The following is a 144,179-nucleotide window of genomic DNA, read 5'->3' as shown; positions in this document are numbered from 1 at the left end:
CACCCCACCTTACAACAGCTCTGCCTGGTGAAGCTTCAAGTGGAGCTTACATCTTTGTGAAGACCAGAAGTCATGAGCCTCAAGACACAATTCTCTAAGAAAACAAGTTTTTGCAGTTCCAGTACTTGCAGAATTATTTATTTATCATAAGGTATGTACAAATTTCATTGCCTTTAAAATCAAGTGCAACTTTATCATCTGGCTCTCTACTACAGGGTTTGCTGTTGGCTATTCACGCACCCGGATTCCCAGAAGAAGCAGCAGTCCCCAGACATGAGACGACATCACCAGCTGACCTTGGACATTATCTGTGTACTTAATGTACCTCTCACTGCAGATATGTCCTAAACAAAGAGCTGACTTATAAACACTAAAAAGATTCTGTGATAAATGTTAACTATTAACAGACAGAACCGATCCATGCCAGCTTTTCGTATCATGGGTAAGCAGTGCATGAGGCGCTTGTCCTTTTATTAGCTTGAGAATATATTAATATTATACAAGTGACATTTAGGGAAATGAATAGCCCGTTATTCCATAGGGCTCTCATTAAAGATAACCTCTCCTGAGGTTGCTTGATGGCAAAGTTCCTAAGTGGATTAGTAGGAAGCATGGAGAGAATGAATGAACTTTGCAGTGACTACTCTTAATAATGACTTCAGGTAATTAAAAAGATTAGAGGTATCTGGAGAATTCTAGGTCTAATAGTGGTCTAACCGTATTTTAAAAACATCTAACGACGGAGTGAATTGAACTCTAAAAATCATTTAGCTGGTCCTTGCATTAACAAGTACCTTTTATGTGATGGAGGAATTAGAAGTTAAATATTGGCTCAGTAAGTCTTTAAAGACTTTTCCTATTTGCAGTGTTGGTAATTATTAAATACTAATGTTTATATAAATTGTAGTGCAGAAGCCTTTTCAGTATCGGAAAACGTTACCCTGAAAACTCATTAGCTTTCAGCCACTGTGTTTGTTCACAAAAAGTACAAGACAAAATACATGCTGAAGGCTGTGCTACAAGCCGAGTACAATCCAGGCGCTAAGACGACACGGTCAGGTTCAGAAAGGCTTCGCTACTCACTGCTTTCCCCTGGGAGCTCGGTGAAGAATGAGGGGAGAGCCAGCATATCTGGGGGAAGGACTATCTGCCCAAATAGCAAAGGGTGGTTTTTTGTTTTTTTTTTTATCCTGGTTCTTACTAGACCCGCGTTCTCTATATTTAAGTATTTAAAGTGAAGATCTCAGCGGGACAGATGAAGATCTGATTTTATAGGGTGGGATTTAGTTCATTTAACTGATATGTGCCTTTATCTTAGGAGTGTAATGAAGCAACCCTTTCTGAGGAAGTCCCCTGGTTCCACCCTAGGAAGTCCCTAGATACTCAAAATGAGAAAGACAAACGGATTTAAAGCCATCAGAAAAGCTAACGTACACCTAACTCATGCTCAAACTTAGATGAATAAGAACTCCCTCTGGAGGTTTTCACAGCCACCTACCACTTTCCATTGACAACAAAGTGAATGTAAGCATTTCAGAAAGACTCATGTTCAGAGCCTTAAAATATGGCACTGTTTGATGCATAATTTGGGTGGGTTGCATCCAACCATGCACTTCAATATATAAATTACAGTGTCTTGGTGAGGACAAACAAAAGCCAGCTACAGATACTAACCATGAAGATAAAGGGACGATTTTGGATAAAACATTTCTTTGTTGATTGATTTTGTAACAGCAGCAGAAGTTCCACATTTCACATTGTGGAAGCCAACAGAAGGCTGGGATTGTATCGGTTTCTTCTCAAGCTGTGGTACACCAGGAAGGAATACTAAAGCAGAAAAGACATAGTGAATTCAAGCAGACAGCATCCCCTACACACATTTGAAGTGGATATAGCAACTCTGTTGGCAGACTTTCCAGCAGAGCAGGGGCATCAAGAGTTTCTTATTCCACCACCTACAGTCTCTGAGCAGGTACAGGGAATCATACCAAGAACAATCAAAGCAGTAACAATAATAATAACAATAATAATAATAACAACAACAATAACGTGTAATTTCCCATACTTTTCTGTATTCTAAGGCAGAAAAGCCATTAAATCCACTAAAGCCATACTGCCTCATAGACAGCCTAGGAGCAGCAGGAATGGCACTGAGCTCTGGAGGCCCAACCAGACTAAGCATTGGTCAAGCCTTGTCACCTTGATGTGCCCTTTCCAGGCCAGAACCTCAGAGGCAACCGTACCCATCCAGAGCTCTCTCCAGGCCTTCAACCTGCTGCTCTGACTAGCTGACCTAGCTGACTGCACTGCATTAAAAAAAAAAAAAAAAAAAAGGTTTTGTAAGGACTTTTTTGTGTTCTCACCACCTGAAGACTCTCCATGCAATTTTCTGTTTTGCTGTTCCTTCATCTTTTTTTCAAACCTTCTCCGAAGAGAACTTTTCTGTCATTTTGTTTCTCTTTCTCTGTTTAATGCTCTAGTGGAACAGTTTATCTTTGCAAAACATTCTGAGATGCATTTTGCATGAAAGATACTGTCCTGAGGAAGGGCCAGCTCATACTGTGCTGTTTGCAGGGAAAGCGAGAAGGAGGAAGAGCAATAAAAGAGCAACTTAATTACTTTGGAGCTGCAGTGCTTCCCACTACCATGGCCTCTGCATGAGGTCCTGACGCAGCCACCAGAGTTGACTGCGAGAGGCATGATCTTGCTGACAACTCCTCTGGTGCTGCTTTACCCAATGTCACTGAGCAGCTCACGGCAAATGAACAAAGAGCGGCAGGACATCAGTGACGTAACCGAAGCTAAGAAAACATCAGGAAATATCAGTGACCTCCGAGAAGCACAAAAAGCCCCATTCTCTGCCCCATTCTCCTCTGCTGAACAAATGTGTACCCTCTTCAGTGGTGCTGTTCCCCTCCCCTTGAGAGGTGCTTTGTTCAAGAAAGGAATGAAAAATCAGAGCACAGCTGCAAAAAAATGAATTCCCACTCATTGCCTAAGTACAGGTATCTTTTTTGTAGCTATACAAGCTAGGATGATATGACCCAGCCTACATTACGTAGGTTGAGAATGTGAGACATACTGAATAGAGCTGGATCTGACTTCTGAGTTTCTCCCAGAGCCAAGGATTACCAGTGAGTATGCCTGATGCTGTGGGGTAAGCACATTCATCAGTGGGAAGGATTTAGGAATTTCCTCATTCCTCAGTGGATTAGGCTTTGAACTAAAATCCACTAAAGTGAGAAAAGTCCAAGGGATCACAATTTGTTTTCTTTAGAAAGCACTGATTTTTTTGGCTGGTGCTAGCAACTACATGCCTGGCTTAGCAGCCACTTCAGTTCTGTTGCATTTGCCTTTCCTTCTCCTCTTCCTCTGGCTTGACCTCAGGGGTAAATTCTTGCTGTCTGTCCTGGCTTGCAATTTCACTGCTGGAATAATTGAGCTGTAAGAGATGCACTTCTCTTGGCTTCTTTCTTTTTTCAAGATTCAAACATTTTTGATTTACCACTTTTGCTTCTTCCGTCTCCTTAGAGTTTTGTACTTAGGCCCCTGTCTATATGACAAAATCAATGTTGAGAACTTTAATCCACCATCTATCTCTGTTTACATCCAGTGACATCCCAGACACAGGACTTGTACCAAAGAACCTTCTAGTCTGAGTATACAAATAAGAAAGGACATAGCAAATTCTTAGGGTTTTTTTTTTTGTGGTTTCGGCAGGATTCTTCACCTCTAATCCAATCATTACCAGTAGTGTGGTAGGAGTCTACAATATTTCTTTCCTTACTATTTCAAGAGGCTTTGTGTGTTATTGCCACAATAGCTCATGTAATCAGCAAGTCCACTGTCAAATATGCCCTTTTCTGCAGTGGCTGCAAGTTGAATTGAGCCAGTGGTCTGCTCTCAGATACCATAGCACTAATTGATACTCTATTCTTTTTGTGTTCATATACCATGCACAAGACTTTTCTCCCTAAGAAGCCAAACCTAAAAAACCCAAACACTCATATCACAAAAACACTGACTTCCTTTTTCATGGGTGAAATATGGAGAGAGCATTTTTGCTACTTGAAAGCCAGACCCATTTCTTTTGTATGCCACTGCTTTCACAGGTTATTATCAAGGAGGAATTTGGTTCATTCTTTGGTAGTGATTTTCCCCTTTAAGATTTGTATTTAATTTACTTATTCGTATATCTTGTTCCTCCAAAACTGACTTTTTTTCATGGCATCCCAAGTTACTCTTCTGCTGAAACTGTATAGACTATATCAAAGAAAGCACATCTCACAGAAGTGCCTCCGCAGCACATTACAAACTGCGCAGCTCCCAAAGAGCAATTTAAAATGAAGAACAACCTTTTCCAACATCCTTTTCAGAACTGCACATGGACATTAGCCAGACACAAGACTGAGCTGCAGAGGGTGCATTAAACTCCCCATCTGCTCTTCACAGTGTTCATCACTGATTTATAACCCATAGTAAAGTCATTTGGCCAAAAAAAATCATAGTGGATGAGACAAGTGCACCAGAAGACAGCTGAGCCTTTCCTCCCACAGCGTCCATGGAAGGAAATGTGTCCCATCCAGCCAGCATTTTCCTAATATTTGATTCCAGAGTATGTGATATCTGTAGGTAAGTCACTCTCTAAATGAACAAGCAAAGCTAGATTTTGTTCTCATTTATGCTACTTTATAGGCATTATCTCAGCTGGTCTTGGCACGACTATTAATTCAGTCCTGTGTAAACGATGTCAAAGTATCCTTGAAGGCCTCAGCAGCTTTCCTGAAACCTTGGAAGAGTCTTCAGAAAGACACCTGCAAGTTTCCGCTTCCCAGGGAGCCTGCTTTTCTAACCCACTCCTTTGCCATGCCCAGCCCCGGGTTGTGGTGCTACCATCTGCCCCTCTGCTGACTATCTGCCCCGGAGGAGCCTGCATTTCCCATGGGCTGCTCTGCACAGTTAGGTGTGGAATCATAGAATGGTTAGAGTTGGAAGGGACCTTAGAAATCGTTTAGTTCCAACCCCCCTGCCATGGACAGGGACTCTTTTCACTAGACCAGGTTGCTCAAACCCCATCCAACCTGGCCTTGAACACTTCCAGGGATGGGGCAGCCACAGCTTCTCTGGCCAAAGACTTCACCCGGTCTCTCTTTGGGAAAGGATCAGCCCCTGGAGCTCGGGAGCGACACATTTCAGCGGTATTTGCTACGGGACGGCCGTGGGATGGCAAGACCCAGCGTGGGTTGACATGATGCCCGATAAATCCCGGTGACTTTCATCCTCCTCGCAGCAGGAAACGGGAGGGGGCTCGTCCCCCCGCAAGGTGAATGAAGCACTTCCCCGGACTCACACACTGAGCTGGCAGCCTGTCCCTCCGTCCCCCCAGCCCCGGGACCCGCCCGCCCCCGCCCGCCCCCGCCCGCCCCGACCCCGGCAGCCGCGCAGCTCCCCGGGGCTGGGGTCGGCGGCCGGCGGGCGGGCAGCGCGGCGGGGACGGGCGAGGGGCGGGCCGGGGGCGGTGCTCCCTCCGCGGCCGGCGGGACGGCAGCGGGAGCCGGAGCCGGGCAGGGGGAGCCGGAGCCGGAGCTGCAGCCGGAGCCGGGCGCGGTGAGCGGGGCTGGCTGCGGGAGGGAGGGAGGGAGGATGCCGCGCTGCCGGTTACGCCGGAGCCGAAGCATTTCGATGGGGTCTGTCCCTCTCCCTCTTTAAGGGGAGGTCGGCAACTTCGCGTTTGGGGTGGTTTTACTCCCCCGCGCTTTATTCGTGCCCCCGGTTTTCAGTTGAGGCTGGGCTGGGAAAGGCTGGCCCGGTGCGCTGAGAAGTGTCGCTCACCTTCCCGGAGCCCCGAGCACCGCTGCCCATCGCTGCCCGGTGCCGAGCGGTGCCTTCCCCCGCTGAAGCGAGTCTCCCGAGCGGGTTTTGGTGCCGCTGTGCCCTCCGCGCCTCACCGGCTGCTGCGGCTCCGGCAGAACCCTCTGAATGTTTTGTCTTTCGTGTGTCGTAATCAAGGGCATCTGATTTTCACATGCGTTTAACGTAGGTATGTGTTAGGCCTGCGTTTGATTGCTCCCAAATGTGCTTTGGAAAGAACCCGCTTTGTCCTTACTGACTTCGTGGGTTGTCAAAGCGCTTGAATTGAATGAATACTTCGTTTTGGAGAATTTGCTTTTGCTGGAGGCAGAGAGGGGAGCGCTCTGTGAGAGCGTTGGGGACAGCGTCTGGGGGTGCGCTGCTTCTGGAAGGAGGGATGCCGAGAGAAGGGAGGGACAGGTTGGTTTCCATTTCTGAAAGATGCTGCAGACTCGGGGTTTGGTAGTGCAGAGCGTTGGGTCATCACTGTGCAAGCACATTTTTGGCTCTGTGGGTGTAAGCATAGATTGCCACCCGTGTGCTCTTTCACATTGTTTGCAGGAAGATGACAGGAAAGGAATTGCTCCCTCTGCAAATAAATTGTAAAATGCCTACCCAATGTACAGGGAGAAGAGCTGAGCTTAGACAGCACAACGTGGAAAAAGAAAAACAGCATGGATGCACAAAAATGTGCCCTTTCCAAACACTTTATGTCTAGCTAAAAGCTGCAGGCCATTACAGAATCATCTCGGTAGAGGTAATAAAGTTCGGGATAGAAAGCAAGTGAAGAAAACTCTTCCTACACTTGCAAATGCTAAACAGTTAGAGGGAAATTGTGAAAATAGTGAAGGGCTGAGCATTTGCCACATTGGTTAACATTTATATAGGCAAAGACAATTAGGAATGCACACTGAGTATTATTAAATTTAGTTCTCAGGTAATTATAGCAGGATGGGAGAAAGATAAATAGAAGAAGTGTGTAAAATCTGGACCATATAGAATGTACATAGTGCTGGCAGTTTTATTCTGATAAGGGATCCAGCTGGAGGGCTGATGTCTGTTTCCTTATGATTTTGCTTTTTACACTCATTTTGACCCCGCTCTGACTTTTCTGTGCCTGAACGGGCTGAAACGAAGGGCAACCTGAAACCACCAGCCTCCTTCTCTCTCCTATAATGCCTAGAAGGGTTTGTCCCCCTTAGGGATGGTTGCTGCTGGTTGTAGCTGGGTACTGGCTGCCTTCCTTCCCCACCTCTTCCTCGGACTGGGTCATCCGGATCACCCAAGGTGGGGGAAGGAGAGGCAGGCATGTCAACCCTGTCTCCCTCATGTTTCCCCAGCTTTCCTCTGCTACGGCGTGCAGGCTTGCCTGCCTTCAGACTGCTACTTGCTATGTCCAGTACATGCGAATTGCTGTCAACAGGAGAAATGCTGTAAGACGTTGAACTGGTGGGGAAGGGGTCCTGAGCTATTTCAGCATCCAGATCTACTCTAGTACTATCACCAAGTAGGTGAGTGTATGTATATGAACATATTTAGCTCAGGAAGTTATTGCTGTTTGCATTTTGTTAACCTTTTTGGACGTAAAAGGATGACTGGGATAGCTTGTGCCTGCCAAGTGTCTTGGTTCATAATTGGGTCTTACTGGTGCAGTGCAAATTATAAATGGTATTCTGTAAATTCCCCATCAGAGGCAGGAAGCAGTGCAGTTTTCCTCCTGGCGCCCCATCTACGCAGAAGCAGAAGAGGAATTAGCTCCACGATAGAGTACATCCAGAAGTTACTGAAAAATGTGGTGTTTCTGATAGGTTTGAGACTTGGAATTTAAATACTAAAAAGTCAAGACATTTTCACCTCTACCTCCTGCCCTCTCTTGCAAGCACTCCTCCCCTTGTGTCTTGATGACTGCGGTTACCTCCTTTTCCTGGTGTGCATGGAGGAAATCCTGTTACGGCATAGTCGATCCACGGCGCTGCTGCAAAAACCCACCTCTTAGCCTGCCGCTTCGGCTGCGTCTCCTCTCTGTGTCAGTCCTTCTGCTGCTCCCCCTTCTCCCCTGCATTGGACACGTCAGTCGCAGGCTTCAAGTGTCCTCAATAGTCTCCCTGTATGTGATGTACCACCTCTCTTGCTTTACCAAGACATACCCCCTGGGCTTCGATCAGCTCTCAGCATCTGTCTCCCTCAAGCTACCACCTTCGTATTTCCCTGGGCTTTGCCTTGCGCTTACTTGTAGCTTCGTATAGGCACCTTGTCCATCATTTCATTAATTTCCTTGATATGATATGTCGCAGCACGTTTGCTTTTGCTGTGATGCCTTCAGCGGCTGTCTGGTGAGATGCTGAGATGAGCCCTCACCCGTGCTGCCACCATCCCTGTCACTGGAATTAGTCTGGCTCTGGATTTGAGCATAACAGTGTCCTCTAAAGCTAGGACACCTGCGAGGCAGAGGCAGTGTCGCACAGATCACTGTGCGTAGCACCAGCAGAAGCTCTCCTTCCATAGCTCATGTTATCCTCACTTGCTCTTTTCGGCATTTCAGGTGCAACCCTGCCCCCTTATGCTTACACATCACAGCATGGTTCGCTGCAACTCCCTTTGCAATAGTGGTGTAGCTTTGCATAAGTTATTGCAGAGTGTTTTGCAAACTGTGACAAGACGTAAATACTATGTGCAGAAAGACAGATATGATAATGCCACAGTCTGTTTGTCAAGGGAGGGCCTGCAGGCTGCCTTGGTAAAATCAGGAATGGTGTGAAATGGAGATCTTTTCTGTTACACCATTGAGGGGAACCAGAGAATCAAAGGAGAAGGCTGTTTTCTTCCGTCTCTTGGTAAAGCAGGCTGAGGCACCTGGGTCGGGAAGCAGAGTTACAGAGATTGGAGTCACTGTGATAGCACATCTGTGCCTAAAATTCCCTTGACATTTAAGTTCACAGTACGTAGTTGGTACTGAATCTGCTTTTTGGGGGAGAAAAAATTCTGAAACAAAATGATGCATTTACAGAGGTTTCTGTTGAATCAAGTGTACAAAATTCTGTCCTAGCTTTGTATTGTGCCAAGATATCTAAAGAGGTTAAAATGAAATCTGCTTGACATTTTAGGGTTTGATATAGACCATATACTTTTTTTTGTTTTTATAAAATATATTGAAGCCTGTGTGTCAGCTGCATTTTACTATAGGAAAGTGTTTTCTTATTATTCTAGACTCCACTTACTGCGTCAGAACTTCATTAGCTAAGAACTAATAACCCCCTTTACCAGCAAAGCTAAGGGATACTTACTGTTCAGCAGAGGCCCTTGCTGAAGTCTGCAGGGAGGGCTCCCAAGACCTGCTGGCATGAGGTGCCCACCAGGCGTGGACATGTCCCCGGGGAATATGAGAGACAGAGGTTTCCAGCTACGCTCCTGTGTGCAGCCACCTCATCCAGCATCTGGCAAGATGCTGTACCACAGCACTGGAGGGGACAATAGAGACCTTAGATCCATTCACTTCCAGATTTAGGAACATTTTGTCCTAAAACTTTATTCCTGGTAGGTGAGGGGGACTGTGCCTCATCCGTCAGATGGTTTTTCCTCCTTTACCTGAAGGGACGCTGAACCTGAGGGTCTGAGCCCTGCAGGTTGTTAGCTTCATAGGTGAGTGTGATGGAGAATGAAAGTGAGCTCTGATAACAAGGACTACTTACCCTGGGGCTTGATATTTTATCTGGTAGGTTTTGCCTGAGTAAACGATGTGGAGGAGCTGGAGCACTGCCCCATAAGAAATCCTACGCGTTTTCAGGGAGGGCGAACGTGGCTCCACAGCCCTCTGCTGCACTGGCCATTCGGCCCCAGGCGTGGAGCCCAGCGCCGGTCTGCTTGTGTTGAATACAAAAGGTGGTTATCGGGGGCCCACGTTAGGAGTCAGGCACGAGCTAACAAAGCTTAATTAACTTTTGTTTGTTTTGAGATTAATTGTATCACCATCGCCCCACACGTGCTGGGTGACGTCTTCTCCCAAGAAGCTTATCAGTGTTGGGATGCTCCACACAGCCACTTGCAGCCTCTGCAAGGAGGGGTAGCAGGAAGGGGATGACTCAACTATGAAAGGAGACAGCAAGACAGAAGCAGTTGAAATATTTTCTTATCCTTGTTCCACTGAGGGAAATGGGCTTTAACTATTATTTTTTTTTAACCTTCCTTTCTTTTTGCCCTGTGAAAATGTACATTTATAATTAAGCAGCCATGCCACCCTACACTACATTTTCTCTTCAAACAAAACTTCCAAATTTTGGGGTTGCAAGAAATCAAACAAGAAGTCATTCCAAAAAAGGAAGACATTAAGGAATCCTGATACTCACCAATTCCTCCTTCTCCCCTGGCTAACCTCGTCCTGGACCTCCTTTACAGCCTGCTGTCTCCATGGGCACCCGCAGTCTGTTACTTTGGCAGTGACATCTCAATGGCTGTGTTTGACTGTAGAAGTCAATTACTGAGACCTAAAGCCATTAGGAGGAACCAAATGGCTGTGTGAACCTTCGTGTTTCCTCTTCCTGATCATCTGCTGTCATTAAACTTTAGGAGTTTGACTGTCTTTGAGGTTTCTGCCTGGGGTTGAATTTGGCTGAAAGTGGCTCTGGGACAACAACAGGAACAAAAGTTATTCATAGTGGGAATAAAGCTGGGACTGGACACAGAAATCAAATATGACCCATCACTATGGTTAAGGAAGAGTGGGATTTGGGGGTTTGTTGGGGTTTTTTTTAGCAAGCTGTAATTTTTCACAGGAAATTTTCAACCAAAGTGGGAAATAATTTTTAGCAAACCAACACAGGAAGGAGACTGATTTCCCTGGTGCCTTTGTGTCCTACGGGTGAGATTCAGACTCACACTCCCATGGGAGGCAGGACCATGGAGGGTCCTGTTTCCCCATCTGAGGTCCCAGATGTACAGCCATGAGACTCCTTTCTCCATTCACATCCGAGAGATAGAGGGAACAGATAGGTCCCTGCTCCCCACGTATCTTATTGGCGATAGGAGTGGATACAGTTCCTGGGCCAAATCCTGCTGTGGCAGAACATGGTCAATGCCAGCCTCAGCTGTAGTCTAGTGCTGCAGCTGAGACTGTGAAAATAGCTGCTAAAGGCATTAGACTGGTGCGAATGATGTTCTGGTCCAAATATTTCTGTGTTCTTCAAAGGTAATTAAAAGCTCAGACCTCTCCATCTCACTGTGTACGCTTGTCATTTGAATATGAATGCACACATATAAAGAGCCTTGAGGATGTATTGTGCTTTCCACTGCATCTCTGGCGTGTTTAATTAGCTCAAGATTTGGTAGGCTCTGTTCCCTTCGCCTTGCTGGGGATCGAGGTGTTGTATTGAATGAAGGGCTAAGTGGACAAGAGCAGTGCTCTGTGTATCTGGGGGCAGATGAACTAAAGAAGATCCTGCAGAGACAAAAGAGAGCTGGAATAGAAGTAAAATCATTTATATTTGTCTTGTTTGAAGATACAGTCCCTGTTGCAGAGATCTGTACCTCTTTTCCCCAGGAGAGCCGCTCTGAAAGAAACAAAGGGAAAGGGTCTCTGCTATGAGCAGACAAAACTGAGGGGCAGAGGATTGAGCTCTCTGTGGGCAGATTTGCCATAGAAAAGGTATACGGGGGCTGTTACATCCCCCTTCCCATCCCAGTACCACCACCTGCCTCAGCCTGTGTGCTTGTGGGCAAGGGGGTGCATGCCATCCCACCCAGAGGACGTGCTGGGTCCATCTCTGAGGAAGCCAACCTCAGGGTTCACCTGCAGCCTCCCGCCTTTCCTTCTGCACGGGGAGGGGGTCAGGAAGCTGTCCGTCTCCCTTTGGGTGGAACGTTAGTATAATCAGTGTTATCAAAATATTTGGGTTTCAACAATGCCGACTTTTAACAGCTGCACTAGATAATTTTCTTTATTGAACTTGGACAGGCTTAAACCATAAGTGATTCAGTGATTGAAGGGATGAAAGCAACACAACAATGCATTAACATTCATCCCCAGAGATCTGCTTCTCTAATGCAGTTCAAACCAAATGTGCTGAAAGGGTAGAGCTCTGAGATGTATAATGATTGTGCAAGCGTCTTTTCTTTCCCAGAGGGGAGGATCTTTTCGAAAGTAGCCCTACTTTTGCTTTATCTGCATCATCTAGGATTGTTTCTTCATATACAATCAATTCAATTTGCTTTATTAAAAACAGTACAGGGACCACATTTTAATTTTAGGTATTGAATGAATGCAGCACACAAAATTCTGCCAGTTATCCTTGTGCGTATACAGTATTCAGTTTGGGGATTTCAGGTAAGTGAACTTAAACTGCAGATTGTCTGAAATAAAGAGAATAAATAAATAATGGTGTGTAACCCAGAAAGACCTGATTCCTGGCAGGACTCTTTAGGGGATAATGTGAAATGAATTAGAGTGCAGATACAGTGCTCCGGTGCTTACAGCAGTGCCAGGGGACAGCAGGCTGTCTTGGTCCTGGAGCACTCTGCAAAAGAAGAGAAAGGTGTTACCAAGGCAGGGCTGTAAAGCAGAGATCAAGACATAAGCATGGTTTTTATATTACACGTGCAGTGCTGTAACTGGACAGCAGAAGGATGTGGTTAGCAGAAATAAAACACAAGCCAGGATTCCAGTTCTTTTGTTTTCTTCTGAAATTTCTGGCACCGAGAGCAGTCAAAATTTAGCACTTCTTTCTCCCTGTTTTTTTATTAATGTAGTTATTACTAAACTCTTCAGCTTTAATTTGCTTTTTTATAGGGGCTTTTCTAGGCATGCAGTCCCTTTAGATTTGGGCGTGATAACTAACCACATCCTGCGCATTGGACATTTGGCTTGCATCCTCATATCTTCCTGCTTGTAAGTATCTTATTCATCCTCTTTGCTTGTTTTTCTCTTACTTTTAAAGAGCAGATTCAGCTGACAGGCTCTGGGTCTGATCCCAGGTCATGATATCTTTGCTTTATATTGATATAAGTAACTCTATAATGTGCAGATCCATGGGAAATGTAAATGATACAAGCATTTGATCCTATCTGAATTAATCTAAATATCCTTATGGCTCTGAGGTTCCTTTTCCCAGCCCCACACAAAACTCCAAACAAAATGTAACTTGATTTTAACCTGCAAACAAGCCATCTGGGCACTTGTCTTCTTAGATTTTAGAAGTCATAAATTTAAATCATATTAAATCATAATAAAAAATGAAATTAGATCATAAATTAAAAGGAAGACTTTGCTTGTGGAAGGAAATATTTTTTTCTTTTCCTTGTGTGCACTGTTTTATTGAGTCAGTTGGTGACCAATCCTGTTTCCCAGACAAAGAGGTGAAGGGATTCTGTGCTCCTGGAGGGTCCATCTATAACAGGAAAAAGCAGCATCCTACTTACTTGTGGTCTTTTAATTGCCAAAGGTATTTATGCAAGAGTAAGAAGCATCAAGGATTATATTCTTGCTAAACTCCAAGTAAGCAGTCATTCTTTGCTTTTCCTACCTACGTTTTCAATGGAATAAAATGTTGCTCACTTCTTTTCTGTCTAGAGCTACTGTCTAATTTAGTTGCGTGATGTTGAATTGCTACATTTTTCCAGTCTAGAGCAAATTGCCTTTCAAGACTGAAGGGTTCCCTGTATGTAAAGTTCATTCAGTCCTTTAGTATGAGAATGCAAACATATTTTTATTGTCATTAAATGCTTTGTGTTATATGTTAGCTGGAAGGACGGTATGTGGTGATACACTCCTATATGCTAAAGGAAATAAATGTAGAAAATGAAGGTCGTGAGGGGAAGATGAATGAATTAAACCAGAAGTTCAACGGCCTTCGTGTATGAATCGAGTTAGTGAAGGTCATGAGAAACCTTATTGTTTTTAATAGATGTAGTGTAAACTTGCTGCCAGCTTTTGGAAGTAATCACTGTGACAAGAAGACTTGGGGGTGTGTGTGGGGGTGTGTGTGGAGGTGGTGTGACACATCATCCTTTGGGATGAGGAGGTTTCATGCTGGAGCTAGCATCACCGTATCACCTGGGATGTCTTCTGGGAACCTGCACGATCCTCCTCCTGCTCTGACTGCCCTGATGCTGAACGAAGGAGAGGTGGTTCTGGTTTCAGGTCACAAGGGAATGATATCATTATCTGCTCACTCCTGCTTTAACTTTCCAAAAGGGCACAAGAGAGAGGACTTGTGAGTCCTTTCACTTAGATAATCAGTGTCATCTTTAATGAATGTTCTCTGCCTCCCCTCTCCTGCTCAAAACAAAGAGCTGTCTGCCTGATACAGAGCAAGCAATTTTTGCACAGATAACACATCTGTGCTTAGATGCTTACTCTAAGCATCTAAGCTTAGATGCTTAGAGTACCATCTAAGCAACAAATCTCCTTTTCCTAGACATTTTCTAGCCATATTAATGGCTGGCAATTTCAGTGCCATTTGCTAGCCACCAGATTCTCCCCACTGGGGGCATGGTCTCAAGTCATCCCTTGTGGGCACATTTTTCTTCGACCCTCATCTCCATGTCACCCCGAACACACATGTGTGCAAGCATGGGAAGTGGATCCACAGGAGGACTGAGTGTGCAGAGATAATGTAGCCTGTTGCCCAGAGGCTCCTTCTGCCAGGATCCATGGACATCTGACATGGGGGAGCTTCTTCAGCTGTCCCGTGCAGGGTCAGTGAGCAACTCCTGCCCTCCACAGGAGCAACTCCTGCCCTCTGTTTTGAAGAAGATGGTAGAAATCGAATCTTTCTGTTGCATTCATCCTCTGCCTTTCTGTATACATTGGGCTGAAATCAGCCAAAAGGGTTTTAGGTTTTTAGGGAAGGATGGCAGATACAATTAACAGCGTATTGATGTCTGATGGGACAAGGGACCTCAGTGTTGTAACTCTTGTAAAGGCAAATTAAGATCTCCTCTGTTAAGAGTTGTTTACAATAAGACGAGGACTTTTTAGAATACCTTCTACCTGTGAAGAAAGAGTTGATGGGAGACTGTGACAAAAACATTTGTCTATGTAGCATAAAAATGCTGATTTTCTTTGATGTCAGTTTGTCTCTGCTTAAACAGTTTAAAGCCTCTGAAATAGCCGCTGTATTTCTCAGCCTGTAGTCACAAAAAAGCCAGAAAACCCAAGAAAACATAATGTTTATCTATAGCTGATAATCTCCCAAGAAAATGAATCTACCAGACTTCTCTCTACTCCCTGTTCCTCAATTTTTAGGGCCTCAGTGGTTGTGAGTATGCTCCATTAAATTATATTTCACTGAGCCTGGACAAATAGAGTTGTTGCATTGAGATATGCAGAGAAATACAATGCAGGCAACTGGATGGTAAAGGATTTATGACATTGGGACTATGATAAAGCTCTCTGTTTACTGCATGCCATCCTGGGGAGTGCTGCAATCTCATCTAACATTCACCTTAGACTGAACTGGGAGACGACTACTGTCTCAGCGATGCTCAAGATTAAATTGCATATGTTACGTATAATTTGGCACCCAGAGAGTATGATAATAGATGAAGCCTCTGCTCCTGACCCCATTTCCATTTTCTGAAAAAATAGGTTTTATGACGGATGCCATCAAAGGTGCAAAGAGTTGATGGCTTTGGTATGGCTACTCAGGCATGATACCGCATAGTACCTGGGATTTACCTCTTACACGGTGACGGCTTGCTTAATCCCTCACCAACCCAGTTTGCCCTGCTTTTGGTGAACACCAATTTTCCTATCTCCCACTTACCATGGGATAAGACAAAAGATGGAAGACTCCAGCTGAGCCTTCCTACAGTATCTGCCAGGTAGCCCTGCCCTTGGAATAAGAGTGGTTGTCCTCACCTATGAAGAGTGATTCATATCAAGGGCATGAATGAAGGAACAGTGCACAGCTGGAGGAAAATACTTAAATAGTGGTTGTTGTTTAAAAGCAAGGATGACACCACAAGCAGAGCCTTTCCCTGTGTGCCAGATCTCATATTTGAGAGCTGAAGTAACAGATCAAGGTTTTGCTCTCTTGTACCTCTAAAACCAGCAGAGTGGGGAGTTGGGTGGAGTCTGTGCCACCTTAGTACAGTGAACAGTTTTGCTGAAATGAGTGAATTTATCTAAGCAGTTTGCCCATCAGAGCAGCAAGGCTGCCTAACAATGGAGGAATAGCAGCGGGAAAAGTCAACTGATGTGGGAAAGGCAGAGTATGACCTGGGACTTCCTACAGCGGTGGGACTGTACTTGATGACTCAGGAAGCCTCCTCAAGCTGCCCATCCCTGTCCTGGGATTGCAGAGGTGCTTGTGAGAGAGTAATGCGATCCAGCTGCCACCACAAAATCTGAGTCCTCCAGCAGACAGGTCCCAGTTCTCCTGTCCCAGGAATTTTCAGGACTTCTCCAGTTATTCAGCAACAGCACTTTAAATTCAGTCTTTGCCTTAAACCAACTCAGCTTTCCAACAATAGACATGGGAAAGGTAGGGACCACTACAGAACTTGAAAACCTTGGCTCCTTAGTTGAATTCCTTGATGGGTTTATGGCTCTCAGAAAGACAGCAGGTTTATTGCTGTCAGACACTTTCAATTTTGCCATTATACTTTGAAGTCAGTGACAAAATTCCCAATCATTTTTTTAGGAGCAGATTTGGGCTAGACATTATGATGTTGTTCTGTTCAGTTTTCAGAAATACACAAAACCAATTACCAAACAAGAAGGTGAAGCTGACGCCTGGCTTTATTGGGGGTTATTCCATTGGGAGGATTAGTGTAAGAGAGGCAAACGGTCATGCCTCTTACCTTCATCTCCCAGCAGAAGCAGGAACCTGAGCCGAAGCGTTAGCTGTGGCGCACTGAATAAAATTGCTTGTGGGTGCCCCTCTAAGGCTGGGAGGTCTGATTTGGGGGGAAGCAGAGGCGTGGGCAGCCCCATGACTGTGTAGCTGTGTTTTGGTCCAGAACGATGATTGCACCCCTGCAGCCATCCCGGCTGGTATCCAGTGGGGTTGCAATGCTGGAACCGCACCAGGGAATCAGGGATCAGGGTGGGATCCATTTTATTTCCGTACACATTTTGTACCTTTCCTATGAATACTACTCAGATGTCAAGAACTCAGATATGTTCACACTCCATAGGATTTTGCTGTTTTACTCCAACAGGGTACAGATGGCTGGTGAAAATCCTTTTAGACTGAGTAGGACCTTACACTTTAGGTCCGTATTTTTAAATGTGTGATTAAAACAACACTTTTTTTTTTTCTTCTTAAAATATTACCCAAAGAGCCACTTTAGCTGAAGCTACGCTTTATAGTGAGATTCATTTACACATCACATCACTACACAGTGTGAGTGAGGCAACTAGGATCTGGGCCATAGTCATTTCGAACCAGAGTTTACAGTGTCTCTGATCTCACTACAAAATACTCAGTTAAAAATAGCCTAGCTGACATTGTAAGACCTACAGAGGCTCTGATCTAGCAAAGCACTCACATCTCTGCTTAACTGTGAGGTTCTGATTACTCCTTTTTAAGACCATAAATCTTCCACCAACTTCAAAGAATGTCCCATGCCAAAGTTCTTCCTTGTACCAGGGCCAAAACTGTTAATGGTAAAAGTAGAATGTAGCGGATTTCAAATTTGTGAAGAATTTAAATGCTTTTAACTTCTACCATGTTAAAGAATTTATGTGAATTAATTCCTTAAGTTATTCTACAGCAATTAAATTAATAATGGATCTGCTTTTCATTATGATGAGTAATCAGGCATAAACATCTTCTATATCAAAGCTTATCTTTTAAAAAGGATAAATTAGCTATAACACACTTAACTACTTCCAGAACATGAAATGAACACGTATTGTTCCATTAGTTAATTTTGGATCACTAAATTATAGGCAGTTCAAAAGGAGTATAATCTCATAAAGATCTCTCTTTGTTCAGTCTGTGGTGATTTATTTCACAAGGTACAATAAATACTGTTTCTTGTGGAGCTAAATACTATTAGAGTTATAAAATGGTTTTTAGTTTATTTTATGCATCAGTATGAGTTATATACCACAAGGGTAAGAATAGTTTTACCTGGTATTTGCAGATGCAGTTTTGTACTTCTGCATATCTTGTAGGCTATTGGGATGTTTGATTAAGACTGCCAAAAGCTCCGCAATAAAACAATACATGCAATAGAACAATAAAACAACATCTGATATGTAACCTTTTGTCCATGAAAACATGGATGTGTATGTACTAGTAATGTGTATGTATGTGCATGTACTCCCACTCCCAGGGAGGTGGTGGAGTCGCCATCCCTGGAGGTATTTAAGAAACGCGTAGACATGGCACTTCAGGGCATGCTCTAGTGCCCGAGATTGTTGGTTTACGTCTGTTTGTGGGTGGGTGTGGTGTGTGGTTGTGGGTGTTTGTTTTGTGTGGGTTTTGGTTTTTGGTTTGGTTTTTTTTGTGTGTTTTTTTTGTTTGGTTGGTTGGTTGGGGTTTTTTTGTGGTTGGACTTGATCTCAAAGGTCCCTTCCAACCAAGAAGATTCTGTGATTCTGTGAAATTAATCCAGACCAGGGCATAGGTCCATCATCATCTCTCCTGTGGAATTAGCAAGCACACCTCCTGATGTGGTTTTGGCCAGCTAGCACCCTTCAAGCAATGCCTGGACATATTTGGGGTTAGGATCAGCCATCGTTCATTCCCAAAGGTAGCTGTGATTTGGCCATCCTGTCCATGGGGATAAAAGGGAGTTCAGCTGCAGCGTGCCACAGAAATTGTCCCAGAGACCAGAGAATAGCCTTGATCTGTTTTATGTAGTAGTATAGATGTAGTTCTGAGGTATAGAAAATAAATTGGGGTTTAAAAACATAGAATTAGATTCTACCTACTGCTTAATGTAGTCCTTGTTTACTCAGGCACTTAGAGCTTTTAACAGTGTATAGCATAGCCTCCTAAATTTAATTTGCAGTGCAAAAGTACAGTGGGTAACTATGCAAATAACTTCAGTGACTGCAAAGCAAACTTCTTAGCATTTTCAGTGGGTGTCTCCAAGGCTTCTGTGTTCTCAGAGAAGAAACATCACCAGCAGAACCAGCAGTACCTTATCCTACTTAAGGATCTTTAGTCCAAGTTGGGTCACACCTAGTGTCAAGAAGTGTCCGCCTCTTGAAGAAAGAGGCGCTTTACTAAGTTAGCAGAGGTAGCATGTCTAAAAGAAAAAAGATAAGGCAGACCATTGCTGGGGGCAGGGCTGGGACATTTTCATGGGAACTCAGAGAGACACTTGGGCAGTTGTGTGACACACAGAAGGAGAGACCACAGACGCTCGCAGTCATTACTTCAAGGGCCTGATGCTGTCCCTCTGGCTGATGCTGACCTGTTTACTCTCTCTATCACCATGGAAATCAGTGGGATTTGTTTCTCAAAGCCTCTAACTGTGAGTTGGAGATAATTGTATTGAACTGGGACCACAGGATGAGGCTGAAAGCAAGGTCAGGATGAGAGGGACTGCACTGGGAACATAATTCTTTATGGATGTTTTCTTCTTTGTGGGAGGAGAGCTCGCCACCTTTCCTTATGGTGCCTGAGTATCTGCAGTGAGAGGTTGACCATGGATGGATGGATAGAAAGATTGCATGTGGATGATTATATACAGAAAATGAGCTTCATTTTCTACCTGCTTGCACCTTGCATTATCTATTTTGTTTCAAAACAAAGGCAACGGATTATGACATATAATTCAGCTACAGCACGTCAGCTTTTTACAAGCAATTCCCCATCTTTTCTCACACTTCCAGACTGCACCTGGGGACTAAATATGTCAGTTTAAAGAAAAGCAGCCTAGCATACCCTCTGATCTGCTCATCCTGTGCTACTGGGACCTTTGCCAGCACCCGAGCTTCCAGGTTCAAACACAAAGTGGGTGGAGGCAAAGCTTGTTCAAAGATGGGATCTCTTCCCCATTGGCATTTTCTGCCCTTAGATGGTCCCCTTGCATTAGCTGAGCTGCCAGGGCTGCCTGTTCCCTCAGGATTTTGCTTGTAAGTGTCAGAAGCTGCAACACTTAACTGAAACATGCCTGCCATTGAGATCCCCATGGCAGCATTAGAGCAAGACACATTTTGATCTTTGAAACCATTTGATCTTTTTCTTAAATATGCAGTAAGAAAGCAGGTCTGGCAGATTTTCTCATTCTGGGTACCTCTGCCAAGGCACTATGGAGTAAGTGACTAATGATGGTGGATTTGTCATCCATCATAGCGTTGAGCAGCCTTGCTCATCTAGGCTGGGGAGCTGAAGTCTTGAGAGGAACTTTTGTTCCTTGACTAGGTTTTATCTAGAAGTCAAATTTGGATTCCAATATGCCTGTCCCATATAAAGTACATTTTTGATTGTGCCGTTCCTCAGTTAAACAACTCATGGTGGGGAAAGGTCAATTTTACTTCATTGATGGGTAGGATTTCTTCTAATCCCTGCATTTTGGAAAATAGAGATATAAAGATAGTTGTTAGCTCATGCTTTAAGAATTGCAGTTTAGGAGTAATAATTTGGAACTCTTAAGAATTAGATTGTCTCAGGCGCACATTAAATCACGTTACCTGCTAGTAAATTAATCTTGCTTTTTTTTTTTTTTTTCCCTTGCAGTTCCAAAGGATACAATCTTAGATTGTCCTGGGCTTGAGCAGTAAGGTATAAATTTCATCACTGGCTGACTTCTCATCTCTTCATTGTGATGGAAAAATGGTCGCCTAAAGTAAAACACTTGTTATGCTGCTAAACCTGCCTTTGAATCCAAGATCTGTTGTGATTTTTAAAACACAAACCCCAAAATGTCAGAACCCGACCCTTCATCCGGATTTGTAGGAAACATGGAAAATGGAACTTTTCTGGAGCTGTATCCCACATCCCTTTCAACTTCAGTGGATTCATCACCTGGTCGTTTATCCAACGTCTATGTCTATGTTTCTATATTCCTTAGTCTCTTAGCTTTTCTCCTTTTGCTATTGATCATTGCACTTCAGAGGCTGAAAAACATAATTTCTTCCAGTTCCTCCTACCCAGAATATAATAGCGATGCTGGAAGTTCTTTCACTAATTTAGAGGTTTGTAGCATTTCTTCCCAGCGCTCTGCTCTCTCAAACCTTTCTTCGTGAAATGAAATGAAAGGAAACGCACGGGGAGTGGAAGAGCTTTGTCTTGTTTCTTGGGGAGGTAGTGCATGCAACATTTGCCTTAGAAGACTATTATGAAAAGGTGGCTTTTAAGGTTTCCTTAGTTGCTTTTTGGTTGGTTTTTTTTTCTTTCCTTTTCTAGTCTTCATTTCCACTTTTACTAATGTTCTTTTTCATTTTGGACAATGGATAAATGACACTTGATCATCGTTTCATGCCTGTAATAGCAATGCTGTCTCTTTCTCACACATACACAGTGTTCATTAAGAGTATTCCTGCCAAATGTAATATGGTTCTAACTGGATGTGTCATTTTTCTGCTCTAGTTGTGACCCTTTCCCTGGTTTTGTATCAGTAGTATGCTGACTAGTTTTCTTTTTCCTTTTCCTAAGGACTTCTGGAAGAAAGACCTATTGCAAAAGTATAAACACGGGCACAATTTAAAATTGTTGGCATTGTTTCTTTTTTAATTTTCACGTCTTTTTCAGTATTTATTGCTGTTTATAAAACACAACTTAAATCCATTTCCTGAAGAATGTTACTTCTGTTTATTTGTACTCCTAACTCATTCTGTATAAAGTCTCTGTATTTCAGTTTTTGAATCTCTTCAGTTAACTTAGTAAAGTGACTATAATAACGATGCTCATTGCTGAATGTGTGGAGGTATTTTGAGGACCCCATTGAATCTAATTTGCCTAATGAATTGTTCCTCCAGGGGGCAGCTTTTGCTGCTGAATCATAAATATTACATAACTCCTTTGCATCCTTCACCGATACTGTCAATTATTCTTACTAGATACCAGTACAAACCAGTGGTTTCTTTTACAAGATCTGCATGCAAAAACCATAGCTAGCAACTGAATAGCTCCTGTAGCTGTCCTTTAGGCACAAGATGTTTGTACTGGTAAGGACTTTCTGGGCCAGATTGTATCCTGTAATTTCACTGGGGTGAAATGCTGTAATGCTGGGGTGGAGAGGGGACTTGAGGATCTAAGTAATGGCCTGGCACACCTGTGCTCTGACACTCAGGAGGTGCAAGGTGTGCCTGCAGAAGGTAAAATCATAGAATAGAATTGTCTAGGTTGGAAGGAACCTTTAAGATCATCTAGTTCAACCATTAACCTAACACTGACAACCATGTCTCTAAGCACCACGTCTCTCCATCTTTTAAATACCTCCAGGGATGGTGACTCAACCACTTCCCTGGGCAGCCTGTTCCAATGTTTGATAACCCTTTCAGTGAAGAAATTTTTCCTAATATCCAAACATCTAAACCTCCCCTGAAGCAACTTGAGGCTCTTTCCTCTTGTCCTGTCACTTGTTACTTGGGAGAAAAGACTGACCCCCACCTTGCTACAACCTCCTTTCAGGTAGTTGTAAAGAGCAATAAGGTCTTTCCTCAGCCTCCTTTTCTCCAGGCTAAACAACCCTAGATCCCTCAGCTGCTTCTCATAAGACTTGTGCTCTAGACCCCTCACCAGGTTTGTTGCCCTTCTCTGAACATGCTCCAGCACCTCAATGTCTTTCTTGTAGTGAGGGGCCCAAAACTGAACAAAGTATTTGAGGTGGGACCTCAAGGTAGGAAGAGAACAGAAGGAAAAAGGCAGTTGCTCTGCCCCTTTTCCTCATCAACATAAGGAGAGGCCAGAGATGAGAGGGTGAGAAGTGGATGATCGTCTACAATCTCACTCTTCTTTGTGGCTGGGTTACGATTTTCCCCTGCCCGAAATGTGACCCGGCACTCAATTTCTGCATTGTGAACAGGATCCTGTGGTCAGCTGGGAATTAAATCAAGCCAAGCGATCAAAGAAATTATTCGAAATGCCAAGTGTAACCTGCTAGGACTGCAGCCCTATGCTTTGCTATGCCATTCCTCGCTGTCCTTACTGCACTGTGAGCACAGCCCGGTCCTGCCACTCCAGTCCATGCAAATTTTGCTCTCATGGCAGCATCCAAGTCACTGGAGAGACCTGAGGAAGGGTATGGAAATGTCACTGCTGTGACTAACTGCTCTCCCTGTGCACCATGCTACTGCCCTACAGGCCGAGGGGTTAGGGAGCTACAGAAGACCTCCCCACCAGATCTGTTACAAATACAGATTAAAAGAGATTACAGATTAAAAGAGATTAAATACAGATTAAAAACCTGTTACAGGATTTAAAAGAGAAATGTGGAAAGCGCTGTGTAAATATAATCATTAGAAACATAGCTGTGCAGTGCCAAGCCACACACAGATGATGCTGGAGTCGGAGTTTTCAGTTTTTAAAAGTGAACCTACAGTATGGTAAGTGGTAATGACTTAAGGTGGTGATTTGCTTCTTACAAAGGTCAAAGATCTTGCTGACTAATAAAGAACTTAAGCCTGCAGGTTGTCTGAGCCAAACGGGTTTGATGAATATATTTAGTCTCTGGAATATTTTATTTATATAAACAAAAATTTCTTGTATGTCACTTTTCACTGTAACTGGTGATAGGCCTTGGGAAAAGAGTTAACTATTTAAAAGGGATCAGGAAACATTATTTCCTTTCTGAAAGCTCTTCCAAATCCCAAACCTGTAACGGAATGTATTTGTGTGTTGACTGGTAAATAAAAATAACTGTAAATCAAGATGGAGCAACTGTTCAACTATCTTCTCTTACCTACAGAGTTATAAATTTGTTGCTTCCTTTGCTGCAAATGCAGGAATTTAATCAAAACCAGAGATGAGACCACAGTCTGAGATAGGTATTTATTCACAGTAATATGTTTCCCATTACTAGTTTATGCTTGTGGATGTAGAGAAATTTAATGTTAAATACAGACTATTGAAAACCAATTGGCCTTGTTCAATGAGCTGTTGTTAAGCTTCAGAAGAGCAAAAAGTATTTTTCAGACTGCACAAAGTAGCAAAGGTAACTGAAACCACACATTTGATTTTGCTTTGTAGTTTACTAGATGCTATTAATTTTTTTTCCACTCTGCAGTGACATATGGGACTATATACAGTCATCATGATTTCAGCTGAGTTGCACCTGTTCTCGTCAGGACAGATTTTAGTAGAAACAAGTTGGATCCAACAGAACAGCATCAGGAGAAGCCACAGGCAAAAAGCACCATGCCATTTTTGAGGATTACTAAGTATTTGTTCTTCCAGAAAAAAAAAAATTAAAAATAAAAATAAACAAAACCAAACCAAACCTGCGCTTGAGTTAACTTGAGCTAGAATTGCAGGGATGTCCCACCATGCTAAGTAGAAAAACAGATGAGGTTCTTCATTTTAATCAAATTTCTGTGTTTTCTACCTCTCCATCTCGCTGTCTCTCCTTCTTTCTGTCACTCACAAAGCAAACAGACATGGACAGGCTGCAGAAGTGGGCAGAGAAGAAGCTCATGAAGTTTGGCAAGGGAAAATGTCAACTTCTGCACCTGGGGAGGAATAACCCAAGGCACTGGGACAAGCTCGGGGCGGATCACCTGGAAAACTGCTCTGCAGAAAAGGACCTGGGAGTCCTGGTGGATAACAAGTTGACCATGGGCCGTTAACACACTCCTGCTGCAAAAGAGGCTAAGAGCATCCTGAGCCGTATTAGGAGAAGCACTGCCAGCAGGTTGAGGGAGGTGATCCTGCCCCCTGCTCAGCACTGGTGGGACACTTGGATTGCCTATGTCCAGTACTGGGCTCCCCAGTATAAGAGAGATGTGGAGCTAATGGGTGACGGTTGCTAAATGGCGGACGGTTCAGTGGTGGGTGGACGGTTCAGTGGATAAGGAATTGGCTGGATGCTTGCATCCAGAGGGTAGTACTCAATGGCTTTAAATCCAGATGGAGAGCAGTGACAAGTGGTGTCCCTCAAGGGTCTGTGCTGGGACCAGTACTGTTCAACATTTTTATCAACGATATAGACAGAGGGATGGAGTCCACCATCAGCAAGTTTGCAGACGACACCAAGTTGTGTGGTGTTGTCGATACACCAGAGGGACGGGATGTCATTCAGAGGGACCTGGACAGGCTGGAGAGGTGGGCTCAAGTAAACCTCATGAGGTTCAACAAGAGCAAGTGCAGAGTTATGCACCTGGGCCGGAACAATCCTCGCTATTGATACAGACTAGGGGATGAGGTATTAGAAAACAGCCCCGAGGAAAGGGATTTGGGGGTGCTGATGGATGAAAAGCTGGACATGAGCAGGCAGTGTGCACTTGCAGCCCAGAAGGCCAATCGCATCCTGGGCTGCATCAAGAGATGTGTTGCCAGCAGATCCAGAGAAGTGATTCTGCCACTTTGCTCTGGTGAGACCTCACCTGGAGTACTGTGTGCAGGTCTGGAGCCCTCAATATAAGAAGGACATGGACCTGATAGAGAGGGTCCAGAGGAGGGCCACCAAAATGATCAGGGGGTTGGAGCACCTCTGCTACGAGGACAGGCTGAGGGAGCTGGGGTTGTTCAGCCTGGAGAAGAGGAGGCTCCGGGGAGACCTAATAGCGGCCTTCCAGTACCTGAAGGGGGCCTACAGGAAGGCTGGAGACAGTCTGTTTACAAAGGCCGGCAATGACAGAACAAGGGGTAATGGCTTTAAACTGGAAAAAAGCGGATTTAGATTAGACATTAGGAATAAGTTCTTTACCATGAGGGTGGTGGAGCACTGGAATAGGTTGCCAAGGGAGGTGGTTGAGGCCCCTTCCCTGGAGACATTCAAGGTAAGGCTCAATGAGGCCCTGGGCAACCTGGTCTAGTTGAGGGTGTCCCCGCTGACTGGGGGGGGGGTCGGACTAGATGACCTTTGAAGGTCCCTTCCGGCCCAGATGATTCTATGATTCTATGATTCTAATGGAGTGAGTCCATTGCACAACTAATAAGGTGATTAAGGCACTGGAGCATCTCTCATACGAGGAGGGGCTGAGGTGGGACTATTTAGTCTATAGAAGGCTCAGGAGGATCTCATCAATGTATATAAATACCCCATGGGAGGGGGGAAGAAGAGGGAGCCAGGCTCTTCTCAGTGGCACCCACTGACAGGACAAGAGGCAATGGGCACAAACTGAAATACATTAAATTCCATCTGAACACAGGAAAACATTGCACTGTGAGGGTGGTCAAACACAGGCACAGGCTGCCCAGGGAGGCTGTGGAGTCTCCATGCACTGACCTGGGCAACCTGCCTGCAGCTGACCCTGCTTTGGGCAGGAGGGCTAGACTAGATGATCCTCAGAGGTTGCCCATCCATACTGTGATACATGTCAGTGCAAAAACTCAGCGGTTTCTAGCTTGCTGCCTCCTCCTGATGTGTTTTCTCAGTTCGGGAGCTGAGTAAACAAGATCTTTACCAGGGGGTGATTTGTTCAATAACTTGTTACTGAAGAGCTGCTCTGTTCCTCCTCCTGCCTGCAGCCACACACTTTTCCAGCTTTTCTGCTGTCTTTTTGTGGGGTGGCTTCACATTTCACAGTCAGCTTTTGCCATGGGCCCCTTTTGTTTTCACTAAGCCCTCTGACAGCAATAGTACCATTAACTTCGGTAATATATGACTCCAAGACTACATGGCTTCGGGTAGTTTCAAAGTATACCTCGATGGAAATCTGTAGAAAGAAAAACACCAATAAAGCATGGATAAGGAAAGAACAGAATGAGTTTCTGGATCACACAGAAAAAGACTATTTTGCTTTAGTTGAACAAATATGGTCTATTTAAGTGCATTTAATCAAAGAGTACCTGGTGAAGGCTGTAGCAGCCTCTATATCTAAGACTCTTTTGCACTGCTGGCCATCCTGACCCTACTGTCAGGTTAACCCATCATATTTGTCTGTCTCCAATGTTACCAAATTATTCCCATCCCCATCTTGAAACAGTGCCGTGCTCTTCACTTAACAACTTTTCAACTCTGTGGAGAGTGTATTCCACGGAATGAATTTTCTGCTTTCAGCTCTTCTCTGTCTGCCGGCTGAACTGAAAGGTTTGTCTCTCTAAGCTTAGTCTTGTCAGAATTTTCTACAAATACCTTTTAACTTGGGAACAACTTACTCCTCTTCCATGCAGCTTGTTCACCCTCCTCTTTCACTCTCTAACCCTGGGGTACTGTGGCGAGGCTGAATCCCCACGAAGCACCATGCTCCACTGTTCGTGAGCTTTTTTCCTTCAGTCTTTTTTTTTTTTTTTTTTTTGTGAGATCACTGGGAAAGACATCTGCGTGGGAAGGTTATTTACAAAGTCCATATACCTCCCATTCTTCTTGACAGGACCCTTTTTGCTGCATCTGTTCCAGTTGTCTGAGGAAACATTGTGAACTACAGCCCAGCTGCTTCCCCAGCTGAATGGCCTTTTCAGTCCACAACCCCTAGTATGCTCCCAAAGACAACGGCCCCACTCTGTGGCTACAGCAGAGGATTACATGCCCAAAATTCAGGGTGCAAAAATAGCCTGAAGAAGTCTTCTTTTTCTTTTTCCTCCAAGAAACGTGATCTTGCTTTTGCCTATGTCTTTGGCATTATATAGAGCAGCCCTCAAGCTGCTTTACATTAAATGAACTATGGTGCCAGCCAGTCAGATGTGCAAACAGGACCCACCTGCAATCACAGCCCCACTCTCACACCATAGCTCCATAAAACTCCTGGCTGTCAGACCACTCTTAAGTGTCGTGGTTGAAACTGGTCAAGATGCTGTCCCAGGCTTGGCCAGAGACACTTTGCTGATGGTATGTGAAGATGTTTTCATGGCTCCTCCCAGCACTGGAGATAAAACCAGCATCCTGTGTATTTGCTTTCAAGGCCAGGTAAGTGTGTTGGTGTAATTGTGGTAATCACCATCCAGGTGAGAGCAAGCAAGACCAGGTGAGAGCAAGCAAGACCAGGTGAGATGAGCTATTTTTCATATATTTGGGTGTTTTCTTTGTTTTAGATCAGTGGGAGCTGATCACCCACTATAAGTCTGAAAATCCTGGCAGGTGGCTATCAGCAGGTCTAGGATCTCTATGAGCCTTCAGGAAATTGGATTGGGCTCCTTTCCTTTACATGGTTTAAGTTCTCCTTCTGTTTCTTATGTACAGCAGCACAAAGGATGCATTTGTTTCAGCAGTTAATACACTTGCCAATAGATGCAGCTTTAATACAACTAACCTCTGTAAGCAGCTTCAGTTAAAAAATTAGAATAAAAAAAAAAAAGTCTGTTTTTTTAAGTATAATCTAATGTCTACTTTTTTTTCCAAAGAAATTTCAGAAGTTTTCTTTGGAAAATTATATTTTTGCCAAAATAACTATTTCTAAAGAACAGTGGGAAAACTATTCAGATGAATTATTAAAAATGGACCATTTTATTCCAGTTGTGCTGATGTAAGTATTTTTGCCCACAGATTTTTCTAAGACATTCTGCTGTTTGAAGGGACATATAATTACTCTATACTTTTATTTCTCTCCTCTAGCCTCAATAAAAAGGTGTAGGTGTCTGTCAGCAATTTTGCCACATGTATTTACTTACGAAGCTGCATTTGCAATATTGCATACTGATTTTTGTCATACACACCAGGTCCTAGAATATGTTTACATTCCTTCTTTTTGTCATAAAGTATTATTAGTAAAGTATAAGGTAGAAACTAAGCTGTTAGTTAATGAGTTGCACCTTCAGAGCCCTTTAAATACACAGATCAGTTTGTCATTTGTCTTAGAATATTAGTTACAGCCAATAAATCATTTGCCTGGCTTTGTCTCGAGCCTAGACTCAGCAGTTACTGACAAGTAAGAAATAAATGCAAAGGACATATTTATGTCAGAGGTTCCCTGCGAGTTTTGCTCAGGGTGAATCTGGCTCCTTGGATGCTGCTCCAGTGCTCGGAGCCATGTGCCGAAGGCTGTCTGCCGAAGTACCATCCACAACTGTGCCCCTTTTCCCAAATATCTTCATCAGGATGCAAAAGGTGGAAGCAAACACTGAGGATTGCAGATGATATTAAACTAGGACAAGCTGCAAACACCTACCAGGACAAAGGGAAGCAGCATGGCAGGGAGCAAAATGAGATGCAGCCTGAAAAACATGCAAATTAATGTGTCTGAGGCAGAAGTGAACTGAAAAAGGACCACTGGTGGTGGGAGAAACATGGGCAGCAGTGACAGAAAAGCATCTTCTGATGAGATGGGGTGCTGAATTAGGTACAAATGGGCAATACTGCAGCAAAAAAGGTAAGTAGGGCTACCATCCCCTGGGAGGGACATGGTGCCTTTTCCTCCCATCCTCAGTGCTGGGGGCCACATGGGGACAGGTAACAGGCAGGGGAGGACTGAGATTAGTACCTGGGCAAGTAACTTCACTGGCCAATGCACTAGGAGACCCCCCTGGTCGCACACCTCATACTGCCTCCCCTCCTGCTGCAGCTCTGGCTGTCACTGCTCTGCTCCCCAGTCCTTCGCCTCCAGCAAAGTATTTTCTGCTCAGGGGCATGAAAGCGTCCTCCTCCTCCCCTTACAATAGTGATTTTTTTACTGTCTCTTTACATCTGAAAGCCCTGAAGGATTGCTCAGTAAAGCGCACTTCATCTGGGATGCCACCAAAAGGCTTTCCAAGGCTGTCATGATGCCTCTCCACACAGCCAGGGCTGCAGGGCAGGAGCCAGAGCAGTTGCCTCAGGGCACTCCCCTAACACAGCATGCGGGTCTGCAGCCTCTGTTCATCCAGAGCCACCGAGAAGGCAGGGGAATGGCTGTGACCGATGGCACAGACAGCCTGGCCTGAAAGCTTAGACCCAGGTTTGGCTTCACCAAATGCAGATGGCACCAATGGTGTGACCTGACAGGTACCTCCTCTTCTGGAGACACTTCCCATCCTACCACCTGCTAATGTAGCTGTGCGCTTCAGCACGTCTGGAAGTAACTGCTTTTCAAAAATAGTTCTTTATGCATCCAGAGAGCACTTTTCGATGAGAAAAGCCTCTGCTCTCAGAGTAATTTTACATGTCATTGTGACACTGTTGGAAAACCCATAGGACTGTTCCTAGTCTCTATGGTAAAAAGACTGAAGAGTAACACAAATTTTCAGTAATTTCTTTAAAATCAAAGCTGCTTCACTGTTTTCACTTTCCATTCATACTATAAGAAGTTGGGTTCATTCAGAAAATAACTCCTGAGTGAACATGTCATTGTACTCTGCAGGCATAATTTTCCTTCATTAACTTTTCTATACTCGAGGAACTTGCAAATACACTATTCCAGATTACACCTCTATGATATACTCATGAAGGATATGGCCGGGTTTGCAATTTCAGCCGTCAGCATGAAAACAAGTTTTTGTGGGGGGAAAGGGTAACACCAATGTCTGATCACAACAGGGGGTTAAAGATGGGGTTAGATTTGCCAGACAATTTGGCTATACCCAGGTGGTCCCAGTTTCATGGTGTGTGTTATGGGGTATGGAAGAAACGGTCAGCCTTGCTGATGCAAAGCGAGGGGCAAGTCTGTGCTTTGCAGCAGGTGAGGTGAGCTGCTGTGGTCCTGTCCTCACCCAGAACCGGTGTCTCACACATAGACTCCCTCCTACACTGCTGCAATCTCCCCCATTCTCTGCTCTTGCAAGGCTGGTGGCCCACAGCAGACCTGGTCCTTGCACAGATGCTCTGGAAGGACCATGCTCAGGATCCTGGCTTGGGCAAGTTCATGCTGCAGGTGTTTGATGCGCTCTGTGACTCCAGTAACCTCCTAAATAAACTCCATCCAGTGCCATAGGAGTGTTTTCTACCTCCACATGTTTCAAAAGAGCAAACCCCGTGAAGTGACCCTTTAGCAGGTATTACACACCCTTGCCCAAGCTGTGTTCTCAGTTACTGATGTGAGGCCAGCAAAGTTGACAGACAACTAACTAAGGAGACACACAACTAACAAGAAAAACATCTCATCCTCTGTTGTTTCTCATAACTGCACCTGCACCACACCTCTGTCAGCGCAGCTGCTGTCTTCAAGTGGTCTTCTGTGGCTGTTGGCATGTAGGGTCAGATGTTACTGACTAAAGGACTCTGCCCTCTCTTCTTGAATCTCTGTTTCTTTCATCTAGGAAGCAAAGGCTTATTCTGGCTTCCATATCATAAAGATTGTTGCAGGTGGATAAAAATGTTAATTTATTGATGCTCGTTTTAGCTGGCCTCAGTAGATCAACCTACACATATGGATTGAAAAGGGCAGCTGTATGTAACATAATCAAGCCCACTTCCCAGAAAAACTTCCAGAAAAAACTGTTGGGAAACTCTCCATTGTGTTAGAAAACATCGTAGCTCATGTTGAAGGTAAAGAAGATTGGACTGACAGATTTATAATTGCTTGGATCTACTGAGAATTCAGAACAAGGCAAGCTGTTTGACCAAAGGTGCTTTCTAGTGTCTAACTCATCAGCATTGATTAAGTGGAAATGTAGGCTGCTGTGATGAAGAAGAATATCAGATACAGTAACTTGAACTTCGGCAAGATCAAAAGCAATTAGTTAGGTACTAGAGTCAGAGTGCTTCATTCAAAGTGGAAGAGAAGACAGCAAAAAAATATAGCTTTGCATGATTTTGCATTACAAAAAATGAATGTAATTTTGTAATACAAGGGTGGTTACAGAGAGAAGGGGAAAGTGGAAAAAACAGCAAGACAGACAGACTGGCTGTAAATGTTTTTTCTCACTTGGGTCCTCCTAACTTCTGTCATTCAGATTTGCTCAAAATGGCCATCAAAAGAGCAGAGCTCTGCTGATGGTCTCTCCCATGCCCTAATCCATCTGAGTAGATGTCTTTGTAAAGCCACCCTGCTGGGATGATCTTCTAGGATGGTTTTTCTTTTGCTTCCCCAAGGACAGATCCCAGCAGAGGAAAAAGTCAAAAGCAAAAAACCAAGGAAGTTTTAGTCAGAATAGAACTGGATACATAAAGAAATGGATGCAGAAAGACAAGAGGAAAAAAAATTAGAAAAAATATATCTCTATGGCAAACCACCCACCAACTACTTCCTATTTACAACTAGAGACCTACCGTGCAAAATAGATAAGCGGAAGGGTAATTAGGAGAACGGATGTGATTAAGTGTTTGGGGAGCATGGTATCTGCTCTGCCTGTGTGTTCGGCTGCTCCAGGAAATGTGCCAGAGAGAACGGAGAAGAAGAGTCATTTCTGCAGACAGGAAACAATGAGCAAGTTGACTCTGCCTTCAGTGGCGCCAGGATCCGTGAGCTTTGAGTAGGGGTTGAGCAAGCCAGGATCTGCTGCTCACCTGCTTCCACCTACACACCCTCCAGACAGCCTCAGGGACTGTCCCAGAAGCTTCAGGTGTCCATGGCCAGTGGGTGCCAGCCACTGCCTCCCTTCTCCCGGCAGCCAGGATGCTGCAGGAGCTGCTGGGAGATGGCGTGACTCCCCTTCTGAGTGTCTGCACACTGATCAACTATAAATGCCTCACGGCAGCCTCATGGTAATGTAAAGCAGCTACCTGGCCTATGTCTTGCTTGGAAAAAATGTTTTTATATCACTTTTTATTTCCTGTTTTGTTGGTTTTGCTTTTTTTAAAGCTAAGATATAAAGCTAACTTGGAAGAGCAGACTTCAGTTGTATCTGAAGATGCTCACCTCTATTACAATGGCCTTGTCTACTACTACAGGGAGTGTGGCAAAGGGAATAAAGAAATATAAGCAAATGAGAGCAAGACAGAGAGCAGGAGTGAGGGATTGATCTCATTTTACATCATTCCCGAGGATCCCAGGATTTAAAGTTAATTTAATCTATTCTTTTTTCAAAATTAAAACTGTAAAGAAATGATGCTAGAAGCAACCCAGGTGTTCCCCCCACCGTCCCACCCCTCACCAGAGCTGTGTTAGTCCATACAGCTTTTTCTGTACAAGAGGGTGCAGGATGACCCAAGGCTGCATCTGCTCCTTGGACCTGGGCTGGTGTAGGGGCGATACAACTGCATTGGTGTAGTGCTATCCCAATCCTGTAAGCCTCTATAGCTCCTAGAGCAGCTCTCTTCTTGACTATCTAGCTCAGAGCATCAGGAGAAGTTCATAACCATCTGTATCCATCCCTGCAGACACATGCTTTCAATCCTCTTTCTATTATCTCTTCCAACCAAACCAATTCTATGATCAGGTAATAAATTATAGGTACATACTATACAAGTTGTTGAAACGCTATCCCTGGAAATACTTAAAGCTCACCTGGGGAAGGCCCTGGGCAGCCTGCTCTGACTTTGAGGTTTCCCTGTTGTGAGCAGGGAGTCAGACTAAATGATCTCTATAGCTGCTTTCCAATTTATTTTTTCTATGATTTCATTATATGAGTTAATCTGACCAACACTGAATAAGCAGCAAAGAAATTAATGTGGAAGTACAAAGCTCGCCCGTTGCTACTGGCTGTAACACCAGCATTTGCACTTAGTAAAGTCTAGTTTGGTGTAAAACATAATATGGATCCTATTACAATTCAAGCAGTTTCTATCATTATCCTTGATAGTCTCACTTCACAATGTTTTAAAAGTCCCACTGAAAGCAGAAGCCATGCTAGTTCTTACACTTCTTCTAGGGCAAAGTGAGGAGAATGATGGTTCCAAGTCTGTGAAGGAGACCACCATCATTCCTGGACCCCCAAAGATCACTGGCCCTAACGTAGCTCAAAGCCTTCAGCGTAGAAGTGGATTTTTGGTATGTCTACACTCTCTGGTTCCTGAGGTGGGACACCAACCTAGCCTGCCACATGCTATCACTCTGCCTGGTCTCTTCTCCCAAAGATGTTTTGCAGATGTATTAATGCACCAGTTTGTGTCTGCATATTGCAACTGAGAGAGGCAGGAAAAGAGTAATACTATGAGCATGACTTTCAATTACATTTTTTCCAGTTAAAAGATTAGCTTTCACTGACTTCATTTTCCCTTTTAGTTAGTACTATAATAGTACTCAAGGTGACTGATGCCTCACTGTGATGGACATCCTGAAACTCAAAGATGGGGTTCTGCCCATCTCCACGTCACCTTGGTCAAAAGGATTTTCACTGAAGTCATGTTCATGTCTCAACTCTATTTAAAATCCATCAATGAGCACTGTGCCTTTCAGTCATTATTTCCATCAGGAGATCCTGTTATTACTCCACAGCATTCACCTTATCATCTTCTACTTTGCCCTTATGGGTAAAGATAGCTAAAATTGCTATGGTTAAAACAATGCAGCAGCTCAGGAAGCAGGGTAGGAGGCACTGGTTTCAGCAGAAAAATGATTAGATACTTGTCGTGTTTCTGAAACCAATGATGTGCAGGCAGTGGGCAATGATTTTACTGGAATTAACCTGCATGCACCCAAACCTGCAACCGAGTCCTATGCAGATATTTCCTATCTTTTTCCATCTTCTCTGCTCAGTGAAAAATACAGGTTAAAGTTTACTGTAATAAAGTACATTGTAAGTTGAAATGTTTTATTACGACATTTTTGAAACAAGCACTCTTCTAAAAGAAGGTTTTTTTGAACTATATTTAAAAGTGAATCAAATATCTCTGATTTTAAAAGAAGTGTCCAAAACATGTCCGTACAGCACCATGTTTTCGTGAAGAAAATTTACTTCAGATTGACCTGTGATGGATTTTTTCAATTATTTAATTCATCCGGAAAAAAACCCCAAAAAGTCAGTTATTTATAAAACCTTAATTTAATTTTCTTTCATGACTTGATCCTAATGCACATTTGCACATAGACCTCCTGTTGACCTCCATGGAAGTTACGCATCTAAAGGGAATGCAGAACCAGAGTCAGCAGACAAAATTAGTGTTTTTATAATTGCTTTAATTGGTGTTTAATTTTTCCGCTGGTTAGAGCCCAAGTTACTGACTTTTAATGAGAAAAAGAAATGTATGCTGGAATGAGAATGTAATCAGATAAGAAAAATGGTTAACATTATATTAGAGCTCCAGAAACAGAGCAATTGGTAAATGTGAATGTTTTCATTTGAGTTACAAATACCACCGATGTCCATTTCCGTTGCCACTTCAACTAATTTGTATTCAGAAAACCCCATCCCTGAAAATGTGTAAAACATCTGTTTTGAGAAACTGAATGTCAATAACTAAACCATGAGCACCATCATACAGCGACCTCTGGAGCTGTAAAGAGGAATTCTAGATCATCTGCATTAGGGACAGTGAATTGTGAATTGTCCACAGAATGGTTTTAATCACATTTTTCATTAATTCAGCCTACAGGGGGAAAAGAAGTGACTCAAAATTGTCAGCAATGACACAATGAAAGCCAGGGATTTTAGCTGGCTCCCCTTGTATGCAGGTACTTCAGGAAGGCCCTTTTCCCCCCTATTTTCTTCAGTTTTTTCTATTTTCTTTAGTTTTTCCAAAATTACTGCTTGCCCTATGTATGTGGCGCTTTATGTTAAGCAATCTGAAACCCTCTGGCGCAGTAACTAAGTGTGACTTCATCTCCTGCTGATTTACTGAGCCTAGAAAACCTACGCAATAAAACCTGCAGTGAAACAGGCGGGTAACTTGACAGCGGTAAATGATACAGGCTATCCCTCTCAAGTGTACCTTTACCTGAATATACCCTTCCTTACCCTTTCCCGAATATTACCAGCTCTGTTTAGCATGCAACACAGACCTTCTGCTGATAATAAGTAACATCTGCTTTAGATCAAAAGGGTAGGGAACACATACTTCTTGCAGGCAGACTCTGCTCATCCTGGTTCTCTGCAGCAAATTGTAAGTGGAGCTGGTGTTTAACAAAAATCACAGCTGACAAGATATAATTTTAGCCACATACCTCTCATCTGGATATTCATATACAGCACCTCATTTGGGGTTTGGATTTGTAACAGTAATGATTCTCCAAGCATCTCCTGACTCCTAATAAATTCAGTGTGCCTATCTGATAAGCACATAATGTGAAAAGTCTCTACAGTTAAATAAGGTAATGTATAAATACCATTTTGGGCAACATATTTGCTAGGTAAGATAAAGCTCTTTTACTTTCAACACTTAAAGGTTTGCATTGCTGCAATTCTTTACAAAGCCCTTTTATGAAAATGCTCTTATCACTGCTACCTGTTCTATCACCATGTACTGGGACTGTTTAATTTCTCCTATTCTATACTAATCATTATTAAATATAGTTAGATTTCGCAGGGTGGCTGCTACAAAGAAAAATAGCCCTGAGTATACAGGGCACTTTTCCTATATACAGGCGCTGGGAAGGATGTATAATTAAACATGGAATTCTCAGAAACTAGCAGATTACTGCTCCGACTAGAAATGGGGGTGAAGAATGCAGCATAATCCTTTCCTTGCCCATCCTAAGTGTAGGAAAACCCATGCTAGCAGGCAGGGAAGTAACTGCTTTCTCTCACAATTCATAGCTATGAACTCCGCTCCGGAGAGAGGCTTTTTCCCTTAAAACTCCAAAACTGATTCCAGCCTTTCTTTAAAAGGATGAAAAAGTTGTCCGTTTCATTATGAGGGCTGGTGTCCAGTGTCAAGGCAAAGCTGGAAGCCAGGAGAGGGAATTACCAGCAAATACAGCTCAGCCCTCTGAGCCCCATGACGGTGGAGGCACTGACTTGCTCTACTGAATGCCCCATAGACATTAATGTCAGCAGATGAGCGCTTGCAGAGTACAGAGAGACTTCAGGGAGGGAATTTGCCTAATTCTAGCAAGCCCACAGTAGACCCAGATGTGCTATCTCAATGTTTAGGCCTTATAACTTGCCCAAACCTGGAGAAATTTTCACAGGAAACTCAAAGGGACTATCCAAAATGCATGAAGGCACACGCACAAAAAAATCTTAGTGAAAAGGGAACTTGGGAAAAATAAAGTATTTTTTTTCCTTTTCTCATTTTTTTTCTCTTGAAACCCTGGAAAAAATTCATCTCAGTTGGACACCTAGCAAGGAACTGTCAGCCTAAAGAAATAATACTTGCCATACAGCACTAGCTGTAAGCAGGATTTTGCAATGAAAAACATCATTAATTACACTAAGAATTGGGTGCTATATCAGATGTATCTTCATTGAAGTTTTACAACATAATCCTAATAAAGCACAGTATGATAAAATGATTAACAGCTCATAGTTAAAGTATTAGAATATGCTTACCATAAATTAACACATGAGAAAGCAATATTCTTGGTCCCTTGAGAGCATTAGACATATGGAGACTTTTCTACTGGCCACAGCTACAATACAAGAGCTAAAGAAATCTATCAGTGATTTCTATGAAACATCTGTGTCCATAATCTGGAAGTAAAATTCTGAGTAATTTATATTTCTGGGCTGAAGTCCAGTGAAGGAATTGTTAAGTAATCCTTCAAAAGCAATTTCCTTTAGTACAGGATGTCCATGAGTTTTAATAGGTCATAAGTATACTGTAGCGAGGATTTTGTTTCATGGTATGGTTTTCCTTCTCTGAAATGAAATAATTGACAAATGTTCTTGAATACACATTAGTACACTTTATGATTCAAAAGAATTCCTAGAAACCAGGCTTTATGGGATGGGATCACCTCAGAGATGATTCTTTCTTTCTCTTGAAACACTACTGATGTTATTCTATAATATGCATTCTGAAAGCATTATTTTCTAAGTTATTTCAGATACTTTCTATTTTGTTTTTATAAATCCCCCATCTGAATAGCTAGACCTCTGCACTACTGCATTCTGGTTTTCTGGAAGTCCCCAAAGATTTGTGGTTTTGCAGGGTGGAATTACAATACTTTAATTAACAAATCATCCTTATTATTTAGGGATTATTTTGCTCCCCTCCAAAATCCAGTAGTAAAGTTTGGATTACAAACATTGAAGAAACACTTTCAGTACAAGTTTTTGGACCTGTCAAGGCTTTGATATCATAAAGCTATGGCCCAAAAGAAGCCTCCCAATGATGATTTTCAGAACATACGTATGAAACACAGATTTGTCTGACATCCTGCAAATGTTTATTGACAACGCCAAATGAGTTCATTTTACTTTCTCTCACATACACATCTATATATTTGTGTGCCTGTGTGTATGCCACCAAACTCCTCCATCCTCCCAGTCGCTTCTGCTGTTCTTCTCTGAATTTGTCAATCGCTTCTGGGAAGACGCTCAGCATCCCACACAACGTTGCAGCTCCTGTCACCCCACAGGCATGGAGAGTGTTTGCTGGATTCCCACTTTGCAAGGAAGTGCCTGTGCATAAACAGCCCCAAATTGGCCGTGTAATGTGACAGCCTCACAATTAATAATTTCTCGCTCCTCATCACACTGAACCTTGTTACGCTGTTGCCCTGGTTTCATGCTCCTACTGGGAATCTCTGCCTCAGCTGAGTTTCCCCATATGCTGTGTCTTACCTCTTTTCAGTTTGAACTTCATTTTGTTTTTTCCTTCCCACCTTTGTCATGAATCATTGTTATTTATTTGCCCATGGTGCTGTAAGGCCACAAGAGAGATTGCCTGGGAGCCCCTCTCTGTGTTAGACTCAGTATTTGAAGTGTTCCCAATTAAGCAGAGTTGGAGGAGTAAGTGCAGTTATCAGTGGTTTAACCCATGGATATACAAGGGACAGAGAAACCATCACCCCCTATCCTCCAAAGCATCTGGGTGAGTCTGAAATCAATCAGCGCTGTTGAAAGCCTGGGCAGAGAAAAGTTGTGCATGGTATAATCAGAAAACTGAATCCTGGTCCACTCCATTAACCCCAAAGCCATCCTTTCCTTTAGCATCTTTTCATCAGTTCTTCCCCTCCGCTGTGCTCACCTTGTCCCAGTTTAGCTTGCCCTTGGGATTTCTTTTAATACTCTGTTTACTCCTTCATCTACATCATTAAATAAGACGTTAAATAAGCCTGCATATAATACCAGTCTTAGCTGTAAACCACCAAGCACCAACTACATACATAAATGTTTATCATTACCCTTTGTTTACAATTCAGGGTGTTTTCATCCCAATCAAAATACCTATCGAGACAATTATGAGAGTAACATTTCATAAATGGCTCTATCTAGTGCATTACTAAATTGTAATTATATTGGTGTAAATTGTTAGAGCTATCAACAGAATTAGGCATGTAACATCTGTAGATCTGCTGCTGCTACCTCCTCTGCTTTTCTTCTCCCTAATTTGCCTGTCTGAGGCAGAGACAAGGCCCAGGAGCAACAGGGGAGCTTGGGCAGTGCATGCATGAAGTAATGAGATACTGGGGAGAAGACCCAGCTGGGAGAGTTACAGACCGCTGCATTGGATGGGGAAAGTCTACAGGACTGTCCTCTGTGGCTCCTGCTTTCCTTTCACAGATCTCTGGGGTTTTCCTCTCTCAGCATTTTCTCCCTTGTATGATGAGGGATGGGAGCATATCCTCATCCAAACATACCTCTCGGGATCATTTCATTCCAGAAAAACTAAACTACATTTTATTTTCTCTTTTTGTTTACATGCATCTTAGAGCACGAGCTGCCGTGCTAGGGAGTTTCCTGCTCCCTGAGGCCAACTCCACCAACTGACAGACAGTCCTTGTAAGAGACCTCCCATTCAAACAGGATACATGGAGTGACAGGGTTTGCTTCACTGCTCTTCATCCACTTCTTCCTGGTTCAAACCTTAAAAAACTGTTGAAACTCTCTTGCAAACTGCCTTTTCTCAGCTGCAGCAACCGTTCTTTGGCCGAGAAGCACATCCAGCTCCAGGAGCATCACTGAAGCTCCTCAGTATTGATGGCTTCTCCCAAGCACTGTCTCAGCTGTCTCGGGCTCTGCCGGAACTGGCGATGTGGCTGCTCCCAATTAAACCTTACATTTGCTTCATAAATACCACAGTCCCCATACGACCTGAATCTACTGACTTTTTTATGCTTATATTTTCCGGGAGTCCATGTCTGGTTTGGCAATTAACAGGTCTTTTATTAGATATCCTTTACTTCCTAAATGCTCTTCTTTTTCTTTCTCATTATAGACATAATCTTTTTAGAGTCAGATAAAACTCTTCTTGTGAGAATTTAGTCCCCCTCACCAATTTCTGGATGTTTTCCTTTCTGGCAGCCTTTTTCAGAGAGGAAGTGGCCTTCATTAAAATGTGTTATATTTTTCATTTGTCCTTTGATCACTTCCAACTACAATTCTATTGGCTTTCCTACTTACACCTTTTCCTTAAACACCTTAGCCAATTCTCTCTCTTTTGTTTTGTTTTGTTCTTGTAGGTTTTCTTTAATCTCAATTCTTCTGTGCAGCTCATTAGTCTAGGCCTGAAGATGAGGACGGTGGAGAGGAAGTAAAATAGAAAGCATTCCTGAGATCCTAGTCTTAAGTACGAGATTAAACACTTCATAAAAGGAGCAGCCCTTCTGGTATGGATTACTTAGCCGTGCTTCATATAAGCCTACTCCTGGCCACTTAGCCTCCCAGCTCATGGCATGCAGCCTCTGAGTGTGATGGGATCAGAGCATAATACACACCTCCACTTTTATGCAGAGGAAATATTTGCTGAAATTGCTATGAAGCAATGGAAAAAGTATGAAAATTGCAGAAGGGTGCTGTTTTCTGCAGAACCACAAGTTCAACTCATCTCGTTGCTTCCATTGGTGTTAGACTTACTTGCCACAGTAAATTCTGTCCTACATAAGTTGACAGTGAAGGTTTGAATGGAGAACCAGAGTGACTCAGAGTCACTGAAAAATACATACTTCAAGGTATTTTGTCATCTCAGATGCATTTGCCTTACCACAAGGAGCCATGCCCCGTGAGGTAGCTGAGTACAGGAGTAATGTGCTTTACTTTCCTTTTTTTTAAACATTGAGACTTTGACAGAAGACTACCTGAAACAGGGAGTGTCTGAGTCTCCCTAAAGGAAAAGTTAATAGGGCATGAAATACTACATTTCAAGCCTGTCTGCATTATTCAGGACGGGGGGGAAAGCTTTAGTTTTATTTCAGAGGACTTAAAATGGTGTTTCCAAATATGTGGCTGGTCACTTCGTAATCTCAGTAGTCAATGATAATATCATTTGTGATGACTTGCAAAGCTACTTCTTAAAAGAAATAGATTATTTTAAATTGAAGCAAAATGTATGAAATAGTAATAAAACCAAAATATTTTTGAAAGGATTTTTGGAGTATTTCACTATCCAGCTTGGCTCGCAGTGTGGAGCTGAGGCATGAATATACTAAATAAATGGTAAAGAAATGTGGAAAGGTCACTGAACTTAGAGAAGCGCTGGACATAATGCATGAACCAAAAGCCTTTGCCAAAACATTACTCTTGCAGTCTCTGTTTACCTGCTCATCTATTTCAAGCAGCAACAATTTTGCACAGTGTTCTGCCACAATCAGACTGTGCAACCATCACTTCCCATCCCCTGAGCCAACGTCAGACAATGGAAACCACTGGCTTGCAGGAGATGTACCAGACAGGACACCTTTGCAATGTGCTTCAATAGAGACATCCTTGCCTCTGTTTCCTCTTCACCAGCACCATCTCTGAAATCAACTTTTGGTCTTTTGGCTTTCCCATTTATTTGATTGCAATAACACACATGGCAATCCTTGCCCCAAACTATGCCCACTCTAAACACAACAAGAGGGAAAAAACATGGCTAATATTCTCCTTTGCAGATGACTTATTAGGTCTTTCAAGTGGGAAGTTAAATGCCTTTTCCAAAGTCATGTTAAAGGCATACAGCAAATCTAGGAATTGGACAACAGTATCTTAAATCCTTGGCCAGGGTCCCACCTAGAAAGATCTCTCCTCCTTTGAATGTTCAGTTAGAAGATAGACATGCTTTGCATCTCTCAGCCTTCTGTATAACACAGCAAACAAAAGCTACGTACACTCGGTGCTAAATGGCCATCTCTTTTACACATCAGCTGATGAAAGGTGACAAAACATTATGGTGTTAAAAAAGGCTCAAGCTAGGGACTTGCACTATCACAATTACTTTGAAATGTTTCAATTTTCATTATCTTGAAGTAGGGGTTTTTATTTGGTTAGGGTTTTGTGTTTTGTTTGTTTGTTTTTTACTAACTGCTAGTTAATCCAGAGAGAATAAACGCCTCCTACTGAAGGTGAGACATACAGGCAAATACACACAGTGAATCTGCTCATCTGACCATAAACACTCTTGTAAATGGTCAGCTGCATAACTCTCCAGGCTTCATCAGTGGTATTGACCAGGTTTTCATCAACCAGACTGGGTGCTGAGGCACTGAAACCGTTGGTAAATAGCCACATGTAGAGTCTTTATCTGCAAGCTGAATCCCACCCTAGTTATCTACAATGTAGATACCCACTCCTGGAGTAGCTACTCCAGTCTCCCTGGACAATTAATGGAGGGAAACAGGGTTAACGGAACAAAACCTTCCGAGGTCCAAAGCACCTGACCTCATTCAGATACTTGTTTTCTGATGAGGCGTTTCGTGACAACCAATTTTTGGCAATTGAGGGAGTCTACACTGACCAGCTCAGGTGTTGCCACTGCAGAGATTTACCCTCTGCTCTTTGAAGGCCTCGCTTCTGAAACTATCACAGACAAGCTGTAATGCACTGGCTTTGCATCTCCCTTTTCTGGACATGTCAAGCCCCACCAAACTGGGATCAGAGACTTCTCTGTTTGCACAACAGCTGAAAACAGTAGTAGAGACAAAGTTTGATGTTTGTTTTTTTAAAACCATTCACTCTACAGCTCCTTTAGCAATGTCTGGTGGAGCAACTTTCATTCACTTCATAGAAACTGGAAACTAGCAGTTAGATAATTGAAAATAACAAGCCTCTTCAGCAAAGCAGTGATCTCCAATGGAAAGATTCTTGTTGTGTTACTGTCCACCCCTTTAAATAATGTAATGAGGGAAAGCTGTTCCATTCTCATGGATTGAAGCAGTTTATTGATTTGTTAACCACCCATAACTCACCAGCAGCACATTCAGGATCAATATCAGTATTACAACAGACAAGCCACTTCGCTTGCAAGAGAACAAAGGTTCCTCCACAAGCCCCTCTACGTGTACTCTGGGTGTGGGTCCCCACTTGTTGCGCCCCATACTGTCATGCCACCCACTGAGCATAGGTTCCATAGGGCATCCTATGGGGACGATGCTCTGTTTCATATAGGTGGAAGTTGCAATATTGGCATGGCAGTTTCTGCCGGTGTCAAACCAGGTTTGGCTATTGTTGGTTATCCTCCAGTGAGTCTCCCCCACTCTGCTACCAATTTTCGCACTTCTTTCATACTTCTTTTCAGGCTGATTGCCTGTTTCAAAGCTCTTTTTGAAGTTCCCTGGCTACTGTTTAATCCACTGATGGTCTCTCTTCCCCTTTAGCACCATCAGCTGGAGGCTGATTGTCACCTTCATCTTTAACGCAACCAGTTAATATGAGCAAATGTCCTGCAGACAGCTTTGTGTAGTCAACCCACAGACACTATTTATGCTCACACTCTTGTGTTACCAGGTGTTGTTACTCAGGCCATTTGCCAAAGGTGGAGCTGTGTGAGCACCCCCAAGATTATTTTTTAAAGCATTGTGAATATTCATCTCTTCCCTAGTTATTTTTTATTGTTTAATGCAGTTTGTGTTTTAATTTGGTATCTTTGTGGATGCTCGAAACTATGCACTCACCTGCACACTTGTTACTTATTGAGGAACCATCAGCAGCACTGCCACTGTATTAAAGGTTGCATATGGTAGCTTCTGATAATTATAGAAGGAAAAACAGTGACCATGTCCAGCTCACTGAGTTAGTAATCTGTTGGTAAGACATACAATACAGAGGCCATATTATCATCCACCGGTTTTGTTGTAGCCTAGTGGACTGAGTGGGAAGCTGAGGAATTCTTTGCCTCCATGCTTACCCTTGCTGTTGATGTACCATGATACATTAAACATGAAGCCAGTGCAGGCTGTCAAGCTCTACTGCAACCTCTTCAGCGTATTGAATGGGTGTTTATAATAGTGGAGGGATCTGCTTCAACGTCAGAGGAAACAGCAGCTCACCTGGCCGTAGTAAACCTGCATCTCATGCTTCCTATTAAGAAAGGAACACCAGAACTAGACCGTGTTGTGGGAATGTTATACTCTGCTATCTTTTGGTCCTCTGCCATCCTAAGTTTGTTTTCAGGTTCCTTTGTACCACTACAGGAACTAACAGAACCTCATGGATGCTTTACTTTATGCTGGCTGGCTTCCCACCCATGCCAGCTTCTCAGACTGCATCTCCTGGTCCTGCCCCATTGGCCTCATGGCCCATGCTAGGGAAGCGAGCCCCAACTCCTCAAGCCATCTGAAGTTACTGTACAGAGCTTCATCTCAGGACAGGACTGAACCCAAGGAGAATGCACAGGTGATATTGTGAACATTTTGCCTGGCTATTTATGGAGTCAAAGTATGGCGATAGCCCAGTGCATCGAACACTGGCTTGGTTTGGTAACAGGCTATTGTTAGGTAGGAAGAGCATCAGGTTGAGGAGCAGCCCAAAGGGAAAACAAAAAAGAGACTGAGACAAAACAGCCAGCTATTCACGGCTCCAAGCCAAGTTATAGAGCAGTGTTATAAAGACTTAGAATGTATTAGCCAAGGGGACTAAAGAGTTAAACACACTTTCCTCAAGATAGAGGTGACTTGCCAGCAGGAAGACCAACAGAGACACTGACAAAAGAAGTTACATGATGCTTTGCTTGGGCAAGTCTTGGAGGAACCTAAGTCTTAGAAAAAAATTAATCGAGCTGGCAAGGAATATCTACGATAAAGGCTCTGCTTGTTTTAATCTTGTTCTCTCTGCCTGTTACATTTCTATGAATAAATAAATCATAGCAGTCTGGGAAGCAGCTGTGCTGGGTTGTCTTGATACCAGAAAGCTGAAGGGTGACAAATTGGTGTGATGCTAATTTTGAAAATTTCTCCAGGGGAGCTCTGAGGAACTCTAGGTCTGTAATCTTGATGCTTCTACCAGGCAAATTAATGGAAAGTATAATGAAGATTAGAATTAATGGGCACCTGGAAAAAAAAAAAATGTTCTATTTGAGAAGAATCAGCATGGCTTTTTGTGAAGAAAAATCTTGCCTTAAGAATGCATTCTTTGAGGGGGTGAACAAGTACGTAGACAGAGGTGACCAAGATCATTCTATTTACTTGGATTTCCAAAAGACTTTTGACGAAGCCCGTTGCCAAAAATTGCTTAGGCAATTAAGCAGCCATGGAGCAAGCAAAACAGTATGTTTACAGATGAGTAAATGGTAAAGAGATAGGAAACAGAACTGAGGGGCAATTGTTCACTTTTCAGACTGGAAGGAGCTGTGTGAGATCTTTTTGCCATTTGACATAATTTGTGAATGAGCTGGAAGAGGATATTGGTAACAGGCTGTTGTGATACCTACTGATGAAACTAAGTTACTCAGGGTGGTAAGGACTGAGCCAACAATGAAGAAAGACAGACATCCTACAAAAGTGAGTGATTGACCAGGATATATTGGCAGATGAGATTTGCTGTAGGTAAATATAAAGGGATGCACTTAAAAAAATAATCTATCTAAACTTGACATTTGATGGGTTCTGAGCTGCTCATCCCCACCCAGGAGTGAGCTCGTGGGCTTATAATAGACATTCCCATGAAAATGGCAATGCCATCATAATACTCAACTGGGGTCAAGCAAACAAGGAAATCAGGAAAAAGCAGTGGACATCCTCATGCCACTGTACAAATCCATGGTTTGCCTCTATCATGAAAACAGTGTGCAGTTCTGCTCTCCTCATCCCCAGAAGGTTTTAGTAGGACATGAAGACAGTAGGGTATTCAAAGGTATGAAATGGTGTTTATGCAAAGCAGCTAAGACTCTACAGGTTGACAAAGAGAGAGTGTATAAAATTATTTGTGCATATAGAGAATAGATGAGGATCAATTGCTAATTCCTTTTTGTGATGCAAGGATGAGGGAGCAGCAAATGAAGCTAGTAGGAGCTAGATAAAGGACAAAGCAAAGAAGTTGGCATGTCATGCAAAGGACCACAAAAACTGTGGATGCTAAAAGCTTTTATGTTTAAAGTCTCTAAATAAATACAAAAAGCACCTGGGTCAGGAGGTCGGTGACCTGAAAATGGTTGGATGTCAGGAGAATATTAGAGCAAATTGTATTTAGTTGTCCTAATTATATATTCTTCCCTAGGTACCTACTTACTGCTACTACTGGAGATAAGGTACTAGACTCAAAGGACTTCTGATGTCACCCAGTTCTTATATCACTTTCTTTCATACATGTCCTAGGGAAGACCCAAACTCCATTAGGTGGATGAAGGTAACTAGGATTTTGGAATAGTGGATGTTTCAACATGATAACGCAGTGAGAACTGGGGTGCTAAAATGCATGCAGTTAATGGTGTGTGTCTATCATTTAAAGAAATGTCCACAAACAGTCTGAGTGTGTCCTCCCATTTCTCTACCCCAAGACATAGCATGGCACAGTTCTCTTTACTGGAAACATAAAATAAAAGCAGGTTCATGGCTCCAAAACTGACCAGAATTACACGTGTAATTATTTCTTTGGTATCACTTAAGCTCCGGGAATGAAACCTGAGACTAAAAAATATGAAAAATAAGAAAGAAGGACTGCCTTTCTGCATGTATTTTGCAGCATTAAATATTCAGCTGGTATAAAAAAAAATAGACAATGATAATTAAAAAATTTATAGCAAGCAGTGTAGTAATTATTTTCTGGGAATGCTATAAAAATGGCAGCAGGTGTGTTAGTCTAAGGACTTCTATCTACAAGGAGGTTATTTCACACAGAGCTGGGATATGCTCAGCATTGCAAATTAGATACTCTTGTCTATGCAGTCAGCTATATTCTCCTGCTGTAAACTCATTGCTTCTCTGCAGCAGAAATTTTCTCCAAAGTACATTTTCAGCATTCAGGGCAGACATCCCAGAGGCATATGTGCTGCAGGTGGGCCCCTACACATCACAGAATTCTCCCTCGGGCCTATATTGGAATATATAGCAAAAAATTAGGCAGAAGCTAATCAAATTCTGGGACTTTGTGGACAAGTGCAACACATTCATGTCCTTAGCTGACAGAGAGAATTTTCAGCATTTGCAACATGTATCTTACTGAGCACGATGCAATATTTAGGGAAAAATAAGGATTATTTAATAAAAATGCTGGTGTATGGAAGTCATATGTTCACAGTGTGATCTTACGGAACTACCACTATCAAATGTTCACTAAAAAGTTAACTGTAGTTTTTGAAGTGCAATACAGGTGTATTTTCTACTTTCCGACTCCAGCAACACTTCATTCAACCTCACCCACCAGTGAGAAAAAAACTAAATAAATGACACTAACTGCTCTTCCCAGAAGGATGACTTCTGCAGGGGCTGCAGTACAGGAAGGGCCTGAGGTCTGTGCTAAAGCAGGACCCTTTCTGCATCATGACTGCAAAGGAGGAATGGTCTAGAAGATACCTTCACATTTCCTGTTACTGCCCCAGAAAGAGTTTTTCAATTCTTTAGTGGTCTCTGACGACTGTATAGGAAATCCACATTGACTTTACTCTTCCAGTGAACCCAGATCCATCCCAACAAACTTTAGACAACCAGCCAGAACACTAATATTCCTAGTAAAACAGAACAACAACATCTAGCTAGCTCCTCCTAGCTCCCATGTTGGTGGCCCACAAGTTAGTGACCAAGGTGACAAAGTCCCTCCCACTGTAAGTGAAGACATAGTAGGTGATCAACCGAGGAACCTGAAGATATACAAGTCCATGGGACCTGATGAAATACACCCCAGAGTCCTGAAGGAACTAGCTGATGTAGTCGCCAAGCTACTTTCCATGATATTTGAAAAGTCGTGGCAGTCAGGTGAAGTCTCTGCGGACTGGAAGAGAGGAAACATCACACCCAATTTTATAAAGGGTAGAAAGGAGGACCCTGGGAACTACCGACCTGTCAGCCTCACCTCCGTGCCTGGGAAGATCATGGAACAGATCCTTCTAGATGCCATGCTTGGGCACATGGAGGACACGGAGATGATTCAAGATAGCCAGCATGGCGTTACTAGGGGCAGGTCCTGCCTGACTAACCTAGTGGCCTTCTATGGTAGAGTGACTAGGTCAGTAGATAGGGATGACCTATGGACGTGATCTATCTGGACTTCAGTAAGGCCTTTGACATGGTCCCTCACAACATCCTGCTTGCCAAATTGGAGGGATACGGATTTGATGGGTGGACGGTTCGGTGGATAAGGAATTGGCTGGATGGTCGCATCCAGAGGGTGGTACTCAATGGCTTTAAGTCCAGATGGAGAGCAGTGACAAGTGGTGTCCCTCAAGGGTCTGTGCTGGGACCAGTACTGTTTAACATTTTTATCAACGATATAGAGGGATTGAGAACACCATCAGCAAGTTTGCAGACGACACCAAGCTGTGTGGTGTTGTTGATACACCGGAGGGACGGGATGTCATTCAGAGGGACCTGGACAGGCTGGAGAGGTGGGCCTAGAGGAACCTCATGAGGTTCAACAAAAGCAAGTGCAGGATTCTGCACCTGGGAAGAAACAATCCTCAGTATAAATACAGACTGGGGGATGAGGTATTAGAAAGCAGCCCTGAGGAAAGGGACTTGGGGGTGCTGATGGACGAGAAGCTGGACATGAGCAGGCAATGTGCTCTCGCAGCCCAGAAGGCCAATCACATCCTGGGCTGCATCAAAAGAAGTGTTGCCAGCAGATCCAGAGAGGTGCTTCTGCCACTTTACTCTGCTCTGGTGAGACCTCACCTGGAGTACTGTGTGCAGGTCTGGAGCCCTCAATATAGAAAGGACACGGACCTGATGGAGCGGGTCCAGAGGAGGGCCACCAAAATGATCAGGGGGCTGGAGCACCTCTCCTATGAGGACAGACTGAGGGAGCTGGGGTTGTTCAGCCTGGAGAAGAGGAGGCTCCGGGGGGACCTAATAGCAACCTTCCAGTACCTGAGGGGGGCCTACAGGAAGGCTGGGGAGGGTCTGTTTACAAAGGCCTGCAGTGACAGGACGAGGGGCAATGGTTTTAAGTTGGAGAAGGGGAGATTTAGATGGGATATTAGGAACAAGTTCTTTACCATGAGGGTGGTGGAACACTGGAACAGGTTGCCAAGGGAGGTGGTTGAGGCCCCTTCCCTTGAGATATTCAAGGTGAAGCTCGACGAGGCCCTGGGCAACCTGGTCTAGTTGGGGGTGTCCCTGCTGACTGTGGGGGGGGTCGGACTAGATGACCTTTGGAGGTCCCTTCCGGCCTGGACCAATCTATGAACTGATCGGCAGGCAGTTCATTCATCCAAGGTACAGATGGTTTCATTCTGCAGTCCTGCCTAAGGTGTGGGAAGAAACAGAACTGAAGTATGCCGTTTGCTGGATAAGTGTGAAGAAGGTTAGGATAGTATATAAAAAGATGAACTTGCTTTTCCCCTCTGTTTTGGAAAAGAACATTTGCTGGCAATTAATTTTGTGTAGGGTTTTACCCAAGAAGGACATGAAAAACAACTAGATTTATAGTTCCCAGCTGCAGTTAGGAGTCAGTTAGGCATCTAGCAGTTTAACACCTTAACACTGAAGTGCTTTTGGGCTTGCACAGAAGCATGACTTTAGGTATATTGAGAACATTGCCTCTATACGCCTTCTACAGCTGACAGGCATCGAAAGACTTGGTAATGGCTCTTTGTGACATGTCTCAAGAGCATATACTCAGCAAAAATGTCACCTGGCCTTACAATGTTTATTGGTTCATGAGAAATTGTCCAGTATGTGACTTCTTTTTAGAAGGTGGGAACTGGTTTCTAAATTATTGCATCATCACATTTTATTATAACACCAAACTTCCATATCTTTTCATATTTGTTTAAGTTGAAATTGGCCTGTAAACCTAATAAGAATGACTGAATTGTATCCATGGTCAAGTTGATGACATGCTGAAAATTATAAGGTTATGTGAATTAATAAAGAAATGAAGCAACATGGTTAAGAGAATAGCCTTGCTAAAATAACTCTCTTGCACAATAAAATATGACACTGGACAACTATGGCTTAATTTTACAGTGTTGTTTGAAAATGAAGGTGATGTAAAACTGCATTCTGAGATTCCATGTTTGTTACATCTTAATTACTTTCAGATCAAACACGCTCTTTTTATCAGCAAGACATGCACCCTGTCAGCTCTGTAAATTCTTCCTGCCTTATGAAACTCAGACTAGCTTCTCTTCTTTTGTCTGTTTTGATGACCATAGAAATTCAAGCTAAGAATTCATTCAAGATTCAACAGCTCTAAGATCTTCCAGCTCTGCTTTTCTAAAACTCATGCACAACTCCATGACCCCAGGTTTGGTGATCATCGTGTTGAGAATGCCCTTGAGGGATTCAACACATTTGATTTTAATGATGTTATGTTTACAAGGTGCTTGCAGAACTGAGACACGAAAAAGAGTATTTTTGGCACGAAATAGGCAGATCTGACTGTATGTGCACAGGGAAGTGATCTGTTGAGTAAGAAGATGGCATTTTTACATATTTGCTTTCCAGAGTATGACTACACTATAATTATTTTTGACAATACATCAGACTAATGTACTCTGATATATTCTGTAAAATTAATGAAGCCATAGTAATGGCAGGTAGAGCAGCAGCACTTTGCTGTTAAATTCTCAGTGAGTGGTTAATTATAGAAGTAGGGACTTTACAGCAAGAACCTGTCCATTTTCCTGCTAGCACAACTAAAGTCTCAAAGGCTTTGGAAAAAAAAAAAAGAGATTTGTGGATTAATGAATTATAAATTTTAAAAAAGGAATAAAATAAACTACTAAGGTTCCTCTGTAATAAAAGATGGCAGATCTCTTATAGAAAGAGATCAAATTATTCTGTTCAAAGAATAAATATGTGTGCACTTGTGTCGTGGTTTAACCCCAGCCAGCAGCTAGAACCATGTAGTCACTCGCTCACTCCCCCCATTTGCAATGTGGGAGAGAATAAGAAAAGCAAAAGTGAGGAAAAAGTCATGGGTTGCGATAAAGACAGTTTAATAAGTAGAGCAAAAGCTGCACGCACGAGCAAAGCAAAACAAGAAATTCATTCACTGCTTCTCATCGGCAGGGAGGTGTTCAGCCATCTCCAGGAAAGCAGGGCACCATCATACATAACGGTTACTTGGGAAGATAAACACCATCAGTCCAGATTTCCCTCCCTTCTTCTTCCCCCAGCTTTATATACTGAGCATCACGTCACATGGAATGTTTCCGTTTGGTCATTTGGGGTCAGCTGTCCTGGCTGTGTCCCCTCAGGTGGACTAAAATAAGTTGTCTGCTGAGAACGCATGTCTTGCTCGCTTTACTCACTGTAAGTGTTGGAACAAACAAAAATGCATGTTCCTTTTTTGTTGGATTTGTTCCTGGATTTTGTTCCTTCAATCCAGGAAACAATCTTGATTTCATCTTCCTGAGTCAATAAATTATTTTCTAAATGGAGAAGCATCTAATTTTGTTTTCTAAATCCCTGAGGGTTTTGTTAAGGGGTAATCGTTTCCGAAACTACATGGGCAGTGAAGGTAAATTCTATATTGTCTCACTGAGAACTGAAATTGAGATCTATCTGGAGCCCTGGAGGGTTGAAACACGAAGCGGGTGGCTTGGCAGCTTGGCAGACTGTAGGTTCGTACTCCATCAGTCTACCTTCATAAGTTTTTTAAGCCTATGATAGTTCATACCAAAAGACATCAAGCAGACAGAATAGTTGACGTATCATCAATGTATTCTAGTAGTAGAATAATTTTGGATTTGACATTTGACACTAATAGAAGATAAGTCACTCTAGTACTTTCAGGGTAGGCCAGGGAGCCAGAAATGCACTAGTGCAGAGTGCTATTTTCTACATCCCTGTACAATTCTGCAATTTCATGCAATTAGGCCGAGTCAGTCCTACATATATGCTTAGCTTTAAACTTGCCTGCTGACTTCCCTGGGATTGAGTGTGCTTCCAGGTATGGTCTACCACCATTATTGCATTGACTTTACCAGGAAAGGTTACAGTGTACACCGTAAGCTTGTGCAGAACTCTCTGCAAGAAAATGCAAGAGACTGCTGGCTGTATTGCTCAGTGCTTAGTGAAGAAAAATCCTTGCATTAAAGTTCATAATCCATGACATGCAAATCAGACTGTGGAAACAGAATCTTAAGACTTTTAGAGATATTTAATCAAAGTAACACTTTCCAACTCTTTGGCACTCACAGCTGTGTTCTTAAAAGTGAAGCCTTCACCAGCAGGATTATGAGAAACAGCTGGTGGGATGCGAAAAATCAGTTAATCATATTCACACAATCTAAGAATAAATTAATAAGTTCCCTTTAGTCTTATCATTTAACAAATCTTCTAAGAGAGCAGATAAGAAAACTTTGGCAAGACTACAATACCTACATCTGCTTACTTTTTACCTGCTAGCAATAAAAATGAGCCATAGAAATCTAGTGATAAAAAATTTACAGATTTTTTTCTACATTTCTTTTTGACTTGTATAATGCCAGGTGGAAAAAAAAAATAAATAGGGTTCTTTTACCTTGCAGACATGTAGAACATTTTAATCTCCACTTTAACTACTCTCATCAAGTGTGCTTCTAACAGAGATGAGAAAACTGGCACTGAAGTGATGTTAGCTATGGGATGGTATAGAAGAAATGGGCCCATCACTGATGAAGGTTGTCAACACTTCCCTTGGGTAGGAAGTTGCCACCTTCTGTTAAGGAAATCACAGTGCCACGGCTACTCAAAATGCAACTCCAGACATGTTCTCACTAACTCTTTGCTGCCCAGTTTCTACCTTTCTGTTTCTGATAAAAGTACTGGAGAGGTAGGTCAGTGTGAGAAAAACTTGAAGTTCACTGGCTGCCTCAGATATCCTCTCATCTTGTCAGTGGGGTCATAACACAAGATCCAGACACACAGCTAACAGGAACCAAGAAAGATCTTTGAAGCTGAGGCTTCAGATATTCATGATGATTTTTTAAAACCAATTTTGGATCTTGAGGACATGAAACACAGCCTCTTTTTGCTCAGGAAAAAAGAGTACGCTAAAGAGTGGCAGGGTATCTTTTTAATAGATACTAAATGTGGCATAAAGGGGTCCTAAATAGATTTGGACCCAGAAAAGCCCTGTGAATCTGTGTCAATACCTTTGAGGAGGACATGGTGATGTAAAATTTAACAAAATGCTAGTTCAACATACTACACTATGTCTTAAACGTTGAAGCCACTTTGGGATTGTCCTTTGTCAGGCAAGCATCTGAAATCTTGCTCCTTTCAGTTTTCATTGTTTTGTAATGTCTCTTCGTGCAACAAAATTAGATAAGACAAAAAAAGTCACTATGTATACCTTTAAATTCTTTGGCCCAAATTGCCTGTCTGTCATGGATTCAATGCTGACTTGCCATGGGTAAGAATAAAACAAGATCCCGACACAGAATATCGTGTCCTTCAGTGATGAAACAGGTAGAAGAAGGCTGATAAGTCCTGTTTCATTTAACAGATTTCAGAAAAAAATTTTAGTAATAAAAGTTTCAGTACACAGTGGTCATAAATACTTGTGAGAGTCTCATATTTTTATTTTAAAAGACCATTCACAACAGGCACTTTACATCATTCAAATTACAGAGCAGGATACTAAAGCTCTTTGACTGTCATCCAAATATTCTTAGGATATCATCAACCAAAATGAAGTCCAAAGTAACACGATCTTCTTATATCAGAATAAACTAGCATTGAAAAGTATTAATAATTCACAAAGGAGACTACGTAGATAAAGTGATCAAAGCAACACAACAACTCTGTCATGGGAATTCATTTCCTGAAAGCACCTCTGCTTCCATGGGCTTTTAACATCCCTTTCAGAGGTTTTATGAGTTAAATCTTGATGCCCTTACTCAGTATTTCTACAGTCAAAAAGGCATTGGTAATTTTGCCTCAGAAGAACATCAGATCTGGTTACTGACTGACTGAAGACTCCAGAAGTCAAACACTCTTCTCCCTAAGGTCCTCCTTTCCCCACAGCTGGAGGCTCACCCTCCCAGTTCCTCTAGTGGACGGGATGAGGCAACTGAATAAAGATGTATCTTTTTTAATTTGTTTTGAGCTTGATTTAGTTCCTTATCATATTCACGGTATGTCCTCACAAACAGCCCTGCAAGCACAACTGTAGGGGAACTGCCTGGTGGCACACAGGCTAGGGATGGGGAAGATGGCAGTGCTTTAAGGCATCATTGTACCACAGCCTCAGACACATGCCCTTTCACTAGGGAAGCCTTTAATTAATGTATAGTTTGTAGTAATGCTTCTGTAAGTTATGATGATATATGTAAATGAATTGGTGAATTGATTGCCCGGTCATGTAAAAATAAACTGACTGTATTAGTGATTTAAGAGTACAAGCTGGTTAGCAACTACTGCAAGTAGTTTACAGTTTGTCAGCCTTATTGAAAGCAGTTACCAGTGCTCTTCAGACAAAGATAAGCTCCTCTGTCCAAGGAATACTTTTGATGTTGAATAAAGTACCTTTAAATTAGTATTGCATATAGCAGAAAATCAAGATTTAGTGTTTCTGTTTAATTCTGGTAGATAGAATTAGCTGCAGTACTTGGAAAAAAGCTCTTCCATTAGGATCACATTGAGTTCAGCATCAAAATCTGGAGGTGAAATTAAATACCATGGCCAAGTTCATCCAATATTTTGCTGATGAAAGGGAGAGTTTTGGCTTCTCCCTCTTTCCCATGCAGACCGTGAAGGTCCTGAGTGCATCACCACCTTCACCCCGCTTACAGGGGTATGGCTGCCTGTTCTTACAGCCAGCTTTGATACCGGACAGCTGCCCAGCCTTGAAGAGCTAAGTGAGAAAGAGCTATGAGTTGCCTCTTTGGAGTCAACCGCCTTTTGCTTGGGTGAGGCTTTTAAAGTGATGCTCTTGACCTTGGTCCATGCCAGAGCTCTGCTATAGCCATGCCTATGCCCAGCAGTGCATCACACCGGCATGGCCACAGCCCATGGACTTAAATTCCCAGCTTCACCTCAGGCTGTGCCCTGTCACTATGGTCTTGTCCAGTGATCTGGGCTCTTGTTTGAACGCAGCTACTGTCACAGGGTCTGTTCTGCTCACCTCCCTCAGGTACTAGGGGACAGGGCTGTGGGGTCTCTGTCCTGCCCTGCCCTGTTGTCATCCTGGCTTCCAACTCCTCTTCCCGTGCAGAACATCCCTGCTCCAGCTGCTCCCTGGCCATCCCACTGATCGGAAGGGACTCGCTGCTCTGGCAGCAAGTGATTCACCTTTTTGCCAGGTCAAGTCTCTGCTGAGCACTTAACAGGCTATTTGAAAAGACGGCTCAGATAAGGTAACCCAACTCTGCTAAACACCCAGAAACAGCCGAAAGGTAGTACAGCTGTACCACAGTGCACCATAATATGTACCTCTGTTTTTCACCCTGTTAACTGCTCGAGTTCACTTTGAACCAGTGATTAATTATATTGTTTGTCACCTTAATAACATCTTCAACTCTGTTTTTAGTAACTGGGCTATACAATAGTAAAATCCAGGAGGTCTTAGTTATGTGTTTCTACATTTAAGATATCTTCACCTTTATGCCAATTAAAATTTGTATTCATTTTATTTAATGAAGAAGCCACATTCCCCTAGAAAATTAACCTTTTCTGAAGGACCTCATGTCAGGACATCAGCACGGGGAAATGAATGAATCTGCAGCAAGAACCTCCTCCTTCTCTTCAGCAACAAAGAGGAAAAAGATTTGCTGTTTTCTCTGCTGTGGTTGGTCATACTGTTTTTTCAGCATGGTTATCCCTCCACCACAATGGGGCTCAAAAAAGCAACAATTGCTTATGATATGCTCTTCCCTTCATCAGCAAGAGTGCTAACTGGAGCGTGCCAGTGATGTTGAGAGCAGCACAAAAGCTAGTAGGAGAAAGGAATAGCTTGATGCTTAGTGAAGCTGCAACACTAGAAGTCTTAAGAGGGTTTAGAGATGACAAAACCACTGTTGGATGATACAAAAAACCGCTAGTCTCTGTCATCCGAAGTTGTGGAGTAGGTCTTGTCTCACTTACTGTGTACACTAGGTACCAATTTCAGAGCACCTGGGGCTGCCTTTACTACCAGGGATGAAACACAGGCACTGTGAGGGCATGCACAGTGGTCAGGAATTTTTAACTATTTATTTTACAATTAATACAGTTATTCACTTTGCTGACAGAAAGGGAAGCCTAAAGTGGCAGATGTAAACATCCCAATCATTATCTCTTACATTTTCACAGATACCTTTCAAACATTTCCAGTCTGAAAACAGGATACTTCTCACTGCAAAAAATGCTAAGAAAAAAAAACAAAAGAGAATGAAGTTCTCTGAGAGCAGAGGATCAGGGGACTAGAAAGGAAATGTGAAGAACTGTCCCCTCCTTTGCAAGGACTTTTGTATCACATTCAGAACTTTTATTTCACAAAAGGTTAGTGCCTTTTCAGAGCGATGGAACCCAATCAGAAGGTGTCTCAGATAATAGATAATTATAATGAATTAAACCAATTTGTCATGTTGAAATGCAGTTTTGTGGCTCATTACAGAGATTACAGACAGAAAAATTGTATCCAGTTCAGGTATTAAATTAATCTTCTCACTGATTTACAAATGTTAAATAGACTGAGGTGCCCATACTATGCCTAGAATGAAAATAAGGTTAGATTCTTTTAGAGTAGCTATACATCCGGTTTAGGAGAATTAAGTTCATTATTTTATTCATGGATTCCCAAAATCAGTGTCAGAGAGACCTTCATTCCTTACTTAATGCTGACCAAATGTGGCAGATATCCCTTCTGGGTCAAACAGCTGAATAAACATGTGAATGTGATAATCAGTAGTTGGCATTTTTTACCAATTTTAAATGAGCTGGTTTGGTTTCAAAGTGACAGTCATCAGAGGAGAAAAATAGTTCTTATCTCTACAAAACATTATAGTATACTCTCCCAACATGGAGATATCACTTTGGGGAACAAAAACCCCCACAAAAATACCTACTTCAAAGCTAGATAGATCTACACTACATTTGTGGTCACTGCAGTAACTGTGGTTTATACCCCAAAACACCACAGGCTGTATAGACAAAAAAGGTAAAGAGGACCGTTATTGCTTCCTGCCTTTGTTCCTCAATTGAGGAAGTGAAGGATTAATCCTAGATCCTCAAAGATGATTAATCATGGAAGTGCGGGACTAATCACCTCTGAGGACCACAGCCAAAGCAATTTGCTAAAGATCATCAGGAAGAGTTGTGACCATTTCAGAAAAGGAACTTGAACCTGATGAATATGAATCCAAAACTGTACCAATCACTGTTTCTGACTTCCGCTTACAGTATTTAGAAATTCTGAGGAGACCACTTTTGCGATAACCTCTCTGAATACAGCAACACAAACAAACTACTAATAGGCGAGAGAAGCTGTGACTTTGCAAAGTAACAGTCATCCTGCAGCGACTGTTCTTTAAATTGCAGTTAAGTGTCAAGTGATTTGTGCCTCGGTGAGTACTGGCTAACCTACCTCACGTTTGCTGTGGGGTGAAAACATTCTGACAGGCTCTCCCAGCAGAATAGCTACTGCGGTGTAGACTTACTTGCCTTGTGGTAACTTGTTCGTGCAGTCAATCACTGCTTCTGCTAACTTCCAAGGATTAGCAGAAGACATTCCTCATAGGTGAAAAGTGGACACATCTTTTTATTTTATCTCATTTTTTTTGTCATAAAGTATATTGAAATATTTTATGGTTTTGGTTTTTTTTTTTTGGCTTGTCAAGTTTTGAATATGAAATAGGCTTAGTGCGATTCTCCGACAGGAGTTCTATCATTGCTAAGCTGATTAGAAACCCAAGAGCAACACAGCTGAGCTCTATTATAAGCTATCAGTAACAATCACCACTGGGAATTACTACGTACTCACGAAGAACAAAAACCATTTAAAACCAGAATGAGAGATGCAGGTCAGTCAAGGAAGCTTGGAAGGTGACTGGGTAGTGTTATCAATTAAATTAATTTTATAAAACATCAATTTTTCAAAGCTTTACTCACTGACATGGTATAAGACCAGGTCCTCGGGGATTCTGCTTCTCGTCAGGGGCAAAACTTGGCAGCAAAGAGAGGGCTGGGCTATAAATTGTTCCTGATGGCTGGGTTCCTTGAAAGCCTGCAGCAGCGTAATCACTGAACTTTTCATAGTGCTTGATGATACAGCTGGCATGCCCTAAAAGAAGGTTCCAATAAAAAGCCTCTGACATCCATTATCAAGCAGCGTACAAAACTGCTGCACACGCAGAACCCTCGGCATGAATCAAAGCCTTGAAGGTTTGCATTCAGCTGACAAGGAACTTTCTGAAGTTGAAGGACGTTTCGCTCTCTCCCCACTGATGTCTGACATCATCATCATGATTTGTGCCCGATGCAGGCCAGCTGTGTGCCGCTGCATGAGTCTGCCGCCTGAGAAGGAACAGGCCAGCAGCTGTCTTACAGGAGCAATCCTGATGGCTCCATTCGTTGAACAGTGCTGGGTGACCACATGATAACACGTGGTGGTGTGGCAATGGCAGACTAGCAGAGTGTTGAGCAAAAAATGTCTGCATCCTTACCTTTCTTGTAGAACCAGTTAGTCTGATAACTGTTGCTTCTTCTTCCTCCTCGTCTTCCTCTGAAATGGATTCCTGTTGTTACCTTGCTGCCATTTGATCGTTACCATGATCTTGGCCATCTCCCCGAACAATCATTGCTGCCTCTTAATAAGGAAATGTGGTTTTACGTAATCTAGATTAACAGGCATTAATGGTACAACAAAATTATTGCAAGTTTCCTCTGATTTCTTTTTTGAGCTACTTCCTTCCTAATTTGGAAGAATTATCTATATTTGCAAGAGGAAACCAAAGATTCCATGTAAATCCATTTTTTTCTCTGCTGAAATAGCTAACACATGGCAAGACAAGAGGTCGACAGCTGAGACAATTCTCTCTCCACACAGACAACCAAAGACCCTTCAAATTCTCCATTGCTAGTGATCTGGGCCAGATGGCTCAGAGTGATCACTTTTGAAGAATATCTTGGAACACGCGCTTGCTTGCTTTTGAATCTAAAGCTGAATGGGCTTGAAACTTATGTCAAAGTCATCCCAAAGCCCCAGCTCCCATGGCAACCTGCATGCTATTCCAGCATTTCCCCAGGACTTTTTTGCTCAATGTGCCCTCCTCTGGGGACCTAGATGGCTATTTCTTATGTAAATCTCTGGACACTGAAAGCTACCATACCAGAATTTGGCACTAACTGAAAAGGACCGCCTTACACAAGATATGGGACAGACAATGTATGCTGTTGGGTATGGGGATGTGGGGATTGTGGTTCCTGTTCACAGAGTAACTTCTGGTTTTATTCAAGGATTCTGTAAGCTGTGTGATCACTTCAGAGGAGGGAACTCAGGTCTTTACCTTATAAACTTCTCAGGTGTGCAATTTAGGATCTCTTTGAGGACTCATCTCTTGACCCCATTGTGCTTGCCCTCCTGGCTGCTTAGAGACTTCACTTGGAGGGAGTTGCTGTGGGTACCCTGCCCCTCTCCCGTGTACAGCCTGGAGATCAAGGTACTGTTGGAAGGAAAGGTAGGTGGATTGTATCTTCTGAGACTGATGAGGATGCTGAATCCAATTTGAAAACTTCCTGGATGATTTAAACTCTTAGAAGATGTGAATTCTGCTCTGTGAAGTACTTGTGTCTGGATGTAGCACTCAAGCTGATGGAGGCACTTAATGTAGGTTCCTACTCTAATGGTAGAAAAGGACTGCAATTCAACGACCACTTTTCCCATGGGCTAACTCCTGGGCTTTCTGGATTGCTCCTTGGAGATGCCCTGGGACGTGTCTACGTTATGTGCAGAAAACAGAGGGAAGTGCTGGATGCTTTTCTGCTTTTGGGTTTATGGAGAACAGAACAACTCCCCTGTAATCCATGAGGAAGTAGTTAATGATTTGCTTATGCACCTGGACACGCATAAGTCTATGGGGCCGGATGGCATTCACCCAAAGGTTCTCAGGGAGCTGGCAAGAGAGCTCACCAAGCCTCTCTACATTATTTATCAACAATCCTGGTCAACAGGAGAGGTGCCAGATGACTGGAGGGTGGCCAATGTGACGCCCATCTACAAGAAGGGCCTGAAGGAGGATCCTGGAAACTACAGGCCTGTCAGCCTGACCTCGGTACCGGGAAAGATCATGGAGAGGATCATCCTGAGTGAGCTCTCAAGGCACATGCAGGGCAGCCAAGGGATCAGGGCCAGCCAGCATGGGTTTATGAGAGGGAGGTCCTGCCTGACCAACTTGATCTCTTTCTATGACCATGTGACCCGCTTTCTCGATGAGGGGAAGGCTGTGGATGTTGTCTACCTGGACTTTGGTAAGGCCTTTGACACCGTCCCTCACGGCATTCTCCTGGAGAAACTGGAGAATCATGGCATAGACAAGTGTACCCTCCGCTGGATAAAAAACTGGCTGGATGGCTGTGCCCAGCGAGTTGTGATTAATGGAGCAAAATCCGGTTGGCGGCCGGTCATCAGTGGTGTCCCTCAGGGCTCAGTTTTGGGGCCAGTCTTGTTCAATATCTTCATTGATGATCTAGATAAGGGGATTGAGTGCACCCTCAGTAAGTTTGCGGATGACACCAAGCTAGGTGGGAGTGTTGATCTGCTTGAGGGTCGGCAGGCTCTACAGAGGGACCTGGACAGGTTGGACCAATGGGCCAAGGCCAATGGGATGAGGTTTAATAAGGCCAAGTGCCGGGTTCTGCATTTCGGCCACAACAACCCCAAGCAACGCTACAGGCTTGGGGAAGAGTGGCTGGAAAGCTGCCCGGCAGAAAAGGACCTGGGAGTGTTAGTGGACAGCCGGCTTAACATGAGCCAGCAGTGTGCCCAGGCAGCCAAGAAGGCCAACGGCATCCTGGCCTGTATCAGGAATAGCGTGGCCAGCAGGAGCAGGGAAGTCATCGTGCCTCTGTACTCGGCACTGGTGAGGCCTCACCTCGAGTACTGTGTTCAGTTTTGGGCCCCTCACTACAGGAAAGACATTGAAGTGCTGGAGCGTGTCCAGAGGAGAGCCACCAAGCTGGTGAGGGGTCTGGAGAACAAGTCCTATGAGGAGAGGCTGAGGGAACTGGGCATGTTTAGTTTGGAGAAGAGGAGGCTGAGGGGAGACCTCATTGCCCTCTACAACCTGAAAGGAAACTGTAGAGAGGCGGGGGTTGGCCTCTTCTCCCAAGGGAATAACGACAGGACCAGAGGAAATGGTATGAAGCTGCGGCAAGGGAGGTTTAGATTAGATATTAGGAAGAATTACTTTACTGAGAGAGTGGTCAAGCACTGGAACAGCCTGCCCAGGGAGGTGGTGGAGTCACCATCCCTGGAGGTATTTAAGAAACGTGTAGACGTGGCTCTTCAGGGCATGCTCTAGTGCCCGGGATTGTTGGTTTGTGGTGGGGTGTTGTGTGTGGGGTTTAGTTGATGGATGCTGCTTTTTTTTTTTTTTTTTTTTTTTTTTTTTTTTGGGGGGGGGTGTTGTTGTTTGTTTGGTTTTGTGTTGTGTTTTTTTGTTTGTTTGTGTGTTTTTGTTTTTTTTTTTTTTAATGTGGTTGGACTCGATGATCTCAAAGGTCCCTTCCAACCACTAAGACTAAGATTCTGTGATTCCACCACCTCACTCTAGCAGCTCAGTGCTAGCTGAGACTCCACATTGCCCCATAACGTGCTCCATGTCTTAACTCTTCACACGGTCTGCCTTGGCTCCTAACTTAAATGCTCTGGCTCATTTGTAGCTTTTTCATCAGTCCTCCTGGTCAAAGGGAAGGGGTTTGAAAGGGCCAGCTGAATCTGGAAAATCAACAAATCATTACACGACTGGTGCCACAGCCAGGGGTTTGGCTACTTAGACCGTGGGACTCTCTTTGAGAAACCTGGTCTACTGGGAACTCATGGGGTCCATCTGTCAGAGAAGGGGAAGAGCATCTTCGGTGAGAGGCTTGCCAAGATCATGAAGACGACTTCAAACTAAAGTCGCTAGGGGACGGGAACCTCAGTCCATCCCACTCCTACCAGTTTGATGTCAGTGCCAGAAATAGATGCCAGAGCCTGGAAAAGGATCACAGATCAGCAGGAGAGCACGTGAAGTGCAGCACGAAGGAATTCCAGCCACTCCAGCCAATAAGTCATCTTCATCAGGAGCCCAACTTAAATTCCTCTATGTAAACACATGTAGCACAGGGAATAAACAAGAGGAATTAGACATGTATGCATGCCTGCAGGGCTATGATCTTAAGGGCATGATGGAGAAGTGGTGGGATGGCTCCTATAACTGGAGTGTTGGAATGGAAGGATACAGGCTCTTCAGGAAGGACAGGCAAGGGAGATGAGGAGTGGGTGTCACCCTCTATGTCAATGATCAACTGGTGTGTATGGAACTCCACTTGGGGATGGATGAGGAGCCAACCAAGAGCTTACGGGTCAGGATTAAAGGGAGGGCAGGGACAAGTACCATTATAGTGGGGGTCTGCTACAGGCCACCCAATGAGGAAGACTGAGCAGATGAGGCCCTCTATAGACAGATAGGATCAGCCTCGTTCACAAGCCCTGGTCCTCATGGGGGACTTCAACCACCCTGATATCTGTTGGAGGGACAACACAGCAGGGCATAAGCAATCCAGGAGGTTCCTGGAATGCACTGATGTTAACTTCCTTCTCCAAGTGATAGATGAGCCAACAAGGAGAGGTGCTGGATCTTATTCTCAACAACCAGGAGGGGAATGTGAAGTGGATAAGGAATTGGCTGGATGATCGCACTCAAAGAATTGTGGTCAATGACTCAATGTCCAAGTGGAAACCAGTGATGAGTGGCATTCCCCAGGCATCAGTATTGGGACCAGTGTTGTTTAACATCTTTGACATCAACATGAACTGTGGGATTGAGTGCACCCTCAGCAAGTTTGCCGATGACACCAAGCTGTGTGGTGCACTTGACGTGCTAGAGGGAAGGGATGCCATCCAGAGGGACCTGGACAGTCTTGAGAGGTGGGCCTGTGCCAACCTCGTGAAGTTTAACAAGGCCAAGTGCAAGGTCCTGCACCTAGGTTGGGGCAATCCTATGCACAAATACAGGCTGGACGGAGAATGGATTGAGAGCAGCTCTGAGGAGAGGGACTTGGGGGTGTTGGTTGATGAGAAGCTCAACATGAGCCAGCAATGTGTGCTTGCAACCCAGAAAGCTGCATCAAAAGAAGCATGGCCAGGAGGTCCAGTGAGGGGATTCTGCCCCTCTACTCCACTCTCATGAGACCCTGCCTGGAATGCTACCTCCTGCTCTGGGGCTCCCAACATAAGAAGGACACAGACCTGTTGGAGAGAGTCCAGAGGAGGGACACAAAGACGATCAGAGGGCTGGAGCATCCCTCCTATGAAGACAGGCTGAGAGAGTTGGGGTTGTTCAGCCTGGAGAAGAAAAGGCTCCAGGGAGACCTTGTAGCAGCCTTCCAGCACTTAAAGGGGGCCTATAGGAAAGATGGGGAAGCACTCTTTATCAGGGAGTGGAACCATAGGATGAGGGATAATGGTTTTAAACTGAAAGAGGGGAGATTTAAATCAGATATCGGGAAGAAATTTTTCAATATGAGGGTGGTGAGGCACTGGAACAGGTTGCCCAGAGAAGTTGTGGATGCCCCATCCCTGGAAATGTTCAAGACCAGGCTGGATGGGGCTTTGAGCAACCTGGTCTAGTGGGAGGTGTCCCTGCTCATGGCAGGGGGTTGGAACTCAATGATCTTCAAGGTCCCTTCCAACCCAAACCATTCTATGGTTCTATGATTTGCTGAGACTAGAGGGGTATTTCTTAGCTATTTTAATACCTATGTGGGAGGCATACCAGCAGGAATTGTGGATCTTTTTTAAATTAACTTCAAAACAGAAGTCTCACTGGCTTTGGTGATGGCACTAATCAACTTCAGTCCAAATTCTTTGCAGTGGTTAGACTCCTAATTTCCACAAATATCACTAAAAGACAGATATTTAGCTCCTTCTGTGACCTGTATCAATCCCTGTTGCCCAGCTTTTAAATCCATTACTAATCCTACCATCCAATGCCAAGATTCTTAATTTCTTACCCCCAATCACCTCTCCTGGGGCTGGTGGTAGCTGCATCTGCGAGAAATTATGAGTCAATCATGAGTCATGACAAGCCAAATGCTGTGCACAATTAACTGCCTATTTACAGTTTTAAACACACACTGATCCTGTTAGGGTTGCAGTGACTTATGAATGATTACGATTTCTGCGTAATTTATTTCATTTTTCCTCAATTGACGGAGTCAGATGGCACTGTCTTCTCAGACTAAGTCACTCACAAATATGTACATTCTTGTGCAGGAAGATGTGGTGCTAGAAGCCAAACAGCAATCTGCAGTTTATAGTACACACTTGTAATCCCAGTACCAGTACTTGAGTATAGAGTGGTTTTAATGGAGTTTTCATATGCAGAGCTCTTTCTCACAAATGGTTCTTACAGACTCAAGGCTCGCCTATGCTTTGGACACTGTTAATACGTACCATAACTGATAATAGTAGTCAATGATATAGGGCAGTGTTTATATAGAAAAACTCTTTTAGATACCAATATTATTTGCCATGTGGTTTGCTTTAAGTTCTTCAGGTGAGACAGAGCTGATCATAATGGAATATCTTTTGCCTACTGCGGATGCAGATGGACTAGACTCCAAGCAAAACTCTCAGGTCATAAGGCACCCCATGTTGCATCTGACATTTGTGTTTTCTGCTTGAGTACCACTTATGCTTTGGCTGTGCAGCTCTCTGTAGACTTTCCTGTAATGAGAACCTCTTGATCAAATTGTTTTAATGGAGGGAAACCTTCTCATGCTATAGTTGACAAACAGAATAGACTTTAAGCCCAAAAGGCAATGGAGGGCACATTTTCCTCTTCTAAAGTCTTTTATATTAGATATGGCATCAAACACTAGGGATCCCATCAAGTACTTACTTGTCCACCTTCTATTCCAAGGCATTTCACAGAGTGATAGAGAGAGATCAAATGTGTTCCTGATGGAGAGAGCAGTGATCTGCAAAAAGGGATGGCCAAGTATTAAAATGCAATGACAAACTATCACCCATCTGTTACAGATATGATGCTATACATTCCTTATCGCATATAGAAATAAGCATGGTCTATTGCTTTAGTATTTTCCTGGTGTGTTTGATTCTTAAACATATTTGCCTCAGAAATCTGCAGTAAATGTTTTCATTGGGTCTTATAAATGATTGAATGATCTATGAGGAAAGGTGGTCATGTACTGCTATTTCCATTTTCCTCCTGTTTTTCCACTGAATCTTTCAGAATCAGTTCTTCGGGGGGAAGGCCAAGTCCAAGACTTTCGTGGAGTTACGCCAACAGAGAATTTGGCCCCAGGTTTCTTCTTGTGTATGATGAATTGACAGCCTTGTACCTGTAGCCAAAGGGAGCAGATGGAAGAAATTCTAGTGACAATTTTGTTCTAGTTGTATGCTTCAACAAAACACAAAATATTGCAGGTAAGTCTTTTTCTCCTATATTTTTTTATATAATATAAGGGTATCAAGAAGCCAGAAGTGCCCATTTTAGTTTACATTCGGCTCAGAAAGACACCACAGCACAATTTCCCAGTGCCACTTTCATAACGGCCAGTGCATTCACTGTTTTCTTCCTCCTCCTCTCCTGCTTCTGGAAAAAAAAAAAAGACAAGATATAGCTTCTGACATCCTGTCATATTTCTTTTATAACTGCAGTGAACCCCACTGATTAGTGTGATTGTGACTAGTGCAGGATCCCTGGGGTTCAATCAAGTCTCCTGCTGTGGATGTGAAGCTGTGAACTCAAGCCTAATTTACAGACACAAGTCTGGAGAATATTCCTTGTTGATCCAGCTGCAAATGGATATGCACTATTGGCCAGACAGGCTGCGAGCTGCTGCCTACAAGAGCTACAATGCCCTTACCAAACCAACTCAGTGGGTTAACTATGCTGTTAGCTTTGGTTAATACAACTGCCTTTTTAAAGAGACTTGTCCCATAAACCTCATATTTACTAGGATATTAACAATTAGTCTCAATGAAGTCTCCTACAACAGCTACTATGAGAGCAATAGCTTAAGAAGAAATTGGTACAAACAAGAATAATCTTTTCCTCATGCTTATAAGAATATGAAATAGGCTGGACAAGGTCAGAATAATGATCCATCTAGCCCAGGATCTGGCCTTCAAAAGGAGTTATTATGTGGTTTGTCAGAGGTAGCACGTGATATGTGCACATTTGGCCTCAGATGTCTCAGTTTATATATGTTCCTCTTGGCAATGACCTTCCATTTCCCTGAAGCATGGACCATCAGTAATTGTCAGTCTCCAACACCTGGTAATAGGACTGGCTGGAGCACATATGCTATGAGGACAGGCTGAGGGAGTTGGGGTTGTTCAGCCTGGGGAAGAGAAGGCTCCAGGGAGACATTATAGCAGCCCTCCAATATCTAAAGGGGGCCTACAGGAGAGATGGGGAGGGACTCTTTATCAGGGAGTAGAGCAATAGGACGAGGGGTAATGGTATTAAACTGAAAGAGGGGAGATTTAGATTAGATATTAGGAAGATGTTCTTTACTGTGAGGGTGGTGAAACACTGGAACAGGTTGCCCAGAGAAGTTGTGGATGCCCCATCCCTGGAAATGTTCAAGACCAGGCTGGATGGGGCTTTGAGCAACCTGGTTGGAGGTGTCCCTGCCCACGGCAGGGGGGTTGGAACAAGATGACCTTTAAGGTCCCTTCCAACCCAAAGCATTCTATGGTTCTATGAATTCAGTAAGAATAGTTTATCTTGATTAAAAAAAAAAAAAAAAGAAAAAAAGGAAGAAAAGAACAACAATATCCAGGAAAAGAGCGGTTAGTACGCTTGATAGAGGCAATAAGAACAGTACACTCACAGTAATGCTTCCTCCAAATGCTCTTATGGCAGCCATCCAAAAAATAATCATTTGAGGACTTCCTGAGTCAGAGATATTGTTGCTACATATATTACAACTGTATTATGCAATTGTTTAATACAATTGTGGTGTACACGATAGATATTTAAAATATATGTTGAATACTGTTATTTCACTGAATTTCACTGAATTTCACTGAATTTTTAGAGTTGGAAGGGACCATAGAGATCACCTAGTCCAACTCCCCTGCTGAAGCAGGATTGCCCAGAGCATGTCAGAGCATGTTACTCAGGATTGCGTCCAGGTGGGTCTTGAAAATCTCCAAAGAAGGGGACTCCACAACCTCCCTGGGCAGCCTGTTCCAGGGCTCTGTCACCCTCACTGTAAAGAAGTTTTTTCTCATATTTGAGTGGAACCTCCTATGTTCCAGCTTGTGCCCTTTGCCCCTCGTCCTCTCACTGGCAACCACTGAAAAGAGTCTGGCTCCATCCTCCTTCAACCCACCCTTCAGATACTTATAAGCATTGATAAGGTCTCGCCTCAGCCTTCTCTTCTCCAGGCTAAAGAGTCCCAGCTCTCTCAGCCTTTCTTCATAAGGGAGATGCTCCAATCCTTGAATCATCTTTGTTGCCCTTCGCTGGACTCTTTCCAGTAGTTCCCTGTCCCTCTTGAATTGGGGAGCCCAGAACTGGATGCAGTATCCCGGTTGTGGCCTCACCAGTGCAGAGTAGAGGGGGAGAATGACTTCCCTCGACCTACTAGCCACACTCTTCCCTATGCAGCCCAGGATTCCATTGGCCTTCCTGGCCACAAGAGCACACTGCTTGCTCATTGTCATTTTGCTGTCTACCAGGACCCCCAGATCTTTCTCTTCAGAACTTTTCTCCAGCAGGTCCATGCCTAACCTGTATTGGTGCCTGACATTCTTCTTCCCCAGGTGCAGGACCCTACACTTTTCCCTGTTGAACCTCATGAGGTTCTTCCTTGCCCAGCTCTCCAGCCTGTCCAGCTCTCGCTGGATGGCAGCACGGCCCTCCGGGGTGTCAGCCACCCCTCCCAGTTTGGTATCATCAGCAAACTTGCTGAGGATACACTCTGTCCCCTCGTCCAGGTCACTGATGAATATGTTGAACAGGACTGGACCAAGTATTGACCCCTGGGGGACACCACTGGTTACAGGCCTCCAGCTTGAACCTGCTCCGTTAATCATTTCCCTTTGGGTCCTGTCACACAGCCAGTTCTCAATCCACCTCACCGTCCCCTCATCCAGCCCACACTTCCTTAGTTTCCCAATGAGGATGTTATGGGAGACTGTGTCAAAAGCCTTGCTGAAGTCAAGGTAGATGACATCTGCTGCCCTCCCCTCATCCAACCAACCAGTTATAGCATCATAGAAAGATATCAGATTGGTCAAACATGATTTACCCTTGGTAAACCCATGTTGCCCACTTCCAATAACCCCCCGCTCTTCAACTTGTTTGGAGATGACATCTAGAATGAGTCTCTCCATTACCTTCCCAGGGATGGAGGTGAGACTAACTGGTCTGTAGTTCCCAAGGTCCTCCTTCTTGCCCTTTTTGGTAGTAGTAGTAATAGTTGTAGTAGTAGTAGTAGTAGTAGTAGTAGTACTAGTACTAGTGGTAGTAGTAGTACCATATATAGTACTATTGCACGTAATGCAATACATCCGCATTTTACTTTGGTTGAAGTTTTCTTTCATGAATTTGTCCAGTGACTTTTTGAATTAAGTAAATTTGTAGCATCCATAAATTTCTGCAGTGAAAATTTCCACAGCTCGACTGAATATTGTATGGAAATTCACCTCTCTTGTTTGCTTTTATCTAGTCACCTGCTAGTTTCATCTGAAGTTCTCTTGCTTTTGTATTGGATGAGACAGCTTTTAATAACAATTTATAATTGTCTTTTCTAGCCACTCATTTTCATAGACCTTTCTACCCTCTCAGTTATGTCTCTGCCAGTCTACTCACTTGTCTATTTATTATTTAGCAGTTTCATACCTTTGATCATCCTTATCACTCATCTCCGTACTTCTTCCAGTTTTACTATCACCCTTGAGATAGAAGAACCAGAACTGTACTGAGCACCTCCAAGAGGCACGCTGTGCATATTATTTTCTGGTTAGTTTACTGTTGCTTTTCTAATAATTTTAATACACTAGTTACTTTTTGCTTAAAAACAGAACGATGAGCAACATATTAGAGAAATAACAAGGAAATGTCCTGGATTATCCCTCAGCAGCAGTGAGGTATGAACTGATCTTGGCATACCAAATGCAAGAGCAGCAAAGATGCTAAAGATGCAAGGAAGTCACACATATGCTCATAACTCATAAAAAAATCGCTGCCTCCTACTGTACCCTAAGGAACTGTCTTAAATGAGAACTTTTATTAAAAATAATGCTTTGATTAACCTCGTGCTTTTCTTGCCAGGATTTATTGCTCTGTGGAAGGGCTATGACATTTCCAAGGGGCCAGCATTTGAGCAGTATTTCCTAACTTAGTGGGCCAGAAGGAGATCTAGATTAAGACTTTATGGAGGAAGACTTCACTTCAGCTGGGGACAGCTTCCTAAGGAGCTTCAACTACCTGGCATGGAAACTGGGACATGTGAGGGGACAAATTCTTGCCCCTGTTAGCTACCAGCCCAGAAGGCAGCTCCTCCAGTACTTTCAGGATTTTCATTTGGGAGGAACTACTTTCACATTTTATAATTAAAAATATCAAGACTGATTAGATTTTGATTCAGCAAAAGGCCTTTGAATATTAAAGTAATTCTCTTAGCTCAGTGTTTCCATACAGATTTAGTTGCAGTCAACACGAACACGTGGCACCATTTGGAGGACAGGCTTCTTCTCAGAGTTTTCATGGCTTTGACAAGTAATTAGCATTTGAATTTTGAGTCATGACAGGCAGAATTTTAAACAGGAAAACAAGAAAATGAATATGTAAATAAAGGAATTGAGACAGATTAGCATCAACTGAATGAGAGCAAAACCAGAACTGCCATGGTTATGTTATCAGAGTTTTGGAGAGAAATGAGAATTTTTATGGCATACATAAGTAAATTGGGAAAAGAGAAGTTTGAGAGAAATGTGTCTTTTGAGGATGATCAATAAAGGAAAAAGAAGCCAAAGTGGAGAGGACTAATTTAAAACTATGTATGGATGATCTATAACATTTCCAGTACCAGATTCAACTTGATTTAGTGAAGCTATCCAGAGATGCTGATGCTGAAAGGAGCACTTCCAATTCTTGGTCCTCATCTACAGAACAGAACTGTTGAGGATAAATGGAAAAAACCCAGAAGTTTTAACAGTATATTCACTTATTCACATGTCGGTCTACATTTAGACTCACTAAACTAACCTGTCACAGCCCCACGAGGATCCTGCAGCACTCCAATTTCAGGCATTCTTTTCAGAATAAACTGGGAACATTTCCATATAAATCCTGGAGAATACCATAGAATTGTGTGAAGACAAATCTAACTCCCTTGTCTTCAAATCAAGAATATAAGTGAATTTCAGATCAAGAACAGAGTTTGCTATTTCAGTAACAGCACTCTAGACTTTGCAAGGATGAAGTGGGAACGGAAGGAAACTAATTCTACTGAACAAAATTGGCACTGGTGGAGTTTCTGACCTTCCTTCCTTAATGTGCTGTAGTTTACCTCCTGACCCCACTACCTCTGACAGAAGCATACTCTACTATGCACTCAGCAGGACTAGGAGAGCAATGGTCTCTTGTTATTCTCACATTTGCATTTTTCCAATTGAGTCTTTTACTATTCTGTTTTAAGAGGGTGAGAGGGATTGATTTTTTAGACTTTTTTTTTGTCCTTAATGCATTTAGCAAACAGGACTTCAGCTGTATGTCTTTGCCTCTAACTTATTTAGCCTGTTTGACAGCTTTTAGCTTATGTCTTTTTCTTATGATGATTCTTGGCAATGCCAGTTGATGATTCTGGGTCTCTTGGTAGGTGCAGCACGGCAAATGACAGAGACAGTCTCTGTGCCACAAGAATCTCCGGGTAAGTACCAGACAGAACACGATCCGCCGGGTAAAACATACCTCACCCACATGAGAATAGGAAGTGAGAATTTAACACATTTTCTTTTCAAGAAAATTTTCTTGATGGCTCATACCTCATCCCGCCCTTGCCTCTCTCCTCCCCTCCTCTTTTCTATTCTCTCCTCCCATCTCCTTCCTCTTTTCTGTGAAGTACAGGTGTCTTTTCTACAAATAACCTCAAAAAATCACAGCTAGAGCTGTAGAAATAGTTTTTCTCAAAGTAGAAGCTTTTAATCTTTAATTTTGGAACATATTCATTTCTTTATATGAATATCAGTATGGATTCTTATGAGGTAGTGGGGCTAGAAAAGAATTAGTTTTCATACAAAACCTTTAATGTGAAAACTCAGTTCAAGAATTTTCTGAAATACAATTTTGTCCAATTTCTTTCTTCTGGACCAGAAGCCAGGGAATGGCTTTGAAAGCTAGAAATGACAGGCTGCAGGGGATGGAGAGTTGTGTTAATGTATGCTATTCTTCCTGGTTCCTGCCAGCGACAAACTCCTCAGCCAAGCCTTTCTGTTGGGAAGCCTTTCTGTTGAGAAGCCTTTCTGTTGGCATATGCATGGAAAGAGCAGGATGAAATGCTGCTTTTAGGAGGGAATGGAACTTGAGGTATAAAAAGCTTCAGAAACTGATCTTTGCCCTGAGATTGCTTTGTTCCTCCATGGCGAGGGCTGCTTGAACCAGCAGCGTCATGGGGCTGCCCTGTTTGCAACGCTGAAACACTTAGAAAGGGTAGAGGCAGTTTCCCTACGTGATCTGCAATGTCTTCGCACGGGCTGTTTGAGCCCTTCCTCCTTGGTGTTCTACACTTTTAACATAAGATGATGTATTTGTTACAGAATAAATTGTTAAAAGATCAAAAGTTTTGTTGATCTGCCTGACTAGGACATGCTTGAAAGACCATTACGTTAAGTACAATCACTTTATTATGTGGGAGTAAAGAAGCAGATAAGACTAACAAGGCTAGACATGGGTTAAAGAGCAACTCTCACGGATTACATTAATACACTAAGTAGTGCTGGCTGTCTTGCCTGTCAGCAAGCTACTGAGAAATTAAGGATATTATATACAAGCTCACGTCTGATGCTGGTGGAAATAGGCCAAACACAGCTGCAATTGGTCATGTCATTGTGAACATCTGACACACCCTTGTAACAAGAGATCTGGGTCATGGGCAAACTAGGAGGACAAAACACAGTAAAATAAATTATTAGCCTTCAGGGATATCATTGCAATCAGTAGTGGTGACTGATTTTTGTGTTAATGTTTCTTTTTTTCTACAAGCAAGATGGATCTTCCAGATACCGCCTGAATAAGTAGAAGCATTGTGATTTCTTTGATAGTAAGGACTGTCCTTAATAAGGTAAGGATAGTAAGGTTAGTCCTTATCAAGGACTAACCTTGATAGTCCAGTCCTGTTCAACATATTCATCAGCGACCTGGACGAGGGGACAGAGTGTATCCTCAGCAAGTTTGCTGATGATACCAAACTGGGAGGGGTGGCTGACACCCCGGAGGGCCGTGCTGCCATCCAGCGAGAGCTGGACAGGCTGGAGAGCTGGGCAAGGAAGAACCTCATGAGGTTCAACAGGGAAAAGTGTAGGGTCCTGCACCTGGGGAAGAAGAATGTCAGGCACCAATACAGGTTAGGCATGGACCTGCTGGAGAAAAGTTCTGAAGAGAAAGATCTGGGGGTCCTGGTAGACAGCAAAATGACAATGAGCAAGCAGTGTGCTCTTGTGGCCAGGAAGGCCAATGGAATCCTGGGCTGCATAGGGAAGAGTGTGGCTAGTAGGTCGAGGGAAGTCATTCTCCCCCTCTACTCTGCACTGGTGAGGCCACAACCGGGATACTGCATCCAGTTCTGGGCTCCCCAATTCAAGAGGGACAGGGAACTACTGGAAAGAGTCCAGCGAAGGGCAACAAAGATGATTCAAGGATTGGAGCATCTCCCTTATGAAGAAAGGCTGAGAGAGCTGGGACTCCTTAGCCTGGAGAAGAGAAGGCTGAGGGGAGACCTTATCAATGCTTATAAGTATCTGAAGGGTGGGTTGAAGGAGGATGGAGACAGACTCTTTTCAGTGGTTGCCAGTGAGAGGACGAGGGGCAAAGGGCACAAGCTGGAACATAGGAGGTTCCACTCAAATATGAGAAAAAACTTCTTTACCGTGAGGGTGACAGAGCCCTGGAACAGGCTGCCCAGGGAGGTTGTGGAGTCCCCTTCTTTGGAGATTTTCAAGACCCACCTGGACGCAATCCTGAGTAACATGCTCTGACATGCTCTGGGCAATCCTGCTTCAGCAGGGGAGTTGCACTAGATGATCTTTATGGTCCCTTCCAACTCTAAAAAATTTCAGTGAAAATTCAGTGAAATTCAGTGACTGAGTTGTAGAAGAGACTGTCAACAAATACATGGCTTATATGTCCAAATTTTGCTTGAAGTGGTGTTTGCATAGCTATGTGGAAATTGGCAGGGTTGACCTTATTCTTACCAATTTCAGTGTGTCTGCTCAGGCTGTAAATCAGAGATACATTTGGCAACTAGCAGTCCTCTATACTAGATAGTAAACAAACATATATAGACAATAGGCTCACTATATCAATACTGTTTCAAAACCAAACCAATAGTGCCTATTTAAAATGGATGAGAGGGCAGACTGTAACATCTAGATTCTCTGCATCTAAAAATCTTTTTTAATACAGGTGGTTTTAGAGAAGCACAATGACCTAAACTTCCAGCTTGTTTTTATTATCTAAAGCACAGCATTTGCATTTTTCATCACCACTAACGAAGTCCAAAATCTGCATCTGTGTACTCCTTTCACTGCAGACTGTCAATTAACTTTATCCTCAAAGCACTGGCCTGAAGTTACTGGCCATAAAGAAAAGTGGAGGAATCTCTTGGTGGAGTGGCAGTACCAAAGAGAAGCAAAGAGGAACAGATTTACAGGTTTCAGACTTTTACATGTTTTTAAACATGACTTAGAAATCTTCATTGAGAAGATTACAGCTGAGCAAAAATTATCTGGTCATTAGTCAACTTGCACTCATTACTTGGAATAAAATTGTCATCACTAAAACCCTTGAGTGAAGAGTAATTTATAATAAGAAAATAATGCCATGGTAACCACTTTATTTCATAGCATTGAACAACAGCTGCAATATAAGGCTGAACATTTAGTAGTGAGAATTTTTTTACACAACTATTCTGTTGAAGAGAGGATAAGTCATAATCATCTTTAGGTTAATATAAGGGGAGCTAAACAAAATTTGTCAAGGGGTTGAGCATGTTCAATTTGCATTTTAAGCTCCCTACTCTGCTTTCAATAATTTAAATGCCCAACTCTATATAGCATGGACAAAATGGTCTAGAAAACTAAGAGTGGAGGGCAGAAAAAGTCTAGGTTGCACATTTTTCCCTTCCCTTCCAAACACAATCCAACAGATCATCAGGAGGGTCTTGACAGTGTGGCATAGACCCCTATAAAACTGCTTACACAACAGTACAAAAATGGATGTTGAACGCTAACAAGTCATTAAGCCTACAAGATGCTGTCTATTTAGAACATGAAATAAACTTCATAATAACATATACAAAGTCCTTAGGAAGGACTTTTTCTTATTTCTCTCAACATTCAATATGCCAAGACCCCTCAGCACTTTTCCCATATTTCCCATATAGTTACCCATGAATCCCTCTACCTTGTAAGGGAGCCTCAAACTTGCAGACTCAACAACTCATTTTCTTCTCTAGGACAGTACCTGTGGCCCTTGAGAACTGAGGTATCTCATTTTTCTGCAAGTTACTTACTCTGTATCATTCATTGTGTTTTTCACCTATCATCAGCTCATAAGAAACATTACACTTCACAACTGCAGCCCAAATAGCTTGACTTTCCTGTGCTGAACAAAGTTACTGAAAGTCTGCAGCAGTCAGTGTGGCACTGTTCAAAAGGGAACATTGTGCTCTGCTTCCTTAAGGAGGTGGTCTCCTCTAAGTGCTATGATTCAAAGTAACACGGTAATTCCTTCACAAAACTCCATGAATATCGGCTGCTTCTTGGGAGAATTCTGGATCTGACGTTGATCATCTCCAATGTACAAAGCAACATACTCTTCACTAATTTTCTTTTACCAGTATATGCAACCACTACCATTATTCAGCATGGTCATTAAGTCCGCAGTGACCAAATTAACTTCCAGTTTTCTGTATGCCAATAGCTGCTTCTAAAATAATAACCAGGATCTGGACAGAGTCCTAGTGTCTACTGAATAGTACAAGCCATTGATCCCAACTGGGAGAAGTTCAGCCTGTGAATTACAGAATTTATCCTTCTGGCTGGAATGGATAAGTATTATGCAGAAACAGATGTACTTCAGCCAAATGCATTGGCAGGCTACAGGGACTTCTCGGTTCACAAAAAGCTTCTGAAAAAATACATGGAGGTCTTTTGCCCAGAAATGGCTTTTGATGCTGAAGTACAACAAAGTGATTGCCTCCAGAAATACTTGCATCAGGTGCATGTAGCTGCAAAGCCAGTGTGGTAAAAAGACTGTAAACCAGTACAAATGCTTGAGCTGAGGTTGTGTGATGGGACCAATAAACTCAATGGTTGAGAAAGAAAGATGTTTTGTGTGAAGTAGCAGCCCCTGGGCATCTAGTAATTAACCAAGGAGCTGGTCCTAGATCTCTGAAAGACAAGAAGAATAAAGGCAATTGGAATTAAGAGATATAAGCAAATGATTAAGTAGTGCTCTGCTGGCCCATTAATGACTCCTTTCTGAGCTCTCTGAGGGCTGATCTCAGGTTCCTGTATTTGGAACCAACTTGATCCAGTTGGAAGTCCGGTCCTTAACTCCTCTAGAATTAAACCATTTAAACATCCAGTTTTAATAGAATGGCTTTGAACACAGGTGGGTCCCCAGGGGCTTTCCAACAGGCATTAATCCTGGATGCTTGCAGGCAGGCATTGAGGTACAAATTAGACATGTTCTTGGTTGCCAAGATGAAAGGCTGAGAACAGCTGAGAATAGCTGTATGCACACAATACAAAGGCAGCATCCTTGTCTAGAAAATGTGATTCCTGTTCCTAAGTGTACACGTCTTGTAACATCAGTCTGAGAAAGGAGAGAAGAAATAGCTTCTTAGCCACAGATTCATTATTTTCTGAGGATCAAGCCATGCCTCAGTCCTGCAGAGTGCTAATTCCTTCCCCTCTCTCTGCAAAAATGAGTCCTTTTCGATCTCTGATAGTCTGAATCTGATCATAATGAAGTCCGTATATAGGAACTCGCTTTGTACCTGTATTTACCAAGTTTTTCAAAGAGAACAATAATAAGTTATTGAGTAAAATACAGCAAAAGCCATGACTTTAAAAGTTTAAAAGCCATGAATGCGACTGCTTTTTCCCTGACTTTCTGTAAAGGAGAAGAGTGGGTGAGCAAAGCATGTAAATGAGGACCCTACAAATCTTATTCACAGACAGTTCTTAACATGCAATTTTATAAACCAGGGCATTTTGACTTCCCTGTGTCAGGAACATTTTACACCTCTGTCCTTCCCTTTCTCCAAGAAAGTGCTCTCTCCCTCACTGCAGTACAAAAAAGACAAAGAGATGGTGATTCTCTTACTTTTTAAAGAACGGTGGCTTAAACGGAACAAATCAAAAATCCCCAACTTCATACTGATAAACAAAACAGAAAAGCCTCTGTGACTGTGTAAAGGAATTGGCAAAGTTATTATTTCATGGTTGCAACAAAGTGATAGAAAAGTGTGCAAAAAATAGCTCCAGTTCAAGAAAGAAACTCCTGTTAATGGGTTAGAGCCATCCTCATCCACAAAGGGGACTCTTAAGTGTGAAATACATCTTTCAGAAAAACTAGACACTTTTGACAGCACTTACAAATGAGAAATGTGTGGCATTAAGCCAAAAATAGAAAATATAAATTTTGTTGTCCAGATAACTATGCCAGAAGTAAATCTTCCAACCATTGCTTGAAAAGACAGGTAAAACCTACTTATAAGAACTATACAGGATACACTTTACTGCTTGATCAAAGTGAGAAAAGACTACTCAGAACACAACCTGTGTGAATAACTCTACAGTAGGAGTGACCCCAAGGCATGACTCCATTAGATCACAAAAGAATGTCAGCACTAAGGTCAGAAACCACCAGCAAAGTTACCAATTGTTATAAGAAAGGAAGGAAAAGATGCTGACATTCGGATACAGGTATGCACTGCTTGGATTTGGCAGTCACAGATGTCAGCAAAGGACAGAGCAGCTAATCTGACATATTTCCCTGCCAACAGAGGATTGCTTCCCTTATCTAGAGCTCTGCTTCCATCTAGTTTTAACTTTCTTAATAAGTGAGGCTTTCCCTATTTCGGCAAGAAGAGAATATTTCATAGTCTAAAACTGAGCTCCTTACATGTACTTTTTTTTTTTTAAGTTTTGTAAACTTATCCCATTATTTATGTTTACTGCTCAATTAAGCAGAGCAACTACACCTACTTTTGCTATGGTAAGCAATTTTCTTCTCTGTTATTCACGCTTTCTTGGCTATAGGGAGAGAGATCTGCTGGCATGTTATTTTAAAGTAGGCCTGAATCGAATGATTTAGATTGAGAAGGAATCAATCTGTGAAAAAGTAATAACTAGAATTAGCAGATACTGACCTCTGCCAAGGTGATAACTATTCCATACTACTCACATAGAATAGCAGACATCTCAGAACACATTCAAGGATGCTGGTTCTGCATGGCAGGACAACATCCAGAACGACACTGATATTACTAAAAGCAATAATCACCAACCCATTCACTGCAAAAGGAAATCACGTAGACTAATAACATGGGCTCGAGATAAGGTCTACTTCAGCAATCAAAAAGGGCATCAAAGAAACACCGTTCAAAGATTTAGAGGTGTTGTGGTAATTAAAGCTGTTGAGGTCACAGGGGCTAATAAATGTCCAATGTGAGGAGGTCCTGGTTTGAGATAGAACAAAAGCAATTTTCTTCTCAGTAATTTCACTTTTCACTTAAGTCTGCAGGCACGGCCTCACCAGCACTGAGCAGAGAGGGTCGCCTCCCTCCAGCTGCTGGCAAGGCTTTGCCCAGGGCAGCCCAGGCTACCGCTCGCTGACGCCTTTGGGAGAGGGCACCTTGCGGGCTCCGGCTCAACTTGGTGTCCACCAGGGCCCCTGGGGCCTTCTCTGCCACACTGCTTTCCAGCAGCTTTCCAGCAGCTTTCCAGAATCATACACTCACAGAATCATCTAGTTTGGAAGGGACCCCTGAGATCCTCGAGTGCAACCATCAACCTAACGCTGCCAAAACCACCACTAAACCGTGGCCCTAAGCACCGCGTCTAGCCATCTTGTCAACACCTCCAGGGATGACGATTGCACCACTTCCCTGGGCAGCCTCTTCCAATCTTGAGAATCCTTTTGGTGAAGAAATTTTACCTACTATCCAATCTAGACAGCATCCTGACATCTGAAATGCATCATGCAAGAAATTCCTTCCTTTCTGGTACCACATGTAAATATATACTTGGGAATTTCATATCCTTTTTGTTAAGGTCTGGCATTTCTCACTTTTGAGTGCGTAGGGACGATTATTTGTTTATTTCTTTTTTCACAGAAATGATTTAGGGGTTTTTTTTCTAAAACCCCTCAGTTTTGCCCTGGTGTAGACCTCCTGGAAGTTGGGAGCGTAATTACTTAAGGCAGCGATTGCTGAGGGTATCAGGTGAGGCTTTGCCCATGAAGAAAAGATGGCATTGCCTCTGAAACACTTCCGATGCCAGCTAGGAGAGCTGCATCTCAATTTCCACGCTCTGCTGACTCCTGCACAATCATTGCAAGACCTGCAGATCAATTTCTTTCCCCTGTTGGGGCTGGCACTTGTATTTTCCCTTCTGAAAGGACCTCGACCCCATGAGACATCATACAGGGCGCAACGAACTCTAGAGGCTCTTGAAGCCTTTGGAGCTTTGGGAGAACTGGTTCAAAACTCTGGTTCTGACTGGCAGAAAGGAGGCTGTTTGCTTCAGTCCAGAGAGCACTGATCTGCGGGAGAAGAAGCCAGAAAGGAATGTTGGACGTAGCTCATTAACCTCACGGAAGCTTCTAGCTAGTCCTGTGTTGAGCCACAATGGTAAGAAAGGGTATTCTGCTGTGTGCTGCGTACGAGCACTTGCACGGACCAAAGGGCACCAATGGGTGCTCCCTTTGTGCGTTGAGCAGGTTGCTGCAGCATCTGTCCATCAAGAGCGAGTAGTTGTAAAGAAAACCCGGAGGGTTTTATAGCGTGGAACATGCTGTCCAGCATAAACCTCGTCCCTCCTGTCCCTGCCAGATGAGGGGAACGGCCGTGCGTAACACGCTCCTGAGGAAGTTCACATGCCAGCTCCCTGGCTGGGGAGATGTGCCAGCTGGTGGGCGTTTGCTCACAGAGCTGGTGAGTGAGGCAGCAAGGTCTCCTGCCAGGGGTGGCATGGGTCTCAGGGGGGCACAGGGCTGCTCCAAATCAGTGGTTGTCCTGGTAGGAGGCAAAACAGAACCCATTGTCGTTTTGGTCATTTGACTTGGCCTCCTCTAAGTAACTCACTCTCTGAAATTAACAGCATCTTTTTCAGACAGTGTTCGCCTCTAGCAGGTAAGGTCTGACGTTTCTAGTGAATACCAAGGCACGGTATGCAGAGAGGCTCCTGCTTATACTTATTGCTGGAACAACCAAGGCCGGCTCACTTTATCATGCACAAAGTTGGGGGATCGGAAGCGGAAGAGCTTGTCGGGGGTCACACCTGCAGGGAGGAGTGGACAGGACAGGTGACCCAAAGCTGACCAACAGGGTATTCTGTCCCATCTGCATCTTGCTCAGTATGAAAACTGAGGGGTGCTGGTGGCCAGCCCCTTTCTTCCATGGCCAGGGTCCAAGGAGGACTCTCTCTGTCTGCCTTTGGTGCCGATCCATGCGTCCCTGAATCTAGAGGTGGAAACCAGCTCCTGTCCACCACTGAGTCCAGTCTGGGACTGTCCCAGTGCCTGCCGGTGACGTGGTCATCATCCTGGGAGCTCAGTATGGATCGTACCTATTTCATTGTTAAAATTCTTTTATTTTCTTCCTACTATTGTATAAATAATACGTAATATAAATAAACATTCCATAAAAGTAGCTGAGTTTCTTTAAAACTCAGAAGTGTCTCTCTCTCTCTCTTGCTCTTTTCTCTAACTCCTTTGCGGAAGAGGAGGGAGGTTAATGAGGGCGTCTGTTGTTTGGTTCAGTGGCCAGCCCAGTCCAAACCACAGCAGTGGTGCGCAAGTGAAATCTGCCGGCCAGAGCAGAAGGGCACGCGTGCGTCTCTCCTCGCCTCCGCCAAAGTGGTACTTGCCCAGGCATCAGAGCTCCCATCCACATCATGCTCAGTGTAAAGGTGAGGGATCAAAGGGCCACCTTCTTCTTCTTCAATGGTCGGATTCCGAGGTGGCTTCCGTTCATCTACCTTTGATCCCTATTTGTGTGTTCCTGAATCCAGTTCCAGAATCCAGTTTCCATCTGCTACTGAGTCCGGTCCCAGTGCTGGCTGGTGACATGATTGTCACACTGGGAGCTTGATATTGGTTTTGTATATATTTTAATAGATTTCATTATTTTCTTATTAATATTATTATATTTTATTTTTATTGTTAATATTTCATTATAGCCATTTTAGCTTTTTTTTCAACCTTTAAGTCTCTCTCCCTCACTCTCTCTCCCTTCCCCTTCTGGGTAATAAAGAACATCTGTTCTTTGTTTAGTGGCCAGCCCAGCCTAAACCTTGACAGAGGTTCAGCCATATTCTAGCTCCTGTCCTGTGCACTTTTATTCAGCTCTATTTTTGATTGTTTGTATTATATTGTGGATGCTATTTTTATTTAGAAGCTGATCAATTTTTTTCTAATTAAATGTAAATAGATTAAAGGGGATATTTACTTTCAGCAGACTTATTTATCTGTTGTCATGGGGCAAAGATAACCATGCAAATTGAGAAGGGCCTGGGGAAAGAAACCCATTCCTGATGGCCATTTGATGTCATACATATACTATAACCAGAATACATACCCATAATGCAAACCAAACCTCTGTTTAATTAGTTTTTTACTTCCATGATTTGCAAAAATAGATTTGTCTGTAATTCATAAGGTCTAATAAGTTTATGACTTCCTAGTATTGTTAAGAAACAGAAACACTTGAATAGTGTAAAAAGGGATGTTTACAAGATTTGATTAAATTATCATCAAATTTCGGTATGCTTATCTGAAAAACAAGTTTTAACAAACTGACTACAGTAGCTTGAAGTCATTTGCTTGGCTATTCATAGTAAGACTTCAGCACTCATTGTCACCTGGAAATTCATATCAATATTGATCACTCTGCACTTTGCCTTCCATTGAGGGGAGACCTGTTTTGAGGCTGAGGAGCTTTGGAACCTTTCCATGGCTGTATCACTGTGCAATTTGACTTGAACCCCAAGAGATGGGGAGATGGAGAGATCACTAAGCAGTAAGAGGTACAATTAAGTAGAAAAATCTCTCTTGACTATATATTCACATCTTGATTCCTCCATCAAATTGTGTGTTTCTAAAGAGATGTGCTTTAAAAATCATTAGTTCTCACTTTCCTCCAGCAGTCTTCATTCCCTTGTATCTTTCAAGTACCTTTCATAGCTGTTTTAAAAACCCAAATGCTCTGACTAGATTTTTTCATTTTATCACAGAGCAATAAGGTTACAAGATAATTTGCGTTTAGATTATGTTTTCTTTCTAGGGATATCACAACACTGGATGTATGAATTTCATAGTCCCACTTCTCACAGAAGTTCTTAGTATGGCCTGTGCTCTTAAAACACGTGATAAAGGCAGATGCACTTCCGTGTAAAAGATAGATAGACAGACGGACAGACAGACAGATATTGAGTGAACAGAATTTGTATCACCACTCATAGGAAAATGCTGAAATAACTTTCACAATTTGGAAATATTATTGCAACTCTAATCATTAGTATTATCTTGGTCTGTAAGCCGGATAGATCAGCCTCTCTAATGATGATTACCTTACTGAATCTTATCATGTATCTGTTTTTTTAATACATGTTGTTTCCTGAGACAATTAAGAATTGGATATTACGAACTGGCAGAGAAATCTAGAACATTAAAATGAACTATTTCACAAACGTAAATGAGACAGCAGAAAAATATATTTAAACAACTAGCTGTCAGCTAAGGACAAATGAACTTACTAGTTGTCAATAATCGCATTTGGCATCTCCTCTTAATTGTACCTGGGAAGGCTAAACATGATGCAGCTGCTCCTGGCAATGATGTACAGACTAGTGACAAAATTTTCCAAACACAACCTTCCTTCTCCAAGAGCTGGATTGCCAGAAATGCAACCCAAGGAAACTAATACTTTGCTTGATTTCTTTTCCATCACGTTTCCCTTTTCTGAGCAAGCCAGGCAGGAAAAAAAGCATCAATGGCGGCTTTTTAAAACGAGCTTCATTTGTTAGCTGTCACCAATTTAATTTCTGTTTATGTTTCTATGCCCTCAAGCAAGCAGATGATAAGGTTCTGGGATAAAAAGAATTGGATAATACTTCATATTACAGTCCAGTAATAGGTTCATTAAATATCAAATCAGTTTGCTAATTATTTAACACCGTCAATATCTTTGTAAGGTATTGTTAGTTTTCTGGTGGTTTTTGTTGTTCTTTTTTCCTCAGATGAGGAAAACGAGAACTAAGGAATATGCTTCCAGGCACACTCTCCAACAAGATTCCTGTGTGTTACCAGGGTGTCTGAGGTAGAATCCAACCGATTAAAAAATTCATTTGCTTGGAAACCTTAACTTTGGAAATAATTTTCTCATTTGGCCTCAAACTGCTACAATCTACTGGTCTGACTGTCCCGTGCCAAACCTAGCTGTCTCAGCTTCCCAATTCTTGTTTGCATTTTAATTAGTCATAGTGTGGATACGTGCAGGGAGCATGGCTGGAGAAAAACGCTGGGTTTGATTTATTATTATTTTTGATTTTGTTTTAATTAATGTAAGGGGCACTAAGAATTTTGAGTAGGCATTCTGCCGACACATTTAAAGCAAAAAAAAAACAACTAAAATTATTTCAATGGAAGTGTAATGTGAAAAAAATCCAGACATTGGAGAAGAGGAAGCTGAGGGGGGACCTCATTGCCCTCTACAACTACCTGAAAGGAGGTTGTAGAGAGGTGGGTGTTGGCCTCTTCTCCCAAGGGAATAATGACAGGACCAGAGGAAATGGTCTGAAGTTGGAGCAGGGGAGGTTTAGATTAGATATTAGGAAGAATTACTTTACTGAGAGAGTGGTCAGGCACTGGAACAGCCTGCCCAGGGAGGGGTGGAGTTGCCATCCCTGGAGGTATTTAAGAAACATGTAGACATGGCACTTCAGGGCATGCTCTAGTGCCCGAGATTGTTGGTTTGTGTCTGTGGGTGGTGTGGTCCGTGGTTGTGGGTGTTTGTTTTGTTTTGGTTTTGGTGTTTGGTGTTCTGGGATTTTTTGGGGTTTTTTTTGTTTTTGGTTTTTTTTTTTGGTTGGTTGGTTGGTTGGTTTTTTTGTTGGTTGGACTCGATGATCTCAAAGGTGCCATCCAACCAAAAATATTCTGTGATTCTGTGATTCTGTGATTTACTGACAACAACCACTGTCTCAAGGAGCTCACATCTTAAGAGGTAAAAGGGAGGAGGACTCCCTCCCAGTAGAGCTGAGAGTCACCTCGACCATGTTAAGGGTGACTGGTGGGTCACAGGCGACAAGGACAAGGTTACTCAGTTCACTGTCATTTGTCTAGGACTATATCACATCATTAGCTATTTTGACAAATGAGGGAGAACTGTATTATGACATGGTCAGGGGTGAAACCTAATGGCTACAACCGTAAATAGCATAACCATTTACCTTAACGACAGGAAAAGGGAGCTGTGGTAATTGCCAGAGAACAAGTGGTGTCTGCACCATTTCTTTAATATGGGATGAACTGACATGTGCGATGAGAAAGGCAAGAACCCCCAGAGAGTAAGGAGGTAAGAAAAATGAAGGGGGGCAAACAGCAGATGATCAAGGAGATGGAGGAGTGAGGAAAATTCAGTGCCTGTGACACAGAAGGAGGAAGTAGAAGGAAAACCGAGGGTAGGTATGATAGTTGCATTACAAGTATTTTTTTTTCTTGGAATAAAATGTTAAGACTTTTGCAGAAAAAAAAGGACAGGACTGAGAAGTGAAAAAATGGCTAAGCGTATGGATACAGCATTCATTTACATTTCAAAATAAAAATGTTAACTTAGGAAGTTAAATGTTAACTTAGTTGCCCAGAGAAGTTGTGGATGCTCAATCCCTGGAGGTATTCAAGGCCAGGCTGGATGGGGCTTTGAGCAACCTGCTCTAGTGGAGGTGTCCCTGCCCATGGCAGGGGGGTTGGAACTCAATGATCTTTAAGGTCCCTTCCAACTCTAACCATTCTATGATTCTATGATTCTATGAATAATGTACTTGTAATGGCACAAGTTGGGCGAATATGGTCTTAGCTGCTCAGATGAACATTGTAATATGGAAAAAGCATCCAAAGAGCCAGGAAGAATTGAGCCAAGGAGAGAATCAATACCCAAATGAAGGAAAGAAAGGGCAAAGAGCTGCAAGCTGAAAGGTACAAGAGCAATAGCGGGCTGGAAGCCATAAAAAGGCCACGTGGGAGAAGAAGCCAAACTGCAGCTCTGTGCCCCCACTCTCCAGCTGGCTGTGGCTGGAGAGGAAGGACACAAGCACAGTCAAGGGACGGTGCTTGAGAAGATCAGTAGTTAGGACAGTTTGGGTCCAGACAGCCATCATGGTGATGATGTTGCTAAGGTAGAAAAGACCCTGGGCAATGAAAGAGAACAAATGCGTTGTATCAGCCTGTAGATTGCAAAAAGACACAAGGAAGCTAATCCAGGAAAACTGGGGCTTTCCCTTAAAACTGCAAGGTTGCTAGCTGTTACAAAGTGTTGAAAATAAAAAAGCGTGTGTCCTTTAGGTGAATTTAGCTGGTTACAATATGAAAACCACACCTCCAGATCTTAAGCTGTAGCCTCCCAGATGAAATCCCTACTCACCCAGTGCGCGTAGTAAATGACAAATGTACTATGCCTTTAACTCGAAGCGAGAATACAAGCAGCCAAGAGAAGCTTACTGTGAAATTATGAGCTGCTGATGGAAAGTATAGTATGCTAATTAGTTGATTTTTGTAAAATATAAAAGCTTACAATGTATAAGCCAAGGTGTGCTAACTTTGTGGAGTTCCCACCTCTGCGCAGACATGAAATAAACAAAACATCTTGACTCTGTGTGCGGGCGGGCTCTTTGCACGCCGGGCAAAAGTACCCAGATTTGGGACAAGGATGGGACCACAACAGGCCGGGGATGCAGAGGGGGCCACTGGTGGCTGTGACCCCCTAGCTGCAAGGGGGGTTCTTCGCACTTGGGTAGACGTGAGGGCTTCATGCTAGCGGACCTGGCGTAGGCTCAAGGTAAGGTCCCAGGCGCCCGCCCAGCACGCCTCGCCGCCATTAGGGGGAACCCCGGGCCCGTCCCCTCAGCACCGCCGCCCACGTGACACCAAGACGGCCTGCGCGTCTACGGGCGCATGCGCGGTGCGCGCGGCCCGGCGGCGCCTGCGCCCTGGGGCGGGGCGGGCTGGGCTGAGGCGGCGGCGGTCGCCGCGGGTGCTCGGTCGGCTACCGACGCCCTGCGGGCCAGCCCCGCCGCCGCTCCCTCCTCCTCCTCTGCCTCTTCCTCCTCCTCCTCGCCGCCGCAGCTGGCGCTGCTCGTGATGCAGCCGTGCGGCGGCGAGGAGGCGGCGGCGGCGGCTGGGGCGGCGGGGGGGGTGCTACCGCTCCCGGGAGCCGACCCACCGTCCGGTACCGGCGGCCTCATGCTGTTCTACGAGCTGGGGGGGTCCGGCGACGGCGAGGCCGAGGCGGGGGAGGAGGCCGAGGCGGCGGGCGGGGAGAGCACGGCCAGCCCAGAGGAGGTAGAGGAGGAGGAGGCGGCGGCGGCGACAACGACGGCGGCGGCGGCTTCGAGCGGCGAAGCGGCGGCGGCGGGCGGCGGCTGCAAGAGCTGCACCTACCAGGGCTGCAGCGAGACCACCACGCAGGTGGTGAAGCAGCGCAAGCCGTGGATGTGCAAGCGGCACCGCAACAAGATTTACAAGGACAAGTACAAACGCAAGAAGAGCGACCAGGCCCTGGGGGGCGGCGGGGCGGCCGCCGCGGGGGGCGGCCCGCGGGGCGAGGTGAGGCACCCCTGGGCTGGAGGTGGTGGTAGTGGTGGGTCTCAGCTGGGGCCTCGTCGGGTGGTGGAGTCTCTGGACAGCCCGGCTGCCCTGTGGTCCCCTGGGGACAGGGGATTCCTGCGCAGACTTGGCTTCTGAGAGAAAACAGGAGAGAACTGGAGCTTTCTGCCCAGAGGGAAGGGTGGAAGTCTCGGGCAGCCCTAGAGCTCACTGCCAGAACAAACCTTGTGTCTTTATTTTTTCCTGATACAAATTGTAGCAACTTACAACTGTACCAGAAGATTCCAGGAGAAAAAATCTTGCTAAAGACGAGGCTTCCGGGGGACTGTAAAGCAGCTTTCCAGTATCTGAAGGAGGCCTGCAAGAAAGCTGGAGAGGGACTCTTTACGAGGACGTGTAAAAAGGATTGAGGGGTAATGGCTTCAAACTGGAAGAGGGTAGATTTAGATTAGATACCAGGAAGAAATTCTTTACTGTGAGGGTGGTGAGGCACTGGAACAGGTTGCCCAGAAAAGTTGTGGATGCCCCATCCCTGGAAGTGTTTAAGGCCAGGCTGGATGGGGCTTTGGGCAACCTGGTCTAGTGGGAGGTGTCCCCCTGCCCATGGCAGGTGGCTTGGAACTCGATGATCTTTAAGGTCCCTTCCAGCCTGAGCCATTCTGTGATTCTGTAAAAGATGCTTTGCTCTGCAGCATGCGTTTATTATGCAGGAGGGAAGTTAAAACTGTAGATCTGAGAGAGATGTTGGTCTTCTTGCCCAGTTGGTAGTGAAATGTGGGGTTTTAAAGCCTCAAAGGCCGTTGGGTATCAGATTATATTGTATATAAAATATTAGTATAAAATACTAATATACATTGATACCGTATATCAGTTGTGTGGGTTTTTAAAGATACTAGCTTTTTTTTTTTTATTAAATGGCAGTTAAATATTTAGACCACTAATACTTTATACTTATTTTCATAAACTTACGTGTACTGTGTAAATGAGGAAATATGGTCAGTGATAGAACTGATGCTAACGTTTAACTTTTTAGATAGTCTTTTTCCCTACGGTTTGTGACTCGGGATAACATGGTTTCTGATGGTCAGTTGTACTGAGTTAACTTTTAAGATCTTGTATTTAGATGAGGTAGAAAGAGCGAAATGGTTTTACTTCTGAAGGTGCTGGCTAATATGTGCTTGAAGGGACAAGTATAAAATAGTGGTTGCCAAAAGAAAAAGGTCTTACCTGTTGCTCCTGCTAAAAGTGACCCTTTTTGTCAGCACAGCTGTCTCTGGACTTGTGTGACTGGGAACTGATCTAACTGCAAGCTAACCATCAAAAAAACTTTCCTTTTTCTGTTTTTCTTCACATAAATGTAATAGTAACCATACTGGGTGTTGTACCAAAGAATCTTTTTTTGTCTAGCTGTAAAAGTTGCCGTGAAGCCTGCGCATAAGAAAAAGGCAAGTGTATGTGATGCTGCTAGGGACAGGCTTGCCTCTAACTTGTTTCCTTCCTGCATGAAAAGGCGTAGCATGCTTGTTTCCAAGTGAAAAGTTTTGTACTCTTACCATCCTTGTTGCCGTTCTGTGAACCTTCTCGAGTTCTAGTAGCTACTTCTCTCTTTGATGAGAGAACAGAAACTGCACATGGTATTCAAGATGTGGGTGAATTCTAGATTTATATACCAGCATAATCTCTCCTCTTCTGTCTTCCTTTCCTAATAATTCATCATGCTTAGTCCATGAAGTGTCTACCCAAATACTTGTGCTACTTCAGAAAAGGGGGCAGTATGGGAGAACGGTAAAATTGCTGCATTTCATGTAGTGATGGGTTAAGACTTTTTGGTCTGTAACATGAAGTAGTGATTATTGCATGTTGGAAGAGAGCAGGCTTTCTTCTCCCAGTTTCTGGAAGTGCAGGTTGCTTTGAGTGTTACGAAATTAAAGCCTGAACTTGCAGAAGAAAGCAAGATATTTAGTGTTAAACTTAGTGTGCTTTTTTGCAGTGGTGTCTATCAAGGCCCCGCAATAATCTGTCATCTTCTGGGGTCAGAGTTATATTCCTAGTAGAAGTTTCATTTTTCGCTTCTGTGGACAGGATTGAAGTGAAAGATACTGGGATACTTTGTTGTTGTTGTTGCTTGAATCCTTTCAGGTAAATGGAAGTATCAGTAGGTTTTGATTCAACATTGTGATTCAACATCAACATTTCCAAACCATGAATATTTTCTCTACAGCAGATTGTAGAGACACATTGTTTAGAAGACAGTCTAATTCATATGACTGCTGATTGTACAAGGAACGGAATAAATTTACAAAGAAAAAAAACATGTAGGTTTTACTGTCTCTTGCCGATGCCTTTGACAAGTTCACAATAGTATTCTGAAGTATGTTTTGTTTTGCTATTAAAGGTGTTATTCCTACCTAATTGCAAATGTTAAATATCGTTCACTTCCACAAGTTTGAGATTGAGTTGTGAATGGCTTCATTTTTAAGAAATGCAATCAAATAAATTCAAGCCATTAACTGTCCATTGAATAGATAAGTTTCCATTCTTGTGGTGTTACTTCCTCTGCAGATTGAAGCAAACATTCTTTACTCTTGGGACTTTCTGTGATGAAAAATAAATTATTTTTACATCAGGATTTATAGTCTCACTTCGCTATTCTTTATTTTGTATTTTCTTTCATGTGCAGGATAGTGTTGAAGGTTCGGTTTCTGTTACAAAACAGAGAACAGGATCCATTGGGGATCGCCCAGCAAGACCTACTCTTTTAGAACAAGTATTGAATAAGAAGAGGCTGGTAAGTTTTGTTTTAGAGGTTTTGAACTCAAATAAATAAATAAATACAGTGTAACAATGGGGAACTGTCACCCTTGTGAAAGATGAAAATCAGTTTAATGATTGTACATTACATGTGCATATTTTCAAATTTGAAATATGCTCTAGAGCAGATGTGTGTCTCTGTCCCTGAAGAATACTAAGATGACTAAACGTAATGCTCACTGCCACGTTAACTGAAGTTGAGTATTTTTGGTAGTATTAAAAACGTGGTTATTTCTTTAGGGTAAATAGTGCTTATAGTATAACTGAGATGTATTTAACTTGTTAAACCAACTTTTCTGTAAAGCTTCAGATAGAAGAATGCATGGACTTTAGGTCTGATGTAAGCTTTAATTACTGTAGTGTGTTTTAAAAGTTGTGGACCTATCATATCATACTTAAAATTGTATATATTTGTTGAAAAGCAAACTTTGTAAGCGAACAGTGTGACTTGTAATATTTGTAGACTGCATGAATGTCATGGGTTGTAAGTTTTGAAACAGTTTTGTTCCTCCTTTAAGTATATTTCAAGAATTAAGCCCAATGAGGGGAAATAATTCAGTACTTACTGTTCCTTCGTCTTCTCCATTACAACTTTTTATGTTACTTTTTTTTACAGTCTCCTTTCTCCAAAAGCTAACAGGACTGTTTGGCTGTTTTCTCTGTTAGCTATGCAAAGCAATTTAACAGTCCTCATTAAAGTGCTGTAGTCCTTGTTCAGAATTTGAAAATTCTTTAAAGAAACGTCGTATCAGTCTTAAGTATACAGTTACATAGATTTATTTTATTGAATTCTCAAGAATAGCACCTGTTTTTCTAAAACTTAGAGGGGTATCTGTAGCTCTTCAGATTTTACAAGAAAAAAATAATGAACTATGGAGTTTATTTTTCACATCTATCATTCTTCATGCCCTGCTTACTGAATTGTTGTCCCCTTTCCTGGCTGTTTTTGTTCATGTGCTTTTTTAATTAAATTTGAAAGTATCTTATTAATAAAACATTTTTTCCTAGAAATAGAGCAATCAGAAGCTCCTAAAATAAATAGACGTTGAGAGCTTTTGCACACAGTTATGTCAAGGCTCTTCAAGAATTGAGGTTTCCTTGCAGTATCCTGGGGAAGTGAGATTCAGATTCTCCTTGATCTGGTTTTTGCTTCTGTCTCTCTGCCCTGATTCAGTTTCTGTCATTCAGCATTATTTTTTCTAGAATTTCTTCCTTGTTTTGTGCATATCTACACAACACAAGGGGTACGTGTTGACCCAGAAAGATCTCTCACAGCCTGCTGCATCCAAGACTGCCCCACACCTTACGTTCCTGCATGTGGAAGTTACTGCATGTCACTGGTAGCTGCCTGCAGGTTTATAATGTAGAAGGGCCAAGTCCTTTGTGCTTGCTCATAAGTCTCTTTTATGTGGTTGATGTCTGTGAGAAGAAGCTTTTGTGGTGGCCCATGTGTGCCTGGATGTGCAGCTTGCATTGGCTAAAGCTGTAGAAAGCTATAGCAAGGGACTGAGAAGCAACAAGTTGTGGATGAGGAGCCTGAGGTACTTTAATGTCATAAACCAGCAGCAGATTAAGAACTATTTACTGCAGAACTCCCCTGTGCAGTGAAGTGACTTGGTAAAGCCAATGTACAGTAAGGAAAAGGTGGCTGCGCATCTGCTCAGTGAGCCTGTTTGTTATTAGTAACTGCTTTCAGTAGCTGATTCACTGTCGCTGGTGGAGGTGTGAGTTATAGAAAACAACCATTCTGCATATTATAATCCCGGCAGAATTGCCCCTAATGGCATAAAGTTTGAGATCCTGCCCTGGAAGTTGCTGGTCCTTTTGAATGTAAATCTGGATTACAGAGTTGCAGGGCCTCTTTGGTTGCATCAGTGAAGTGACCAAGCATATATGTGCAAGCAGTTTAGGTTATTTTTCAGCTGAATTAATTCCCTTTCTCCTGTGTTAATTTTTGGAAGGATCCATTCCCAACATTTGACCTTACAAACACTTGTGCTGCCACCATGCAGGAATGAGAGTGAACAGCCAGAGCTGGACCACAGACTGTAACTGTTCAGGCTGGGAGCCAGATGCAAATAGTTTCAGATACCTTTGTCGTTTTGACTGAAAGCAAAGAGTTTTTTAATTTACTCCTTGTGGCTGGGCTGCTGTTTTGAAACGTTGGGAAATTATTGAACACGTGGTGAACATCAAATCATAAGGTGTCTCAAGTTGGAAGGAATCTATAAGAATCATTGAGTCCAACTCCCTGTTCCTTGCAGGACTACCTAAAACTAAACCATATGACTAAGAGCATCATCCGTACGCTTGAACTCTGGCAGGCACATGAGCTTTGCTCTAGAATTATGGTATTTTATTTATTTACTATAGTATTTTTTTAGCTATCCGGAGTGGGAAATGCAGAAGTCAGCTCAAAACTGAAGCACAGTTGAAAACTGTTTGTTTTCAGTATGTCAATAGATTACTTCTGTTTGTTATCTTTATGTTTTTTGTGATATTGTATATTCTTTACATTCTGAATCTGCTTTTAGTATGTGTATCAATGCTGCTTCTGATTACCTGCCGATGGCCTGCAATGGTTTCTAGACAGTTTTTGTGAGCATATTTGTAGCTCTTCAGTGTTTAATTCAACTCTCATTTATATGGGTGTACTGGTTTTGACTGAGATACAGTTAATTTTCTTCACAGTAGCTTGTATGGGGCTGTGTTCTGGGTTTGTGGTGAAAACAGTGTTGATAACACAGTGATGTTTTAGTTATTGCTGAGCAGTGCTTCATCCCACTGGGGGGGAACGAACAGGAGGCTGTGATGTGCTTAGTTGCCTGTCGGGGTTAAATCACGATGATGAGTATTGTGCAAATTGATTTAACGGAAAAAATAATATATATAAACTTAATCATTGTGGTAGCTATTTCATATATGTGAGTTCTTTAAAGTCCACTTTCTGTTTCTTGCAGTCCCTACTCAGAAGTCCAGAAGTAGTGCAATTTCTACAGAAACAGCAGCAGCTGTTAAGTCAGCAGGCTTTGGAACAAAGGCAGCAACAGTTTCAAGGAGCACCTGGGTAATCAGACCAGATCGATGTCCCGCAGATGAGTCTGGTGCTGAAGGAGGAATAGGATGTGTATTTTATACAAATACAAAGAATCTCAATGTTTAAAGGAAAAGTAAAGTTGCTGCTGTTACATATTTTACTTGTTTCTTGTTTGCACTTTTGAGGTTTCGAGCTGCTTGGGTGTCTGCAAACTTGTGAGCAAATCTGGAGGAGTCTATTTTTTGATTCTTTTTAAAACTTCATTTTATGTTTAAATTTTTTTTAATAGAAATTTGTTTATATTGGCAATGTTTAGCTGTACACCCTTTTCCTACCAAAGTCTTCCACTAAATTAACATTTTTCTATATAAGGTTTTACTGTTAAACAAGTCACTCTTTGATGACAATCATTGAAGGAAGTCAGTTACTTTCTATGGAAGTTGTGAAATAAAGTCCTGAATTTGAGCCAGTCCAGTGGCATTGACCTAACAGCAATTGCTCAGGGATATGAGAAAATTATGTCCAGTAGAATCTTGCACTAAACGCAAAGACAACGTGCCATCAAGAAGTCAATCCAGTGGCTCAGAAGAGTGCAAATCAGGTGATCCTCCTGCTATATATTCATTCTCTGCAAGTTGAGTAGGTTTGAAGTGCTTCATTGTCTGTGCAAAGCATGTAAAAGAACTTGTGATTAAAAGTTCCAAAAGAGATAAAAGGCAAAATGCTTTGGAGAAGAATTAGGTGGAACGTATGCAACTGAGACTTGGTCCTTGTTGTATGGATTTATTTGTAAGGACCAACCTCTTATACAAGAAATACAACAATTACAGATGAGAATATCACTCATTTTTAAGTGAGTAGATGAAATTTAAAAGCTTTTAAGTCATAATAGCAAATGCATCCAAAACCTAAAATGTAATTGTGCATTTTTTTTTTCCCTTTATGTGGTCTTCTAAAAAAAAATAGGATCGGTAAAATTTTTCTGTTGTGACAACTGATACCTAATCAGCTCGTGCTGGACTTCTCAGGTTTTCAGCCAATTCAGATGAACTTGCAGTTGATTGGGGTAAGAATCCAACCACTGTATTATGTCAGTGTTGAATCCCATGTTTTGTTTTGAAAACAAAGTTTTGTATTAAACCATGTTTCCGAATAGAGGTTATCGGAATGGTCAAGGTGCTTAATAAAGTGCTACTTTGATATTGCAGCAGTTTGATCCGCTGAATAATATCTCTTCAGGAGTATTTGTTAGTCTTATGAATTGTTACAAGCTGTGCTTTGTGTATGTATAGAACTTGTTCAGTAGGGATTTATTGTGTAAGTTGTTCTGTTAAAAAAGCAGAAAAACTTTGTATCAACAGTTCTGGACCAATAAGTGTTTGAGTAAAATCTTTGTTTTTCTTTAAAAAACAAAACCAAAGCCTGTTCTTTCTTGATCTGTTTAATTTCTATGGGTTTTTTTCTATACTAAAATGGCTAGCTCTGACTAGGTGGCATTAAAATTTTTGTGTTCCAAGGCTCTTGTTATAGAAAGTTATTTTAGCTTGAAGTAAAATCAGATTATTCCTTTCAGTGTATATATATGAAAATGTAATGGGTCGAAATTGTAGAATAAAATATTTGCTTTTAACTGGTCAGCTTATGAAAGCATTTAGGTGAACAGATTGGATTAAACTTTTTATTAAAAAAAAAAAAACAGAGGGTAGAAAAGAGGCAGAGGGAGTGTTTGTTAAGACAGTGCTGAATGACTTCATTACCTCAAAGCAAATGAAACTTGCTGCAGATGTGCAGAGAGATGTTCAGTGCAGCTCAGCTCTCCTGCATTTCACAGGGTCACAGAATGGTGAGGGTTGGAAGGAACCTCTGGAGATCTTCTAGTCCAACCTGCCTGCCAAAGCAGGTCCACCTAGAGCAGGCTGGACAGGAACACATCCAGGCGGGTTTTGAATGTCTCCAGAGATGGAGACTCCACCACCTCTCTGGGCAGCCTGTTCCAGTGCTCTGTCGCCAAGACGTGTGAACCCAACAGTGTCCGTGTGGCTCTAAGACTATTATGTCTTCTACTGCCTTACTTCTGTTATTGCAGAACAAAATCTGAATTTTAGGAAGACTGAAACCTGACTTCTGTAACAGTACATTCTTATGGTAGCTGTTTCCCCTTGAGCAGTTTGAGACCTGCACAGCTGCAAGTCTCTTCCCACTAATGTCAGTCTGGTCCACAGCGAGGGCTTCTATCAGTGGGCAGCATCGCGGTTCATTAATGGCCTGTCAGGATTGGTGCTGCCTCCTTCAAATGTTAAGCTGAGCCATCCTCTTGAATCTTCAGATTCACCACAGGACGGTGAGGGATGCATATACTTCATATACAGAATTTATGCTGTATTAATTTTCAGTCCATTTTACAGTGCCTAGCATCCTTATGCTTACAAGTATCTAAAGGGTGGGTTGAAGGATGATGGAGCCAGACTCTTTTCAGTGGTTCCCAGTGAGAGGACGAGGGGCAAAGGGCACAAGCTGGAACACAGGAAGTTCCATTCAAATATGAGGAAGAACTTTATGGTGAGGGTGACAGAGCCCTGGAACAGGCTGCCCAGGGAGGTTGTGGAGTCCCCTTCTCTGGAGATTTTCAAGACCCGCCTGGATGCAGCCCTGAGTAATGTGCTCTAGGCAATCCTGCTTTGGCAGGGGAGTTGGACTAGAGGTCCCTTCCAACTCTGACAATTCCGTGATCCCATTCTGCTGGAAGTGTTGCCTCATCCCATTACTTAGTGAAATCACTGATTCCTCTTGCCGTATTAGAAATGATTCCTATTTAGAACAAAGGCTTTCTAAATACTCTGGTTCCCAAAGTCACTGGTGACCAGGCTGGGACCTGCAGCTTTCCAGGGCCAGTCTCTTTCAAAGAGAAAAAAGGGAGACGACAAGGGAAAGAGCTCTTAAGTCAGAAATATCTTTATTAACAGTAAAACACAAGACGTAAATAATCCCTTTTACAATAGAATAATTCCAGCCAAAGAAAATGGACTGTGTTTAAAAAGTGTATTGTTCAAACGTCGGACTAAATATGTTGACTTCAGAATGCCTTGAATCAAACGCAGCAGGAGGAATGCTTGTGAAAATGTCCGCTTGATCAGTGGTTGTTAGACCTTTCTTGATCTGACAGGGCATGGGATCGAGTACTCTGGGGCTGGTGGGGGGGGACTCTGTGCTGCCCACATCTCTCGGGCCCCTGGAACTAAGCATGTCAGATTTTTCATTCTCAAGAGGCAGGAGTCCAAATAGCGTTCTTTATACAGCCATTTACGCTGTTTTACAGAATATCACTAACTGTGAATAATACTTTCTTCTGGATGGTGCAAATGGTTTTTTGCCTTGATTCTGATGGAAAAGAGAGGGCAGAACTGTTCATAGGCACAAGTGACGCTATTAAATCTACGTAAAATTCACGTTATTTTTCCTGCACCAGCCTGTGGTAGCTCGTACTTAACGCAAAAAAACCCACACCTTGCTCAAATCCACCGTTTTGGCCCCTTGACTGCATAGAACCTTTTGGCTTCATTGATCTGCACAAAAAAGGGCTGTTTCTTCACGTTCTTGTCTCGCTTCTCAGCCCAATTTATATCACAGAGGCGATATTGAAATGAGGGATTAAATTGCTAACACTGAATTATCTGCAGAAAGTATGCTGTGGTACATTTAACTTGCACTTAAAAAGTATTATAAATAATTAAAAACTCCAATTGCTTGAGTGAGTGAAGAAAATTTATCTGAATGTGCATTATCTCTGCTCATCATTATGTTTGTTCCCTTGCTCTCATTTGCAAAGCTTTTCATGGGCATAATTAACAAGATTTAAGACACTTCAGCATCAAAAAACCCACTTTGAAACATGATGTGCTCGCTACTGTGAAAGTGCAAGGGGGTCAGACTTTACCAAGTGTTTTCTAGCTTTTCTTTGCTGATGAGGTCTGCATTTAAAATTATTAACTGGTTGGTCTATTTCTTCCTATGCTATTCCTACGCAATATTATTTGAATACTAACACGGAATATAAAATAGCAGCATCCATGGATAATAAAAACACTATGACTGAAGATCTAAAAACCGATCACGATTAGCTGCGAATGTTCACATTGGCTATGATGTAGCTGACTCCGGAGGACGTAGTGGTTATGTCTACCTTGCATAAGAGACATGGCCTGCAAATTAGACTCGTTATCTCTACAGGCACCGAGTTTGCAAGTGTGGCCCAGGTGCAAGTGGAGGTGTCCTCTTGATGGGTCTTCCATAGGTCTCACCTCCCTGGCAGGGAAGTGTGGCATCAATATGGCATATAGTGTAAGGCACGCCCGGGCAAGCTGTTTGGGAAGCCCTGGAGAGAACAGGGAACAGGATCCTGGCTGCTCCTGGCCACTCTGGAGCTTCCTATGAGTAGACGATGGGTACCAACCCAAGGCTGTGTGTTGCGCTGGTGCACAGCATGCAGAAGTCTCTGTCTGCACTAGAAACACAAAGCGGTTTCTCTCTGCTGAGCAAAGACTCAATGCCCACCCAGACTTTCTGTACCTTGCAGAACGTCACTCCCAGAGCTGCCACGAGGAAGAAGCCATTTCAGGGACTGCAATGAAGCCTCCATGTTGAGAAACATGTTATTCACAGACCTAAAGTCTCATATAATCTCTCTTCCTGCTGCAAGATGGCACCAACTCTTTTTTTTTTTTCGATGGTGACCTGACCTCTTAGTCGCTCACAGGGAGGCCACTTGTCCATTCTTGTTTCCTGTTAATAAATGTTATTCCCTAGTCAGGAGTCCCCGTGGAGGCTCCTGCTGATTCCATCTTCCTTTGGGCACTACAATTTCCCACCTATGCATGAAGTGAGTTGCTTTGCTGCAGTTCGCAGGTAGACGCTCCATACCACCCCTGTCTTTCAGTTGTGCAGTTTCTGTTCGGACTGCAGTTTTCTCTGGTGAGCACACACTGGGTGCGTTTATAGCATCCTTGAAAGGTTCCCAAAGCTGAACTCCTCATTGGTCCTGTCGTGAGGCAGAGGGCCATCTTGCAAGTGCAGTTCCCAGGTGTAAACAGAGCCTACTCCCTGGATCATGTGGGATCCATTTGCCCCAACACACCTAACGGCTTCATTGGGAGGCTGGCGCATCCAGCCAGGCTGTGTGTATAGAGAGCACCAGATCAAGGACTGTGGTACTCCAAGCTGCTCCTCAAACCCGTTGATGGTTAGTTTAGATGTGAATGTTAAAAGCTCTAGTGAACTCAATGGCTGCCCAAACACTTAACTGCCTTCACATCTCCTGTGATGATCACTGAGCATCCCTGGTCATATGCTCCCTCCTCCCCAGTCCCTTCATCCTCTCAATGCACCTCTGGCTACAGAAACCAACCATGAACTAGAAGTCCTCTCAAAATCTCAGCCCCATCTTCCACTCTCCCAGAAGGGTTTGGTTGGGTTCAGAGGTTCAAGTAACACCCTACTCTCCAGGCTTCTCCAGAGCAAGGAGCTCTTGCCTTTGGCTTGGCGAGCACAGGGGACATGTTACGGTCAGTACATTTCTGATGATATAAATCTACATTCTGGGCAGCACCTCTCAACTTTGAAAAATGGTATTTAATTATTTTACCCTATGACTCATTAATCTTTCTTTATTGTGCTTGGTTTTGGTTTTACTGTTAGGTTATGGGGAGCCGGGGGGAAGAGGTGAATAGTACAGCAGATGTAATGTTTCTGTCATTTCGACACATAATGCTCAAGTATTTCTGAAAGCTACAGCTTTCAGCTATAGCTGCACCAGAGAAGTCTCTAATGAGCCAAGAAAATTGGCCATATACTTGAGACCTCTTCAGAGTTACTAAATTCAATCAAGCTTCTTTATAAATCATTTCCATCCAGCCAAGAAGGAAACACTCCCTGCCTGAGCTGCCTCTGTAAATCCAGCTGTTTGTGCAACTCCTCAGATGTTGGCGAGACTTTCTGATTCGTAGATCTTATAGGAGAAGGTGAGAGTTGTAAGCCAGGAAGAACAAGGGCAGATTAGGTAAGGCTACAGTCACAAATGCCCATTTTTTTTTCCATTTTAAGAGTTGTGTGGTGGTGATGATGTTTACAGTGAGAGATGTTTACAGTGTTGATTATATACTAAGGGAACATTAATACCTTGTAACTCTGTCCTGAACTGAACTCATGCGGAAATAGCTGAGGATAAACATGCTTCATCCTGAAACTGCCTCTACTAACAGAGAGCTCCTGACTTTGGCCACCAGTTAGCATTGAATCTGCACAGACCCACAGAAAAATGTAAATTGGAAGGGATCTCTGCAGGGCATCAGATCTGACACCCTCCGCAAGGCAGGGACTACTCAGAGATGGCTGCTCAGGGTGGTGAAAGTCTTGACACGGTATCTGCTGGAGACATGAAGGAACGTCCTCAACTCCAATTGGTATTACTTGAGGCCACAGTTCCCCTGCCTGCTGCTGATACACTATCCTTCTGACTAAGCACAGCAAAACAGGAATCATAGAATGGTTTGGGTTAGAAGAGATCTTAAAGATCACCGAGTTCCAACCCCCCTGCCATGGTCAGGGACACCTCTCACTAGAGCAGGCTGCTCAAAGCCCCATCCAGCCTGGTCTTGAACACTTCTGGGGATGGGGCATCCACAACTCCTCTGGGCAACCTGCTTCAGTGTCTCACCACCCTCACAGTAAAGAATTTCTTCCTAATATCTAATCTAAATCTCCCCTCTTTCAGTTCAAAACCGTTACCCCTCGTCCTATTGCTCCCCATCTCTCCTGCAGGCCCCCTTTAGGTACTGGAAGGCTGCTTTAAGGTCTCCCTGGAGCTATAAGGTCTCCCTGCTCATGAGAAGAAAAGACGCTTGCTGGGCAGCCTCTGGTGGGGAGGCAAAGCATGTGCTGCACTTCTGAATGCTGCAGCCATTGCTACAGCACACCTGATCAGTGGTTACAGTGCGAGGACGTAGGACTGAGCCATCAGAGCAGCAGTGCCACTGAATGGCTCCATGCAGTCAGTGTGCCAGATTTGCTTCTGTCACCTCTGGATGCAAATGACACATAAATACTGAAGAACTGGCAGCAATTAAGCAGTCGTCTTCTCTCGGTAACTTAACAGGAAAACAAGGGGTCTCCTTACCATGATGAATGTGCTTTATGCTACTGCCTGATCAAACTCCCCACCACTGCCTGCTGATGCAGGGTACTCCTCCACAGAAACTTTCAAGAGGGTTTGAATTGTTGATGGCTCAGAAAAAAAAAAAACAAACAAACATTTAAAAAAATCTGCCTTTGACTAAGTAGTCTCTCTGTAAGTGGTTTTAAATCTCTCAGGAAGCCTATCTCCAAAGCTCGAGTATTAATGAGTGCATTTAAAGGCTTTAAATTGACTACACGATGATAGGTTCATGAAGACCTTTCAGCAGAAAATATCTCCTTCCAAAATGAGGAGACATTAAAGTGAGATACAAAGTTACATTGCTGTAAATTATGAGAAACCTGTATTTTTAAGTGATCTCAAATCTCATAGTAGAGAAGCCTGTGAGAGAGACTTTGTTCAAACAGAAGGGGAAATAAATGGTTTGTTCACCTTACTTTTCATCACTGCATCTGGGCAGGGTTTTTCCTCCTACTTAGTTGTTTGCCTCGCGCACTGTTACCACTTCCCCCTCGTGATGTCAGCTCTCCCCTTCCCTTGGGAAGGAGCTGTCAGCTGCTGTGTGTTTGCACAGCATCTCATACAGTGGACTAAGACCCCAGAGGCCACCAAAACAGGAAAGAGTTCACACAGTGATACCAGCCATCCCAAATGCTAACAACTCTGAGATGGCTGTGAGCTTTCATTGCCCGGGATCATTTAATCATAGAATAGTTTGGGTTGGAAGGGGCCTTTAGAGGTCATCTAGTCCAACCCCCTGCAATAAGCAGGGACATCTTCAACTAGATCAGGTTGCTCAGAGGCCCATCCAGGCAGACCTTGAATGTTTCCAGGGATGGGGCATCTACCACCTCTCTGGCACCCCTCTGGACAATCAGGTGCTTTGATCAAACAGTTAAATTTGTTGAAATTAATCTCATCCTAATGCAGACATTTTAAACAGGTCAGAAGAATCATGCTCCAGAAACGCCTCTTTACTTACTAGTCAGGGAATATTAAGGCAACTGCCTTTAATGAGATGCATGTATGGACTGCACTGAAGTCAAATCCTATTTGTATGAGGATTGCTGTAAAAGTAGACATACGGGAGAGGAAAAATTGCTCTGAATTTACCAACTTCCATTTAAACAACACAGACACTTACTGAGGAAGCATCGCTACTAGGTAGGGAAAGGTACCACATCTTCCCTAGAGCCCACCTCACCTACTTTTGGATATGTCCAGTGTAGCAGTCCACATTTGAGCTACTGACCCTGAGTTCCCCTTATACTCGATGGGAAGACATAGGCATGCTCAGAGCACGGTGTAGATTTCATCTGCTTGAAATACCTGCCTTATGAAGAAACAAATGATGCCCCAGAAGAACCTGCTTCTCTTCACTGGTCATCCACTTTTCCTCTGCAGCATTGGCAGGAAACTGGGTTCTGGAGCTGCCCAAGCGCAGATGCCCCTCAGAACATCCCCCTTTGCTCTCTGCGAGGAAGATGACAATGCTGGGAATGTCTAAAAGCAACCCCTAGGCTTCTCTCTGTATTAGGAGGGAAGGAGGTTTTAGCCTAAAAGGCAAGGAAGAATGCAGGATAAAGGACAGAACTAGATCCTGGACAGGAGAGGTGATTTTCTCTGTCCTTGGCTGCTAAGAAAGCAAAGGAATGAGCAACATGTAAAGCACGGGGAAATTACTGGAGAAAGGGTGCAACAAATATGCTAAAAAAGGTGTTACCACTACCTCAGTAGAGTGATGCTGATGACAGAGGGAGCTGAGGAAAATGTCTTTTTCCAAACTGATCTCTCTCAAGTCTGCTGAACAGTAAATGGCACACCTGGAATTTCTGTGTAACATTATTATTGGATCTCATTGCTTCAGGAGACTGTAAAGCTTTTCCTATCCCACAGCGGCACTGCTGACGTCAAATGGTGACAGAATAGGGTTCTTTGCATTTACAAATTTCCTATACAACTTGCTATTACTGCTCAAACTTAACAAAAATTTATCCTTCTTTGTCCTACTAATTCTGAAGCCAGAGATGCATTCAAATGAAGTAACCCCGCTGGTTTACCGATTCTCCTGCTTTGCCGTAATTACCATCCTGTAATAGGTGTTACATTGCATCTAAGTTAAAACACATGGAAAGTCTCTCCAGTGAATGTGTGATGTAGCTGAAGATTTCAGATATCCTCTTCTAATTATGCAGTAAAATGTGTAGCACCAGATATGGTGTGAGAAGAAACATTCCGTAAAAAGGTTTTTTTTTTTCCTTGGGAAACTTCTGGTGCGTTCTAAGCAGGAATGAGATTGGAGAAGTTATCACTCTTTCTGACCCTTAAAGCAAAACAATTTTCAGTGGACTGTTATGCCTGGAAAGAAACAATCCTCTGCCCTTTCAGCACGGTAATGGGGACCATCAAAATGTAGTAAGAGTTTCATCTGCCTCCTCGGAACAGGTTACCAAGCGAACAGCATTCTGTAAGGCTAGAGATTATGGGCAATGGGTTTCCCTGTGTATAGAAGGACCACAGACAAGGAGCTTTTCAAAAAGGTTCTGCACGTAGGTTCACTCTTCGCTTGTTCGTGGCTTACACTGCCTCACCATCCTCTGCAGGCAAAGCAAAAGCACTGCAAATGATGACACCTGTAGTATCTGAGATGAAGAATCATCCATGGGGATGCACGGAGTGACTGGCAGGGAAACCCTCTCTCTCAAACCCAAGCGTTGCAGACAGATCCTGAGGACTGGCCCAGCGCAGGGGGTGGATGTGGCTGACTCCCACCTCCTTCTCTTGGCATCCTGGGGCCGTGGGGTTTCCTGTTCCCAGTACAGAGACCATGCCAAGATGAATGATAAAGTAGTTATTCGGTTCTTCAATGCACACTTCATTTCCCTTTTTTGAATCACAGTTCAAGTCCCTTTTAGACGTACCCTTGATATCAGCACAGTAGTCTAACTACAGACAGTCCTAACTTTAAAACAAACTACATCAATACTGTATAATGGATAGGATTCAGTTTACATGCCAGATACATATGCAAGTATGTATGTACTTTGCAGAAAAGCACTGGAAGTTAATTAGTTTTTAACTTATAGGCATATATTTCAAATTTTCTTCTTTATTTTTTCTTAGGAGCTTGTTGCTTTTCAGTGCAGCGGTACCGTACACTACTGAGTTAACAGCATCAGACTACTCGGATGTGTCCAGAATGCTCTGATAAGGCTCCAGTGCTGGACACGTCCCGAGGGCTCTCTCCTCCTGCCAAATCCTAAGGGAGACAGTGGTGCCTTAGCTCCTCAGAGGATCTGTTGTCTCATCGCGCTTTGCAGTAGGGAGACAGACTGGAATTGCAGTTTAGTCCTTCAGTTCACTGGATAAAAGTCATCTCTATACGTAAGTCCTGTGCACCACCTAAGGTCCTCTTTTAGACCTGAAATTAGGATGTAAAATGGATATAAATGGTGCAGAGATCTGACTTTGGTTGCCTGCAGAAGGGTGAATTTCACCTACTAGGAACAGCTACAGCCAGGTTTCTGAATCCGCATGGAAGTGCTGAGAATTCGCACCGTTTACTGGCTTGGCTGGGGAATGAAGATGCTCACAGGAAATGTTTGACACTTTTGCAGGAATTTGGCTTATTTTGTACTAGAGAACAGATATGCCATACCTGAATTTCTAAACTTATTGTACTGGCATCAGAGTAACTAGAAACCACAAAATGTAGCATGAAAAAAAAAAAAGGAGACTATGTATAGATATATTTACAACTACATACATCTACATATAGAAGCTTCTGTTCACTGGAAATCCTATAAGCCACTGCCTGCAATAGCATCCATCCTAAGGGAATTCTAGAGATGATTCTTAAGAGACTGAGGAGATGGGGTTATGAGGTGAGCCCATCTGTGTCAGCACCTTATCCAGCCATTGCAATGGTCCATGCAGGTGGATCTCGATCCAGCAGGGTGTGCTTGTAACATCTTGGCGATGATACTCTGCTCCCCAGCCCTATAAAAGCATCAAAGGACCAAAAAGTGAGGGTTTTTTTTTTTTTAAATAACAGTATTAAATCACAACTCCAGTGCTGACAGTCTAACACAACCACATGCAGTCCATCACCCAAGTTCCCAAGATTTAATGCTTTGTCCTAGGGATAATTTGAGAGACTTAGATAGATTGGATCATTGGGACAACATCAATGGTATGAGTTTCAACAAGGGCAAGTGCCAGGTTCTGCACTTGGGCCACAATAACCCCAAGCAGCGCTACAGGCTTGGGGAAATGTGGCTGGAAAGCTGCCTGGAAGAAAGAGACCTGGGGGTTCCAATTGACAAGCGGCTGAATATGAGCTGGCAGTGTGCCCAGGTGGCCAAGAAAGCCAACGGCATCCTGGCTTGTATTAGAAATAGCGTGACCAGCAGAAGTAGGGAGGTGATTGTGCCCCTGTACTCAGCACTGGTGAGGCCACACCTGGAGTATTGTGTCCAGTTTTGGGCACCTCAATACAAGAGAGATATCGAGGTGCTGGAGCGAGTGCAGAGGAGGGCAACGAAGCTGGTGAAGGGCCTGGAAAACAAATCATATGAAGAGCAGTTGAAGGAGCTGGGACTGTTTAGTATGAGGAAGAGGAGGCTGAGGGGAGACCTCATCACTCTCTACAACTACTTGAAAGGACACTGTAGAGAGGTTGGTGCTGGTCTCTTCGCACAGGTAATTAATGACAGAACGAGAAGGAATGGCTTCAAGCTCCAACAGGGTAGGTTTAGACTGAACATTAGGAAAGAATTTTTCACAGAAAGAGTGGTCGGGCATTGGAATAGGCTGCCCAGGGAGGTGGTTGAGTCACCATCCCTGGATGTGTTTAAGAGACGTTTAGATGTGGTGTTGGGGGATATGGTACAGGGGAGAACTTTGTAGAGTAGGGAAGATGGTTGGACTCGATGATCCCAAGGGTCTCTTCCAACCTAGACGATTCTATGATTCTATGATTTTCTCTAGAAACTTTGCTCCTTTCTAAGGTCATTGTTATCATAGTTATCAAGGACTCTATACTATTAAATTAAAAACCCTCAGTCACACTTCCAGGTGCTGAGACCAACCAGCATGGAAAGGCCTGTTTCCAGGCTTGGCTGCCTGCAAGCAGCCCATGGGGAATGGTCCCTGCTGTTCGCACCCCAGAGACGTGCCCAGGAACATCTTCCAGACTGTGCTGGCTGGCATAGACGAAAAGCAGGCCAGGCCCTGTCATAGCACTTTAACAGGAACTGGGAATGCTCCTGGGCACTGTTTCATTTCTTGGTGGAGATGCATCCTACGAATCTGAGAAGTTCTAGGTATTTATCTGAACCTCTGGAAACTTCCAGCAAGGTTCCTATGTACCATACCTAACCTATGTATAGACATTTTCCATAGGTTTTCTATCCTTGAATATCGAATCATAGAATGGTTCAGGTTAGAAGAGACCTAGACTAGAAGATCATCTAGTTCCAACCCCCCCTGCAGGGACACCTCCCACTAGACCAGGCTGCTCAAAGCCTGATCTAGTGTGGCCTTGAACACCTCCAGGGGTGGGGCATCCACAGCTTCTCTGGGCAGCCTGTTCCAGTGGTAAAGAATTTCTCACAGTAAAGAATTTCTTTCTAGTATCTAATCTAAATCTCCCCTCTTTCAGTTTAAAACCATTTCCCCTCATCCTATCACTACTACACGTCCTCTTTTCCCATGGGAGTTCCCAACTGTCTGCTGTGGGAAGTCCTGCAGTAATTTCTCCAGGTCTTTCAGGGAGATAAGGGACATGGAGCGTTTGACAGAAGATGAGGATGCAGTGCTGGCAGGGAGAGAAGAGAAGCAGAAGTCCTTGTGCCTCAAGCCGGCACAGTGTCTGCTTGCTAAGGCAGACCCTGCGATTTCACAGCCTGAAGCCCGACATCCAAGTCACAGCCCGAAGTCTCACAGCTAAGCTGCTGTCTCACTGCCAGAACTGAACTCGGACTTCCCTAGGGCAACATGCAAAACACTGCAGGATGAGGCTCTTCATTTGTGGGCCGCTGATCAGAGAAGCAGAGCCTTACCTATCATTATACTAGTCAGGGCGTTTGATATTCTTGTCATGAAAAAAGGGCATGGAAGTATGTTAAGATTGATGCCTGCCAAATATACCTAAATTGTAGAGTGAGGAACAACTCAGACAACTGAGGCTGCTAGAAACCACTTCTCTAGAACGTTCAGCTGCAAAACTAGGAACACCAAAACTAGATGTCATAATAAGTGGTCGGGGTAAAATCCATTTCTCCTTAATGAAGAAAAGGAGGAAAAAAGCAGAAGAGCAAGATATGGACCCATCAAAACCCAAAGAGTATTTTTAATCAGGCAGCAACTTTCTGACCTGCAGAGCATTTAAGGCTAGAAAGGGCCTGTGTTCACAGGCAACTCAGATTTATGTTCTGGAAATGTTTGCATAAAATGTCACTCTCTAAACCAGCACTGTCAGGCTTCTGAGTTTGTGAAGTCTGCTCGGACACAGTGAAGATACACGGCCAGAAGGGCAAGTGCCAGAGGAGTCCTGCACCTCTGCTGACTGGCAGGACACAAAAGCCGGAGGAAGAGGAATTACAGGCTGCAAGAGCAACCTGCGCGATTTGGAGGCGTCTGGCAGAGCATGTCGGTGGCCGGCCATCTCCCTCTGCTGGCAACTCCCAGACACTCACAGTCACCTTCCCCAGCCCAGCTGCCCGTACTGGAGCCGCCAGCAGGGGAAATGCCCGGAGGGCAGGACCCCCGTGCCCACCATACATCACTCCTGGGCCGCAGGTAGCCTCCTTCCTCCCCGGGGCTGAAACGAGCTTGGAAGTTGAGCACTCTTAACGAGGGAATAAGATGAGAACAACTTCCAAAGCTGTGGTGGTGCTTTGCGCAGATGGTGGGAAGAGGATAATGATACCCCCATGGGGAGATGTCCCTTCCAGCATGGGAAAGATCAGCTGAGGGGTCCTGCTGCTCCTGCCAGACCTTCCCACCTCCGGGGAGCAAAAGCTTTCTCCTGACCAGGGTCCAGCCACATCTCACAGTGCTGAGCTTCCTCTTGCTGGGGAGTATGCCCAAGTCTGCTGGGTCACCCTCTCAGCCCAGAGACCTGGGGAAACGTGGGAGGGAAGGCGCTGGGTTCAGACTCTGGCTTGGAGAAACTCTTTGTCTCTCCACTTTGTGCTTCAGGAACATTTCGTGTTCCTCATCTGTGGAGAGGGGACAACAGCCATCCTGTTTTGGTATCGGCAGTGCTAAGTGGATGGCAACTGCTGTCTGCTCCCACTCACATTGGCCTCAGGGTTGAGCTCCTCCCAGTTGCTCCGTGGGCACATGAAGGGTATCAGAAGGGACAGGACCTTCATTTCTCTTGTCCTATGTCCTGCCTGCAGAAGATGATACAGTCCTGGTAAGTTGCTCATGTCTTGGTCCTTACCCATCTCTGCCTCCCAGCTCAAGCACTGGAGGGGTAGGAGGCAGGGTCTCCAGCCCTTTGGTTCTTGCTTGCCCTGTGGGCTGTAAGTGACCAGCAGCATCTAGTCACAAATCAGGGGAGAAACCACAGGACTGTCCTGCACCTGGGGGCTCCTGGTGTGTGGCTCTGACAGACAACATGCTCCTCTGTGCACTTCATACCCAACACCCAGGGGCATTTCTGCCCCCAAACTGAACACACTGGCGCTCACACTTTGGGAGAGAAATAATTTGAGAAGACTGACTACAGGAAAAGGCTTTTATAGGCCAGAAAGAAAGAACCTAGATGACATTTGCATAGACATTTTTCCAAAGGTCATGGGAAAGGGTTCAAAATAACTCCTTGCACTGGTCTTCTGATGCCTGAGGCACTATAGTGGCTGCTATTGTTTCAACAAAGCAAGGTGATAATATGGCAGAGTGCTATTGAGTGCATCAACACCACCATTCCTGCTGCCATGCTGGGCATGAAGGCAGATAACACATCAAAGAGACTACCCCTGAGTTGCTGAGATAATGAAAATATTGCATAACTGGTTACACTGCCTTCATAAACAACATGCCCATTCATGTCTTCCATTAAAAAAAATGCTGTTTATTGGGTTTCTTGCTTTCTTTTTTTCCCCTAATGCTTGCGTGTGAACAAGATGTCAGTTCCTTCCCAAGAAAAAAGAAAGCACGGTCACGGGCAGAGAGATTTTGGCTTGGACTCTTGGGAAAAATTACAGGGCCCTCTTAATGCTCTCAGAGTGTTAAGTAGATGGGTCCCCAAGGATGGCTGGAAAGAGTCAGAACTAGAAAGGTGTGTGGGACTCAACTCATCTGCTTTGAAGAACACAGAGGAACCGGGCTTGAGCCTTAAGCAGTTTTGCAGTATCTTAGATGTGAATTCAATCAGCTTGGTTCAGTCATTTGTATAGAACCAAATCTGCAAGACAAACGGACGTACTCAAACCACTTCCTATGGTACCTAGCAGGACCAACTTGCTTCTAATGATACATATTCTCTAGTTTGCAGGCTGAACATTGCTGCCAGCTCTCCCCAGCCGCACTGTAGGAAGCCAGTCCAGTGCATCTGTTAACATACTTGAAATACTCACCATTCTCTGGGGCTTAGATGCTACAATAGGCACCTAAGTAAATCCTAAGACCTAAAGGGAGTCAAGAGATTTCATTCTGGCAAGGAGGCCATTCAGAAGATTTAAGAAACTTCCACAAAGACTGATGCTTCACACACAGAGCAGTCAGACTGCAAAATTCAGATATGAAAGACATGGAAACAGTAATGGCTTTGGTGGTCTCCTGTCTCTTCCAAATAACAGGTGGAAGGTAAGATCTTCTTTTGTATTCTCCTTGACAGAAGCCCTTCTGGTAGTGTGGCTGGCCAGAGTGAATGTCAAGAGAAATTAAGACAATCTCTTGCCAGGGATCAAACCAGTGGCAAACAACAATTCCCAGCAAGCTCAGTGGGGGCTGAAGGAGGACCCAGTGTTTCTTGACTAAGACCATATACACCAGTCTACAGTAATGGTGACACTAAATTAGTCTAGAGCCATAAGGACATTCTTTTCAGATCTATGGCCCTACCAAGCTCTATTGTAAACCAGTAACGATAGGAGAAATCACAATCGCCTAAGATATATGCCACAACTTTTACATGTTGCTAAGCCCCTCTAAGTTGAGCTCTTTATGCAATCAATGCGGGAACATCACTATTCAATCTCTGCTTACTTTCCACAAGAAGCATATGGAATACCTAATTTTTGGAATCTAAGAAATTTCCAGGTTGACCACAAAAGCTACTGTTTTTAAGCACCTAGAAGCTTAAGGCAATATTGGAAAACAGGCAGTCTAAATTGCTATTTGCAAGCTGGGTGTCTAAATCCCCAGTTGGGAAGGATTTGATGGGGTCTAGTTTAGCACCAAAGCTTGCAAGTGATGGGATTTGCCTTTTCAGAAACACAAGAGAAAACAAAGAACCCTTACTTTAACAAAGCTCATTCGAATAGTACACATCTTGGTCAGCTCATATACCACTTCAAACCCATGATTGACTGACTGGGCAAGCAGCTGGGCGAAGAGCTGGTTGTTGAAGATCTTGAGGCTGCAGCCACTGGGGATCTTGCAGACGGTGGCTGGGTGGAAACCATGCTGGTAGTTACAGTTGCGGCTTTGCACAAAAATACTGCTGTCACTGACACATTCAGCGTAAACTTCCCCACCAACATAGTAAAGATGAACACCTTGAAAAAGAAAAAAACACTTTTATTATTTCTCTGTTGTTCACAACACACGTTATACCAGTAATTCTTTAACTATTTTACTGGTGTGGGCGTACAAGCCCAGGACCATTCCAAGCACTCGGTCTCTATACACTGACTTGTAAAAGACAGTAACTGTGTGCATATCCATGTATCTGTACAATGGACCCACCAACTTTAAGAAGAAATTGTCATAAATGCCATTTGGAGGTAATGATCTAGGAGAAAAAAGTCTTGGCTCACGATGTTCTGTCTTGTTTCTCAATGAAGGTTGGTTTATTTCCTTAATCCAACAGCACAGAATCACAGAATGATATGGGGTTACAAGGGACCTCTGAAGATCATCTAGTCCAACCCCTCTGCCAAAGCAGGTCCACCTAGAGCACAGTACTTTATGAAGCACACAACGCACATATATACACACATACATATATGTCAACCATACATCAACCATGTACAAAGCATGGATCAAAACTGCCAAAGAACTCACAAATCTGTTATGCATTGCACACCTAAATCTATTTTCACTGTTGAGCACATTCACACTGACCAAGACCCACTTCATTGCATGTTAATTTTTTACTACAGGATCCTGTCTCATGCAGTTCAAACACAGTACGGTGTATACTTAAAATAGCTTTTCTGTATTTTGTTTTATACATCACATCAGAACTATGTATTTGCATTTATATGACATGAATTTCTCATCGGATCCTGTTCAAAGTGACCTTTAGCAAGAAAATGACTGGTTTCCTTCTGAACTTTTCAGTGCCCAAGTGACTTACCAACACTAACTCTAAATTTTTACCATGCCTTGGGGAAATGAAGGTCCTATGGTCAGCCCAGGATGTCTACCTGCATTAAAAATACACCTAAACTGGTGAGAGAATTTATCTTAGCCCAATGCAGTAACCTTAAAGTTAGGAATCTTGTGTAAGCTAATTGTGTAGATGCTTTCTCTAGCTGAAAGATGATGAGAAGCACTGTGATTACCAGATGATTCACTCCAGCTGCTACAAAGAGCGGGCTCACAGCCAGCTCAAGCTGATGGAAGCCTGTGCAGGTGCTGAAAAGGCTCTCTTGTTCTCTGCCCCTGCTGCCTCTTACCACACCTGCCTTCACGCTGGCAGCAATGGCTGGGGACTGGGCAGCCATATAGACTGGGGCACTGAACCAGCTAATAAAATTAAAAACAAACAAAACAAAACAAGATTTATTTGCAGTGAGATCTTCATCAGTGGAAAGGTGGCACTGGGGCACCCAGACTGCTTAAACCTGAGCATGAAACCACACCCTGAAGGGGGGCGAGTCATCCTGTGAAGATGCTTAGACATTCACCCTTCCCATGGCTAGATTAGGCGAGAGGAACCCCTCCCATGGCCAAGAGAGGTGGAAGAACTCAGTTCTTTGTTCTCATAAAAGCCACCACTAAATAAAAATAAAGTCCTCCTCTCTGTTCCCAGGTATGGCATCCAAACCTTTACATACAAATGCACATGTTCACAGAGTCTCAGTGGACTGCCTGGAAAGCTAGTGATAACTATGCTTTAATAATTCAGTTGTAATTAGTTTTATTCCTGTTGTTTTTCATACAAAAAAGACTGGTTACATATTCCCAGCCTGTTCACCATTCTGTGGTCCTGACAGCAAGGGGCAGCAGCACATCCTTAGGACAAACACTGCCTCTAAACAGAAGTGGGAAAGTCTTGGGGAAAAGCAGGTTGAGTGGGAAAAGAATCTGGGAAAAAGTATGCTCTCCCATAGGCTTCCAGAGTGACTCAGACAGGAACCTTGAAGTCTGTCTTCAAGCCATCACTTGACTTTTACTTCTCTGCACCCACGAGCTCTCAAATTAGATGTGAGTGGCAGGGGGGTGTGGCTCAGAGCACATGCCAGTACTGCACTGGGAACACGGGTGAGATGACAACTCCATTAGACCAGTCATCAGCTCCAGTCCAACTGTACCGGACATCATGGGGTGCTGCACGTTGTGACTGCTCTCACTTGACCTGTGACTCCTTTCCCTTCTCTGGAAGATGGATAAAAGGGAAGGACTGAAAAGACAAAGGTCCTAGCTGACCTTGAGAAACTCAATACAACTTTCTGAAATAAACAGAGTGAGAACACAGGGTATGGAGAGAAGAACAAGGGCGTAAATGTTCACCACACTTCAAATCTTCAGGTGAGGCTACTTATTTAGGGTGACTACACATGTGAGTGATAAGGTGAAAAGCTTCTAAGTCTGGATTTTCAGAGTATATTGAGTAACCCAACTTCTGAAAAAATAAATGAATGCTTTCAAAGGCATTGCCCAAACTGTGTACCACAATAACAAAAACACTATAGTCACTTCTGAAAGCAGAGGCTACAATTGGCTTTTTCCTTGTGGACTTTTTAAAAGCAATAAATACATCAGTAATGAAATGTCAGCGTATATTTCCATTCTTCTGGTATTCATTTGCAGAGACAAGCACCCTCAAGGAAGCCAAGTTGCTGAATACATATTTGCAGAAGACCAAATCAAGGATCCATATGTTTTAGTGGGATTTCATTAGTCTCTGCAGAAACTGGAAATTCAGCAGTCTCCAAGCATCCACATCTTCTTGACACTCTGATCAGAAGTCCCCTTTTTGTCCTTGAAGTCTGACTGCTGAAACAGGTCCAATTGCTAGTAGATGTTGCATTGTGTTCTGGATTGTTTTTTGCTTTGATGTGGTATTTCCAGGAAACCATTTCACGCTGATACACTAGATGAGAATTCAATCACATATCCTTATCCGACTGAGCTAATCTTGTTTACTCACTCTTTTTTCTCCCCTGTTAACATGTGACAATTGTATCCATTTCAGTAGCTTTCATCTGTCCAGAATGCCTTTGAACTACACACTTTTGGAGCAGCTCTGTGCTCCTCTGCAGGCCTGTACTGGTGCCACTTGTATTCCACTTGACCATGTTTTTTTTCAAGATTTGCATAAACAAGGAAGAGCAGTAAAATTAAGGATCTCTGATATACTAAGCTCCTCTCTAGGCAACCTGCTCCCTTCCCTTGGGCAGATTCCTAGTGTAAGACTTTAAAGGACTTTTAATCAATGAAAACTGATCTTCAGATTTGAATGGATGAGGACCATTAGCATTTACCTCATTTTCTTCCTGTTCTGCCTCTTCCTCTTTTTGGGCAGAAAGTCACAGAACGTAACATCCTCAAACGACAGCTTTGACTGAGACCTTTTGTCATTCTTCTTTTAGGGCTGGGGTCAGCTTTGACCTACATCCCTCTGACAGCTTATGCTGATGGAGAAGGTTTGCTTTATTTTCTGAGTAAGCTAGAACTAGAGGTACAATTCATTTCCACCTCTCACCACAAACTATTATGACAGACACTTGTAGCATCACACTAGCTTCACACAGTACATCTGCTTTCCCTCCTGGAAAAAAAGTGCAAGAGCTAAGTACAACATCTCTCTGATTCTCTGATCTCCTGTGCTAGCCTTCAGGTTCACTGTTGTTTGTAAAAACTATGTCACATTCGTCTCAGAGCTTCTTCGTATTCAGTCATTCAACACTAGAGTATCAAGAGCCAATTAAAACACTGCTTTAGGCCTGGGAAATGAGGTGAGGTTGACAAGATAATAGGAGTGGAACAATTAGAGTTAATTAGCCCAGTGGGAAATCCATTCCCAGGCAGCTACTGGTGAGAGGCTGGGTTGGCAAGATAATGAGTCTAGACTGGATATACCAGAACAGGCAAAGCTTCATCTGCGCAGAGAAGTGGCCAGTTCAGGGCTTCTGACTCACTGCCACAAACAACAGTAAGTTCTGGGAGAATATCAGGCCCTACACAGCCCTAGTGAGCTGGGATGGAGTGTGTGCGGCCACACGTGTCCAGGTGTGGTCTCCTCGTACATGTCGCTAGTAGCATATGCTCCTGCATGCACAGGCTATACGTACACCAGAAGTGGAGCATGCAAGGAGAACTGCTGGAGGGAGAATCCAAGACAGTTTTACTGGCAAGAAGTTGACAAGGCAGGGAATCAGACTAGTAGGGGGGAAAAAGCTACAAAGGCAACTTTGGTAGAGTTCTTCAGCTAAATAACTCAACTCCTAAGTGTTTCATCCATCTCCCTTTGTTATTTGGTGGTAGGAGAACCAGCCCTGAGGCACCAGCAATTATCCTTTTAGTGGCATTTCAATGGCAATATTCCCAGCTGCCAGAAGCTCTAATAAATAAAATGAAAATACATACTGCTAAATTAGAACACACAACTATAAACAACATTTTTCTCTTCGCTGGCCAAGTAAATAGCTTTTGTAAGGAGCTACTCTGCTGATTGTTATCCAGTCAGAAAAGAATCAGCTGCTTTTCTTCTATTTCAGAAGTAATCTCAGAGCTTTGGTTTTAAGACAAGCACAGCTCACAAATCAGCTAGGTTTGTTAATGCAATGCAGGGTTCTTTCAAGCTCTGAATATTCCCAAGGAGAAGGGATTTCCTCTTACCTTTTCCTATGTGTCTCCTGGTGTTTTCTATAGTAGAGTTGCGGTTTACATTTGAGAGCAGTCCCAGGCAGAACCTGTTTTTGTTATTTGAAGGATCCGTAAATCCATCTATAAGGATACTTCTAGAAGAAGCCTGGAAAGTTTCTCCTACCCGGTTGTTGAGTTCGTAGTAGGCAACTGAGCACCAATGTTGGGGTTCCTCATAGCAAACAGGCCGAAAGTCTGTAGGAAATAAAATTAATCAGCTGCTCAGGTCTCAGTAATATTTTTTAAGCAATCATTCTCTGTTTTCTTTCCTCCCTCCCTCCCACTCTAATTTCTTCCCCCCACCGCGGCTCTTTCTTCCCGCCCCCCCCGGCTCTTCATCTTAACAGTCATTTATGTCATGCTTTATCTCAACAGCAGCTTCTGTTTCTTCTTAATTTTATGACTGAAGCCCCAAACATGCAAAGGGCTGCTACACCAGCTTAATTCTAAGCCTCTGAGGAGTCCCACTTGTTCTTAAAAGTGATAACTCCCTGCATTAAATTAAGCACATGCTGACATTCCTTGCTGAACCGGGGCCCAACCTCTACACCGAAAATAGCAAGGGATACATCTGCTCTGCACACCAGCAGGAGCTAGGGATGACAGATGGGCTCAAAGCAAGTCAAAACTGAGCCAAGCCTTCAGCCTAATACCAAACTCTGAAGTTCAGAAGTAATCAATCACTCCCCCCAATTTTTTGCATGCTCTGGGGCTTTCTGCTTCCATGTGGGACCGTAAGCTGAAATGTCAGCAAGGTCATTTCTTTTGGATCTACCCCTGTCCAGGTTTTCTAACTCAGAGACAGAGAAAGACTAAAAAATGTAACAGAATCTCCAAGTCTCATTTGTCCTACAGGAATTAGTGGGAAACATTATCCTGCCTGCCCACCATAGGCATGCGAGACCTCCGGCCCCTAGAGCACCTCTGTGCATAACCTCCACTAAACTGCCAACTAACATTCACTAGGGCAGTGATCACAGATGGTAAACTATGGTAAAGAGATTAAATTATCCCAGCAATTTATTTAAAAGTATTGGTGTCTGATAACTAGTTATTATCTGGCCATTCTGCATACCCATCTGCAATTAGCACTATCACTCTCACCTTCCTTCTGTTCCAGTTCTGTGATACATACATGGTCCTCACTGTTTCAGAAGGATGGCATTATTTTTTTAATGTGCATGTGTGGACTACAATATGCTGGACTAAAAGAACAATGGTGATTTTTCCTTTGCAGCAGCAGGAAGCCAAAGGAAAACCCAGCAGAGAAACTCCATTTCCCCTTGCTGCTCTGCAGCAGTGGGCTTTCAATGGTGGAGGCATCACCTACCACTACTAGTCTGGAGGTAGCAGAGACCATCCCAGACCCTTATATTCTGACTACCCGTGCCCTCTCCCATTAAAGCATTCTTATATGAAGACAAAGAATTTAGTATTCTGTAAAAATCTCTTTGTACTTCACTAGAACATGTCCTTTTCTAGCCAGCCAGGAATGTGACATTAATACAAAGATGGCAGTAAAAAAGGTCCCAACCACAAGGCTTTAAAGTACTTGGAACCAAGGACTGAAGGTGATAAAGAAATCAGTTCTGATATTGATAGTGCTCTTGTGTGTTGTATCGCCTCACCATCCTTGATTTGATAACTTTGTCTTTACAACGTAGATAACAGTGTTTGCTGTCATTAACAGCTTTCTAACTATAATAGTCCATGGATGCAAATAAGGTCTAAACTCTGCAACTTCACACATAATTCACTGAATTCTTAAATCAACCTATTCTGCTAGCTAATGGACACGTCTAGTAAACAGCCTTACTGCAAACCTGTCTGAAACCTATTATTACAGATCACTGAACCTTCTTGTTCAAATAACATTTTTTTTTTTGCTTTGAAGAATAGTACAAATGGTTATTTACTTTCAGCTTCTCCATCAGCAGATTTACCTCCATTGGGCAAAGACAGCACGAGTTGACTTTCAGCTAATGCATCCATTGACCGCCCATTGTGGGTTCCTGGAGGTTCTCTTGCATGGTAAGGCGGTGGTGGAGTTTCCACTATTAGAAAGAAGGAAAGAAAGAAAAGAAAGAAAAGACACCTAAATCAATACGTTGGTAAATTCTCCCTGGCTTTTTCTGGTGACTACTTAACACTTCTCCAGCATTGTTTAGCTAGAGAAGGGCTGGAAACAGAGCACAAACCTGAACTTGACCTCCCTTCAGTCTCCAGATTGAGACTTGCTCAGGAAGGACGGGAGTGAAGGGCTGTCAGGTTGGACATGCTGCACTTGGAAAAGAGAGAGACGGTCCCAACAGTGCCTCGGGCCTAGACTGATGTCCAGTCAAGCTCTCTGTTAACACCAGTTGTTATCCTTAGGAAGTAACACAGTTTGATCCTTCAGTTCCAGAGTTCTCTCGCAAATTTAAAACTTGAAGAGGATGATATAAGAGCAGAAGCTAACTTTAACTGATCCTCTGGGAGGAAGCTCTCTTTCTTCGTGGGCTATAAAAAAAGCCTATGGAAAGCCTTTACACTCTGCAATCAGAGCTGGCAAAGCTCCCTTCAGATTTGTCCTTTTTACCTCTGTGCTACAAGGGAAGGCTGTCCCTCTTCTGGTTTGTTCAGTCTCCCATCAAAGAGCAATGGATGTGATGAAAAAATCTGGAGAAAATGTATCAACTCACAACCTGTCCAGCTCCCGATTTGTTTCATTTATAGCATAGTAAGCTAGAAAAAGGTGATTCTATAGTGGGGATTCTCAAGAAAGACAAGAGGCTTTAGAAAGCCAAAGGGACTTTTTGTATCAGAAAATGTCGACATTCACTGCATAAGCACTAAAAGCATGTAGTTTTATTCATTTGAACAGAAACTCAGTGGGCTTATGTGTAAATTATAGCTATATACAAGATTGCAGGACTAAGGATCTCATTAAGAAGACCAGGGTTTAACTTGGTTCCAGGTTGAAATTTCCTCTTGTGTTCAGGCTCTGTTGGCTGGCCCTCGAAACAGAGCAACTTCACCCAGAGTGGATAAATGTGGACTGTCTCATAAGACAACCATTGAATCTTCCAAGTTAAGTACTGCACAGGAATGTTATTCTATTTAAGCATTGTTCGGGATTTAGGAATTTCATACACTATATGATATTTCTAACATATAGATGGTATAACCCTCCCGCAGAAAATGCAACAAGCTAGACTAGTAAAAGAAAATCAAGAAAGAGTGGAAGAGAATACAGGTCACAGAAAGGAATATAATGTGTTTATACAGGTATTTTTGGTGTCTACACCAAAGCTAGTCACCGTAAGCTCGTTTTTTTACCCACTGAAGTAAAACGGCACCTGCAGACATGGTCCATTGCAGCTACTTTACACATACACCTTCAGATGCAATGGATCGTGTTCTAGGAGTGCCTGTTTTTCCCCACTGATTACAGAGAGAGTATAGACAATTGCATGAGATGTAGAAATTTGCATTGTTGACATCTGTATTTGGTCACACCAATCCCACTCAAGGTTCTTGACGTAACTCCAGTTTGCTTTAGATTGTCTTCCATCCCTGATTGTTACACAGGCAAATTATGCTTATCAGCACGCTGTGTGCTGTGATATACTGAAGCTCAGGTTGAGCCACTTCCATTTTTAAGTAGATTTGCAAGGTCCCAAGTTCAGTTAAATGCACGAGTCACAGTCATTAAATAGTTGGAATGGGCCTGATTTACCTGTCAGGATCAGCTCCACTGAATCCAGGTTGGTTACACAGAGGTGAAAGAAAAAGATGGGAGAAGACAAACAAGTCCTACTACTTGCTGAAATGTTTCCATGTTGCTAAATATGATTTAATCTGAAGTACAGATCTAGAGAAGAAAGGAATGAAGGTCCATTCAATGAATGGAGAGGGAAGGAAAAACATCACACTGTGTTGAAAGTGTCTAGCTTAAAAGGAAGTTCAAATACTACAAATACTTTGTAAAAATAAACACCTTTCTTGCACTTAAAGTCAAAATAGGCGTATCACTAAGGACAAGAATTTAAATGCTTTGTAGGTGAGACATTAAAACAATAAGCCACAAGAGTATGACTTGAATTCATCTTTGTGAAAAATTTGGTATCACTGAAACTATTTGAGAGATACAACAAAGTGCAGAAGTGAATCTGAACCACGTTTTGATATTAAAGCCAGCTGTCAGCTGTGATGCATGACACCTTCTTGGCGTACTTAACAGTCAAAGCATAGTTAAATTCTCAGGTAATTAGAGAAGTACTAAGTAAGGAGTTCACAACACAAACAATCTGAGTGACAATAACCCTGCTGACCTCAGAACTGTGGGGCTGATGAAACGTGTTCCAAAGTCATAGGAATTTGCCTGGTGGCTTCACCGAGTGTTAAGCCAGATTGTCAAACACCTTAATTTCCTGAAGTTTATTCAGTTAGTGGGATCACCATACATTAAAAAATATTTCTGCATACCAATTTCCCCATTTTATATGTTCTCTCTCAATGGAGTTTCTAAAGGTCCCTACCCTGACCATCTCTATTAGAGGTGACTAACTTAGGTATTATAAGTGCTCTTTTTCATGGATTGTATCAGAAGCTTGGATGGGCAGCTTTAGGCAGAAGGTGGCCTGGCACATCTGCTCCTCTCCTTAATTTTCCCCTTACAGTAATCATGAAATCTCATCCAGGCACTTCTAGGAGTGGGATGACTACAATTCTGACTCCACTGTGCATCTGTCAGAAGGACTGGGAGACAATACTAAGAGGTAGTCACAAGAAATCACCTACCAAATCCATCCTGTCCAACATTTCAATCTGTAGCTACAGCCTTGGGGGGAGCACACAGAATTGGCACCTGACTCCAGCTCCTGGCCAGAATCTCAGCTGCCTCAGTCAGGATGTCTGAAAGCTCATTCTTACCCGTGAGCTGATAGGGACTTCCTGGTCCAGAAGAGCTTCCTGGTGAGTTGGGGTAGCTGATGCTGTTGGGCGACTGGGAGAACATGTGGCTGGGTGATGATGGAAAAGGGGTGCATGGAGGATGCTGGAACGAATCAGGATAGGTGGCATTGTGCGGCATCAGTGGCTCGCTGTGCAGAGAAGTGTTTCGAAACTTGGCGAGGAGGCTGAGGTGAGGGTTAAACTCACTGTGTCTTGGAACGAGTACAGGAGGTAGGACTGAAAATAAAAACAAGAACAGAAAAAATCTAGTTAAAACTGCACTCTTGAAAGCATATCTTTCTAAGTCAAGCAGAGGCATATTTTGTGCTGCCCAAATATTGCTGTCTATATACAAGTCATTGAAGGGCAACAAACCTGTCCAAAAACAAGAATCAAGCTCATTCTTGGACCCTTTTTTCCCAGATTTGCAGCCACTTGCAGCAACTCCATATGCAAAATATGGACTCATTTCTGACTTGAGCAAGGTACGATAAAATTCACAGGTACAGCATGCGCACACAGCCCTCTTACAGAAATGAAAAAGTGGCGCGTTTCTCCCCTTCAAAATTACCTATTCCTTCCTTCCTGAAAGACTGAACATGTCAGGGTTTTGTTAAATATTGTCACCAGGATTTTCCAAAACCACAGCCAAGTCTAATAACAATTAACGGTGTTCCACGATACACTGCATATTCTACTACAAGTATTTTACAGATGGGCAAAAGGAAGGACAGACAAGAAGCTAGACACCAGATTTAAAAGGTTTTCAGGTACTTGAAAATGCTGCCAGCCAGACAGTGGGATCTTTAAAAGGAAATGTAAATGACAATTCAAATATTGCAGCAATATTAATTTAGGCCTTGCAATATAGTTAGAAAAGATCTAGCAAGAGGAGACAAATGTCAATGGTTGGTAGTTAAGACATGAAAAACGCAGGTCAGAAAACTGAAATCCAAATTAATGCACGTAAAAATTTCTCTAATAGAAGATATTGCCTCTCTTCACAAACTCTTCTCGCTTACATCTCATACTGTCAGTGCTGTAACAGCATTGCTGCATTGAGAAACCTCAAGTTGACCCAAAATGTTGTGGATTCTGACATATCAGGACCAAGAGCAGAACTGGAGTCAAAACACTTTAGAAAACCCAACTAGTGAGTTACCTGTGAAGATGCAGCCCCTAGGCTGGAACACAAAAGATGTTTGCTAAATAGTTCTGCATATGGGAGTTCAACCTGAGGCTTTAACTGGGTCCCTCGTAGTCCTCGGGGGGAGAACAGCACATACAGTGGGCAATTCATGTACCCCAAGATTTCTCTATTATTTGCTAGTTCCTGTAGTGCCTAATTGTCTTAGTTAAGGCCTTAAACACAAATAGGGGGGAATGAATCCCCAGTTGCTGTCATGCAGATCTAAAAGCCGCCAGAGAAGACAAGGAGGCAATTTGCGTTATTGTGACAAGGATGAATTGTCCCAACACCGGGAACAGTTCAGCAGGCTCGTATTGATCGACCTAGTGTCCAGAGTTCCTCTGGCCTAAAACCCAGCAGCATGTAATCTTTCAGTCTATCCTTACTAGTTTATGGAAACAAATAGCAATGTGCCCTCTCGGTTATAAATGCTGACAGGAATATACGGTTTGAACATGTTTTAACGTATTGTTTAGGCCCAAAAAAGCTCTGTCTAGGTAAGGCTTATTCTTTTTAGGTAGGTTAGCTAACACCTTCTAATTACAGTGAACTCTCATTTATCCAGCATAATGAAAGAGTGGAATAATTGCTATAAAGCAAATAATATAGATATAATGCAAAACCTGTGCATGAGAAAAGGCTGTAGGAACACCCTCCTTGGAGTGCACCCTCAGCGCACTCAATTGCTCAGGGAGCTGGGGCAGTTCAAGCGGGAGGGGGAGGACCAGTGCCTGGTACCAATGGCAGGTTTACAGCTTCTTGCTTGACGTGGCACTATGCTGTACCCGGGGCAGGGCTAAACCGTGTTCCTGCCCACCCACTGGCATATACCATTTGGGAATTTGCCAGTCACCCATGAACTGGAGAACTGAGCTCTAAAAATACACAAAAGTTTGGACTGATGACATGGGGTTCACTGCAGAAGTTATCTTCTTCCCTGCCTGGAAACACAGACACTGGGATACCTGTTAAGAGACTATACGTAGACCCTTCTCTGGCCTAAAGCATTTCTAATTAGCTTCTGACCAGCACAAGGATGGTGCTCTGGAGATGACTTTCTTTCCTTCTGCCTTTGATATGCCCCTACCATGAAGATTTTGCTGCATGAAGTATTTTGCTGCCACCCTCTTAAGTCCTTTGGTAGAGAAAGGTATCTCTGCTTCTTTACTGCTTCTTTAGTTTTTTGGATTTCCTAGATTCCCCAGGTAGGACTCATACAAGCAATATAGGCATTCACACTGAGATGCATTGCCCAGTCCCCCCACGGATCTCTTCGCAGCCAGTGTAGAGAAACAGACTCTTTTAGTGCTCAGTTCATCTGCTCGATATTGGGACAAGGCCAATACCACCACTGCTGATGTGGTTTTGGTGAGCTGGATCCCTCCCATCCCATGCTCCAGTGGGCAGTTCCAGGCTGTGAGCTGCTGCTGCTTCTGGAGTTTTCCTCTGCTGCTCCATGAAACCGGTATGATGCTTGCCAGGTGTGCTGCTGCTCAGCCAACTCTGACCAGCAGCCCTAGAAAACGGGGAACTGGTGATCCTTTTGCACCCAGCAGAGGTGCTAAGCAAGGGACAGCTGTGCTACAGCAATGGCATGCAGCGCTGGGAGGTTGGCACCTTCCTGTGGGTACCACTGCTAAGGAAGCGGCTTTCTTCAGCCCTCTGAGAACTCAACGCAACTCCCTCTCTAAATGAAAGCTGAGAATCTGGATGTGTGAACAGCACTTGCCAGGAAAAGCCTTTGACTCGCCCTGAGTGAGTCAGCAAGAGGAATTTTCAAGCCTTGAACTCCTTCCCAGCTCTGACCAGGGTACTTTTAATTTCTGCTCTGCTGTACAGTTTTTGCCACCTCACTCAATCTTTCCACTGACTGCTCTGTGGCTGCCTAGAGGGCTAAAGCCTCTGTGGTGGTGAGGAATCCAGAGATTTGCTTGTTTGTGGCTAAAAATTCCCCAGAGGGCCTTGTTCTCCTTGCTCTTTTGGTAACAGATGTCACTCTCCAGGGCTCAACAACTCTGAAGGAAGTGTGACCAGAGGCACGAAACTGAGTGACTGAGGGCATTGGGACCTGTCTGTCCTCATAATCTACCTTTTCTTCTACCTGCTATTCACCACTGAGAGCCAGGGATGGATCCTTCTTTCTACATATGCCCAAGCGTCGATGATCTTTGTTCAACTAAAGACTAATACAGTCATGTCTGAAGTCCTGCCACTGCATCTCCTGCAGTAGGCTTTCTCCTGTTCCCTTTAGCTGCAACAGTTCCTGCTGGAAACCTGGCTGTGCCCAGACGCTGTGACTTGAGGTGCTAGCAAGCAAACTATCTGCCTCACAGTTTAATTCCAGGTACAACATCCACCCTGCAATTTCTCACACGCCAGCCTATCTTTGCAGAGTTTACTACCTTCTGAGACATATCCTCCAGTGAGATCCATCTGTTCCCCACACCCATGACCATTCACAAACACCAAACACAGGACCACCACCGAGATCATCAACTGGTGGTCTTCCAGCTGGGAGGCTACCACATCTTAGTCCCACTCGGGCTTGATGAAAGCAAGCACTTAGTCTAAGTCAAATGTTCATGTAGGCTCCTGTTCTCTACAGCTACAGTGAACGCTAGAATTTCCACTATCTACACATGAATGATCTGACATAAAAAGAATGGGTAAATGTTTAGGCAGCTTTTATATTTTTCTGAAACTGCAGCTTCTCCTGACAAAAGGTGGTCTCCTTCTGACCAGCTCTTCCAGGCAAAGCAATGAAGGGGGAAGCAGAGCCTAACCACCATACCTATCTCCTTTAGGCTTGGTGGCCTAACGCCTCTCTGCAGTCGGATGTTGCACAAATAGAGGAAATATTTCTGCTTTCTCGGTAAATGGTAGTATCTGTTGCTCAGCAGACCTGAGAAGAAATCTGTTGGAAACACTGGTAGCAGCAATAAAAGCTACGCATAATCTGTGCAGTATTGGTCAGCATAGACTAGGACGTGGCTGGGCAGGCTGAGGACACAGCGGAGGCAATGAAAGCCCTGAATCTCAGACCAGAGTTTAAAGCTGCTCTTTAGTAATAGAGCTCTAGGGATCTGTCAGGCCATTAAAGAAAGGGTGAGGCCCTCCCAGCTTTGACACAACTCATTTGTTCTGAATAAAAGTTAAAGGATCTGGTCACAGAGTGGCTGACTCAGCAAAACACACTGCAGTGATGGAAAGTAAGCCCCAAAACGATGGAAAGGGTTGTCAAGCATTGGAACAGGCTGTTCAGGGAAGTGGTTGAATCACCATCCCTGGAGGTATTCAACAGACGGGTAGACGTGGTGCTTAGGGACATGGTTTAGTGGTGGGTTTGGCAGTGCTAGGTTAACGGTTGCTTGATGATCTTAAAGGTCCTTCCCAACCTAGACGATTCTATGACATTTATATGAAAATAATACTGGCTTGTGGATTATAAAGAAATGCACTGCTGACTAATTTCATGGGTGGATTCTTTAGCTCCAGAGGACGAGACTCAGAGAACCTCACATAAGCCTAAGATCACCAACAGCCAAGATGCAGAAGATTTCCTGTAGTGAAAAGAGGACCGTTTAAACAGATTGGCACCTAGATCAACCGCTCCTAGTGTTCTTGGTGGTGATCTCACTGCTACCACTGTCTTCTGAAGCTCATTTCTTCTCTTGCCTCACCACCACCTCCTTGAAGCACTGCTTTCTAACTGCCTCTGGCCTGGAGCTGCACTGCTGCTACTTGCAGAGGTGTAAGTTTGCCGACGACACCAAGCTGTGTGGCGTGCTCGACACACTGGAGGGAAGGGATGCCATCCAGAGGGACCTGGACAGGCTTGAGAGGTGGGCCCGTGCAAACTGCATGAAGTTCAACCAAGCCAAGTGCAGGGTCCTGCACCTGGGACATGGCAATCCCAGGCACAAATACAGGTTGGGTGGAGAATGGCTGGAGAGCAGCCCTGAGGAGAAGGACTTCAGGGTATTGGTGGATGAGAAGCTTGACGTGAGCCGACAATGCGTGCTGGCAGCCCAGAAAGCCAACTGCATCCTGGGCTGCATCAAAAGAAGTGTGGCCAGCAGGTCGAGGGAGGTGATTCTACCCCTCTACTCTGCGCTCCTGAGACCCCATCTGGAGAAGAGAATGCTCTGGGGAGACATTATAGCAGCCTTGCAGCACCTGAAGGGGGCCTACAGGAGAGATGGGGAGGGACTCTTTATGAGGGAGTGGACGAGGTTTTAAACTGAAAGAGGGGAGATTTAGATTAGATATTAGAAAGAAATTCTTAACTGTGAGGGTGGTGAGACACTGAAACAGGTTGCCCAGAGAAGTTGTGGATGTCCCATCCCCTGAAGTGTTCAAGACCAGGCTGGATGGGGCTTTGAGCAATCTGCTCTAGTGGAGGTGTCCCTGCCCATGGCAGGGGCATTGGAACTTGATGGTCTTTAAGGTCCCTTCCAACTCTAACCATTCTATGATTCTATGAAGTTACTTCTCCTGCTGCTGCCCCAGCACACCCAAGTAGGTTGTTCTCCTTGCTGCACCGCATCTTTAGCAAGGAGGTGACTCACTTGTGAGCTTCAGCTTCTAAGTTGTCCCTGTAAGAAGAGCAGTAGAGGTGAATACAGCAGCCCACGAACAATTCCTGGGTCCTGGGGAGAACTGGCACAGCACAGCTTGCACCCTCGCAGTTGCGCTCTTTTTCACCTCCAAAACAAGGTGGTCACATCTAAAGTGCCCAAAGTCCCTCCTGTGGGCTAATCCCTGCACCCCGATAACTGCTAGTCCATGTGAGCCCGCATGAGTAAAAGCTGTGCCCGGGAACACTACCAATTCAGCAAGACTGAGACCTGCACCTTGGCCTCGTCTCGTTTACTAGTAGAGATGCAGCCAGTCTGATGCAGAGACAAACGTGAGAGACGTTCACAGCTGAAAACTTCTGAGTTTCAGGGTCTGAACAATATGCTTTGGCAGCCATTTAGCAGCTGCTGGATTATCCCAGTAGTAGTGTTTGTCAGCTGGCACTGAACAGATCAGGAGACCGGGGTTGAAAACAGCACTGTGCAGTGCTGTCACCTACCACACTGAGGAGACTCCATTAACTACGCTGGAGTTACACCAGAAGAAATGAGAAGACACTAAATACTGCAGCCTTCAAAGAGAAAGATACACAAAGTGGGATATTTTATGAGCATCTTTTCTTAGATTCTTGAAGAGTTTATTTTAGCAAGGCAGGAGATCAGCTCTTTCCACTGAAAACTGTTGACAACACGCACCACTCACTGCAGCTGTAAAATTTTAGTTGTGACAATGTTTACAGCAGTTCAGATACAACTTCAAAATGACAGCTTCACTGCAGTGGAAGGACTATCAGAAAAGGGAACAGCCCCTGTTGTTTTTAACAAATGTTAACAAATGTCTTTCCCTTATTTCATCTGTGTGAAAAGAAACATCCCACGGTTCACTTATCTGATCCCAATGTCACCTCAGAGTAAAGTTCATGCCAGACAAAGAGTAATCACAGAATAATAAGTATACACTTACCAACTGTATCCATTAGTAAATTAAATTACTGTGATTTTTGGCAGCAAGGGAGAGCTAGGTTAGGCATGAGAAATCATTTTGAACTGTAAGGATAGCAAAGCAAGAGATTCATTTGCCTGGGGAGGTTGTGGAGCCTCTATCACATGGGATTTTTAGAGCTCATTAGAAAAACATCTGTCAGGAATGTACCTGGTAATTTGTTTTGGTTTGGGAGCAGGGGCAGAGGAGAACAGGATGACTGCTCAAGATCTCTGCCAACCCTGCTTTCCAAGATCCCTATAGAAGTCAACACTGAACACTGTAATTTTTTAACAGCTGTTTCACTGACGCAAAGCCCAATTAAACGACTTTTCAGTGAGGTCATAAGTTTTCAGTGCTGACCAAGTCCAGTCTAAAGAGGATCACCAGTGGAAAAATTCAAAGTTTTATGTAAACTTGGGGGATTTATTTCCTACGAACTATCCATTCAGGTAAGTAAATCCCGCTGAAGGCAGGCCACCAGCCATTTTAGGAAGAATCAACTGAACTGGTTTCGTATCCACAGCAAAATAAGCCATCTTACTGCAACTCTAATCTTTAAAGAGAAAGAGTGCGATACATTTTTCCTGTGGAATAATGAGTCGATTGCTGATTTTCAGACAATGAGACATCAACCTAGCCAGGGTGGTTAAGTCTAGGATGGTGCCTAGACTTCATGCCAGTGGACACCAGTTTGCAGAAGGAGGGTTCGGAGGGCAGCTAGCACCCACGTCCACGGAGAGATGGCTTGTTTTCAGCACCCTGGACAAGATCCGGGCACCCTCGGGGGGGTCCGACGGGACACGGACACCATGGACCCTACGGAGCGAGGTGCTCCTTACTCCCGGCTGCCGGAGCTGTGATGCCATTAGGCAGGGAAAGACCCAAGGTCCTTCCATCAAATGGAGCCTGCCTTTTCAGATTTCAGAGCAGAACTCGGTCGGCTGCACCAAGACTAGACCTGCCAGTGCAAGAGCTAATAGGGAGATGCGAATCATTTGCAGATGACATAATTACCTGGGGTTTCCACCCGCCGGTAGTGGTAGGGGTTAATGCACACTTCTTTCTGTTTTGAGCCAAATGGGAACTCGCAACATTCCAGTGGTTTCAACTCATGGTGAGATTGTAAATCAGGCCAGCGCCACACTCTGCAGTATATGACGTGGGGAAGCCCCTTGCGGTGGGACACCTGCAGCCGCCCATCCAAGGAACGTGGGATCGTGACACATTTACTGGGCTGACCGGGGCAGCTCAGAGCCCTTTCCAGTTCTTCCATGGCACCTTTTTTCTTCTTCAACTTCTTCACCAAGGAATCAACAGCTTTTTCTGCCCACTTTTCCTCTTCATCTCCTTGTTTCCAGCCCAGCAGCCTTTTCACTGCAGGGCTGGTGAAGGAGAACAAGGAACTGATAGGGGTGCTGGAGTGCATAAGAAGCAGAGATTACACACGAGCGTCAACGGAAGCACAAATCGCTCTCCTGCCTTGCAAGGCTTGCACGGAGTTTCCACAATAGAGATGGACGCTTCCTTCAAGGACAGGTACACGTTTTTGTAGTCTTAGGCACTGGTTACAAGTAGTCCAACGGGGTGGGTCTCAGAACTTTCCAAACATCAAGAAACTGCTGATGAAGCCTGGAATAACAACACAATACATCATTAGGCTTCACACACTCCTTTCATTGTTCCTTCAATACAATCTTTCGAAAGAGAAATGATTCAAAATGTGTATTTAATTTTCAATGGTTTTCTGTTTGTTTTTTGCTGTTTATTTTGGGTCCAAGCCTCTCCTCCCCTCTACCCTCCACACTCAATTTAGAGTTGGACCTTGGAAAGCATTAAGTGTCCAGTCATTTCAATTTGTGTTTAGAGCTTAATGCAGTAGGCAAATTGTTGCAAGACTGGGGTTATATTTACTACAAAAGAAAATGCAGCTTTTTCTTTATGCTGGTAGCTGTAGGTTCAGCTCAAGCATCTACTAGGAAATTAAATCTGTAATATCAAATTTTATGGTGGTAATGAGTAGAATATTTTTCTAACTTAACTCCCTCTCTGCCCCTCCAATCTCACTCGACAGTCAAGAGTTGTAAAATATTAACTGCAAAATTAATTTAAAATTCAAATACCCACAGATTTAATTTAGTGTGTTTGAAAGATCTATCACTATTCTCTAAACTTATTTACATTGTCTCATACGCAAGGGAAAACCTTGTTTGACTCGCCAGTCTGTTTCGCTCTCTCCAACAATTCAAAGTTTTTGGATTAAAATCACAGACTTTTGGATACAGTTTGTGCTGGATGGATCCTGAGTTATTTCTGCTAGGAGTTGTTACATCTGACCAAGTCCAACAGAAAGAGTTTAGTTCTTGAGGGTTTTTCTTTTTCGTTTTTTTTTCAAATGTAGCTGGAGTCAGTCTAATTTTAGCTGAAAATGACATATTTCCGCTGACTGGAACTCTGAGGAAATCGTCCTTGTATGTCAAGCTATTAACTGCTTTAAATACACTCCATGGGCCCCCTGTGCATACCAAGTCCAAAGGACTTTACTATACAGGGGGCATTTAAAACAGGAGATGACAGCAGCTTATAATTGGATGCCTCCAGAGAAGCAGCTTCTAAATGGATGTCTACAGAGAAACAGCTCCATGACTGGTCTACTCCACCCTTGTGGGAGGACTTCGGTCCTTCCACTACTTATATGCAGCCACTGAGGAGACAGAGAGATACTGCTCAGTGTTGGGAGCAGCAGGGCTTCATAAACCGTATTATTCTGCAGTTTCCTTAAACTGTAAGAGTTCAAAGGGCACTTGAGGACACTGAGTACAGGCACAGGTACAACATATTGAGACAGGAGGAGACAGGAGGCCAATCCCAAAGACTGGTTCCTCAGCATAGTCTCATATGCTCAGCACCACACAGCTTTGGAGCACGCTGCAGGGCAAGCACACATGGCCCAGGGCATCAGAGCCTCTTAGACAATATGCAGTGTTTGCCGAGGACCAGTGACTGCCTAAAGCTGTTTTCCTCCTAGCCCTTCTCATGCCCATTCCTCTGCCCCACTGTGTTACCCTTTAAGACACCCAGCACCCTGAGAAATGCAGATACATGTACACATAAGGAGCTCTTCCCTTCTTCCACAAGAGCAGCAATGATGAGGGCAGGGACGCAAATTCCGAAAAGCCTTCCACAGAGCTAGGGAGACGGAAGCACCTGGCCCCACTGAGGAGAAAGCACAAAAGTGACTCTTTGGCATGTCACAAGCCCCAGCAGCAGCTGCTATTCCCCCAGGGGATTCATGTTTTGAGCACCAGTGGACAGGAGGCTGCAAGAAAATATGAACAAAGGGACTACAAAACTGGAAGAAGAGCAGGCACACCTTGCTTCAGGCACCCACCACAGCACTGAGCTCTGCCTTATGCAATTTCTACATTATTGATCTAAGTGTACGTCCAGTTTTCCTCAACTGTCAAGAAGAGCTCTTGACAGAGCAGGGAAGAAATCCCCCCATTTGTGCCATTCAGCGATCAATTCCACGGAACAGTCCAAACTTGTCCCACCACACAAAGAGAAACTTCAGATTCCAGATTTTTTCCCTGCTGTATATTAGTAAAAATCCAATGACCGGGAGCATTTAACTGGATAGTTACTACTGCCTCTTAGTCAAAACCGAAGTCTGTTCCAAACACTTAGAGGGTACATGTGAGAATGAAATAAGTTCAGAATGATTTATCACAGGAAAAAACCCTCAAGCTGCTTGTAAAACATAATGTGGATAAAATTTATGCAAGCAGTCTCCAGCCTTTGTAGGAGCAGGCTCAGCCTGCAGAGCCCAGTGCCAGCCCCATGTAGGCATCCTGTGCAGTGGAGGTGCCTGTCCCTCACTGCCCCGGTGAGAACCTGGGCAGGATCCACCACCACACTGCTGTCATGGCTTGGCAGCACCGAGCCCATCCTCACACGAGAAAATGAAGCACTGCTGGGATCTCTGTGGATCAGCCCTGAAAGCAGCAGCAGGAAGCGAGGAGAGCCTGGGATGAAAGCCCACAGGAGTAGTAGTGGTGTAACAGTCTCTGCTCCAGGGTGAGAGGGAAAATGGCTCACACTTCTTATCTGAGAGGGTCTCCCAGGCGTTAGCGTGTGTAAACAACTGCCCCTGATAAGTTAATGCAACATTACAAACATCAGATATGAAAACATACATGTTCACGTAAAAGTATTGTCCCAAGATTTTCTTTTCCATTTTGACCAAGGTTTTAAATAAACACATTAATCTCGTTCAGTCAAATTAAATAACTCAACAGTGACATCAGTATGAGTCTGAGCACTATTGTTGCTAGCGGGAGAGTCGCCAAGGCTATGTGTATAAAAGCAAAAGCCGTGCTTTGCAGACCATGTGATGTAGTCTCAGATAAATACATTGCACAATTTCCTACCGTGCTCCCCCCGGTTTCTTCTAAAATCTTTTTTCCCCCGAATTCAACTGACATACAAAATATAAATGGTATTAAATAAACTAAACAGCTTTCAAATAATATTATCAGAACATCCTAGTTTAATGTTATTAAATTACATAATACTGCATATTATTCAGCAGCCTAAGCCATGTGTTGCTAGGCTTAGATAGTCCATTATGAAATACCTAGGCAGACACTCTGCTCCAGGGCTGTACTGATAGAGATGTCAATTCACAATTTAATTTTAACAATCTTTCAGGACAGTAGTTGCTTCAGCTGTAGGCCTTTTCCAACAGGCAACTTGCCTACCCAGCTGGAAGCTTCCAGCATTGAAACGTTTCAAAACCACGTTTGATGTATTTTCTGTGCTGATGATCCATCATGTTTCTCAATGTTCATCGCTTGTGAGTGGTGTGGGGGGAGGGAAGCGTCACAGTTTTGATCATAACCCCACCACACCTATCAAGTCCTGGGACAGACCATGATGCAAGTCCTGGTCTGGTCACCTCTATCTCCCTCAGTGACAATATGATGTACTATTGTCAGCATGAGTCAGGCATCATTCAGGGTACATCCCCAACATGATTCCTTCCTCTGGGACTACAAGGAGGGTTTTGTCTATCTGTCCGGTAAGTGACTGGTCAAGACCAAACACAATCTTCCATGCTGTAAATCTTTATTCCATTGCCGAGTTTATCCTAAGATCTGAAGCTTGCTTTAGGGGAGAAGTTACTGTAGTGGAGTTCCTGAAGGAACATGTTGTAGGAGGACCTACAGGCTAATACTACACTGGGGGGTGAAAACTGGGTTTAGGATTAGGAAAAAGTATCCTAGTTCCCTTCAGTCTATGTCCATGTTGCTGGGTCTTAGCCTGGCAATCATTCAGATTTGAGGGGAGACTCATCTCACCCAGCATTAGCTGTATGCAGGGCCTAGTTTTGCTTTGTGTAGTATTAGCCTGTAGGTCCTCCTACAACATGTTCCTCCAGGAACTCCACTACAGTAACTTTCACTGCACTACTAAAGAACCTGGCACACCAAAAGCAGGGAAAAGAGATGAAACACCATCATCATGGGCTTGCAGATTCCTGACTTGAGCCAGGTCCTACTGAAGTTAGTAAGAGGGGTTACAGGGCTTGTGGAAATTAAGCTTGTCCTCCTCTCTATCTTGTGTGGCAGCATGCTGACACCTCTACTATGGGAAGATTTTGAGAAAATTTAGATTTTGCTTAATGCAAAAAGGATCCACTGCATTGGGGAAGATTCATATCACCCCTCAGCAGAATGTCTCTGCAGGCCAACGCAGTGATAAACTTCCCCTCTAATTCATTTCCCATGGGCGTAGCAGGGGAATTGTACCACTCCTCGTTACATTTCATTCCATGCCTTATGCAGAAGTCAAAAAGGAAAACCGCATGGATGGTAGTGAAAACAAGCTTAAAACACATCTGTGTAAAAGCACAGTGGCTAACCTCCCTCAAAAGCGCATCTGTGCATGCGTGCGTCACTGCATGTGTATGCAGATGTGTGCATGCATCTGGTCTTGGAATAAAGCTCCAAGACGCTGCCTCCCTTCAGAGCGCCTGCCTCAGCTAACTGAGCCGTGAGAGGCATGGCTATCAGTCTCGAAAATGGCTGACATCATCAGTCTCGGTGTCACTGCAACAGCTAAGTAAGGGCACAGAGGGAGATTTCTCAGAGGGTCGTCTAGACATAAGCTGTGCAGTTCTTGGAGATGCGCGCGGCTGGAAAACGGAGTAGTGAGACAATTATAGCTGGAAGTCTGCCGCTCGGCTGTGACTAAATCACAACAGAATTGGAAGGGAGAAAATTATTTCAGTCAAAGAACATAAAGAGGAATGCTGTAGCCATGCACTTGGTTAGCTATTTTTACCTATCACTGATTCAGTTACTTCTACCTCCAACAAAAGAGAGAAGCATGTAAGTTTTCTCAGTAAAATCGAGTCTTGATTTGGTTTCAAATGTTTTGCCACCCAGGAGCTGGCAAAGAACTTCCCGGGCCACATCATCACTGCTGCTTGCTATGGGGATCTTCCACACCTTAGCAGGGGAAAGGGTTTTTAAATAAATAAATAAATAAAAGTGTGTTTACAACTACTTGGGCCTCAAATGAGTGAGGAACCTCACCAACCTTGCCCTGGGACTGCTCCCATACCCTCATCCTAAGGCACCAATCCTGGCACCGGGGTTTTTCAGGCACAGCAGACCAGAGCTGGTCAGGAGAGGTTTCACATGTGTGTTCACTCCGGAAGAGTGGTGTGGAAGTGCCTGAGCTGCACAGCCACCGTGGCTGCCGCTCCAGTGATCAGCTCATGGCTCAGGAACAGTGGCCACATGTTACTCTTGACACATGTAAATCACTTGAAAAGGCTCACGTTCCACTCATGGCACCTACGACAACCTTTGGGATTCCTCGGCGCTTCTTGTTGTACTTGGGACCAGCCAAACAAGCGTGCTGTTATGAACCTATCTGAAACCCCTGTCTTTTGCACCCAACAAAATACAGTGTATGAATTATTCATTACAGTGTTACCGAGTTGTTCCACAACCACAGAACCTGACACCCAGGGTTTTAATTAAATGGGATGTAAAGAAGGTTGTTATTTTCTTTTAATTAAGAAATGAAATTTCTTCCTGGTTTGACCCTGGACTGCTCCAATTGAAAACAGCTGCAATGATAGGAGGTAGATACTTGAGATTTAAATTTATCCACGTTTCACACAGCCCTGGCAACATCTCATTGTTTATTCCTATAAGCTTAAATGAATAATGCGAACTTCTGAAACTCATTTTCTTGGTTTTTCTCAAGTTTGCCCTGAAAGCCCTTCTACATTGAACTTTATGTGAAGCTATCAATATCAAAGAGCAAATCTCACAGCGCTTCATGCCTCTCTGGCCACCTGTCCAGACTGTGGAGTCTTCACTGAATTCACTACCTCCCGAATAAAATAAGGACAAAATTTGATGCCAGTGCCTAAAAATCTATGACTTCAAATAATTTCTCTGATCTTGTGGAACCACTCAAATAGCAAGATAGGGGTAATCTGTCTTTCGTGTCCGCTTGAAGAAACAGGGAGAACGCATGAATGGGATAGCTATGTGTTGGGATAGTCAGCATTGCTGGAGGCCTGTGAGTGCACAACTAGCTTCAAGAATAACTGCACTGGCCTTAAGGAGGAAGAAGGGACTGGAAAACCCCTTGAGATGAGCCTTTTCATTCCTATGTTCCCTATTATGTTCCCTATTAAGACCAAGAGTCCCTCTCTTCAGGTGCAGAACTAGGCCAACATGGCTACACAGGCTTTGGCCCCTGGGCTACCTGCATCCTGCTGCTCAGGGTAAACCCAAACCAGAGGGCTGGATGTTCTCACTGATTCGTGTCTTTGAAAATCTCCCACAATATTTGAAGGCACCCCACAAAATTACCACAACCAAAGTCTGTGCGAAAATATGAAACTGGACCAATTTATCACTCTGATCTCTCTTTGACTGTACTTCCTTCCTCGGTATTAATTTTTAAAGGAAACCAGTGACTGCGATGTTTATACGGAGTGAACTGCACTGTGTTCCCTGGCTGGGCCACACCGAAGTTTCTGAGATGCAGTCCCACAGGGACACATCCTTTTCACTGCCCCACGCCCTGCTCCCCACGGGCAGGAGGAAGATCCATTCACCCAGTCCCTGCCTTATCCCTTCCTGTGGTGCCTTGCTCAGGCTCAGACCGGCAGCTCTGAGGAAGAGCCCCTCTCTAAGCTGCCTTCCTCCCGCAGAGCCAGAGGCTAAGGAGCACACATGCCATGGGAGAGCTCCGAAAAACGTGTTTGTGGGAGACGGCAGGAGGCAGTGGGATATAATGGGGAGGTGCATCAACCTGCCCTGGAGGAGCCAAAATGTCTTCTCATGGCTCTGGTCATCCCCATTTTATAGACAGTCAGTCCTGCATTCCTTGCATACCCACCATTCCCAAAGAAACTGTAGCAAGGCCCATCGGTGTTTCTAAAAATGGAACTGTTGGAAATACGCAAAAAATAGAGTTCCTGCTTTTAAAATAAATGCTGACTGGTCTCTAATACAAAGCATGCAGCCAAGTGCCTCCAGAACAAACACTTCACAAAGGAAGAAGGGGACTAGAAAAGAATTTCGGCTTCATTGCTGGCCTAAAGTTTATATCCACACTAATCGGATCCTGTAATCCTCGTTAGCAATCACTGGCATTCTTGGAGCCATTCCCAAATACCCATTTTAGGAAAAGGATTTGCTTAGAGTTAGACATTAAGAATGTTGTAAATAAGGATACATCTAAAGAACAATTACTTCACCAAGGATGTGACGCTCAAGTCTGATGGGAACCTACACTGACAGTTTAGTGTCTTAAGTTGTTAGAAAGGAACGCACTTTTGGAGCTCTGGTTGTACATTTACAGTGCACATCAGGGAAACGGATAAAGCAAATGTTTTCCTCATCTTGTATGGTAGCACACCTCATCTACCTCACAGCAGACCTGAGAGCCAGCTGGGTGAGGTTCAGCACGGTGCCAAATACCTTCATTTCTTGTGGGAATGCACAGAACTGAGGGGAGGCTGGCAGATCTGCGAGCTCTGATCCTGGCGATGGAAACCCTGGTGTCTGGTTCTCCTCATGCAAGGACTGCATCTCATGCTTCTGAGATCTGCTGCCTAGTTGTGCCAGGTATCTCATGCCCCAAAGTTAGAGAAAACCTGTGACACCGGGAGCTAGCTTGGGGGGCTGTTGCCTCTCAGCACCCGACGTCGACAGGGCACCCCCAGCCACGCTCTGCCTCACACCCAAGAAGGTCCCAGAGAGAGAGAGAGATCTGGGAGGTCTGCCTCAAGGGTCACTTACTCAGTTATGGTGTTAACACAGCAGACATCTTTTGCAAAAGATTTAGCATCACACAGCTTGGCAAGTGAAATACAGATCAATAGATCATCAATAAAACACACAAAAGGAAGAACTTCCAGAAGTATTTCCTCTCTGGCTGACAGCGGGCCTGGAGAGGGAGCAGCAGTACTGCCGGCCACCTCTCCTTCCTCCCAGGTGAGAAAACCTGGCCAAGTGCGTATGGGGGGATATGTTTCACACACAAAAGGCTTTGCGTACACATCATGTTAGCAGTTTTCCATGGAATCACATTAGCATTTCATTGTGTTCAAACCATAGCACATTCAAATCTGTTTTTCCTAAAAGGCTTTCATTGTGCATCACTGTGGGAAATTGCTAATGCAATAAGATTGACATATAGGTTCTCCTGCATGAACATCCGCAGTAATCTGTGCTAATTGAGCCCTCAGTGGCTTGTGAAACCCTGCAGGGGGGGAGGAAGGGTGGAGCATCCACAGGGCCTACATCTTGCAAAAAATAAGAGTATGGAGGACAGGTAAGCACTAATATTAGTGTGCTGTATCCATATAAATGCAGGGATTGCCTTGGACAAGGGGCCAATGCTCCCAAGCAACAGCACCGAGGCATTTTCCATGAAAAATATCTGGATACACTTGGAGTGTCTATGGAAGTTAATTCACAACAACACGACTAAGAACAAAAAGAGCAAGAACTTGTCTATCTAGTTCCCTCCTGTGGGGGAAAGGAGGAGACGGCTGGCCATTCCCAGTGGCTTCAGCTGAAGATGTGGGTGCTCAGCTTCTCTGCAAACCAGAACACTTGCTTATGAGATTAAACAGGCTTCATATGCCTACATTTGAGCCCAGGAGTCTAGAATGAGGGCTGAGTTCTCTTTAGCATGTAAGATGACATGCCACGCTAAAAACCAGCTTCAGAAAACACAGAATACTGAGCAAAAGGCAGAAATAGGGCTCTGAGTCTTTAAAAGAAACGTATCTCTCTTCTGCAGCCCCACCCCAGGAGTCCAAGGAATGCCCCATCTCTCCAGGGCTGTTTCTCCCCTTCCTTTCCTCTCCCAGGACTCAGCTCTGCCCCAGGCAGCCCCTCTAGCCCAAGAGTCCCAAGCAGGTTACCACCAAGAACCCTTGATCCCAGCATCAGTCCCACAGGACACGCAGCAGGGCAGGCATGGGAGCCGCAGGCTGCTGCTTCACACAGGAATGAATTTTGGTTTCTCTACTCTAGATGTCCCTGTGGAGGCCTCATGCCCTGCGTGAAGTAATTCAAGATCTGTTGATGAGAGAGAGATAAATTAGCTACCTCATTTGTGCTGCAGGGTAAGAAACTGCACGTTGGCAGCTGGGCCAGAGTAATTTGACAGAGACAAGTAGGTTTGGGTGGGCCAGGCCAGCAAGTAACCATAAGGGAGTTGTGAAAAGCCACGTGAACTGCTCGGTGCCTCTGGTCAGTTCTGTACCTACTGGGCCGCGTGTGGGATCGCATCCTGCCACAGGCCTCTGGGTAAATGGTTTTCCCTCAGGTGCCTCGATTCCTGCATCCGTCATACAGGTACCCTGACGGGGACAGCTTGCTAAAGCACTGTGAGCTCTCCTGATGAGGAACGCTGCACAGGAATGCTTAACAAAAAAAGGGGGTTGGGTTTTTTTTATTTTTGTTAAGAAAGGCAGCGCAAGAAAACACACACACAAAAAGATTAAGTATTGTTGAAATGTACTGACCTCAGCAGCAGGGTAATTTGTGTTAGAAAGGATTCTTCGTTACAGGGAGCTCTGCGATTAGCAGACACCACTTTCTGGAAAGGGTACCACCACCGCCAGCTCCCTGCCTGCTGTTCTTCACTGCACGGCTGCGTGACCGAGTACACCAGCAGAGCGAGCAAACACAGAATAACCGTTATCAAGAAATGGCCAATCTGGCTCCTATTGTAGCCAGGTAATGAGGGTGAAAGGAAGCTTGAAGCAGAACAAACTGTAATGACCCAAGGGTCTGTTCATTTTCTTTCCTCCTCATTTCTCTCTTTCAGTGGATGGCAAGTTTGAGGCCAATAGTTCTGGGGAACTCTGGAAGTGGGGAACATTTTCAAAACCTAAACAAAGACTAGGCATATAGAGAGACTCCAGAACAGGAATCTGCATGGAGACGTTTCCAAAAGAAAAGCAAAAGATGCAGGATTTTGTCAGGGGTCACGCTGACAGAGAGCAGAACGTAGGTGGGAGAAAAGAGCTTGTTGGGAAACAGGAGGTTGCAGTATCAAGCTGGAAGGTTGCCACAGTGTGGACTAATGCTTTGGCAGCTGCAAACAAAAGGAAGGAGGAACATAAGAAGTAAGATGAAGAAAAAGTGTCAAGAGATACCTGGGAGTACCAAGACCTGTGAGGAAACAGAAGAGGAAAAGATGATGCTAAGTTTGGCAGAGGGGAGGATGGTGATGCTTCTGACAAGGAAAAAGAGAGGGAAGGAAACAAGTTCTGGAGAGAAGGATGTGGGAAAGATAAGGCATTTCTCCTCCCAGTCAGAAACACACCTCAGTCCTAATGCTGTCTCAGAAAAACAGAGATCGATCATCAGATGTTCTTCTTCTGGTTTGGTTTGTGTTTTTATGTAGGGGTGACTGTGTAAACCGGGAAACGGACACCACTCGGTGTCCACCTCCACCGTGTCATTGCCCTTGTCCAGAGGAGCCGAACCTTCAAAGCAAACTGCTCAACCTTACATCTGTCTAAGATGTTACAACAGTTCTTGCAGAAACCTCTAAGTGGTCCTGTAGAACAATCTGTCTAAAAATCACAGGTATCTGCACAAAACTTGGGCAGATAATGTTTCACCTGCTTTGATTTAAACACATACATGTATTAATCAGGATCTCAGCCTGAGCTCTGATCCTGCAGTGTTTTAGATCCACTCATCTGCAAAAGCACAGCAAGGTTTTCAGCTGCTGTAATAAATACACAGGGCCCTAGACTCTGTAATTCACCTCTTCTCTGTAAAATTCCCACAGTATCAACCATTCAAACATTACAGACAAAATATAAGATGGGAAATAATTTGGGATATTTTTGAAAAATTAATTTTATTATGCTGTATTCAGAGTCTAATGTTTCCTTACAACAAATGTTCTCAAAGACAGTAATAGGACAGTAATTATTTTCTCAAATTGTCATTGTTATTAGTATCTTTTGCTGTTAATATACAATAACACTAATGATTTTTTATACCTGCCTGCAGCAGGAAACCAGGCAGTCTACAAGAACAACCCTTCCTATGTATCCTTTTGCTGTGCTGTTTTCAGTTAAAATATTTATGATGTTGGGTTTTTTTTTTCTTTCTTCCCCATCTCTGTAATTATTATTTGTAAGGGGTATATTGCACAGCAAATGGAATCTCCGTACAATTTCACTATATTTTTTGCAGCAGACAAATTACCCAGAGCATATATATTTTTTCTCTTCTGGCTCCCCTTATTCTGTTAAGTTTCTTTGAAAGCTTGAAACGGGGTGCCTAGTACTGCTGATGCTGGAATTACTGTTAACCAGTATCAGCACCAGTGATAAACTCTAGCCAGTGTTTTGGTTAGAGGTCACTTGTAATTAGTAGCCATTGCCCTTTGAATTTAACAATGGAAAAATAAAACTTTATCGAGACAGATTAGCTTGGCCATCAAAATTACAGCACTTTAGCATTCAGGGGAGAGGATTACATGACACACTATCTCCCCGGCTGATAACAGCAGATAGCTAAGGATTCAAATGGGAGATGCAGAAAGTCTGTAAAAGAATAAAAGGAGAGAAACGAGGATTAACTGTCCAGATGTTATGTGATACATTATACTGACACTTCTACACTCCTGTTTTACTGAGCTAGGCCTCATCTCGTACCCACTGAAGACAACGTGGGGCACTACCTACCAGTTTCCATGAGAGCAGCTTCCAAACTCGAGGTGCTACCCAGTTCCTCTACACATGTCCCCACCCTCTGCAGATATTTGGCACGTGTGTGCATGCCTCTTAGCCTTGGACAAGTGTGTTAATAAAATATTAATACTCAACTTCTTCACAAAGTTGTGCAGTTGACAGCTTTGTGCCTATTCGTTTCAGTTGCTGCATGTAAATAAAAGCTTCTATCTCCAACTCGTATCAATTTACAAATCCTGATTACCATAAGGATTCATGATAAAATACATTTGACCCTTATTCCAGTCATTTCTGCAGAATTACCGTTTATCAGCTCATGTGTGAGTCAACAAAGTGAAGAAAATGTTTTGAACTCACTCACAAAAGACAGATGAGAATAGAAACTATTGCCAAACTCATTAAATATAATACAAGATATCCTTTTCGATACAACTCACTTTAAATATATTTTTAGGCAAGTTTATGTTAGCTACTATGTCAAGTTAACTCAATATTAAAAAAAAAAAAAAAAAGAAACCAAACCCAAAACAAACAACAACAAACAAACCACAAACATCCCCAGCCTCTGCTTTAAAATCTAACAGGAAGCACACATGAACCAGCCAGACACTGGTACTTATCAAATCTGAAAGAAGGGAGTTGTCTGGCTGGATTAAAACGGATGAGGTTTGTTTGAGTGATGACATTTGTCCTACCATCGCTGAGGGGAAGAATCTTGCAGCGCTTTCTTCAGCTTATACTCCTGGAGATGAGAAGATTAGTCCTACCGCACAAATGCACGCGCGTACAAAGATGCACATTTCCACACATCGGAGATACAAAGTCCTGAAACTCGTGTTATCTGCAGTGTCCTTCCCAAACCACCGCAAACTTGAACACATTCCTGAGCCGAGCACATCGTTTCCCACTTCTGTCAAGGGAGAGCTCATTCACTGAAAAGTGGCCCATCCCGGGCTGAAAATTTTTTTCACTGATTTATCAAATGCAAGTAATTAACAGCCCGCGCGCATGTGTGTGTGTGCGTGCGCGTGCCCATGTGTGTGTCAGTTATTTTTATTCCCACTAATGCCTCTTTTAAAGCAGACCTGGCTAGCATCAAATAAATTTACCCATAAAATCAAAGGAGGAAAACACAAAGTTACCGCACAATATCCGAATTGTTACAAATTAGCCGAACTTTGAATTCCATCCACTTAGAGCTGCCCGGGCATGGAGATAAAATTACAGTAATTCATAATTTGCCATATCGAGGGCTATTGTGTTTGGAAATGCTGGTTACTTGCTAACAAGTAACGTTTTAACTTCAGAGCCAAAAAAAAAAAAAAAAAAAATAGAATCCCCGTTTCTCGCTGGAATACAAACCCAAATCCCTGCCATTCTGCTCCGTTTTGCTTGGGAGCGTGTCCAGGAGCGGGATTTCTTGAACAGAAAATAACCTCTGAAAGGAAAAGTATTTCCAAACGTCTCATGGAGGGGGTGGGGGGGAAGGATGATGGTCGGGGTTTTTTGGGGTTGGTTTTTGTTTTTTTTTTTTCTTCCTACTTAAACGCGAAGGAAAGAAATCCTAACAGCGGGAAGACTTGTCAGCGTTTAGCCATCCATAAAAATGCCTTTTTTTTTTCCTTTCCCTCCCCGCGCTCCTCCTTTCCCTCCCAGCCCTGGCGTCGGTGTGTCTCCCCCGGCCGCTGCCCCGGCCCCGGCAGCTGCCCCCTCCCGCACACCGCCCCGCCGCAGCAGCGGGGACGGGGACACCAGCCCCGGGGACACCGGCCCGGGGGGGATGCTGCGGCCCGCCGCCGCCCCGCCGCCCGACACGGGGAAGGATGCCGAGCAGCCCCGCCGGGAAGTTTGGGGCGGCGGGGTCCCCTTCTGTCCTCCCACCCACCACCACCACCACCACTACCTCCCCCTTCCCGGGACGCCGCCGGGAGCCCCCCGGCTCTTACCTGCCAGCGGGCGCGGGTTGGGGGGTCTCGGCGCGCCGCGGGCGGGAGCGGAGCTGCAGCTGCGCGGCGGCGGCGGGGCCAGGGCGCAGCGGCAGCAGCGGCGGCGGCGGCGGCGGCGGCGGCGGCAGCAGCAGCAGCAGCAGCAGCCCCGGCCGGCGTCAGTCAGGCGGGAGCCGCCAGCCTGTATTAGTGCGCCGGGCTGGACCGCGGCCAGCAGCGCCGCTGCCGCTGGCCCGCCCCTGCGCCCCCCTTCCCCCCCCACCACCCCCCCCGCAGCCCCCTCCCGCCGCGCCGCGCCGCCCCGCGATCACACACACGGACACACGGACACGGGGCGCCCCCAGCATCCACAGACACCGCGCACCCCGCCACACGCTGTGTCGTCCGTACACACACACACACACACACACACCCCCCCCACACACACCCGCCTCGCCACGGAGGTTGAGTTCACCCCTTCAAACCCACGGCCGGCCCCCGCCCCCCGGCCCCCACGCACAGGGTTCACCCCACGGCTCAAGCACCCACCCGCGCGGAAGCCACCCTTCACGCACCCTCCCCCCGCCCCCCCCCCCCCCCCCCCCCCCCCATCTCACACTCGCCCCCAGCCCGGCGCCCCGTGGGAGGGCAGCCGTCTCCCGTGCCGCCATTTCCCCGCCCCGCGGCTCCCCGCTGAGGGGGAGACCCCGGTCCGGGCCCAGGGCCCGAGGCGGGGCTGGCGGCACAGGCCGGGCCTGGGGCCGTGTGGGGTCGGCGAGGCTTTTGTATGTGACCGCCCGGACCCCCCGGGGCAGAACCTCAGCCCGGTGTCTCCACAGCCAGCCTTTCCCCTATGGCCCCTCACACAAGCCTCTGAGCAGCCGATGATGGCCACAGTGGCCAAGTGGGGCATCTTCACCTCCATCCTGCACCCTCCCTGGGGATGCTGGCCCGGCTGTTGGACACGGGGGACAAACTCTGGCTGTGGGGAGAGGTTGGGAAGATGACCCTCTGGAGCAGCTGGACAACAGCAGAGGGATTTGGGGGCCAGGCTGCGCCGCCTTCCGTGCCTTCTATAAGGTCTCTGGGGAGACCTTATAGCAGCCTTCCGGTACCTGATGAGAGCCTACAGGAGAGATGGGGAGGGACTCTTTGTCAGGGAGTGGAGCGATAGGATAAGGGGTAATGGTTTTAAACTGAAAAAGGGGAAATTTAGATTAGATACTAGAAAGAAATTCTCTACTGTCAGGGTGGTGAGGCACTGGAACAGGTTACCCAGAGAAGCTGTGGATGCCCCATCCCTGGAGGAGTTCAAGGCCAGGCTGGACGGGGCTTTGAGCAACCTGGTCTGGCGGGAGGTGTCCCTGCCCATGGCAGGGGGGTTGGAACTCGATGATCTTTAAGATCCCTTCCAACTCTAACCATTCTGTGATTCTTCCTACACCTGGACCCCACACCGGGGCTGTCACTGCCTGGGATGTCCCACAGAAATCCCCTTCGCCCCATATTCGCACTGGCGTTTGGGGCCATGGCTGCCAGCTGCTGGGCTCCCACCTACCGCGGAGTCAACCTCTCAAATTCGCTGTCACGAAAATCTTTCTGGTGATTTTGTGAGCCAGGCTTCTAGGACCTCCATTTAATTTTTAACTGCAATGAAAAAAAAAAAAAAATATTGTTTGTAAATAGGATACTTACATAGAAGTTTTGAATGGTCCCATCAATTCATGGGACTGGTCAGAGAACAGCAAGCTGCAGCTGTTGCTGGTGAGCAGATCGATGTATTTTCTGCTCGAGATACTACCTATTAAACCCTTATATTACCTACAAGTGACCATTTCTAACTCAGTAGCACAATGTATTAGCTGTAATGAGGAGGGGCTGAAAGAGAAGTATCAGGGAAGTCAAGTGGCTTCAAGGACACTAGAAATACAAGGTATTTGTGAAGCTGGGGCTGTGGGCAGTGCTAGGAATAGGTACCGGCTGAACCTGACCCTGATCACATTGAGGGGTTCCGGTTAAATTGCACCGAGCCTTTTGAGGTCAATCAATAAATATGATTAAAGATACCATCCTGCTGACATTTTCGCCAAAATTTTTTACATTGTAAAACATGACAGAAAAGCTAATGTTGTTTGAGTAGACATCAGAAAGCCACAATGGAATTACAGCTCCACAGCGCAAATTTATGGAGGCGTGTGCGGGTGAGGGAGATACAATGTAATGCCCCAAATACCTCTGTTTCCCACTTCGGCCCAAAACATCTTAAAATACCAGCAGCTTCCCCACTGCGGTCTCGCTTCTCCTACAGCAGACTTCTTGACAGATGAGTTGCAGAAGAGATGCTGTTATTTATAAATCACTGTAAACATTTACAAAGTGCCAATCACACATTCTAACTCAGCATGACTTGAGATTTTATATCCATAATGCTGTTTATTTTTAACTTAACGCACTTAAGACACCACACTGGCAAATGCTGAGGCACGGCTCTTGATCATACACCTGAGGACTCTCATACCTAAATTCTGCTGGCTCTCGCTGCGTCTCTTTCAGGTGTTGAAACCCTCAGTTTCTCATCCTAGCTCCATCCCATCCTCGTTGGCAGGGTGGATTAAAATGCCAGTTCTGCTACTGGAGCGATCCCAACCAGTGGGGGACAGGGGCAGAGCCACTGCCTGGATTTATCGGTCAGATCCTAAACCTTTACTTCAATAGTAGCTTCAAGTTAAATGGGCATGAACTATTTGTCAAATGACTGAATTGCGTTCATATGTGTGTGATGCCAATGTTTACTGCACCATTTTGAGAAAGTCTAGCTGAAAGAGATCATATGGGTATATATAGTGCTGGAGTTTGATATACTCCAGGGAACTGCTGGAGAGGGTGCAGCAGAGGACTACAAAGATGATTAGGGGCCTGGAGCATCTCTCTTAGGAGGAAAGGCTGAGGGACTTGGATCTATTTAGTCTGGAGAAGAGAAGGCTGAGGGGGGATCTGATCAACACCTATAAATACTTACAGGGTGGGTGCCAAGAGGAGGGGGCCATTCTTTTTTCAGTGGTGCCCAGTGACAGGACAAGAGGTAACAGGCACAAACCTGAACATAAGAAGTTCCATCTAAACATGAGGAGGAACTTCTTCACTCTGAGGGTGGCTGAACACTGGAACAGGCTGCCCAGAGACATGGTGGAGTCTCTGTCTCTGGAGACATTCAAAACCCGCCTGGATACGTTCCTGTGCAACCTGCTCTAGGTGGACCTGCTTTGGCAGGGGGGTTGGACTAGATGATCTCCAGAGATCCCTTCCAATCCCATATAATTCTGTGATCCTGTGATATGACAGATTATATGGCAGGGAAGGCTTTTTTTTTTTTTGGAGAGTTGTATTTCAGATCATGTGACACGTGTGTGTGTAGCTGTTCTATTACAAGGGTTGAATACATGCTGGTGTTACCTGTGATCTGTTAAACCTATGTATCTTCTCAGGAGCAGGGCTCATATATCCCACCTCTCCTTTCCCCTCTCTCCACACACACTTGCAGACCCGTC

General features: G+C 43.9%; 3 protein-coding genes across 5 annotated transcripts; 2 read left to right on the top strand and 1 right to left on the bottom strand.

Annotated features, from left to right (window-relative positions):
- Positions 1-20,668: 20,668 nt before the first annotated feature.
- On the top strand, positions 20,669-20,992 carry SERTM1 (serine rich and transmembrane domain containing 1). The gene has a single exon (XM_074158076.1). The coding sequence runs from the start codon at positions 20,669-20,671 to the stop codon at positions 20,990-20,992; it is 324 nt and encodes a 107-aa protein (XP_074014177.1).
- A 64,808-nt stretch (positions 20,993-85,800) lies between these two features.
- RFXAP (regulatory factor X associated protein) lies at positions 85,801-93,703 on the top strand. Its single transcript, XM_074155253.1, has 3 exons — positions 85,801-86,451; positions 89,132-89,239; positions 92,223-93,703. The coding sequence occupies exons 1-3, from the start codon at positions 85,801-85,803 to the stop codon at positions 92,331-92,333; spliced, it is 870 nt and encodes a 289-aa protein (XP_074011354.1). The 3' UTR covers positions 92,334-93,703.
- A 9,637-nt stretch (positions 93,704-103,340) lies between these two features.
- Positions 103,341-126,868, bottom strand: SMAD9 (SMAD family member 9). Of its 3 annotated transcripts, none has more exons than XM_074152359.1 (6): positions 126,457-126,868; positions 118,671-118,928; positions 115,673-115,810; positions 113,730-113,951; positions 108,960-109,216; positions 103,341-103,484 (listed from the first exon to the last, which is right to left on the bottom strand). In XM_074152359.1, the coding sequence occupies exons 1-6, from the start codon at positions 126,866-126,868 to the stop codon at positions 103,341-103,343; spliced, it is 1,431 nt and encodes a 476-aa protein (XP_074008460.1). The 3 variants fall into 3 exon arrangements, with proteins under 3 accessions (XP_074008460.1, XP_074008544.1, XP_074008622.1); XM_074152443.1 differs by having other exon boundaries at positions 115,700-115,810; XM_074152521.1 differs by lacking the exon at positions 115,673-115,810.
- Positions 126,869-144,179: the final 17,311 nt, after the last annotated feature.

Source organism: Numenius arquata, chromosome 1 (assembly GCF_964106895.1).
Source record: "Numenius arquata chromosome 1, bNumArq3.hap1.1, whole genome shotgun sequence".
Lineage (NCBI taxonomy): Eukaryota > Metazoa > Chordata > Aves > Charadriiformes > Scolopacidae > Numenius > Numenius arquata.
This window is presented reverse-complemented; position numbering and strand designations above follow the sequence as displayed.

What these genes read in the sequence shown, in the direction of transcription:
- SMAD9 (XM_074152359.1), bottom strand. Translation starts at nt 126,868, where the DNA reads ATGCACTCCAGCACCCCTATCAGTTCCTTGTTCTCCTTCACCAGCCCT. An exon ending in TGCTGATGGAGAAGCTGAAA is followed by an intron (nt 113,952 to 115,672) that starts GTAAATAACCAT and finishes TATTTCCTACAG; the next exon opens with ACTTTCGGCCTGTTTGCTAT. An exon ending in TTCGAATGAGCTTTGTTAAA is followed by an intron (nt 103,485 to 108,959) that starts GTAAGGGTTCTT and finishes ATGCTTTTATAG; the next exon opens with GGCTGGGGAGCAGAGTATCA.
- RFXAP (XM_074155253.1), top strand. Translation starts at nt 85,801, where the DNA reads ATGCGCGGTGCGCGCGGCCCGGCGGCGCCTGCGCCCTGGGGCGGGGCG. An exon ending in GGGGCGGCCCGCGGGGCGAG is followed by an intron (nt 86,452 to 89,131) that starts GTGAGGCACCCC and finishes TTTCATGTGCAG; the next exon opens with GATAGTGTTGAAGGTTCGGT. An exon ending in TATTGAATAAGAAGAGGCTG is followed by an intron (nt 89,240 to 92,222) that starts GTAAGTTTTGTT and finishes TGTTTCTTGCAG; the next exon opens with TCCCTACTCAGAAGTCCAGA.
- SERTM1 (XM_074158076.1), top strand. Translation starts at nt 20,669, where the DNA reads ATGTCAGAACCCGACCCTTCATCCGGATTTGTAGGAAACATGGAAAAT.